We start from the raw sequence: 144179 nt of genomic DNA, 5'->3' as shown, positions 1-144179 counted from the left end.
GCTTTTCTAAGCATGTGTACTAAAATCTATATTTAGGTATTCAGTTACTGAAAAAAGTGTCCTAATTTGCACAGGCATTGAGTACTCGCAATGAACATTGTTTGCCATGGGCATTTTTGATCCTCAGAATGTCTTGCTTTAGGCAGCATTTAACAATTTTGGCATCAAAATATGCTTAAACTTGTTGGTTGGCAAATACAGTTGTCATTGCTGTATTCTTAAGACCACTTTTTTTCTCTGAACATGTCCTAACTTTCTGCCAAAAACACTTATCCAGACAAAATGGGGACAGCTACATAAGTCACTTTACAAGTGGTTTCTCAGAGGTTCAGTCTCTTCCTTTGAAGTCTTTAAACTTTCCCAAAATCTTTTCTTTCACTGTCACGGACCAGGAACTCATACTACATCACATCGTTTGTTGCTAAGTTCCTGTAAAGCTCTGGTATAAGCAGGAGCTGATAGTGATTGATGATGAATCACACTGGCCTTTGAGTTTTTTTTGTAGTAAAATTAATCTTCCTGGGTTTTGCATACATGGAATTGTCCCGTGACTCCATAGCTGTGACCTGTGCTGAAGCCTAGTACAATGAATTATAAAGTTCCTTGTCCTTGGACTTGTTTGGGTACATTCTCTTGTAACTCCATGGACTCTCTTCATAAGGAACAGAGGGACAGTCAAACTGGGGAGCACACCCACTAGTGCAATTTACCCAAATTACCAAAAGTCTCAGCCAGCAAAAGAAAGGTGTTCTGTCCTAAGTCTTATAATTCTTCTGATTTTGTTGAGGTGGTGTGGGGTGTGTGGAGACTGTGGAGTTTTCTGATCTGTCCTCTTGTTCAATAAATGCTTGTGTCTCTCTTGATTTCACTGGAAGATGTTTATGTCTTCACTAGTTTGCTATATCTGCTAGGCAGACTTCTAACATCAGATGTGGAATGTAAATACAGACTTTTGTAGAAAGGGAAAGGAATAAAATGGGAAAATCTCTGCTACCAGCTTTTTTCTCTCACCCCAGTCCTACTTCTCTTTCTCCTGTGTAGGTGGTAACCTGCATTCTCCTTGGGAAACAGAACCTCTTCACACTCATTCTTTACTCACACAACAAATCTTCATCCCTCACACACCTCTCATGTTTGTGCCATGTTTTTAATCTATATGCAACTGCAGCTTTTAATGGACAATATTTTCTCGGTATGAATAGCTAAATATGAAGGATCTACCTTCATTATAAAAATGAAACAATTAAAACATTGCTCCCTCCAGCTATCATCACTCCATTAGTCCAGCTTTTCTGTAGTGGAAGTTTGCTAACAAAGTCTCTACTTTCTAAATGTGTTTTGTTTGTGGTTTTGTTTGTTTGCTTGTTTGTTTGTTTTAGCAGCATCCTTTAAGGTCTCATTTCTAACATTATTTCATAATTAAAATAGATAGGAGAATCTCCTCTCTACTTTCTGTCTCCACTAAAAATAAAAAGGAAGGTTTTCTCTTGAGTATTCTGACTCTTTTAATTACCCTCTCAAATTTAATTTAGGGTTTTTTTTGTTGTTGCTCAAAGTAATTTTGCTTGCCAGCAATTAAAGATAGTGTGTTGTACAACAAACTGTTCCAAACACTGGGGGAAACCTCAGGAAAATAGTTTCCATGGTGTTTAGTCAGACCTGCATAACTGCTGCTTAGTGAGGAAGGTAAGACAAGGGTACCCAAGAACATAAAACCAGAGGGCACTTGATGTCCTGTGTTTCAAAATGCCTGTTGGGCCAGAGTGGCCAGATCTTCCAGCCAGACTGCTGATGTGTTTTGTCACAGCAGGGATGGAGCATTTTACCAAGGTGAATTTGTTCAAGATTCTTAGTCTGAAGGCCAGGTTATTATATGATTCTCTTTCCTTTTAACTTTGGCAGTTATGATGAATAAAAGATGCTGAAAGCATGATTTATGAAGGGGTAGATCTACAGAACTCCCTTCTTCAAAGCCCACCTTTCTTCTCTTAGCTCACTGCTCACATGCAGCAGTGTTTCACTGTTCCCTGAAAAAAAAAAGCCCTGAGCCTCAAAGCTGCACTGAGTCACCCAGAAATTGGGTGCTGAGTACTGGCCATCCTGGAGCTGTAGCTCAGGAAGCCACAGCTGAAACTACTGACATGCAGCAACTCCTTAAAGCTAGAAATATTATTTCTTGCTTTTGCTACCCAGGGGAAGAAGGAAAGAGGGAAATCTCTCTGCAGGGTAATCTGCATGTGGGACAGGCTCACTTACAAAACTACATAAGAACTGAAGAGTTCTGGTTTTATTTGAATGAACTTAGAATATGGACATCAAGCTTTACTCAAACAGTAAATCCTTGTGTTTAGGAGTTCCCACAAGACAACCTGGCACTCCCCTCAAAAATTAAGTCAGCCCTCTCCTTCTCAAAAAAAAAAATTATCCCAAAGTGACTGGAGTAATGTTTTGCTCCTGCCTTTATCATGAGCAAAATCTGACAGATTCGGAGGCCTTTCCCATGTTTCTATGGGCCCATACAATGCCTGAGATCACTGATTCCATCTGGGAGCTTCAGAAGGCCACAGCTCACCCTTGTCCTCAGACCCTTTGCGCCTGTGTCCCACAGAAAGGCAAATGCCACATGCACCACATCAATGGGGCAGTGAATCCGAGACTGGGGATGGATGGTTCAGTCCTGTTATGCCCTGTGCTCCAGTGGAAATAAAACCCCACATTTTTAGTGGCTTGCAGTAAATAGCTCCTTATGGGCACACTTGGCTTTGCTGTTTCATCACCCTCCCTAAGCAAAACCACCTCCAGCAGCACTGCCCAAGTGTTATACAGCCCTGACTCTCTCTGGGCTCTTCCCCATGTAGCTGTGGTTTTAGCTATTGCATTACACTGATTTATCAGTCCCTGTTAACTCCATCCCCTGTAGATACAGTCCTGCATTTCACTGTCACGCTAGGAAAAAAATCTTTAATGTGTTAAGCCAACTTCTGCCCACAAGTGCTCCATTAATTCCATCAAATCTATTTTGGTCTTACTTCTGCCATCAGTTCTGCCACGTTTTGTGCCAGCTCATACCAATAAGCTAAATTATTAAGGCTTAGAGCCTTACTCAGATAATATGGGCATTTTCTGAGCAGCACAGGACAAAGGTTAGCAGCAGAACGAAGCAATGGGAAATGAAGCACAGAAGGGATGTTGCATAAAGATGTCACCAGTTTTCTAGCCAGTCCTAGCATTAATGTACTTACTATATTTTCCATGTCATTTACGCCATCCTCTTCCCATTTAATTTTGTAATCTGAATCTGAGGACTCAGGATGGGGATAACTGCTCTTCTGGAAAAGTAGAGTCTGTTTTAACTATTTGAGAACTAAAGCAGAAACAGTGTAAATGAGGAGAGGGGAGGCTGGGAAATTTTGTATGGGAAAATGAATGTTTCATTGGCTTTCTTTGCACTATAAAATGAGTGCAAAATGAGCAAGATTTGTCTAAGCAGCTTTAGTTTAGAATGATCAAATATATCTTCACAAATAGAGTGGAGTTTGTTTTTAGGGGAAGCTTCATTTTCCACTGAAGAATTATATCATGCTTGGGTCAGAAAATAAGGAATAAAGCCTGGATTTGTCCCTCCTAAATTCTAGTGTCAAGATACTAGAGCATCCAAAGACATTTTCAATCTTTGGTGTGGCTTTCCAGCTCATGACAACCAGGGTAGGGACCCTAACCCCACCCAACTTCTCCCAGATCTCTTGCATTTGATTCATTTCCCTTCATGCAAGGAATAGGAATATAAAATATAGGAATATAGGAATATAAAAAAAGAGCTCACCTCACCTCATCCTGACCTTTGTGCTAGCTGTGGAGGGAACAAGCAAAAAGGAGTTGAGTGAAACAATGAGGGTTGTTTTTAATGGGCAAGTGTGAGGATAAACTAAACTGGAGTGGGTTGGAAGATATCAGCAAGTTTTATGGAGAAAGATTAAAAAGGAAAGTGGTCCTGTACATTTCTTCAAGAGTTTGTCATCTGGTCACACTCTCTATGGGATGCTAGAAGAGACATGAACTAGGGGCAGGATATAGTGTGTGTGTCAATATTAGGAATATGGGGGACACAGGATCTAGCAAAAATATAAAAGATCAACTCTTTGCAGAAGTGGTGGAGTGCAACTGGGTCCCTGCCATGATACTTCTGCATTGTTCAAGTTTGGTTTCTTCACCCTCTTCACCTTCAAGGAACTTCCCAAATAAGTGGCTACTTCATAAACAAGTCCTAATGGGGACTCATCACATTTTACACTTGACATTGCTCCTGCATGGTGCTTACTACTATAGGGACAACAATTAAGTGTACTTCAGATGGAAAAATGTCACCTTATATATGAAACAATTCTGATTTCCTTATGAGCCTGGATTTAATATTCATAGATCCTCACATTGTTTTCCTTATTTAAAAAACATATTCCTCCTCCTCCAAAATCTGTGTCAGAAGCATGAAGAACAGAAGCATATTGGTTTGTAAGATTAAATTCCTTTTATCTTCCTAGATGCTAGTCTTCACTTTGATAAGTCAAGGTAGGTTAGGAGGTCTCTGTAAAGCATGGAGTTTCACTTCTCATCTTCCTTAGGACAGACTTCTCAGTCTCTTCCTAAGCTTTCTTGTAACTCCCATCTGCACCCTTAGAAAGACTATGTTTTGAGACAGGCTAACCCGAGGACAGAATTCCTAGCAGAGCAGATGTATCTTGATTTATAAATGGTTCTATGATCTTTTTTCTTTTTATTCCACCAGCCTTTTGTAGACTAACATTTGCTTTCTGATTTTCATCTCTTTTGAGCAGTGATCCTTAGAGAGCTGTGATTAGAAATTTAGGACTGCATCCAGACTTACCGTAACATTGAATTTCATATTGCCACCTAACTACATTGCATATTTCCCCTTGTTAATCCTTCTGGTTTTGCTTGGGTTTGCTTGACCTATACAATTTTTCTGTCTTGCTGTTTATCACCCTCCCCAGAACACTGCTACACATATATAACTTCACAAACCTTACGAATATGTTTGCTGTACCTCAGTAGTCAACTTTTCTTTGGATCTTAGCCAGTTTCTAGTCCATAGCAACAAATTGTCTGTCACCTGGATCATGCTGAATTTCTTTATCCATTAAATGTCAGGGATTTTGTCAAAGGCAGTTTGAAAATCTAAATAAATAATGTCAATTAGTTTACCTTCCCTTATAGAATACTCTCCTGGCATTTTGAAAGACTGCTAAACAGCAAAAAGATATGATCTCCTTTCTAGCATACACATCCTCACTAAGCCCTACAGCCATGAGGCTTTAGAAGACTTGTAATTATGGTGATCATTATCTCCATAATAAATTCTCCAGTACAAATTCAAGAGATTAGAATTTTTCTAATAAAAATATATTTATCAGACATGGACATTGTATTAAAATAGAATACATGCTTTTGAAAATTCAATGCCTTTATTTCTCAATAGAAAAAATGTAGGCATTGTGGAAACTTACTGCACTCAGAGGATAAGCTTCTCCTCTGCATGTCATTTGTGCAGCCATTAGAAGTGGAGGCCACATGGTGTTACGTTGATCTTTTAGAACAAGATATCCATATGGGAGATCTCAGTACTACTGATGTTTTCAGTTACAGCAATCTTGTTTGGCAGAAAAATACTACTGACATTTAGGTGAGATTTTCCTTGGGACCCCAAAATTTTTACATGGGCCTCTCTTTTTCTTAATTTATCAGCACACTGGCATACATCAAACACCCTATAAAACAATGACTATACTTTAGTATTGATTTGGCATTAAAGAACTTTAAGATTTAAGCATAGTTTCATTAGTGATTATAAGCCCTCAGTTTGAGCCATCTTCAAGACTAAGAGAATGGGTTGTCTGTTTAAATAAAAATCATATTGTTAAGTAGCAAATTAAACACTTAGATCACACTTTTCCTTCAGTTTCCCTCTAGAATCCTACATCATTTTCAGAAGGTGTAGTAATTATCTGTATTCCTTATTCAGACGGTCAAAATGCTCATCTCTATAGGTCTCTGCTGTGTTTCTGTGCAATCACCATTTTTTTCGATTTTGAACTGCCAGAGCATCTTATTACAAAGAGCTCTATTCCAACACAGAATGAGAAATGAATGATTTTGTGCACATCATTTCCATTCATTTCAAATGGGATAAGCTTTCCTCAGCTTTGCAAAGGATCTGGAGGTTCCAGACAGAAGCACAGTCTTTGAGAGGGTGATTCAACCCATCTTCAGATAAGCATGAAGACAGATAACATTAATTGCCTTCAGAAGAACCTACGTCTCCCCATTGACTGTAGAAAGCAAACAATACATCTACACTCCCCAGTGTGGTGCTACACAGATACCTGATCTTAGTCTACGCACACAAGCATGGTGGCCCCTCCATCCTCATGAATCAGTCCTTCTGTAAAAGCTCCAATATGGCTGATCACAGGATCTGAAGGAGCATCTCTGCTCTACACTGGTATTCAGAAGTGCCTAGTGACCTTTCCATGGTAATACACTGCATTAAGTAGATGTGCCATAAAAGCCTAGGCAGATGTCAGATGTAGATGGCAAGTCCAGGCTCAAAAGCAGCCAGGAATGTAGATGTTTTTCGGTTTTGACACCACCCACAGAAAGATCAGGATCTCCCATAAAGCCTGAGTGATATACTGATGCCAGAAAGCCTATAGGAGAACTCCTGGCTTTAAAAATATTAAAACAGAGAATCAAGGAGAGAATAAAATTTCTCTAGCAATTTAAGGATTTTGATGTTTTAATTGATTATACAGATTATTTTTATGTATTCATTTACCTCTTTTTTTAAATGAAATCCTTTCCACTTGAATGTGTAGATTTTCTCTGTGTGCATAAAAAGACAATTTAAATAAACTTTCATTTTTTTTTCATTCTAACAGAGTACCACTCTGAATAAATATTTCTTTTATTCAGAAAACTTCCTGAAGAAAAACAGTTTTTCATGATGGAAGGCCACTAGAAGAAAATCCAGTAAAGAACATGACTCTTAGTAAGTTAAGACTGCTACTTGTTTATTAAATGTTATTGCCATCATGGATCTCCTGACAGGATTAAGTGCAACAAAAGTGGAATCTTCTCTAATCTATCTCCATGTGCCATTTTACTCAATTACAATGTGCTCTCCTTGTTTTCTCCCTAAAGCATAGGTTAGCTGTTAGCTCAAGCCAATACTGGATATAGTCTAAACATGACTAATGCATTTAACCAGATGGCTGTACAGATAGCTATTTTTCAATTATTTTTTCAATATTTTCTTCCTGGATCTCTTATCTATATTTATCTTGAGGTTTTAGAACCATATGTCCATTTCATATACCTTTTAATTACTTGCTACACAACATTTTCTTTTTGAAAGATTCCACAAAACAGTGAAATAACCAAATTGTTACAATTCATGGTCATTTTAATACTCTAATGTCTTTTACATAATCTATTTAAAAGTAGCTCTGGTACCTTATCCAACTAATGCTGCATCCTCTGAGATATTCCAAAGATATTCTCAGAAAACACAAAAAGGGTTGTCCATTCATCGAGCAGGATGTTAATGAAGACTCTGTTCTGCATCTATCATATTCCTGCTTTTAGAAATGCAAATATCATCATCAGACGACAAATTTAAGTGAGCTTGTTTCTATATAGAAACATCATCATTTTCCTTTATAATGGAAATCTCTGTGAATGAACATTTGATTTCGCAAGTAATTTTGGTGACTGCAGAAATCTGTTCCCAATTTGGGACTATATTTTCCACTCAGATGTTTAAATTTACTTAGTCAATGTTGGGTTTTTTTGTAAATTAAAACATAGTGCATATACAACATCTCACTAGGGATGTCTGTACACAATTATATTGACTCTAGTCTGTGTACTGAACAAGAGTTACAAATAATTGCTGAAGTAATGAAGAAAACATTTTTAATATGTGTAATTGCAGCTTTTATTGTAATAAACTATTTGTAGCTAAGTGGCCTGAACTGGCCACATTGATTCAATATGTCTTCCTGGATGTAGCATGTGGTGAGTACTTCAGGGATACCTCTCTGTTCAGTGTCTCCTTCCATGAGCAGAATATTGGCAACCATCATTGCTCTCATCACCTTCAAGCTGCCAGTATAAACATCAGTATACATCTAAATTATTTTTCTCACTTCAGGCAATTTTCTTTGTGCTATTTTGAATACAATTGAAATCGTTTCTCCTTTGGAACTGAGAGCTCTTAAACTTTTTCCTTAATTTGCTGCTATAAAAATAATATCAATTAAAAAGTCAAAATTTATCATGCTGACATAAAAGATGTTAAATACTTTGAACACAGTTTAAATAAAGTCTTTAAACTTCTGAAATTCTTTATCAGAAGAGTTTCTTAGACAGAGAAAAAAAAAGCCTCATACAGAGAAAAAGCTAATTAATATTGGCAATGGTTTCACAAAGAGGAATCAACATTCCTCTCATATAGTCAAATAAATGATACTTTTCTACTCACTTCATCAGAAAGCTGTCATCTTGCCAAACGGTATAGCTCTGTGGTCCAAATACCAGATTCTAAAACTAAATAAAAACAGATTGTGGCACATGTGCTGGATAGTTTGTTCTCAGATTGTCTGTAATGTGCTGTACCTTTCAGCAGAGTGAGGGGCTCAGGTTGGTGCCTCCAGAGGGCTAGGAGATGGTTACCGGCCCCAGAGAAGGAAAAAGTGTCTGTGAGTGAGTGTCATGGCAAGAAGGCAGGAGCTGTACCCCATGGAGACAGTATCAAAAGAAGCAGGAACATAACTCATGCATAACTCAACCCCCACAGTGGCAGACAGAAACTTTTTAGGGATCAGAGGGAGCTGGCTGCAAATCAAAAGCTACTGTGATCACCATAACCAAGCAGAAAGTAATAACTTGCCTATAAGCATATGATAGATGGAGATTTGCTTATATACAATTTAATTTCTTCTCTGTCTTATTTAGTGACTCTCAGTTTTCTCTCTTTAAAAGGTTAATTATTTTGGTTCATATTTTAATAAAATCTGGCTTTAAGTTGAAAGAGCTTTTTAGTATTCTGGTCTCCACGCTAAGGCAAGGCTCAAGACATGCATCTCAGAGCTTTACCTTGCTCTCCTCTCACACCATTGCACATGCATCCTTTGCTTAACAGTATGCAGCATTTTAATTTATCAGAATTGGCTGCAAATTATTACTTACATCCTGTAAGAGTTCAAAGGGTTTCAAAATTTGTGCTGCATCAGATAAAAGAAATATTGACATTTTTTACATAGAAGTAAAATTTCATGGCATCCCAATCTTTTGTTTTGTTTTGTCATTTTAAGCTAAACAACACTTGTTGACATTTCCAGGTAGGGGGTTCACTGTGAGCCTAATTGAAGCCTTTAGTTTAATCTTCCTCCAGTTTACTCTGGATTTTGAACTGCTGCACTGACTTCTGAAGAGCTGGTCTTTGTGCCTCCACTCGATTTTAACTCCACTTGTGAAACCTAGCTGTCTCAGTGCTGTGTAATCCAGCCTCAAACTAAGTGTTTCATCTCCCAGTGGCAAGCTGAAATATTTTAGCCTCTGCTTTGGGGTTCGGTGGTTGTAATTAGGTTGGGTTTAAATTTTGGAAAATTTTCAATTAACTGTACATGTAATTTATAAAAATACTGGGCTTAAAATAAGCAAGAAATTTTTACTGTGTTCCCAAAGAAGAAAACCCCCAAGTTAATTAATAGTCACTATTTTTTTTTTTTTTTTATCCTGGCACTGTGGAGCACTATGGTTGGGAATGATTTATACCTTCTCCCATGGGCTGTTTTCTCCATTTGGACTTAGTCTTAGATCATCCAGAAACCTGGGAAAAATCTCCAAACTTCCTAACAATATGTTGTTGACTTACAGAAATGCTTTTGGGTCATCACATTTTCTTACTTGATTATTTACTTACAGGTCGAGACCCTAATTCTTTAGTCTGAATTGACTGAAAGTGAGCTAAAGATCATACTTATTTTAGCCAGACAGTTGAAATTATTTATAATTCATGTTTTCCAGTTTTAACCAGATTCAAATACTTACCAGAGCTGTATCTGAGATCTAAACAGTTTCCTAATCTAAGTACAAGTGAATATTTTTGTATCCGTTCTTTTCCTTTTTGTAAAAGATAAGATTTGAATTTAAAATGAAGAATATGTAGGAAATCCTTAGATTAAATAGTTTTCTGTTTATTTTCTTTATGCCCTTTAAAAAAATTGAATATTGAAATTGTGCAAGAGTATGTCTTTCTCTTTAGGACTGTTTTAGTTTTCTACTAATTTCTTTTGTTTCCATAATTACACTGAAATTCTATCATGTGCAAACATATTTTCTATTTGATAATTTCATTACTATTACACCACCTTTTTATTATGCATGCTTACTGTTTTCTTCAAACACTAAGTTTCTATAAGAGTCTACATAACTTATGTGGTACTTTTTACTTCTGATTAAAAGGTGAATGAGGACATCCCAAAGAACATCCCATTTCCTCATTCATACACAAAAAATGTGTGTATGCGTGTGCACACATACGTACACACACTGACATATACGTATCTCCATTCTAAACCCAGAGCATGGGATTTCATAATTGTTCCATGGCCATGAGTGAATATTCTGAAGCTATTAAATACGGCATTTTTACACTGATATTATGTCAAGTAGTCATAGCATTTGTGACATTTTCCATTCTAAGTGTCCAGAACTCTATAATCACGATATAATTACATTATTATTTGTGTATAAAATGTTGTGAATACTATTGTGCCCATAATAGCTCTGCTTAAACCTGTGAAATGCAGACAAATAATTTAAAAATCATATGCTATTATCCTTTGTTTCAGTGTGTTGACATTTTTTTATTTTATGTTCAAGTTATGCTAGATTCCAATGTATTGTATATAAAACTATTTTCTTGGAACCTCTGTTACCAAGATCTGAGACTGAAATAATAAATTTTCATTTTTTCTATAGAGAAGTAATGGTATCTTTCAGAATGTGTAGGTCTGGAAACTATTCTAACGCATAGAGTGCCTTTAAGTGGGCAGGCACTTCAATTAAAGTAATATGTATCTGTGATAGGTTTGCAATAATCTCATTCTTTGTCTAGTCTAATTTGAAAGCCCAGAGGTAACCACTGAAAACTGCAGTAAACAAGATTTGACTATGTGACCTTGTGCCTTGATCTAGATTACTTGTGTTATGTTTTCTGAAACCCTAATTGTTTAACAGCTACCCTGTAATAAGCACCCAGTAAACAATAACTCTGCCTCAATCTACCTATTTTTGTATTGAAGAAGGTGAGAGTTGTGGAGATACCAAATGAAAACTAAAAAACAGTAAAGCAAATACACAACTAGGTAAGAAATAGCAAACCAATTGTCCCACTACCCAGATGATTTATCCTGTTTAGACAGCAACTCCTAACTGCTGCAGACATCTAATTTAAATGCAGAATAACTACCTGCAGAACTACACTATCTATTGCTAGTTAAGAACTGTTTTCATAGTTTTACAAAAAAGGCTCCTTTATATTTCTTATTCCAAATGAATAAATCTGTCATCTTGAAAACAATTTTTCTGTTCTTTTTTGATCTAGTGCTAAGAATTTTAATATACTTAATCTTTACTTGATTTATTCATCTGCTTGATTAGTTAAACAGTGATTCCACATGTAGCTGTGTAAGGGCTGGGCTTTCATTTGGTTTTTCTTTATGAACTTGCCATCTTTCGTGCTTAATACTTATCAGAAGTAGTCATCTTAGTTAGGACTGTATTCAATTATAGGGCTGTTGTGTTTCACTTTCCCTATTTGTGTAAGGTGATTTAATTCAGAATGTTATTTGGCTTGTCCATTTTAATGCAAAACAGTATTTCCAAATAACTTTCTTCTTTTCTTATCTATAATTTGCTTTCTCATGGCCCTTTCTGACTGCTTCAGAATTTAATTATTTGATTTCCCATGGTCTGACTCTCCCTTCAGCATAAGAACAGGATAACTTGGACAATATACCTAAGTATTTTGAAGTTTCTGGTATCGCTGATACTAGTTTCCTTTCCTCCAAGCTCAGCTTTCCTCTACCTTTTACCGTCACTTTAGCAATCTTCTTTTCTTTGGACATCTTGCAGAGCAAGCACCCTGTGAGTAATATAGGACTTTGTGGTTCTCTTATCCTATTTTTTATCCTATTTCTCCACTCTGGAAGACTTCCAATAGTACCGCTCTGACTATAGCAGTGCAGTTGTCACGATACTTGAAGAGGAGAGAAATTGCTTTTTAGCTTTTTACACTTTTAAACAAGGCTATCTTTGTTGTACTTCTTTGTAGACTTTTTGAAGTACAAGGAAACTTTTCCAGGTTCTGCAAGTCATTACACAAAGGGACAGAGCCCACAGGCCTCTGCACCATAAGCAGGTAGCCCATATGCCAGTGGCAGGTTACATCTGGGGACACAATAATGCTAATTGCTAGGCATAAATTTATGTACTTCAGGAGCTATAATCTTTTAAGTGCTTGAGCTCCCAGACCTTCTGATAGCTGCAAATAAAGGTTTTGGCACTACTTCTAATATCCAACCCTGAAAAGGGGTAATTTTCAGAAGCACGAAGGAAAATATGTGCATATGGGTGCTGTAACTTAAATAGTGAGAGTATGAGCATCATTGTGCCTGTCTAAAATGATAATTTAGGCTGAAGCAATGAAATGTATGCAGCCCTGCACATTTTTACCCGAGTAAACTAGTACCCTCCTGAGCAGCTCCATGGCCTCTGCCAGAGTCCATTCACAACAGACAGTTTGGAAGTGGCCACCCCATTCTGGAGGCTGAGAAAAATAAACAGTATGGGCACAGCCAGTCAAAGCCAGCTGGCCTGGGGATTAGTGAGTGGACCTTTGGACCGGTACTTTTACTGGTATAGACATAACCATTTTGTCTACTGAGTGCTTGGGTATGCATTGCAAAACTCCAGATGGACAAAACCTTCAGGGAGGGGTGGGGGAGTCGAGTATGACAGCCTCATCTAATGCAATTTAGCTCTTTTGTGGTAGAAGCACCTGAAATGGGCATGAGGGACAGAGCCTAAAAGCCAGGCCTTATGCAAAGTTGCAGTCCATATACAGGTAGCAATTAGGATCTGCATGAAGGAGAAGGGAGTGGACAGTCCCAGTATTCGGGCAATGAGCACTAGGAACCTAGGGGACAATTCACCACAGATGGTTCAGAAAACATCTGTGGTACTAACCAGAGGGAGAAGTCTTGGGTTAACTGCTGGCTTGTAATAGGGCTAGCACTGCAAATTCTCTTGATGCATAAGATGTTTACTCTAAGAGGAAAAAAAAACCTTTATGGACCACTGTAAACAGAGATTCAACAAGATTCACTTGCGAACAGAGATAGCAAAGATAGCTAACAAGATGTGTCATACTGGATAACTATATGAAGTAAACAGGGAAGCACTATCATTTTAGGCATTTGTCATGGTTTAACACTGGGCAGCAACTAAGCACCATGCAGCTGTTTGCTCACTACCTGCCAGTGGGATGGGGAAGAGAATTGAAAAGTAAAAGTGAGAAAACTCATGGGTTGAGATAGAGATGGTTTAATAGGCAAAGCAAAATCCGCACACGCAAGTAAAGCAAAACAAAGAATTCATTCACTACTTCTTATTGGCAGGTAGGTGTTCAGCCATCTCCAGGAAAGCAGGGCTCCATCACACGTAACAGTCACTTGAGAAGACAAATTACATCACTCTGAACATTCCCCTCTTCCTTTTTCTTCCCCCAGTTTTACACACTGAATATGACATCATATGAGATGGAATATCACTTTGGTCAGTTGGGGTCAGCTGTCTCCAATGTGTCCCCTTCCAGCTTCTTGTGCACCCTGAGCCTACTCGCTGGTGAGGTGGTATGAGACACAGAAAGGGCCTCGACTCTATGTGAGCACTGCTCAGCAGTAACTAAAACATCCCTGCATTATCAATACTGTTTCCAGAACAAATCCATAACATGCCCCCATACTAGCTACTATGAAGAAAATTAACTCTGTCTCAGCCAAAACCAGCACAGCATTACACCTTCTACATGGTTATTTCACCTCTGTAACACTTTGCACGTGTGCAGAACAGGATTTGCTTTCAGTTTAGCACGATAGGCCATGATCCCCCACTCTCTTTCATTTCCGGTATCCTGCATTCTTGGAAATATGTGTAAAATACTGCTGATTGGTCCCAGTTTTTAAGTCATCTACTTCTTTCCTGTAGAACAACAAAAAGCCTAACGAAATTACAATCACCAGTGGAAAATAGGCGTATGCCGTCCAGGAAATATAAGATTAAATTGGTGGGGCTGAGAATCACTGTGGTAGTAAGCAGCAGTGAAATACAGGTTAGATGGATGAAAACAGAAATATCAGCTGTGTCCTGGAAGGATTGCAAAAGAGATTTTACTGGAGCAGTCCTTGAAGTACTGCCACAGATCCTGAGATCTCTAGTTTTTTCTAGTAATTTCTAGTAAATTCTTGTTACTGGGATTACAATTTTCCACGTATATGCTGAAAGACATGTATAAATAATAATGATAAAGCCCAGTTATTACTACATAGCCCGTTATACATGAATAACAAACATAATGGAATAACAAATATAACTGGGATATAGGTTTCTGCACCGTGATGAGCTGAGTTGGTGATTGAGTCAATAATAAATTTATCCTGAAAAGAAGGTTTCTAAATATCAGACCAACAACATTTTCGAACAGCTTTTCTAATTGCAGCACAAAATTAATGTGGTTAAACAGCATGATCACAACCCAGATTAAATTATATGATTGACCAAAATGGCAGAACTCTGATGTTTTTGTATGGCCTAATAATGGGAAGCATTATACGAGGTTTTGGGTGATAGAGGTATAGATCCTATATCTCTAGATAAGTTTCTGAATTCAGTGCACACTGAAAACAACATTTGCTGTTGCTGATATTTTTCTTGCCTCACTTAATGATTAGTTTCTGTGTCTGTCATTTGCTAACGAGAGTTTGTGAACTTGATTATATGTTGTTTTGCCACTGTTTAGGTACTTAGCGACATCTTAGTCCTTAAATATATAGTAACTCTTTTAATAATATAAATAAAACATTTTATTATTTCAGCAAATTAGATAACATTTTAGGTATATTGTTACATTTCAGTTTGGCATATTGATGAGTAATGTCTATTCCCTGCTCCTCTTTGGGTTTTATTGGTTGCTATAGTTACTGGCCACTGTTCCTCGCATGTCATTTATGTAAGCTAAATTCTCAGTGACCCTAAATCTGTTATCATACTGTTGTGGTTTAACCCAGCAGGCAGCTAAACACCACAACAGGCACTCACTCACTCTGCCTTCTCCCACTGGGATGGGGAAGAGAATAAGAAAAAAAAAGGTAAACATAATGGATTAAGATAATGACAGTTTAACAGGGCAGAAAGGGAAATAACAACAACAACAACAACAATAACAATAACAACAACAACAACAACAACATATATAAAATAAGTTATGCACAGTGCAATTTCTCACTCCTGTCGTTTGATACTCAGCCAGTTCCTGAGCAGTGGTTCCCTTTGCCAGCTTCCCCCAAAATATATATTGAGCATGATGTCATATGGTATGGAATATTCCTTTGTCCAACCTGGGTCCAGTCTGTTCTGGCTGTGCTCCCTCCCAGCTTCTTGTGCACATAGCACTGCATGAGAAGCTGAAAAGACCTTGCCTACTTAACAATAACTAAAACATCAGTGTATTATCAACATTATTCTCATTCTAAATCCAAAACACAACACTATACCAGCTAGTAGGAAGAAAATTAACTCCGTCTCAGCCAAAATCAAGACACAAACACACCTTGTCGTTTCTGTTCTGTGGGATGGCAAAGTGCCAACTTGTTATGAGGAAGAATTCCAAATAAATTAATATAGCTAGTCTGCAGGACAGTCTGGACTTGCAGGGCTGAATCCCCCCCCTTGCACTGCCATATTTTTTAAATCCACATTAACAATACCTCAACAAGGTCTTGTGCATGCTATAACACAGTCTATCTTGATATTTATTATTTAATCTTTTAAAACATTTGGCTCTCTTCACAGACAGTTGGGGGACCAATTAAAAGTCCAGAAAAACTACACAAAGTTTCTCATGTAATTAGACGTTTCAGGGCATGCTATTAAGGACCATCTGTTCTCCTGGTTGACTGAGTATGACTGAGAAATTAGATGTTTCCTTTTGTACTTGAGGTTCCGTCTGTCTTGATTCTATATTTGATTACGCTGCATGGGGGTGTGGGCTGAATTTATTTATAATGCTCTTAATTTGTATAGACAGTTAAGTATGGTTTATTGGGTAGGATGTCAAACCATTTAGCATTTGAAATTCCCTTTATAGTTTTAGTGCAAATAACTCTCTTGAACATTTTTCTAGGAGAATCTCCATTGTTTTTCTCTTCCTTACATTCCCCCATAATTTGTTGGTTTTTTTTTTTCCCTTTCTACTAGTGATGTAAATGGTTACAACTACAGAGAAATCACTGACATTTCATGCATCTTGAATTTGGCTAGTAAAGCCAAGCAGATCTGAGCAGTACAACAAAACGTATGCTGTAATGTTGTGAGAATTGGTTTACTGTCTCCTCTGTGACATCTGTGTGGTCCCACTGAAGGCGACTTAGAATATGTCAGACTGCTGCACAACATGGAGATACCCAAATTAACTTTTAATTTCGGTATTTCTGCTATTGCCAGTCATGATGTGTCAATACCATTAAGAGGAAAGTTCAGCTCCTTTGCATCAGTTCAGCTGTTTGTCTACACTTTGCCCCCTAACTGCCTTTAAATCCTAACAAAGCAATGACATGCAGCATTACTTTCTTCTAACATTTTTAACAACTGATTGCTTCTGCTAGATTTTTGCACTAGCACACACACATTTAAAACCTAAACCTGTCTCTAAATAATACTTTCACATCTTGTATAAATTCATGCAAATAAGATCAAAGGTCTCATATGCTCTGCATATAGCAAAGTATTCAGAAATCTGTACCAAGCCAAGACATCTGGTCATTCTGTTTTGATTATGGCACTGTGTTTCATTATATCTACTGTGCTTTGATCTTTCAACTACTTTGCGTACAGCAGCAGAACAGTTATAGCAATATTCAAACGCACATTTATTCATTCATTCGTTCATTCACTCAAATGTAATATTGTATAAATAATTAAATCTGAAATATGAGTTTATAATACACTGTCGCTGCACTCTTAGCACTGCTAAGGTAACTGCTCTCACATCACCCTTAGGCATGTAATCCCTGTCGCTTGTGCAGTAGGAGTGGTTGCCAAAATCCACAAGCAGTTTAAAAGTAGTATTTGAATATAACTCTGGGCACCTGGAGGAGGATCACCTCACCAAAATTTAGACTAGGTTAGTTATCAAGGAGTGAGTTAGTGACCTCTGGCTCCCTTTAGTGTCAGCAGAGAATAACAGGAATTTCCAATTTCCAGTTATTTTCCCTAACTAAGGGAAGTTGTGTAATTAGGCAGCTGATTTGAGGTGAGATGAATCAACTAGGAGCCCACATCCCTCATCATTAAGAAGAGCTTGACCTTGACATCTCTAATTTTTAGTTCCCAAAGTTAACTTCATCCCCCCTGACGTGTGGTTCCCTGGCCTGCAATGGGATCAACTCAGCATTTTTCAGCTATTAGTAGCTGACTCTTGAGATGTTTTTTCTCTCTCTTGAGGATAAAAGGCATGCATTTTTCTACAAAGAAAAAATAAGTGCAGCCACCGTGACAGTGAAGCTACGGCTGTTCGTGCCGCACACCATAGTGAACATGACAATACAGCCTCTGGAATTTATTATCTATTGTGAAGGAGATGTGGATGCTGTTGGGTGTAATAGGAAAAATAGTTTAACTTCCTTTCTAAAGAATTGTCCCTGAAATAAAGTGTGGGGGATTTTGTTTTGGGGTTTTTTGTTTGTTGGTTTTTGTTGTTTGTGGGTTTAGTTTGTTTTGGTTTTTGTTTGTTGGTTTGGGGTTTATTTGGTTGGGATTTTTTGTTTGTTTGGGTTTTGGGTTTTGGTTGGTTTTGGTTTTGTTTTTTAATTTAAAGTGAATGAAGTTGCTTAAGGACCAAAACAAGTACTAAACTTTGACAGATGTTCTGCTTTGGTGAAATGTGAAACTGTGTTAACTTTAAACCAAATAACATAGAGATGGATTGAGCATGTCAGAAATTTTGTTACAATGCTTTTGCAGACTGAAATATTTATTTGAATTTTTTCACTTTAGTAATTGCTTTGTTTCAAAATTGTAATTATTCTACAATCAGAAAACTGGAAAACTGAGCTTTGATGGATTATTTTTTTTCTACAATGTTTCGTCTATAAAGTATCTGAAAGTATAAAAATTTGAAGAGAAATGAAATCATCCAAGGACTGGAATTTTCAGTCTCATATGAGGTCTACATAAAGGGTTATCTTGCAAAGTGTTGTGTTTTTTTTTTTTATCTTCGGAATGGTCATGTTGGCTGTCTGTTCCCTTGATAATAATGTACATCACAGTTTTCATAAAATGGAAGCTGGTATAAGTCACTGCAGATTACATAATTACTAGATAGTAAAAATACTGTGTTTATAGATGGTTTTATATAATTTTGTATGTGTTTTAAGGCCTGTATCTTCCAGGTGCTACAGCAGTGGTTGTGCTTTCTCAAAGTTCAATAATCATCAGGAATAATTAGCATGTTCCTTAACATTTTTCTCCATTTTCTTGCCTCATAACAATACACATTCTATTACAGAGGAACTGAAAAACCCTATGTACATTAAAACCAAGGTCTGAAAAATTGTTATACTATGAGGAGAATGGAGAATGGTGAATTCTTCAGCCCTCTTGTCTTTTCTAGGCCCTGGCAAAAATATCTGGGATCTTCAGACTCCTCCCCAGTCTCAGCAGACTTGTTTATAAATACCTATGAGGGACATGTTTTCTTATAATTGAGATTAGTGGCCAGACATTCAATAAAATCTCTGATATTCAGTAGTGAGTGTAATTTTCCATTCCAGTACTTTACCTAGAGACACAGTGGATCCTTTGTCTCTCAGCATCTAAATTAAGATCAGGTTTTTATTTTACGCAAAAATTCCTGGGTGATATCTGCTGTTTCCCATGCTAGAGAGGAAGGTTACAGGAGATCATCACAGCTTAATCTGGCTGCAAGAATCCATGAAAACTTGAGAGCCGTTTTCAGTGGCTACCCTGTAGATAAGAGGGAATTGCACTTGAACCCATTTGTCCCCATGTAGCAGACTCCCCAAACCCTGTGTCTCATGTGCTTTAGCCTGTGAAGCCCTGAGCAGCCCGGTGCACTTCTCCATGGGGATGGGTCTGGGCTGAAGCAGCAGTAGGAACAAACAGGGTGCTCCTGCTTTGGGGAGCAGTTGTCCAAAAGACATTTGGGGAGCTTGTGCATCAGTGGGGCTAGTAGCTTGTTTTGTTTAAATATTGTTTTACGGAGAAACAAATGAGAATGGATATGTGAAAGCTCTCCCATTAGGCAGAATATTTCAGTCTCTGTGTTTGAGCTCTGTTTTAATCAAGGACATCAAAAATGCAGAAAGAGTTTGTCATACAGACTGAACATTAGGGATATTTTAACAAGCAGAAAGAAGGATAAGTGAGAGCTTTGCAAACTAATATAGGCCTAGAAAATAAGATTTTATGACCTTTCAATCTCTGGCTTTCTTGATATATAGAGGAAGATCATTGTTTTTCACAGTGCTTCAGTTTCCTTCTTTACAGTGGGGATAATAACACTACTTGAAATAAACCTTGTAGGGAGAAATGTTAAATATTGGCAATTGCTTACAGGTTTCAATCATACCAGCTATTTACTTTTTGCAAGCAAATGATATACGTAAACACAGCCTTTGAAAGTAAAATAGGTCACGAAATCATGACAAGTTAAGGCATTCCTCTCAGACTCTGACCAGAGAACTTGTGGTATTTTATGAGACATCTGTACCATGAGCTAAATAAACAATTGGACATTAAAGAGCCTTTGACAATCTTCAGAGGAAAAAATGAGTTATCACCTTTAAATCTGAGATTACAGATAATTACATTTTCCTTCCCTAATCTCCCTGTAGTTCCAATTAGGGATGCTATTTCATACTATCTCACCCAAAGCGTGGCACAGTGCTGCTATGTATTATTGCACAGCTGCCTTACTTGAACCCAGAGGTGACTGTTTCTTGGTGGTGGATGAAACAAGCCACACAGATTCCTTGACTACATCGCAGAGTTATTGTGACTAGCTTAATTAGATAATGCTCAAGAACTGTTTTGAGATACTCAGATTAAAAGCATTATGTAAGACCAAATTAATTATGAGCATTAACACAATCTTGATGTAGAGAGTAATTTGAATAAGGGATAAAATAATAACGTGATCTTTGTGAGTCATGTACAGAGTGCTTTGCTTCTCCGTATAAAATATCTCCCACATAATTTAAAATGTTTCTGAGGAGCAGAGCAGGGCAGTGCTGTTCAGAAGTGGCAGGAATCTGCGCTGCCAGATGTGAGTCATCACTGAACTCCAGCACTCGTTTCTTTGTTCACATTTCAAGCACAAGACACCCTGTTCCCTACAACAGAGTTGCCTGCAGATGCCTTCATAGAACGTGAAATGAGAAACCTGACAGAGAAGGGGGGGGTTGTCTGGTTTTGTTTTGAGGTTTAGGGGATTATCTTCATTCCCTGTGCAGATCTGTTGTGACACAGCACAACCATCCTTGACCCTGGGTGAAATTCTGGCATTTCCGAAATCAAGGAAATGTTCCCATTGACTTCACTGGAGCCAGGATTTCCACAACGTATGTGTTTCCGTGTTCTTTCAGGTAAGGAAACATGGAAATGCTGGAGATTATGCAAATTTATGTAGTCATGTAGTCAATTTCTGTACAAAACCAGAAAAAACAGTCTGAACCAAACTGACTGATCTGTCTTGACAGTTGGGTGGCAAGCATGGGCTTCCACTGCAGATTTTTGCTTAGCAAGATTTATGTATTTTGTAGATACTTAGAAAGTTTGTTATCAGATTTATTTTAATGAAATCTGAATACATGAAGATCAGATTTCTAAGTGTAAACCTTTTCTGTTGCTAGGGTAGATTCTTATATTTAAATACAAGTAACTACAGTATATTTAAGATATCTGCTCTAGGTTGAACGGAGTTGCTCCCTAGATCTGCACTGACTTGAAGAGGAGTCTGCATTAAACAATTGCCTTTATTGACATGAATTTTATAATTTCATATTTACTTTTTGCCAAGTACTTTATGATTTTAGTGAAATAGGGCTGGAATATTGAATTATTTAACAGTACTGAGCTAGTTACCACAGAAAGGTGAGCACAGAATTGTATTTTAACTTTAGAAGCAGTGTACCTCTGCAAACTTCTCGCTTTGATTACTACCTAATGAAATACTTGAACTGAATAACCATTTTCTTTTCAGATCTCAAGCAAATATCTCTAATAACTACTCTTCACACAAACTCCACTTATAAAATGAGATTTCCACATGCCGACTTCCTTGTTATGTAAAACTTGAGCTGATTCACTAAAGCCAAGCATATAAATGACATTCTGAACATTTAGTTCTAGCCCTTTTGTTTACTTCTGTGCTTCATTATAATGAGAGATACATGTTTTTGTGTATCAGGGATTATAATTACTCATGTCCTCAGAGCAGCTCACCAGAGTATAATTATTACTCATATATTGGGTCAAGGTATGAATTTTACTAGAAAGTCTAACATGGTCACGACTCTTACATTTTAATTAGTTCACCTCCTGGTAGCACCCAACAGATCACCTATGCTTATCCTAATTTTTCAATACAAAGAGATTAAACTCCTGCATCTGTATCCTCTCATACCTGAGAATGAAGCTTACCTTACTCACAAAGACACAGAGCTGTCTGCATTGCCAGCTGATACAGGGATAGGGATGGCACACAGGACAGCTGGCCACATGTGCAGCACAGCCAATGTCACAGAAATGTCCAAGGCCACAGAGACACAACAGAAACGACATTCTCTTTTTTGGGAGGATTCAAGCAAGGTCTTGGGGCAAACTACATATCTGCCACAGCTGGAGAGATTTATTCAGGCTGGAGTTGACATATCCACTGCTCATGAGCCATATGTAAATCAAGAATTGGTTTGATGTGGCCTTTGAAGACAGGGGTAAAGCGGGGATGGCTAGAGGGCCTGCACAATATGCTGTCTGTAGGTGCTGTGCAGGCCATCTATTTCCAGGTGGAACCTGGTCCAGAATTCAAAAACAGTTTAAGAGCAGGAAAATGCTGGACTGTCCCTCACTCACCTAGAGAACGGGCACAGAGGAAGGAGAGTGTTGCCTGCACCTTTGCCATTACACTGGCCTTTGCACCACTGACACTTCTGATTTCTTATACTTTTTGTCTTGTGCACAGTTTAACTTCCTGAGAACTCTCATATCTGGTACTCAGACTTCGCCTCGGCTGAATTACTCTGAGTTTGTGTGATTTTCCTCTCAAGGAGTTCTGCCCATCTCCTCAGAGCCATATTGCAGACCACATATGCATGAGCTTATTTTGGGAACTACATCCCTAGCTACAATGCTGGTCAAGATTTCTCCATGAAGCCCTGGTAAGGTATGTGAGCCCAGGCAGAGATAGTCATCCTGCTCTCCATGCCATGACTGAGTGCAGAGAGCTTCCACTTTCTCCTCTATACACTTGTTTGAGTTCTTTCACTGTGTCACTGCTCATAACTTCCTGCATTTACTCCAGAAAAACTGCTCATCTTGAAGATAAAGTACAGCAGGATTTCTTACATGTAATTCTTTTTCCTGAATATGGTTTATATTTTGTCAGAACTATTTTACTATCAGAAGCCAGGTGCCATACATGATCATTAGGAGCTTTGCTGATTGTGACATCTCATTTTTTTATTGAAGTGAAAGAAGGATTATAATTCAACCCAGGACCATAAACCTTACAAGAGTTATACAGACTTGCAATTTTAATGACTTAAAAGTATCACTTATGTCATACATGAATTTGGTCCAAAATGACTCATTACAGAACAATAATATCTTTTCAGAAATTTGTCTCCATTACAGAAATGCTGGAAACTGGAAGAGGAGACCAAAATATTACTCATTCTGTTTTAACATCTCTTAGTAGTAAATATTCACAAACAAGCATAAATTAAGAAAGTCATTCTGCATATTTCAAATTCATTTTGCCTTTTTCTTTTATGAGTATTATGTCTTACTGTATGATTTTAAGTGGTTTTTCAAAATTGTTTCAAAAGAGATGATTCTGTACAGTTTGCATATGCTTGATAGATATCTTTGGAATTATTTCTCTTCTGCATCCTTTTAGTTACAGAATAAAGACTGCTTAAACTTTTATTGAGAAAACTCAAGCAATTTCCTTACAACAAACTGAATGAAAACCACAGCATTAAATGAAGATTTAAAGATGACAAGAAAGCCTTTTCATGAGAGTACAACTCTTGAATAATAACTTCAGCTCTGACAGTGAATTCTTATTTAATGAAATCCTAGTGAACAATACTTTATACCAAATATGTCAGGATTTTTCAGTGTGAGAAAATGAACTTTGGTCCTAATGTGTGCTCTGGGAGCAAAAGGCACTGGGAAGATATTATAGCAGAGCATTTCAAACTTAATTTGCTGAGTTGTCTTTGAAGGTAGTTTGAGTGCTGATAACAGCAATTTCTCATTTTCTGTCAGACTATGCATGTGAACAGGAAAAAATGCATCACGTCCTTTCCTTCCCCACTCACCGGTTATGTTCATTCACAGTGATGCACAATTTGTCTCTGCAACTCTCTGACCAGCATCACTAACTGCGACCCAGCTGCATCTCTTTACCCACCTGCCATGTTCAACCCAAGCCATTTTTTAGCCATCACACCAGCCCCACGCTCAGCCAGCAAGCCGGAGCCTGGCCATGCGCTGCTGGTGGTTTACACTGGAAGTGCACGTCTTCCCACATTCTGACACCTTGGCTGGCGTCAGGACAGTTCAGGGTGCCCACGGCTGCCACGGTGCGCGACAGTGAGCCACCCTCACTCAGCACCGCCTGCCCCCTCCATCCACATGCTCAGGTCAGCACCTTTCCTGCTGCCGCTCTGAGGTACCACCACACTGTCAGCCAGACCTGCAGCCCAGGAGGGCAAGCTCTGCAGCAATGCGTTAAGCTGCTGACGATACAATTCCTCTCACCTAATGCCAGCTCTTGAAAGGTCAGAGATCTAGATACTGGTCTGTTCTCTTCCCAGCTAATGGAAGGAGACAGGAACAGCTGGGCTCAGAGGTGAAGCTCCAGGTGGACCTCACTGGTCTCTAAAGGTGTTTGTTCTCCACCTACAGGGACATCAGTTGGCTGACACTAACTGCATGTGGCATTGCCAGGTCTCAAGAGTTCGCAGAGACAGAGCTTGACCTTAATGTGCATCAAAATCATTTTAGTGTTAGCAGAACTTTTCTCAGCAAGCAAGTTGCTCTACATAAGGAAAGGTCTGCACATGGTCCTCCCAGCATCTGGCCACATTATTTCAAATTTATTTTGCAGATTGTAAGATGCAAGAGCAATACAAACAAAAAGCGTTCTCCATGATGAAGAAATATTGTCATTAGAAGCTAATGAAATAACTTGCTAAACCATTTTACACTAGTTTGTCAATAGCCCAAGCCCAGATGGAGCTGACTCAAAGGACTATAAATACTGATCATTGAAAATTAATAAAACAAACTAACATTATCTGAGCAAAATTAAAGGTGGAAACAAGAAAAGTAGAAGCAGATTATTTGTAATTCTCACAGATTATTGCTGGATGTATATTTATGTCTGTAAGTACAAAAGGGAAATTGAAACTGATAGTACTCATAAATCAGCACATTCAAAGTAATATCACATAAGGAAGTTCCTTGAGTATTGATTCACTTAAAAGCCATAGAGCACTGAAGAACAGTGCTCTCATTAAATGAAGAGCTTCATAACAAGTGAACCACTAAGTCCATCTCATTCAGAACCTGCACAGAAGTTATAATCAGCAGGACAAAAAACATCAGCTAAATCAGTTAGTGTTCACTACGAAGTCATGTTTAGTGCCAAATTAAACTTTCTAAAACTCTTTTTCTTATCTCACTATTATTTGATTACTTATGTTAAAGATGTATGTGAATAGAATGTCAAAGTCATATCTTTAATTTGCAAATAAGAAATAATTGAAATTTGATTAAATACATTTAATCAAATGGCAAGTCTGTTACCAGATTGTGATTGTGAAGCCCTTCCAGTATAGTGGATGAGTTTAAGCTCCTTTTGTTTTTTTTCAGGAAAAAAGTTACTCTCTTGCTTTCTAGCACTAGCATGTACCTTTTACAAATACTTTCTGTACCTTATTTTTGTGATGGAGATATTTTGACTGATATCACAATTTCAAAAGTCAGTGAAAACCTTTGTTTCACTGAAGTGGAAGCCTTGATCAGGCATTGCTTTTTCTTCTTAAGGGTGAAATAAATATAGAAGTATGTCTCCTAGTATGTTAGGTCGACTAACCTTCTGCACATGAACAAAGAACTTAGGAGTTAAGGGAGAAAATAAGGGCTTTCTCTAGATCAGGAGGGGAGGGGGGAAATAAACAACTCCATAGTTTCTCCTTAAAATCCTTAGCAGATCAACTCTGCCTCCCCCTTTGTGTTTTGTGGATGGACTCGTAAGTTCCTCTCCTAATGTCGACCGTAAGCAAAAGGGAAAAGGGACGAGATCCTCGTGATCTCCCACTTTTATATGAAGTATTCACGTGAATGGAATGTTATATTCCATTGGTCAGTTTCTTCGTCACCTGTTTCTTGTTGCCCCTCTCGCAAGGGGTGCATCCATGCTTATCAATAACTTCACATTCCATTGCTATGTTTACCAAAACTTGTATCTGGTTTTCCAGGAAAATGCAGCTAATATGAAAGCTTTAGCTGACAGGCAAATTGACTAAAAGAGAAACTTATTTTTTAACAAAACCAGAACATATTGAAATGAGGAAAAATTGCTCTCCAGGTCAAATACTTCCATATCCTTGTACTGTCTTCTGAGGCAACATGATTATATTGATTACAGTTGCAAGAAGATTATTGCTGTAAAAATGCTCAACTGACAAATGTTTCAGAATATACATTATCAATTTGTATAAGAGTCAAATATTTGTTAGCAAAATCTCCCTGGGATTTGCCTGATCCTGTGAACTGCAGTTTCATGCTCTAGCTTAGCAAACTCATATGAGACATATGCAACTCTAAGTAGACCATCAGTCCGATGCATCAGAATAAGAGTTTTCAACATGTTGCAAAACCCATCCCTAATTGTTTCTGTTCCAGTAATTTTTCTGTATTTTTATTACAGAAACAATTTGTCATTTGATACAAAATTCCTTTCTTACATTGCATCTGTGCCAGAAAATGCAAAATGAATTGTCTGCGTTTGCACATGTGTATACACACACATATCCACACACATGTGCTCTAATTCGTATGCAACGTCAGACCCCTAACATCTACAGTGAAAACTAAAATGAGACTGTTTGACATAAGAACATGTAAATTCCCATAGTGAACTGAAAAGGTGAAGGTATGTTTTTTTAAAATGTTCCTCTTCCTGCAACCAGTGACATAACTGATACAGCTCTCCTATCTATCATTAATTAGTTTTTAATTGCTGTAGGTGAATACTAGATTTAAACCAAAGTCTTGGAGGCATTAATATCCACAGTTACATACCACTTCAGTAAATAGGCAGCTTCATCAGTTCAGACTTCAATTACTTGTGAGCAAAAAATCAAAGAATCTGAAGATTTTCTTTTATCTGCTTATAAACATTTTGAGATCAGAGGCAAGAATCAAGGTACAGTAATATTACTGATTGATACAAACAAATTAAATATGAATGAAGAAAGTTATTGAAATGTCCAAAAGTCCCCAAAATTCTTGGAAAATTGGATTTCTTCTAAAATACATTTTTCCTCAATTAACTGACTTGGTAGTGCCCAATAAAACTGAAAAGCTATTAAGCTAAGTTAATAATAAGCTTAGTGAATAAAGTTAATAACTATCAAAAACTATCTGCTTTTTTGTTTGTCAGCTTCTTGGCAACCAGTTGTAACCAACAGTCCTGGTGTCTGATTGGGAAAACTCTTGGCTCTAGGTAGACTGTTAGAGGAGAAATTCCAACATCAAAATAACAACTTGTTTCCATGTAGCTTCAAGTTTTCATTTTGTTTCCTTGAATTGTATGAGAAGATGGAATTTATTCTCTTACATATCAACCAAGAGCTTGGAAAATTTAGTAACAACAAGCGCCTGGATAGACGGTTACATATGACATATTAAATATTGCAATAGGATGTGCTATGATGCATATTGCACGTAACATAAATCATTGAACACTTTAATGTTAAAGGTTCTTAAGTAATTTATGCCATTTACTGGCCAGTCCACAAGTCAGTGTTTCACAATTAATATTATACACTTATGTGCTGTTTAACAATGCCAGTGGTCAGTTCCCTTCTTTTTTGACCACCTGAGTTTGTGGTTGCCATTAGCAGTATCATTTAATGTTTTATTGAACTTCCATTTACCTGTTTTCTCACTATGTAGATATATATTTCTGTTCTCTGTAGCCAAGTACCCACAGAATAATATAAACGCTACTCTCTTTAAAATATAGTGTCATTATGAATACTTGCTTAAGCACACAAAAATTGCTTGGATAGAGGCCAGTAAATATGGAGTTATGCCAATCTCAAATGCTATTGTCAAAGTCTTCTCATTTTTCTGCTTAGGTTTATACACTCATCGAGTTTTATGATTGTATTGTTCATAAAGAATACTGGGATCACATCTTGACTTTGACATTTCTGCTGGTTTTGCAACAGTATACACTCCATTCCATCAGTTTAGGAAAATAGGAAGGGAAAAGAAAGGGAATTGTATTTTCTGTTCATCACTGTTCAGCATACGAAATGCTACTCTGAGCTACTTGAAGTTCTCCCTGAAAATTTTAGCACTAAATGGTTATTGAAATATACACAGAACAGAAAGGAGAAATCTATTAACTCAATTAAAATGTAAAGATAGGTGTCAAGCACAACAAATCCCACAAATAACTACATATTCCCTTAACATCATCCTGTCCTATAAGGTAGCTGTGAAAGGAGATTGCCTCTTTGTTGGAAGAAATACCAAGCCAAATGCTATTACTGCACCCTCTCATTTTAAAAGAAGTTGCACAATGTGAAAATCTTTTATTCCTATAATTTATCAAACATTTTATTTTTCAATATGCCTCTTTGTATGTGTTAAGAGATTTGTTTTCATGAAATAAATACAAAGAAAGAGAGCTATGGGAATAAAAAATGGAATTCAAGGCAAAAATAAACTGTCTACAGTCATGTGTATCTCTGTAAAAATGCCAAATACCACTCACACTGGGATAACTGGTTTCCTTGTGTGACAAAGGGTATAGAATAGGCATTAGGTTACTTGGAATCTGTACCAGCTTTCATTGGTGATGCCCAGGCTTATCTGGTCCTTGAAGCAAGAAGCCAGTCTGGAGATGAGCTGCAGTTCCATCCACATCTATGCATCCCCTGACCTGGTGACTCATGTCACATGAAGTCTCTGAGGATATGACTGACATGATGTGGCTTATCTTGCTTGTTTAGAGAGGTAGGACAGGAACAGCAAGTTCTACCTGGGGCTGGTGCAAGCAGAGTTTGTCTCTTATACCATGATTCCCCTGCAACACCCACTGATTCGAAACATTCAATTGGGCTCACCCTAAATGAAAAATCGCTTTATATTACAACCACGAGAAATGTCATTGTAGTGTCAATTATTGTCCATGAAGAGAGAATGGATAAACAGAGACATTTTTCTGGTGTGCATTCCTCTTTTATTAATAATATCAGTAATCAAAATCACTTGTCTTCTTAGGCAGGCTGGGGAATACAAGCAACAGTGACTGTTCATTAGCTCATTTACACAAGTACTTCTGCTAAATGGGCATATATTCTTGTATCCTCACTGCTCAAACAAGAAAAGATTGCTGGAGCTCAAAAGAAACAAAGACAAGCCCAGAGGGACTGCAGATATTTATTTAATCACAGGACCATTTACCTGCTTTTCTTAAGCTATTTTCTCACTTGAATTCTAATACATTCATAACCAGAAATAAGCAATTCACCAAAGGTTCAGATTTAGACATCAAACCAAGCCTGTTTTATCTGATTAAGTATATTGAAAGGAAAAATCTGCAATCTCTGGCACACTGAAAGATAAAGATCCTCTTCTCCCTTGCCCTTGTCCACAAACTTATACCTTGTCTCCAGGAACACATCACATAAGAAACTTATCAGTTATCAAAACTTTTATCACTAAGACTGGGATTAGAGAGAACATAGAAACATGTTTCAAAATTAATGCAGTAAAGAAATATGATAGTAATAAAGGCAGCCTTATGCTTCCTTTAAATATTTCCTCATTTTGGTTATTGGTTTGCAATATCGTTATCTCATTAGAGCCTAAGCTACAAAAAAGGCTTCAGGATAATAGATCTTGCTTTAGGCACCAGAGTAGAAGGGAATGGGACAATTTAATATTTTAAACTCAGTGGAGCTGTGTGTGGGCAGTAAGGACGAAGGGCTTATCTATAGATTTACTGTGAAACAATTACACTCCTGCAAGCTCTAAATCCCTCTCCTCCTCACAATTAAAGGCATAGATAACTTCTTAATGTACGGCAGCTGACAGTTCAGATGATGGAAAGCCAATATCTATCAGTGTCTGTTTACTTCTTATTCTGTATGGCGAAAATCAGCCATATGCAGAATCCACCTGGGATAAAAAGAGTTTGACTAGAAGTGTAGAGATTATTTCCAGTATGAAACAGTTTCATCCATCCACTATCTCTATTAAGACAGGACTCGATGTTTCATTTGCAGGGCAGAGGAAGAGTTACCAAAAAAGGAAGCAATGAGTTCAATGAGAAAGGGAAAACTCTTTTCAGGCAGAATTTCAAGCTCCTAAATGACTTCCTGAAAGCCTCTGCATGGCTTGTTGATGTTTCTTTTGTTTGCTTGTTAGTCCTTGGAAAGGTAATTGTCAGAAAACTTGACCTGAACTAGCAAAGATTTTGTTCATCGGGAGAGCAGGGCAAAAGGAAAGGGTGTGGGATATTAACAGGTAAAATAAATCAAATCCTGAAGTCTTTCTTCAGTTTGTGCTTTAGAGTTTATACAAAACTCTATCTAAACCTGGCAGAAGCTTTAGCACCTCAGTAACTCCAGAATTTGGCCTGTTGTGTTTAGCTGTGAAGTTCTTACCTCTATCTATTAAAAAGAGCTACTGTACTTGTACCGCTAAATTCAGTTTATTACACTGGTAAAATTTATCCAATTCACCAATGAAGGTCGCTTTTAATGCATGTTACTGTTCTCTTCCAGCACAGAAAGCTATGAAACAGATCCAAAGCATCCTCTGGTTCTCACTGAACTGTTTGGAGGCAGAGAGGCTCATCCACACATTGGAGGATCACAGGAGCACGTAGTTACTGCCTGGAGGAGTCAACCTACATGACACTTGGATTGTCAGTTTAAGCACTTTTCCAATTGTTCTGTGTCCTTGTTTTTCACATTAATCTCTTACCTTAAAGGAAGTAAAAGGAAGACTGACTGTGCCAATAGGAATCCAAATGAGAAGTTTGCATTGCCTCCAAAGTATCAGTAAAAACATCCCAATTTTCATATTACTTCTCAGATTTCTGAATGCTCCTTCCATCCCTTCTCTGTCAATTTCACAGGGGATTCCTGGCTGATCCTTGCTATGAAGATTTTGCAAGGAATTTGTTTAAGGGGAGTTTAATGAAGATGGCTAGCAATATCTTGCTCATGCTATTACTAACTATAGAGTAACTGAGGAGATCTAAAACTTGTCCTCCATCTGCCAACATTTGTGGGTCTAAACCCAGACAGAAATGAAGTCAAAACCACTCTGTATCACTGGTGTTCCTTCAGGATTTCAGTCTCAGATAGACTGGTAGTAGACTAGGGCAAACAAGTAAAATAGAAGGTGCTGATCAACAGTGAAATTTACTTTCTTCCTTTTTATTCATTGATCTATGATTGAAGTGATTGAAGATCACCTTCCTAGAAAATGGTATCAAAAAAGCAGGCTCAGCTGTTTTTCACCTCACTGGTTATTTGGGTGTATGTCTTTGCAGCATTTTTTTTTTTTTTTTAATAAAAGACCCTTGCTTTGATCTTAAAAATGTATATATATCTATATTTATTAGCTCAGTCATACCAATGCAGCATATTTTTGTGCTTAAACATATTGTGTAGAGACTTGCATCAAGAAAACTAACGTAGGAAACAATTATTTTGCAAATATAGTAGGCTCAGGGTGGATCTCTCAGCAAAGCAATTTGTTTAATAATGGTATTGTAACACCAGGTGTTCTACCTAAAGGTAGACACACCTAATAGGGCAAAAAGCCCCTGCTTATATCCCCCCAAAATCCCAGCCACAATTTCCCTCCCCTGTTCCCCACTGATTGGATACTTCAGGGTTTACAGACTACCCTGACACATACAATACTCTTTCCCTTATCAATATGGATTCCTGGTACTTTGGCTACACTTCCACCTAAATTAACTTATAAATACAGGTATATACAGGTATCAGTATATATCACAGAATGACAGTATATATTCCAGGAAGAAACTGTGTTTTACATTAAGAATTCATAGTCTGATGTCTCTCAGTCCTTCCCCCTAAATTAACTTGCAAATACAGGTATCAGTATGTATACAGGCGTCAGTATATATTCCGGGAAGAGACTGTGTTTTACACTACGGATTCATAGTTCGATGTCTCTCAGTCCTTCCCCCAACTGGGATCAGGCGCCAGGTCCTCAGTTATGTCAAAAGAACAGTTCTTTGTTAAACGTCCCTTACACTAATAAAAGGAATTGTAATAATTCTTGATTCTTGTTTCCAGTTCCTATGCAGAATGTTTTGACATTTCTTTCTATCCAGTTTCTGAGTCTTGGTGTTAGTTTCAGTTGTTATTATTTTTAGTAAATAGTTAAACAATAAGACACTTAATTATGAGGCTTTCAGGGGTTTTTTTGTTTGGGTTTGGTTTTTGTTTGTTTGCTTGTTTTTCATATTAGACATCACAAGAAGATGACCTGTTTGGAAAGATGTAAAAAATACTTTAAAATGAGATGCTACCAGATACTTTTAACATCTGCCAGAATCAAAGGTGTAATTACCTCTGTAACTTCTGTAACAATGTAACTTTTCTCATATTTACAACTGGGGTATTTAGAGAGTTGGCTACTAAGCAGAATACTGTTTCCTTTTTTTTTTTTTTTTTTAATTCCTTGACATTTTTAGGGCATCTTTCAATGTGCTCTCACCAAAAAGCAGCATGTAACCACTGTGCAAGACACTTTAGCTTCTAGGAAGTAATCCTAAAAATTAAAAGTCGACACTACCCATTAGTCTCTATCATATGGGGAAAAAAATGAAGAAGATGGAATAATTCCAATTCACAGGTTTTCCCTGTGAGTTTTGTGGATGCACAAAATTATTTTAAGAACTTTTCATTTCATTGTTTTAAACAGAAAATACCAATCCACATTTTAATCTTTTTTTTCTTTTTAGCTTGAACTGTTTTAGTCACCTAACAATCCATTGTCCACAATTTTCTGATATTAATAACTCAACATTTCCTTTCAAGGATCTGCTTTGAAAACTTGCTGTCTAAGCCCTTGTAAAAGTTTGATTTGAGGTGCATTTATTATTTTATAGTGAAGGACCTGTCAGATTTTCAATTATAAAGTTTTATTTTCAAGGACATTTATACCATCTTTGGATTCCTTCAGGGACATCTGAATGACCCTTTTAGGTTTTCATATATTTGACAGGATTTTGTGAGGTTTTTGTGAGCTACTTAGATATTTCACGGGGAGCTTTCTTAGCCTCATGGTGCAAGCTTACTGCATATAATTCCTGAAACCATAATTTAAGCACAGAAAATCAGGATGGGATGATATTTTACACAGTACTCTATAGCAACTTTTCCAGTTACAGATGATGTAATAGTATCTTTATTTGGGTGTTGCCTTACAAAATGCAAGTACTTTATCCTGCAAATGTGCGAAGAATTTAGGACTGTGCAACAGCAGTATGGACACATGCTAAAACTTACTCTGTTTCAAATATAATCAATTTATCTAAGCATTCAGTTTTTGAAAACTGACGTAATGTCTCTGTTGCACTAGTGTCTTGGGAAAATACTAAGAGTGATGTTGTATATAGCCACAGCATGACTTACAGATGTGATTTCACCAAAAAAAAAAAAAAAAAAAAGAGAAAAACACTGCATAATATCAACCCATTGAAATAAATCCTCCAGGAAAGGAGTGAAGTAAGGTCCTGACTACAACTAACGAGCTTTGAGGGCAATATAAAGGGACAGTAGCTACTTTTGAAAGGCAAATTAATGGAAACCAGCTTCCCCTTGATGCCTCCATATTCTTTTTTGCTTCAAGTTTTCTGTCGGCTTTGCTAAACTCTTCCTTTATTCTTCACCGAAGAGTTTCTTCATCTCACCATCTAAATTTAAACAATTTTGCTATCTTCTCCAATTGACATATTTCAGCTGCTAACAGAGTGTCTAATGGCTAACAGGTGACCTGTTTCCTATGGAAGATTAGTTGAAGTAATCTTGAATATGATCAGTAACATTTGAAATGAGTTCTGGTTAAAAACCATTACCTAGAAGAGTAAACACTATCTGTATAATTTGCATTTTTGCTTTGAATATAACAATTAAGAAAGTGGATGATCTTGGAAATAAATATGCACTGAAGAAGGCTAAACAAATTAACATCTCTCAAAGCAAATAGGTTAAAAAGAGTTGGCAAGATTTCTGTCCAAATCAGTTGCTAATTAATATCTTTGTTAATCACATAGGTCAAATAGGATAACTGTCTTTACCAGATAGGGTGCTAGTAAAGCAGCTGGAGCTGAAAGTTTAGTTTTACACTCTGTGGTTGATTCACTGTGTCACTCTGTTCAATAGAGTTTAAACAATGGCACTGTCTTACCATAAAGATGTTGAGAAAAATAGAAGGATGCTCAGCTATGGCAGTAATGAAGGACTCAATGGTGTCTACGAGCTTAAAAGAAACACACTATGGAGAAAATATGCCAGTGAGCAACCTCTAAATAATATTCTAACAGCCTCTCCCACTGCTGCTGTAGGAGAGAGAAAACTGGGCTAGATGAGGCCTTTTTCTCACTCACTGCAGCCCTTATGTTTTCAACTGATGTATGCTTCCATCCCTGGTGTTACTTGCTGCTGGACTTATCAGGTATGGAGTCCCAGGTGAAATTGTATTGACTGACAGTCTATGGAATGATCAGTGAGACACTGGGATCATCTCTTTGGCTTGCTATTGACTTTTAACTGAGCTAAACTCCTTGAGCATTGAGACAGTCTATCTGATCCATTTTCCACAAATAAAATAAAAATAGTGAGGGCAAGCTGGTCTTCGTGAATATTGGCAGAACAATTTCTAGCCCTGAAAAACAGCACAGAAATAATTACTTCTGAGGAGGAGGAGGATTCTTAGCTTATGAGTAAACAGCAGTGGCAACACAGGTTTCTTTGAACTTTGTCAGTACTTCAAAATTCTGAGCAGTCTGGAGCATTTAAAGCATTATTTCTTGAATACACTTAATAGCAAGGAATAGTGTTCTGAGCGCTACCTAAATAATCATTTCAAAAATGGAAACAAAGAGGAAAACGTATTTTGTTTACTTTTCATGGCTTCTCCCCTGCAATGGCCATAGTTATGGTTGAGAGGTATTTCTATTATGACATTTAGAGGTCTAACAACATGATCTGTTGTGTTAATATTGTTCATGTTTGTTCACTACTCAAATATGAACCACTATGAAAGTGTGGTAAAGATCCAGTCTGGCTGGTTCTGAGTTATGGATAATGAGCAAACACCCTTCTGCATAATTTGAAAAATGTTTAGGTTGCCCTTTTGCATTCCAATTCATGTAACTTTTAGCTTGACAGATACCCGTCTTTGGTATGTTTGAAGAAATGTGTTTTTAAAATAATCAAGTTATGCATCTTAAAACTGCCTACCTCAATCACAACTGTGTCACATTGCATATTTATTAAAGGCCACATTTTCCCTAGAGAGAAATACGTGCATATGTGCATGACTCTCAATGAAGTCATGCACATATCTGTGTATAAAATGTGGCAATAAAGCATGAATAAAATAGCAGAGTTGAAGAAGTAAGGAAAATTATAAGAGCTATTGGAAAGCAACTCCACTCCAAATTCAAGGTGCATGGGAATATAGGGAGGATTATCTCCATAAATACATATCTTCGTCCAATTTCATGTGAGGATCTCACAGATCAGAGCAAAACTTATGATTAAACTTCAGTTTAACTTTCTTATAGACCTTAAGACCCTATAGACTTTATAGTACATATATCAAGTATTATACGTACTCCACAGCACTCAGATTTCTTTATTCTCAGATATGAATTATCCAAGTAACCTACATAAGATTTTCACTCTGCTGACTTGCTGTTTTTTCTTTCATTGTTCCTCAAATCCTTGAGAACTCAAGTTATACAACCATTCAGTCTTATAGTGAAGAGCAACCAAATATTACAGTTGAAATGAAAAACTGTGCATTGATTTTACATATCATAACTGAAAAATCAAATCATGAATTATTTTTACATAAGTCTGGAATTTAGTTAGAAGTAAACTAAATAGAATTTAGTTAGAACTAAATTAAATTTAGCTCATTTTATGAACTACACTCACACAGTCATTTTCATGGATTTAAATGAACCATCCTCACCTCTGATGGGCATCTTAGTGATTTCATAAGTCATGACAACTCAGTGAAGTTCCAAAATCACATATATCATAAAATTTAAATTCACCTTCATCACATCTAATTCCTACCAATCATTTGTTTTCTTATCATTAGTTGAGAAACACAGTTGGCAACCTTGTTTGTTTTGTTTGGGTTTCTTTTTTGTATTTTCTTCTTATGTTTTTCCCTCATTGTGCAGAAATATGATTAAAGACAGCATACACACTTTGGCAGATGGGTGATTGCCTCTGAAATCCTCCTATGGAATGGACATTTGTGGAGACTTATGGGCATGTGTGATTTTCACCCCTTAAAATATGCACAGCCCAGCCTTTGTGGTTCTAATCCACAACCTGAGGCCCACGTACAGACCTTCAGATTTCTGGACAGCTGCATCAGGACATAACTTGTATGGATTTTATTTGAATTTAAAATTTGTCTCATTCCAGTCATGCCATGCAAGTTTTAAATGGCATCTACATTTGTATCTATTGATGCTCACATTCGTATATCACCGACATTTTATTTCAGGCATGGGAACCATGGTAATGTGACCCTCTTGTGCTGTAAGCAGATGCTCTTCTCTGCAGCAATGGCTCAGCTGCTGGCAGAAACTATTTATGTCAGATCCACTGCCCGTCCCTGATGGGCTCCAGGAGCCCCAGGAAGCACAGGATGAGTTTCAAAGTAGATACAGTATTGATTGCAGCTCCCTTGATCTGTTAAAATTATGTTCAACCCTTCAGAGGTAAAGCTCAGTAACCACTGAACTAGGACATGTCATGGCATTTTTCTAAGGGAGGGAAAGTTGTGTGTGGAGGAGACAAAGTGTTTTATCTTTGGAAGCCAGTTGCTGTGGATGAAACATATTAGACAGATAATAAAAAGTACTTTCTGTGCCTCTTTACCAGTTTCACTTCATCATTTGTATCTATCCGTGTGTCTGTCTGTCTATCTATCTATCCATCTAAATATATAAGTATATATTTATGTGTGTATACCTCTATATATGACCTATTCTATTGATACTACATATTGCATTAGAAATTCACTTTTTCTAGTCTAATCTATTTAAATTTTTCTGAGGGGTGTTTTTTTCATTGGCTGATCTCCTTTCTATATTACTAGATAGAAGGAATTCTGGGCTCCAAGAATCTACATTTTTAATAATTTAACCTGAAGCCTACATTCCACACCAGGAAAAATGATTGAACTAATGGTTTAAGCTTGTTAAAGTCAGTGGGATGCATTTACAAATTAGAGCAAACTGACAAAACTCTTTTTAAGTGAAGGAAATGGTGACAAGTTACATGGCTGAGCAGATGGCCCTCCCTCTCCTCACCTACGAGAGCAGTACAGTCCAGTCCTTGTTGAGGGGATAAGTGACCCTGGTTTTGAAGACTAAACTAGACTCACTCTATAAGAGCAGGCCTGTTAATCACTAGTTATGTGTGTGCTTTTTTGTGCAGGTGAGTGTGTGTAAACAATATAAGCTTCCCCAAAATGAGAAAATGTCTACATTGTCCTTTGTGGACCAAAGGAGGAAGAAAACTTTAGTGCCTGGTCAATCGGTGTGGATTCTCTAATACACAGGGCTTCCTTGTGCTTGACACCAGCTGTGTGGTGGAGCCAGACCAGTATTACACAGTGTATGACCTGGATCTCCTTTAGGTCTCAAGAAGTGCCACAATATAGCACAGATATGGCTGTTAGGTCCAGAAAATAACTTCTGTGTTGCTACGCAGTATAAAAACTGGGGATACTTTTTAGCAGGAGACTTCTCAGCACTACTGCAAGGATCCTGATACAGTTAATGGGAAGAGTGACAGAGGCAGATGCCAACTGAGGAGCTTCTTGAAGGAGTCAAAATTGTCAAAATTCTTATCCATGTGTAAGACCACCAGACCATATGCAATTTCCTCCAGTGTAGATTAGAGCATGTATGTCCACATACAGGTCACAGCCTCCAAGACCTCTCATGATTTAAGTTCTGGAATAGTCACATTTTTCACAAAACACAGATAGTAGCTACTTTAATCAGCTTCTGCCCAATAACTCAGTGGCCAGTGGGCTCCCCCACAATGTGGCACACACACTCCAGTCACTTTTGAGTCAGTGTTCAAGCCTACCTCTCTCACCCTGCAGCCCTGTTTACTAGATTATAGGCTATCTTCAGGCAGTTGCGGAAAAGGCAGGGGCAGAGCACTCTGTTTTGCTTTTGGTTTGGTTTGGTTTGAATGTCTAGTCAGTCCTACATCCTACCTGAAGTACAACTGTCATCAAGACCAACACTGCTATTACAGGTCTTCCATCAAAGGAATGAATCTTTGGCCTAGACAGTATATTACTTGATGTATATGACCCCTCACATAAAGGTAATTTGGTTTCTCACCTGAAACTTGGGAAAATTCCAGTTTTTGCTGTAGAAAAATCAAGATTACCTGGAACAGAGATCAAAACTGGAGCCCTCATCTTCCTGCCATGTAATTGCTCTTTCACCAGATTAAAGCTTCCTGTAGCCTCAAGAGTATTTAATTATTCTATCCAAAGTGGAACACTTTTAGCAACAGGAACTGAGACAGACCTCTTCCAAAACACCTCTTTGATTGCTGGCTGCAAAGCTCCTGTGGAAAACAAGGTGCAAATTCCCCCTAGAAGAAAGAATTTACTCTGTGTCCTTCAAGGTCTGCACAAGGTACTGGTTAGACAGGTGAGATGCCAGGAGCATTAGCACAACCACTGTGTCTTCAGTGGGTTAACATCTTGCATTTTGTGTGTGTGAAGCACGACCGGGTATGATCCAAGAGGTAAAGCCCGTTTCATCAGAACTTATGCCAGACCCATTCAAGTCAATAGAAAGAAATGGGCATTGCAACCCATGATTCAGTTGATACCCAATGTTTGCAAAGAGGAATGCTAATAAAAATGCCTCAGGATTAAATGAGAATAATGTAGATATTTTAATGCACTCAATTTTCTGTATTATGAGGCATTTACGGAGGACTGCTCAGATGCTCTTTGATTCTAGCCCCGTATGTAGAAGTGCAATCTGAATTTTGTAAATCCTAGGATAGCTCTTTGGCAGAAATTACCTCTTCCCTTCTCTGATTATTTGCTAACATGCTTTTACTCATTTTCTTACCTGGTGGTGTGGGAAACTCTTAGTACTCTTTTCCAGATCATGAAATTATTTGAAGGAAAGGTTTTCCCTTTCTTTAGAAAATAATGTATAGAAAAGAATGGAATCTGTCTTCATAAACTTTATGTAAGTGATAACATTTTAAAAAAGCACTGTAAAGTGTCTGTTCATAACAGACCATACGGTCATAACTGATGGTATGTTGCCTTTAACAGTAGCAAGTTTTGCTTGTTTCCCTGTTCTCCTCATATTAGGTCTAACTTTTTTATTGCTTTTGTAGAGCGAGGTTTTCATTGCATCAGATGCTGACATGTTATCTTTTTTTCCTGATAGTAAGGCTTTTTCTTCTGAACAGTCACAAAGAAGTCGTTGCATAACTCCCTGAACATTCTAAATCAGATGATTTGTTTAGAATTGCAGATTATGATCAAAAAGACTACTTGAGCCATATTTCTGCATTCAGAATTACAAATGAAATAGAGACATCACTAACACATTATAATCTACTTTGAATAGAGCATCATGCTGAGTAATGAAGAATCCTGATGCCAAAATTTTTATTTTAAATAAAATATAGCACTGTGACACAGAAGGATGAAGACTCAAATGAGAAGACATTGACGTTCCTGCTCATGATTTTCACACACTCTTCTCAAGACTGTGTAGCTCTTGCTGCACATCAGCTAAACAAAACTGCAAACTATAACAGACGAGACAGTGCATTTCACGTGTCTTCAGACACATCCAGCTCTCGTGTAAACTGAGATGCATTAAAATATAAAGATGTCTGAGGAATTCTGACAGACTGTAGTTCTCCGAATGAAAAGGTCTTTCTGTGTTTGCTCAATTTTTTTGTTGATACTATTGGCATCCAGTAAGAGCAGGGCCCACATGTCTGACAGCAATGCAATCCATTTACCTTTAATGATTGAAGCCTGTGTTTTTGGTGTTTATTCCGAGTTGACCACTGACTTGTCTGTAATTATTCAGCATGTGAATTTGTTAAATACTGAGAATTCATGACCTCTAACGTGATTAAACACCTGCACTGCTTTTATGTTGAATTATTAATAAAAGCAGCTAATTATTTTGTATGACCTTTTGCCATGAATATACCCTTTGACTGTTTTTGAGATCAAAAGGCATCTTCAGAAACAGAGATCAAAAGAATTCATCTGCAACTAGTAGAATCAGCTTCCTTCATGATCTACAAACTGCTTATTTCAAATCAAAGCTTGATTTTACTCTTGGTTCACTTGAGATTACATACATCGCTAATCATCCTGCATTTGGATATCAAAATGGGAATTGTATCTTATTTTTTATTTATTGGATATAACATTAATTTGTACATGTGCATGAACGCATGTGCACACACATTTTTAATTTCTGAAAAGGTAATGTTAGATTATGTAATCACTGGGAATATTCAGCGCATAAAATTAATACAAGTTCTATAATCTATTTTTGAAAAGTGTTCTTCAGTAGAACAGAATCACAGCTCTCATTGAATTTGCAGTTGATTATGCCCAGATTTTGCTGCTTTTGGATGAATAATAAAGTCTGTAGAGATGCTCTGTTAAGGCAGGGGGAGAAATCAGCTTTTTTTCATTTTTCAGAAAATATTAGGATGTTTCAATTTATTTTAAAGGCAAACATAAAAACTGTAAAAAGGTGTACCTTGGTGGGTATTCTGAAAGTTGTATACAATACGTTTATAAATTTGAGACACATTCTCTTTAACTACTAATGAAGCTGGTGCTCCAAATTGGTGAAAAACCAAATCAAACCAAACCAAACCAAAAACTGACCAACCAAACACAACGCACAAAAAAATAACAACAAAACCCAACAACATCAAAAGCCATGCTGTGCTGTGCATGTAAAACTAAATTAATGAAGCTTTTAGATGTTTAAGTACAAAATACTCAAGTGAAAAACATCCATCCAGGCAGCTGTTTAATGGCAGAAGGTCTCAGGATTGTCAGGTGCCTCTCAGTAAGCCTACAATTGGGAGTAGGGCTGGTACTCTCACAGAAAGCAGAGCCAATTTCTTTTTTAGAACAGTAATGTTAATAATGTTGTCTCTGCCTAATTCTGCTTCTTAGATTCAGATCTCTGTATATAAACCCCAGGTTTTGAAGTGAACACACTGATGTCTCTGAATCTTTTATTTCAGTCGCAGTTGAAAAGATAATGTGAAAATGTGGACAATCCAATCTACATAATGACTGTCCACTTTACAAAGCATCTGCATCACTTTTATGCACAAAAGATGCATAGAAAATGGTAAACAAAGCCTAGCTGCTGATATGTCCCCATAATTAAAGGCTGGAGAATGTTTTCTTATTTTTCCCCTGGGTTTCACTGAGAAGTAAGTAGTGCTGTCAGAATGAAAATAGTCTCTAAATTATTCAGTCTAATTTATTTTTATCATTTGAAGTCTAAAATGAAAGTTCCAATGTGTTAACAGTTTTCTGTAGTTGGGATGGTAAATTTATTTTTCAAATTAAAAAAAATAAGGACATTAGCTCAGAAGTCCACCACCATGTTTATTGATTAAAAAGTTAGGTTTTTTAATAAATTAATTTCACATGTTAAAATATAGCTATTTAGATTATCCAAGAACAAAAAATAGATATGAGAATTTTAAAAGTATATATTGTTTTTCACATCTGAGTACTTCTATGTTTAGAAAGATCTGTTCTTGTCTACTTAAGAATTCAATGTATTGTGATAAACCTGTATGTACGGAATGCATCTGACTTCATTACTCATTTCTTATCTCTCATCCTGTCCTCCCTCCTGACCCTCCTCAACTGAAGAGATTCCATTTCTGGCCAAGAAAGTCTTAACACAGCCTTCACAGCACAGTTTGTGTAAATAATGTAATTTGACATAGAAAAATAATTTCTTAAGTTAACTGGTGAGCTTTCATCACTGTGTTTCAGCTAAAAGGCAGCTTTTATTTCCAATCTGCTCTTAAGTAGTTTTGAGGTTTTATGATCTTAATCGCTCTTAGGATATCTGAACACAAGAAATGTTTAAGGAGACCAAAATCGATTGACAAAATCGCTCGAGAGACCTTCATGCAATTTATTTATAGTAGTAAGAACTACATGGGCTCGAGACCATCCATCCATCAGTGTACAAATGTGGTGGATCCTTTCAGGTGACAGTGAGCTCTTAATGGAAGTATCACCTCGACCCTGCGCAGCCCCACGTGTGCCCTGGAGCTGCCACAGCTTATCTTTTCCATTAATAATATGAGGTATTATTAATGCGCTCCCCTCCCTTCCGGCCTTGTTAATTCGGACACGTCCTGCAGGGCTCCCCTACTCCCCGTTCCTTTGCCTTCCACACTACGGTGGTCCCTGCCTTCGCAGCACGGTGGCCGCCATCATTCTCTCTCACCCCCCACCTGGCCTCAGGAAAGGCCCACAGCATGAGCCAGTGGGCTCCAGCAACACCCGCAGGAGACACCCCTGTTTGGTCGCGATAAACACGAGTAGGACGAAGGGCGCCTTCACTGGACACCTCCCACTGGAGCGCCTCTGCGCTGCGGCCGAGCCCACGCCAGGGACGGGCAGGACCCAGTACGGCGCGCAGCTCCGATCCCGCCCGCCGGGCGCGGCCCCTCAGCCCCGGGCGGAGCCGCCGCCCGCCAGGGGCAGCGCGGGGCCCAAGCGAGGGCGGGCGAGCGGGCGCTGCCCCTCGCCATGGAGCCGGGGAGCCGCCCCTGTGGCGGGCCTGCCGCTGCAGGTGGGTTGGGGTCCCAGGTCCTCAGGCCTTCCCGGGGAGGCTGTAAGGGAGGCTGGGCGAGGGCTCCGGGCAGGAGGGAGGCGGTGGCCTGGGGACGTTCCCCTGCTTGCCGGCCTGGCGCGGTGTCGGTGGGCAGCCGCCTCCAACCGCGGGTGTCACTGCTTTTGGGGACACCCTTCGTGCTTGTAACCCCACGTGTTTGGCGGGAGGCCTGAGGGTTGTCAGGGCCAGCAGAGGCGGATGCATGGAGAGCAGCGGGCTGGGTCAGGCCGCCGAGGCTGGTTCTGCATGCCAGAGGCCTCACCTGGGCAGTCCTGGGTGTTCCAGGAGTGGTTTCCTGAAGAAGGGTTCGGCTTAATTGATTTATTTGGAAGGAAATGGCAGCCTTCATGTGGAAGTTGCATCTCTTACTTTGTATTATTAATGGAAAAGATAAGCTATCAATGACTTATGTCTACATGCATTCAGGTGCTTGGTTTTCTCTTCTAATACATTGCAACTCTGAAGTTTTACACATTTCACTCAAATCACAAGTAAGAATGCTGTATTGTTGCTAAATTGTATGGGATAGGTGCTGGAATTCAATTAATTTTGTTAGTGATCTGCTTGTTAAAATAAGGTTGCATTAAATATACAGCTACAACAGAAAAGAGTTACCAAAGACTACCTGAAACTGTTTATTTCTAATGTCAGGGAATTGAAATGATTGTTTCTGAGCACCCTGTCCTTAGGAATTTAGAAATCATGGTGATCAGTCTCCTACATTTTTCGCAATGACTGACTGAAGAAAGTAATGATTAACTTTGAGTTATTTCCCAGTTACTATCTTGATTTGAATAAACTAGCAATTGAGCTTAATAAAGTGTAAAAGATACTTGTACATGGACTTGGCTGTGAATATTCACTGTCTTTTACAACTTCCAGTGCTTCATAAATTAATATTTAGGCATTATGCATTTAATTGTGGTTATAGTTATGTTACGATTGCCTCTTTTGGAACTTTGCTTTGAAATTCTTCCTTTAAGAACTAGTGCAGTCATTGTCATAGGTCAAACTTGGGAGATGCAGCTGCTTTCATGTTGCAACTTGGCAGTATATAAAGACAGGGTTTTTTTTCCACAGTCCAAAAGGCCAGCTGTAAATTTACACTTTATTATTATTAGCACATATGAAACTTTGTAAATGACTAGGGGTCTGACTGTAAGGGCCTGGCTCATAAAACTAATGCGAAGTATATCCTCAGTTTCCAAACCAAATGGATTTACACCCAGCTGATTAAATGATCGCTGTTTTGTTTGGTAGGGGAAGAAGTCTGTGCCAACCTAAGAACAGATAAATTTACACCACCGAGTTATACTTTAATTTCTGAACAGCAATATTTATAGAATAAATTCCCTTTTGTGCAAATATATGCATGTCTTTAGTAGTAAGAATACTAAGGAGAAACACGGTAGTCGTAATGGTAGTGTGTGCCAGATTCATTAGATATTGTAAGTGACACAGCAAAAAGAAACTTTTGGAGGAGAAAAAAGAGTGCAAATAGAAGAACTCTGAGTTTGTAGGGAGAACATATACAAAATTTAAAATGACCAATAATCTCAGGCTTACATTAGGGTTTTTTACTTGGCCTGTTCTAATGGGAATAGAACAGGAGTGAATCCTTTTATCTCTTTAAGGCTCCTGTGGTGCATAAGCTGTCCTTGCTGTCAATACTTTGTAATGTTTCCTTAAGAAGACTGACAGAGCTGAACTCTTGAGTGACTTGAGATTCTTGTATGTTAAATCTGATATGGTATTTCTCTTCTGGACATGTCAGTACAACAGCATGTTAGAAAAAAGGATTGATGTCAAATGATTCTGTTCAGAGAGCAAAATGCCAGAGCTGTCCAAACCTGGAGCTAATCTAAGCGTAGAGTTATGAAGTATTGATGTACATGTGGTATCTTAAATTGGGAGGAAGTAATTTCCTTACATGATCTCACTGAAGAGTGATGTGCAGTAGCTTTATGAAAGGCCAAACTAATTGTTTTATGTTCATTTAATTCTGTACGTACTTGATGCTTCACATGTGTTTTACTTTGGACCTATTTGCTATTTTATTTGGGCATGGGCAACGTTTAAGTGCTTACAAGGTTATTCTCACTAAATTTTCCCATGATTTTGGGGTTTTCTTCTAGAAAGCTCTTTTCTTTTTTTTTTTTTTTTTTTTTTTTTCCCAGAGATATTAAAATAATCTAGGATTACAAACTTCTTTTAAAAGGCACTGATTTTAGCCATGCAAAATTTCTCTTGTTGGCTAGGCACTTGAAAGGTTTTTTGAAGGTCTCAGCTTAAACTGCCTGTGGAGCACCAGCTCATCTCACTGAAGGCAGCTGTCCTCAGTACATGTGTGTGCATCTGATCTGGCCATTGTCACTCTCTCTGTAGTTCAGGGAGGTAAAAATGTGTTTCTTGGTCATCACTTAACCTGATCACAAGGTAGATGTATAAATCACTTTTTAACATTAGAAATCTCTGTTTCTGCCCATTGATCAAAAAGGAAGCCTAGACAGCTAGTTCGGCTGTAGCCTCCTAGACTGCAGATTTCTGTACTCAAGAGGAGATAAATCTTACCTCTGAAATGTTACTGAAATCCTGAGGGATTATGCTTGCTTATGTTCTTAAGTGCTGTGAAATTGTTATAATTGGGGAATGTTAGAAGGCTCTAAAATATTTTTCAATTTGTTGATGTTATTTGGTTTTGGAGAATTTATATGACTTGATTTTAGAAGCTAAAATTATTTAAAAGTTAAATTATTTGAAGAAATAAATCATGTTACGTTCAAATCAAGTTTCCTTGTGTTTTTGGCATAATGTATTTTAAATATTTATTATTTTCAGTATCACTTCAGTATCTTGAGTCCATATAAAAAAATATGCTGGAGGAATTTTTTAGGCTTATGGTAGTAAAACCAAGTTTTTCCCTCAGAAAGTATGTCCACATTACATAACTTTGTGTATTCTCTGTATGTGCTGTTTAAAAATGACACTGTAGAGTAGCCTTCGTGTAATATACATTTTTACAATGAAAACTCCTTAATTGGAACACAAGACATACTTTAGTTCATCTTGATTACGTGGCTGTCCCATTATCATTATTTATTATATACACAAAAGACAGTATTATGTTAGGCATACCAATTAAATTAGGTTTATTTTATTGTTGCTTAATGTTGTGGCCTTATGTGTCTGCAGCTCAGCCCAGTTCCACTAGCGCACTCGCAGCATTTTGTATTTCATTTTGTGCTCTGTTATAATGAGTCAGTGTCTTGGTTGCTATTGTATAATGCAGAATGAGATTACAAGGATGTGGGTAATTTTTTTGCCTCAATCTGCAGTGTGTAATTGACAGACTAGTTAAAGTAAAAATCAGGGCAACAAAACACTTCTCTCCTATTACGTTTGTGCCTTTAAAGACAGACCATACACTTAAATTTAGAAGGAAAACCATTTTTTGGTTATTCGTTACACACTATTATTTAGGACTGTCTGAAGATTTTTAGCTGTGTAGAGGTGGTGAGTGGCAATTTGTTTCTGTCCTGACAAATCTTTTTATGTTTCCCATCTATTTCAAATGTGAAGGAAACTAAGCCCTTGAATGGCCTGGAAGTTAAATGAATCACAGTCTATTTTGTGTCTTAATTAATTTTTAAAATGTTCAATTTTAAATTATAATGATCTGAAAAACAAATAAATGTCCTGTTGTAAGCAATAAGGTTTCGTCTATGACATTTGCAGAGGTTTCTTCCATTATTAGCCACGAATTTCATGGGCAAACTTAGAGATCATGCCTAAGGTATGCAATTCTGTGACATAAATGGGTATTACTCAAACACTGAATTATTTCAAGCAAGTTTGGGTTTTGGTTTTATTTTGAGGTGCCTTATAATCTTAAATCACAGTAGAATTTAACCCCTTTCCCCCTGCCGTTCTGTGACTTCCCTGTTTCCAAGGTGTCAGAAAACAGTATGTAGCACTCAGAAAGGTAAATTATCTAAAGTTATTCACCTCCCTTACCCATAAACACCTCTAAAAGACTTCTTAAATGCTCTAGAGCTGAGGATTCACCTGCGTAAGCTCACCTCCTGATGGCTGGGTGCCGCACATGAGAAATACAGAGCTGGCTGAGAGACACCAATGGTCGTGAGTCCAGGAGCTGGGGTGGGTTCAGCCCAAGATCACTGTGGTTTTTTCGTCAGGCAGAATTTTGATCTGACTGCAGACTTAACTGTACCACTTTCTGGAATACTGTTTGAGAGACTGATTCCTCTCGTTCATGTACACTAATGCAAAGAATAATGAAGACATCATCCCCGCGCTTCTGTAAAAGACAGAAAATTACTGTTATCCCTGTCAGCCTGTTATTGCCACTAGTTCAATTCTGGCACGAGGTAGAAAAACCCAAATAGCATCCAGGAGTATTTTTTCCTCTTGAGACTTAACTTGGTGTTGTGTGCAGCACTGAAGGCAACTGCTGTGCATTCCGGGGCTGAGCTGTTTGGTTGTGTGTAGTTAGCAGTGGAAAAAAAGCAGTGAAGAGATAAAAGGTGGAAAAGCATCTTCTGACAGCTAACAGAGTGCTAGGGGCGGAAGGGGTGCTTTTGTGCCAGTATTGGGCTCAGGGAATTGTCTTTGCTTCTTGAAGATGTTTGACCTTGACTTCCAGACTTTCACAATGTGTTATCAGTATGAAAGTGGGTACCACTAACTAGCAAGATGCATAAACAGCCCTTTTGTGGCGTTGCAGATTTTCTGGAAATAGAAGATTTTTATAGCTTGCTAAAGGGACTGTAATGAATGGTTTAAGTTTAGATGCATATTTCATGGCTTTCATGGATGTTTTCAGTTTTTAATGACAATGAATGATTTGAATGAATTGTTTAGGTTTTTTTAAACAGTAATGTGAAAGCTTTGACCTTTGAATGGGGTTGAATGTATGAAGTTTCTGACTCAGAAAGAAATAAAAAAGGTAATCATCTGAAAATAGTGGGGTTTCTTTCTAATTAGTGGGAGTTATTTCCTTTTCACATGTTGCAGAAAGCCTGAAAAATAAGTTGAGACTAACCAGAAAGGTATCTTGCTATAGTTAATGATGTAATGTGAGCTGCTGCATCAAATGCAGCTACAAAACAGTGGGCTGGCAGGTTGGTAGAGTAGGGTAGTGTTTATGAGTCACATTTACCCCAGTTCTTTCTGTTATTCCATTTCCTGTTTATATCTAAGGTCCTCAAATGATCTTATACCACCTCTTAGTTCCCCTTGGTTGCCTAACACAGAGCAGTACAGGGCAGTTCATGACTTCTTTTATAATTATTTCAGCAGCTGAATGATTACTCAGCAGCTTTCCATGGCCAGGACCTTGGTGGGGCTGTGGGTCCCCAGTACCCTCTCCCTGCAAGAGTGTTAGAAGGCTGGAGAGAGGCGAGGAGTCTCTTTCTCATGTTGGAAACCTGGAGACCCAGCCCTGTTTGACAGTCATTTTGGCCGATCCTGTCCTCTGAGTGCACCTCCAGTACCAGACTGTGGATTGAGGAGGTTGCACAGGACACTTGTCACCTTGTCGGTTGTTAGGGTGCTGCACCCTGCTTCTGGCAGAGCTTTCAAGGGGTTACTGGTTCCCTTAACACTGAGTAAACACACAAATGGAACTGTGTTAGTAAGTAGTTATTGTTGCTGAATAACTTCAGTACCAGATGTGTTTCGGTGGATAATTCTTGGTCCTTCCAGTTCCTGTCGCACTTTATTTTGGCATTAGCAGCAAGGGTCAAACTAGTGAGTTCTTTCTGCTCTTGTCCTGGTACTATTCCTAATCAAGGAAAATTTCTGGTTTAGTTCGAAACCTCTTTCCACCTAACCACTGGTGTCGTTTCTGTGCTGATATGAGCAAAAATGTTATTGATAAAACTCTGTAACTGCCAATATGCTTTTAGTGGAATGCATTTGCATTTGGTGGTCTTGGGTACAGCACTTCCTGACAGCAACACATTGTTGTGCAGTTTTTACTAATGCACAGTTGGCCATCATCCCCATAGTTCTAGCAACATCATCCAGTGTGTTATTTTCTAGGAGACTTTTTACAGTGGTTTCTGAGAGAGCAGTTGTCCTTTTAGGGAACTGTGAAAAACTTGTATCAGCTCTTAAAACTTCTGCTTTTCATTCCAGAAACTTCTCTTTTCATGATCATAAAAGAAGAAAAGAGAAGAGACATGGTGATAGTGATGGTAATAGGAAGCTGGTGAAAGAGCAGTATATTTTCTTTAAAAACTTTATTGAATCCACTGTTTCTGGAAATACATGCAGGTATATCACCATTTGTCATTAATTACCTGGTTTTAAACAAGAGATTGAGATTCCAAGAGAATTACTTGTCCAAAACATTCTCTGACTGTAGAACCACCTTTCTGATCTATGCTACTTGTTATTATTCCAAAAAAGGAGTGATTCTTTTTCTGCAGAGTATGTCATTAAACTCATTCAGTGTAAAGCACTATTACTGTAGAAGTGAGTCTATACAAGATGTTAAAGAGAAAAAGGCCTCCCTCAAAATCCAGGTTTCATTACCTGTTTGCTAAGTGTTGAAGTGAGATGCTATTTAAGATTTTGATTTAAAGCAAAATTAGGTAAGATACCATGGTTTATGTAATCTATTAGGGATACATCTCCTGTAGGGAATAAAATTTTGTCGTACCTTTTGCTTCTCTGTGTAGTATTATCAGCATGTACACTAAGGTTTTTGCTCTGGTTAAAATACAGTAGTTCCATTTAAAACAAAGTAGAAAAGTTACTCTCTTTAGTTTGGTAATAAGTGGTGAAAAACCACTATTAAAGTAGCATTTCACACTTCTAAATTTCCTTGAGCTGTAGAAATCGAATTTCAACTATTCCCATTCCAGTTCCTTGTAATGCTTGTCTACTTATTATTTTTATTAGGGATTTTTTTGACTCTAAATAATTTGATTTAAAGTTGTGGGCCGAGATGTGTAAAATCTCAGTGATCAAACAGCTAACTTTGACTTTTCTGTGTGATAGTATGCCCTGTGAGTAGAAATAAACACAGCATGATAGAAAAGAAGGCATTGATGGTGGCTCTTTAACGATAAAAGGCATCTGAGCATTTGTGAAATGCTGAAATTAAATACCATCTCCTGACATATGCTGGAATGTTGGTCCTTCTGCAACTTCTCTGAATGTAGTTTAAAGGGAGATGCTTGTACTGACAAAGCATTTTATGAAGCACAAAGCAAATCTTTATTTATCCTGTTATGAAGGAGGTGAATTAGAAAGCTTTTGCAAAGTAGTCTCTGGAGATACCAAAATAATAAACTAGCAGTGAAAGCCATTTGTAAGACATGTTTCTGCCTGCTTTAATTTGTGGCTCTGCTCTGCAAAGGCACTTACAAAGAATGAAACTTGACCGACATTGTTTGAGTGATATCTGGGTGAAACTTCTAGTAAGAAGATGAGGTAAGTTGGGGAGCACCTTTCAGGTTCAAAGCCGAAGACTTTTTGGATACTTTACTGTTACTACTTATTTTTCTTTCAGTGTGGTTCCATCTATTTCCCTTTATTCACAGCTTTGAAGGCAGTTCAATTACTTGTATGGTTCTGTATTTGTAAAACATTTCCTTTGATGTACAAGACAGACAAGAGTCTTGCATCAGTTTGTTGTCCCACAGAGATGCTGATCCTTTGAGGTTGAGAGAATTAACTTCTGCTTTTTCATTGGAATTCTTTGATATGAATAGAAAAGTTGTACAAAATTGATTTTTACAAGTAAAAAATTTCGCAAAAAGGACCATTTATGTAATGCATAACTGCTTTAAGCAGTGGATATAGATAGTATAGTTCAGTTTCTAAAGGCTTACACTTTCATTAGCTTTAGGACTGCACTGGTGGCTTAGACTAGGTGCTTTTACCCTGACACAAGGAAGGAATGTAGTGTTTCAAGTGCAGAGCAGTAGCTCAAAGCACAGCTGTAGGGAGGTGAATGCCTTGTGTTCTGTACATTTCAAAGTGTAAGTGACCAGTGTGTCTGAATGGACCCTATGCAAGGAATGTGCAGAAACTGTTTGTGCATTTCAGAAGTATTTGAAAGGTGAAAAAAATACTTTAAAGGCAGATCTTGCTGTAAGTGCCTCAGTGGATAAATAAACGTGTCATGATTTATGACATACTGTCCAAAGCTGGGGAGAACCAAAGGAAGAAATCAGCTCAGTGATAGCAAGTGATGTGGTGAAAACATAATACAAAATACCTTGTTCAGACTCACCACAACTTAATATAGTGCTTAGCCTGCAGTTTTCTTGGTTAACAAGAAAAAACAGTATGATGAACAATTTTTAAATCTCAAGGCCAAGGCCAGAGTCAAGGCATAGGAAGTGATGTTTTTGTTTTGTTTCAGGTCTTTTTGTTATTATTATTTTTTCCGGAAGTAATATTTTTTCAAGTAAAGAAATATAGTGAACTACTAGAGGAAAGTGGTGTGGAATTATGAAAAAAACCCTATGCTAATTAGGCTGGATATTATTAGATATTTTTAATTTCATGTTTTCCTTTTCTGTTCCTGGGTTCTGTGCTGTTACCCATGACATAATCATCTAGATAAATGTTTTATTCTTCTGGGTCCCATGATGCCTTTTACCCCGTCCTAAATGTTTGTAACAGAGTTGATAAAACTCTCTTCTTCAGTTATCTTACTAGCCACTTGTATCCCTCTGAAGCTGTCTGCATAGACGTTTATGCAGGCTTAAGCCTTAATGTAGACTTAGAACTGCAGGTGCAGCAATGCCAGGTATCTAAAACCAGAAACTAACAAGTCTTATCTTTTGAGCACTGGCACTTTTTGGTACACTTTGAAGAAATTGTACGTGTTGTGTTTATGTATAAATAACCCCATATGCATTCTTCAGTCATGGGTTTAGGATTTTTTTGTGGGGCAGAGTAGTCAGGGTTTGGGGTTTTTTTTTGAGTTTACTATTTTTAGTGTTTTCATCTTTGTTTTAGTGGAGATAACATTTGCGTTTAAATTTTTGCTCGGATAAGCCTATTTGAAATGCTTGCTATTTCCACAATTATTCTCAAACACTGCCTGTTACAGCTGAAGTGCAGGTCATGTATGTTTTATTCTCACAGTGTACACAAATGCTTATATTTCTACTCTTTTTTCTTGATTATCTAGGCATGCACTAGAAATAAAATAATTGGTCTCGTTGAATAGTTTTCAAGACCAAGAAAATACTGTGCATGATTAGCTTAATAGGGTCTTAGTTAAGTTACTTTTTTGTTTTCTGTTTTTCTAACATAACAGAAATCAAAGGTGGAAGAGAAAATCAAGTTTGGTATTTGAAAATATCAAAACTAGCATTGGCTTTTGCAATTATCCGCTCGAAACCACCAGGGAAGAGTTGCAAAGAATACACTGAGCACCTTGCCAAAACTGTATCTGAACGAGATTTTGGATGGAAATCGAAAGTTGAAGTGCTGGAAGTTGAAGTTCTTCGATTACGTCAGGAACTTCTTTTGAACAAGATCTGTCCAAGATTCTGCTTGGAAAACGGTAAGCTTCTGAAACAATTTCTGACTATGTTGCAGTAGCAAGGAAGTAGCTTATATGTTGCCTGCACCATTTCTTGTACCTGGATACAAGAGTATTCAGTGTACAGCTTTCTATTTTTCCCAAAGCCCTGAATACCTTTGCAATGGAATTGAGCTTGAGAATTTGATGCTTACTCAAAAGCTACATTTTTAACCTTCAGAATCAATATGTATCATATGGAATGATTCCACACAAAATTGCTGACACAAAATGTTACTCTGTAACCTCAGGGATATTAGTTTGTAGGAATATTGATGTACCGTATTTATATTTGGAATATATCTTAAAGACATACTGAGATATCTATCTATCTATCTATCTATCTATCTATTTATTTATTTATTTATTTATTTATTTTTACCACTTTGAAGATGCTTCAAATCAGAATTTAAGCCTAATCTGTTGAAAGCATGAATCCCTAATGTGTATAACAGGAAGGCTGGGCAGGCAAAGGACTGCATGGCTGCTATTTCTGTTAATGTATTTAAACTGCGAGTCCTGTGGATGTTTACTATGATATATGATAAAGTACTGTGAGTGTGATATTCTAGGATTCAGGAAGGCTGTTAGTTAAAGTGAAGAAAAAGTTATCTCAAGTGAAGAAAAAAAATTATCTCAAACAGCACTGTTTCTCTCACTTGCTCATGTTCAGTAAGTCATTCTCTGAGAGATCGATGGCACAGGATGAGCTTGGAAATCAGGCAGTAGAGGATGCCTCTGGGGAGATACTTCCCCTGGGAGATGGAGGTCAAAATGCTCTGGGCTAAAGGAGAGAGACAGTTCGCTGTTGAGGGGAGCTGTAAAATCAAAATGTATAGCTAGTTGCTTTATGACTTGAGATTTTTAGAAGATTCCCTGACAGACAACTCGATGAAGCTCTACTGGAATGCTTTTGTACTGAAACAGTAGCTGGTAGTTTCTTTATTGCCTTGTGAAAAGTTTTCTGGGTCCTAACTTTGACTGAGAGGGGGAATGTATTAAATTTTAGCTAGGAGCCCTAATGATTTTTTTTTAATGGACCTTTTTCTCTAGAGAAATTATTTAATGACTATTCATACTTAGTTATCGTTTGTGTGTCTGTTCTCTGCAACCTATTCCAAGCATGAAGTTTAAGAGAAAAGGTTTTGAGCTGCTGTTTGCAACAGGTGTCTTAATGTTGTGAAGAATTGATTACATATGATGCATATGATGAGGAGAGATTTATTAACATCTAATATCTAGAGAGGATGTTCTAATTCTGGATTAAGTAGAACATATCAAGGTGCTAGAAAGGAAATCAATTCATCTGCAACTTCTGTATTCCAAGTCTAATTTTTATCACAAGCTGTGGAACTGAGCAATATTGGTATGTCACTTGCCAAAGTAAACTCTTTTAGTTGTGAGATAGGCAGAGAAAAGCACCTGTCCCTGGTGAATAACACCTCTTCCAAAGGATGCTAATTTTCCTTGCCCTAGTAACAGTGAGGTATGTTCACTGACCTAAAATGTGATAGATCTAGTCTAATTTTAGATGTCTTACAGCTGCACTAAATTTTCTTCATTATCTGTACAGGGAAATAGCACACTTTACTGTTTGTGGTTCACTTGACCCATTGCAGTGTTCACTAATATGGATATGGTGAATTGTCCACAAAAGACATCCCTCTCCATTCTACAACAATAGGCTGACTGGCTTAGAAAAAAATCCATGATTCACAAATCACTAACCTGCTCTTCATAGATTTATTTTTTGGGGCCTCAGCAACCTGTTCAAACATATTTTGGATAGTTGACCAAGTCTCATTTCAGTGAAGCCAAACTTTAATTTCAGTTTGTGTTTAGCTAATGGAATCATAAATAGTAGAGATGAGTATGTGGTATTTGCAATCCTTCTACATTCCTTCAGTTTCTCCAGAGTACAAAATCAACACCCTACTAATTTGAAGGACTGCTGTGTAGCTGCTTTTCTGTTCCAATATTTGTTTATGATAATGATTACACTGTTGATAAATCTGCTAGAAAGCCTTTTGACGTATTAAATATCTGTGGGAGACCACATCAGCCCCATCTGCATCACATGCTGTCCAAGAGGTGGAGGGCATAGTCTTCCATAGTTTCTCTTAACTCCTTGGGTGTAAGAGAGCAAAAATGTATGGAAAATCTCAACAATATTGTAATTTCTATTTCTTCATACAAGTTTCCTTAACATTGAAAGGACACTTTTGAGCTCTAACTTTGAGTTGGCCATTTTTTGTGACATTTCTTTCTTTGGGCTGTTTTTGTTTGTTTGTTTTTTAAACCTTGGTATGACATGTGAACTCTTCTGATAATGGATTTGAACCATATATTATTTTGTAAAGATGTTCTTCATCAGATAGATGTAATTGCTGAGTGAGCATTTGTGGCTACAGTTACGTTAGAGACAAATGCTCAGTCTCTTGATTTTGAGTAAGGAAAGATCATTACTGATACCTGGCAGGATGTCTGTTGGTGAGATCTGTGCACTCTTCTGGTGATCCAGTTGATGATATATATATTAAAAGCAGAAACCCCATATTTGACATTTAAAGGAAGATGGTCATAGAAGCAAAGCCTGCCTGAAACAGGGGCCACTCTACCACTGACATCTTCTGCTCTGGGAAGAAGAAAAAATCCTCTCTTGTGTGTTGTGCCAGTTTTGAGATTTTTTTTCAAGTCCATGGATATTAAAGGCTAAAGGGTGGCAGCTCCTGAGGTAGGAAGGCACAAGGAGCTTGAATCTAAGTTCAGAGGAAAAGTGGTATAAGTGCTGATACATCCTGTTCACCTGAAAACTCCTATAGATTCATCAAGCCATTATTACACTTTGTTATTGATTGTATATTGCCCAAGTTTAGTACCTAATATCACACCAGAGAAGTTCTCTTTAGGGCTGAAGATAACTAGGATTGTTCTTAGGGACGAGTAATTTACAAATACTGTGTATCATTTTCTTCCCTCAACTCATTTCTCCAGCTTCATTTTTGGAGTTGATGTTCTGCTTAAAACAATGCAACCTCTTATAAGAATTCAAACCTTCAGCTTCCCTTTGGCTTTTTTGTATTCTGCTTAACAACTCTATAGTTGCAAGAAAACCAGGGTTTCACAAAATCCATCACTGGAAAAATCTCATGCAGCAAGGATACTGCATTTGTGTCTGCTGATGCCTATTGGGAGCTGAAGGGCTCAAGTCCTTCAGCCAAGGTTCACTTTGCAGCTGTATCTTCCCTGCTCTGCACTCACAATGTGAGAGCTTCCCTCTCCCACCTGCTGTTTGTAATAATAATAATAGTAGGTCTTTCAGAAGCTTCAGGAATTATTAGAGACTGCCCATGGAGTTTTATTTCTCTGTTGTGAGAAATTTGGGAGCTCTCTGAAGATATGATGCCTGTTTTCCTTTTCCATGTAAAGTTGCACACAGTTGCACATGAAGGAGAAAGAAGTATCAATTTTTACAGATAGCTCATGAAAATTATTTTTGTCCTACCTGACTAGTTTTTTGTCCACAGAGACCCTAAAAAAGTTTGGGTTTTCCCACTGAGGAGAAGGAGTGTGCTTTGCTACAGGTAAACTCTTTGATGGTATGGGTTGTTACAGTTTAATGTGCTGTTTATAAAATTGCTGTGGTATATATTCACTGACTGTACTGTGTCTGGAAATTCCTTATTTGACTTAAAGTGCAGCTGTCTTTCTGAATACAAGGGCACTGGTATTCCTTTTCCCTGCTGGTGCTTTTGGCTCTATGTCAGCCATCCAAGGAGGAGGGAGAAGCACGTATTTTTGTAGTTGTCTGTTCATTATTTTTCAACTTTCCAGTATGGTCCCCATGGGCAGAAAAAAAAATAATATTAATCAAAGTTTCTTGCCTTTCTTTGATTCAGACTGAAATTTCACAGAGAGGAAGAGAGAAACTTGTTATTCCAAGAATAACAATATAAAATATTTGAGCATTCTGTTATCAGTTTGCTTCGGAGCTACGTGAAAATACAAAGGGTCTTACAAAGCATTGATGAATTGGTAGATTCATGGATTGAAGCACCTGTCCTCTAAGACAAATTCCTCAGCTATTATCAGCTCATCAAATCAACAATCATATTGTTTCTTGGCAGCTTCTGTTAAAGAGATCTGAAAAGCCTGCAGCTGTTACTCCAACCTAAGAAGGCATTAATGGAATACTCTACCCTTTTTTGCCAAGTTGTGTTTTAGGAATGACAATTTCAAGGATAGATGTTTATTGCCTTGGCTGCTTTAGACTCGTACTCTTGAAGGGTTTCAAATCAGTTGTTGAGGGTATATTTTTAGCTGAACTTCTGTTGAATATGTATTCTCTCTTCTCCAGCTTCACCTTCAATCTTGATTTGTATTAGAATATTCCCTGCTTATGCAGCGGATAGGAATTTACTGAACTGCTTGTTCCTCTAATTAAAAAAAAAAACAAAAACAAAACCAAACAGATTATTCCCCCCCGCGCTTTTTTAGAATTGGTTTATTCTTTATAGATGTTTTACAGTAGAACTACCATAGTGTGTCTGTGTGTTCAGGGAGATGCTGAACTCTTGAGTCAGATTGTGATTAACATGAATGTCTGATTTTTATAACTGTGTCCTGAGGCTGTGTTGACTTTTCAGGATACTGTTCCCTAAATTCTACTTCCTGTGTCAAGACATTTGAAGCAACTTGTATCTCTTTAGTGAGCAAGAGCCAGAGACAAAAAGAATTTTGTATGACCTGCTTCACTTCTTAACTTAGTGTGTTTCTTGAGGCATTTAGTTGTACATGTGGAAAAGGGGAGCAACTTCCTTTGTAGGTTAATATGAATGAAGACACTTTGAGCTTCCAGGAAGAAGAAAGGAGACTAGACTTGCTGTGAAAGCAGAATTGTATAGAATTGGAACCAACCAGCTCATCAGCTGAAGTAAAACTGATTATAAATGATACACAACTCCAGGTTACCAGCAGCCTTGTTTTGGGCCACAGAATTCAGCCACCTCTTCCTTTTCCGATTCCCTTTAAGTCATGACTTAGGTGTTTCTTGCTCCGCCAGGAGAGGCAGAAACTCTGGGTGCTCAGCTTAAAGCCCCGGGATTTCCTTGGTTACCAAAGGAAGGGGATCAGATAAGTCCTGCTTCAATGAGAGCAGGAAGAGTGATAGCCAGTCAAAATCTTTTCTGAATAATTTGATTTCAAACCTCTGAAAGAGCAAAAGTTTCCACCATGATTTAAATAACCTAGCTTGTGATGTTTCCTCTGCCTCCTTACATTAAAAAGAGCAGTGGGAAAACATAATTGATAAGATTTATTTTTTTTTTTAAGCTCATTTTCAGGGAGAAACCAATCACATTATTTCAGAAAGATCAGGTCAAAACGTATGCATATTCCCTAGTGAATATGTTATCTGGAGCCTTTTAAAGGAGTCTTTCTTGTTAATGGTGGTAGCAGCAGTCCAAATCAGACTGAATAATAATGATAAAAACATACTAGTCTATTAGGAGAAATTACTTCCCTCCACAGAAAGAAGATGAAATGGTGTGAAATGTTTATAGCTGCCCTCAATGGCACTTAGCAAATATTTCAGTTCCTACAGCATGGTAGTAAGGTAGAGGAATATAGACTAGAATTTCCAAGTTATTGTGGTATGTTTATGTAAAAGCTATTTCTTCAGGTCAATATGTTTGAGTGAGCTGCTTTTATAGTTTGCTGTGTCCTCTCACAACTTTTTGCACCTTGGTATTTGGCAGGAAACAAGGAATGCAAAAGAAGGACAGTTGCAGGGGAACTGTCAGCCTCTGAGGGGGCATGTTCTGGCTTTTCTACCTTCCTTTTTCCAAGGTGAGAGGATTCCCCATTGGGCAGCAGTCAACACTTTGTTTGATGTCGCCATGGAAAACAGATCTGATTATTTTTGTCTGGTGCTTAGGGATGTGATATTTCTGCATAGAGAGATTCTTCCTCCCTCCCTCTGCCCCCTCATCCCCCTCCGAAAAGGTGCCCTTCTCTCCATACAGATCCATAAGGGCAGCCTAGTCTAGCTGTCATCTCAGCATCTTCTCTAAGGCATGATGGTGTCAGACAGTACTTCAAAAATGAACTGTCATTTGACATCTTAAGTGTACTGGTGTACTCCCATGCTTCTACCAATGGCGCTAATGCAAGTAGGTAGCATTGCTAGTAATGTCTTGCAACTGAAAAAGTTGTTTGTTTGTTTGTTTTTTAGGAGGGGAGCAGGGAATTGAGAACAGATAGATGAGATGACAAAAACAGGGTTAAAATATATTTAGCACAGATATATGGGAATATGGCTCTTGGAATATGATGATGAGATAAATCTGTTCACCATAATTGTAGTGACACAATGGAGAACTTTATGAAAGCTGAAGCCTTTTCAGGATAATTAAATAAGTTAATTTGCAATCTGGAAAAAGCACCAGCTGGAGCGTAATGATTCATTGAAATCTCAGAGTACAACTCCTTCCATGGAAAACAGGTCTGTTTTGGTTGTGGAAACTTTCTGCCTTTGAAAGCAGATGCTGTCTGTCTGATCAAATGGCATTGCTACAGCTGTTCTAAGCACAGATTTGGGGCAAAGGGACCCAAGAAGCATCCTGTTTTCTCCCAGATTTCTGTATAAGAAACCCATTCAGAGGCAAAAACAAGCCAATTGTCCCAGTAACAGAAGCTGTTTGTTTTTATAAATTCCTGGTATAGATCTAGTTCCTGATAAGACACACAGTTTTTAGGAATAAGGTTCATAAAAGCAAGTGAAATTCATAATTTAGTGTAGATCCTTTCCTTTCTTCTGGGTAACAGAATGATAGTTTTGGGGAAAACTGAATGTATATGGTAAAAACTAATTAAGAAATGTAGCCATGGCAATAAGGATCCTCTTGCCTCTAAGTCTACTGTAGTGGGCTAAGAATCAGTCAGACTCACAGAATGGTTGGGGTTGGAGGTCATCTTGTCCAACCCTCTTGTCAAGCAGGGCCACCTAGAATCACTTGTGCAGGACATTAATTCACTTAATACATTGAAATACCTCCTATCTGGCTTAGAACTCAAATTTCAGTCATCTCATTGAGATGGTCAGTATTGTAAAGTTAGGTTAGGTCTTTTGTCATGAAAGCTGCTTAAGGAGCACTGACTGAACCAAATCTTTGTCCATCACCTGATGATCGATCCTTCCATATCTTTGCTGCAAGTATTCTTCATTTGACTTGAACTACAGAAGATTTATGCTGTCTTCTACAGAAATCCCCTAAAAATGGATGTCTATATCCTCAAAATCCTTCACAATTCTTGTTGAATTCTAAATGTTTAGATTCTTTATGTAAGCAAAACCCCTAACAAATTGATGTATATGCTTCTAGGCTTTGTGAAAAACATTTTCATTCCTGACATTGAACAATTAATTTGGGAATTTTAGATACTCAGTCCCATATTCATTTCTGTGAATTTGTTCCTGAATGGGACAAAGTATGTCAGCATGAAATACCTAAGCTTTAAACAGAAGAGCCTTCTTTTCCATGGAAATGCAGATGTATGGCATACACAGTTTCTAAAACTTCTTCATTTGGAGAATCCTGGGAGCTTTTTATTGTTTTTTTCATTATTATTTCAAAATGCTCAAATATGTGAGACAATATTTCTTTGCTCTGATATATACAGAAGTCTGCATCGTTTCCAGATCAGGACAACAATGGTGTGCTAAACAGATAGAAGTTCATAAGGGAGGAGAGAATTTTTTTTTTCAACCAGCCAGCTTGGTTAGTGATGAAAACAGAAGAATAGAGACAGTCTTACACAATAAGCCTATGAAGAAAAGGTAAAGAAAACAGTCAATGTGAATAAGGAGATAATTTTTTTTTTTTTTTAAGATGAGAATAGACTTTATTCTTCGTTAATGGAAATTGCACTTGTAACAGACTGTCAAGGTTTAAAAGGTTTAACAAAACCAGGACACAAACCAATCAATGAAGATTTAATGAAGAATAACAAAGAGACCTGAAAAATGCAGAAGTGGATAAGTGAACACAGTAGGAAAAATATTAATAACTTCACATACGGTTTCATCTCCTTTTAGAAGTTATTGACTGAACACCTACTTAGAAAGCAGAACCGCAGTATCATCAGGTTTCTCACGTTGTGATTATTGTTAGTCTTATTTTTCATTGTCCTTTTTTTTTTTTTAAAGAAGTAGAATTGAGCCCATCAATTCTGAGTTTTAAGAGAGCTTTACATGTTTAACAGCATTGTTTCTGGTTTTCATGGGGTAATCCATGCATGTGCTCACCAAGTGAGAGAATTTAAACAATGCCTAATGCTTGAAACTGAAGTAATTTTGGATTTGCAGAACTCAAACAATCTCTTCACTTGGTTTCTTACACCTGGCCCCTTCAAACCTATTTTCTGTTTTACAGTCCCTATTGGTGGTGTAACTTCGAGTATATTAAGTTTTTCAAAAGACTCGAAGGCCATTTTTTCATTCCACAGCAATTTCATTGACTGAGGACCCTTCAGTTTTTAAATTTTGAACTACATACAGCGTGTGACCTTCCTCATTCACTCTCCCATCTGTAGCAGCTGGCAGCACAGGTGTCTGCGAAAGCATCTTCCACCTCCCCTGCTCCTGCTATATGAATATTACAAATACTGCCTTTCTTACTCTGCACTGGGTAGGACCAGGAGCTGGGTCACTCATCTCTTCACAGCTCTGAGAATTCTTATGACCATACCTGCTGGCAACAGGCACTTGGGAGACAGAAGGTGTTTTCCTGTCCTGATGAAGTAACTGGCTCTTCTTTCTCCCTTTCGTGTCCCTGAATTAAATCTTGGTGAGAGACTGCTGGTTTTCAGGACGCTTTTTGCAGTGGTGGATATGTGTCAGTTTTTCCGCCTTTGTACCCCAAAGCTCATGTGGTGACTATATCTTGCTTTGTCTAGGGAGCACACAATTCTGATTTTCAGCTTAGGATCTTAATGTAGGAAGAAGCTAAAGTCCTAAAAAGGAATTAAGAGTTTAAATGTTTCGTGAATCTGATGTGACATATTTCAGAAGGCTGTAAAATTGCTCGTGACTTGGTATTTCATTACCTAAATAAAGGCATTGTAAGATTTTGTGATTAGCTCATCATGTGCATTAAATTTTTGTATTTCTTGTTCCAGTATATTTAGAGTCAAATGTTCTTGAAATTACTGTTTAAAGATTATCATTAATGTGAGGCAGGCTTAAGGCTGTTCCTTTTTTTTTTTTATTTTAACTTAATAACCATTATGACTGCTTTCTCATTTAAATAGTAAGTACAAAGTCATTAGTTTAAATTATTTCGATAAATACATGATAAGCTGTTTCTAGACACTCTGAGGGAAATAACGAGTATTTCCTAGTGGCTGATTTATTTATTTATTTTTAAAAAGATTACTTCCGCATTCTCCAGAAATTACTAGAACATAAAAATGACAACATTTTTAAGCCTTTTGTGTTATTCGTTGAACTGGAAATACACTGCTGTTGGGGACTTACTATAACAGGGTTTTCTGGAAGCTCATAATGGGACAGGAATTTGATATCTCAGTGAGTAGGAACCTAAGCATAAATGCAATACTGTCTGCTACTGGTGGGAGTGTTTCATTGTATATCCTACCTCTTTTATTTGCTGGCGGTCTTAAGTTTGGTTCCTATGGATATTTCTGTATTTCCTTCTCTTCTTCCTTTCACCTCTGTGTTTGTTTTTTGGTTTGTTTCTTTGTTTTTTTTTCCTTCAAGAAAGGAATCACTGAACATACATATGGGTTTTTTGCTATGTAGTTCTTGCTTTGCTTCTTTTGACTCCTGGCACTACATTCTCATGAGCAATTTTCATATTGCCTCATCATGTTAAAAACAGGAACAAAATATCAACCTAGTGAAACTCACAGTAGATAGATTCCCTAGAAGGGCTTATTTTCCTTGAACAGTACCAAAAACGACTTTCAATTTTTTTACTTCTGGAACGTCTTTTGCTCGAAACCCTAAGGAGAGAATACATGAAAGATTGATGCTTGTTTTTGTTAGTGACACCATGGGAACTGTGCTTTGCCTCGTTGCTTGCTTTCCAAGTTTGGATATTCAGGGCATTTGGGAGCAGTGTTAATATCTGAAACACTAGGCTGGCCTTACAAGCCCTGCTTTTCCTATCTCCTGGAAATGTCGGTTGATTTCCCTACAGTTAGTCCTTCTATTGTGAGTCTGTTGGTACCAGTCCTGTTCAATTTTGAGTGTATCAGAATGTTAAAGGCTTTATATTCAACAGTAAATAAATAAACCACATTTCCAGTTTTGGTCTCAGTAGTAGCACCCTCATTGGATGATCTGGTGTGTTTTCTGAGACTGAAGTAATGGTCAAAATTCAATTTGAAATTGTAGTTTTAATGAAGTCTGTATAAATTTATTTGAGTAGTATTTCATTAGTGTACACAATTCTGTAGACTGTTGCCTAGTGATGTTTTCTGTGATAAAAATGCTTTTCTAACTTGCCGTGAAATACCACATTTATTTCTCATCAGGACAAATCATCTGTAAAATCTTCTTCTTCATTTCAAAATACAAACAGAAAAGTATGATATTGCTTTGGATCCTTGTGGAAAACGTGAACAATATCTGCATGTTTTTCAGGCGTGAGAAGAGCAGCAGTTTGTGGCTGTGCCCCAGTGAGCAGGGCACAGCCAAGAGTTGGTCAGATGGGGTTCTAGCCTTGCCTTGTGGCACTGAGATGTTTACACGTGTTGGTCTTCAACTTCACTGCTCTAATGTGTCTTTCTTGTTTTGATTGCAACCTTTTGTCATTGGTAGCATGTAGCACAGAGGGAGTCTGTTGTCACCTAGTACTGATTTTATGCATAGAGGTGCTGACTTAAATGTATCTAATGTGTGACATAGGATGAAAGACATTCTACAGTGGTGTACAAAAAATAATTTATTATTATGAATGCAATGCATACCTTCTGTAATGTAGCTTGTGTCTTTGAAGAAGATGTCATGAGAGATATGTGGTGACTATATAAATTTTTGATTCTGAATGTTTTTCTTTGTTAAATAATAAAAAGCTCAAGTGCAATGTTCTGTTCAACTTTGACTCTGTTAGAATTCCTTCCATGATCTGGGGAGAAAGACTAAATGTGAAGGAGAAAATTATATCTGATTCATGTATAGAAATAGACCTTCACTGTCTTTTGAAAGCAGCCTGAGTTCTTGAGAGTGAAAGTAGTGAAAGTATTTGGAGGGCCAGAAATTGACAGGTGCTTCCTTCCCTGGGAATTAATGAGAGTATAGATGTCCTCTTAAATTGTTTGTGTGATGTCCACTTAAATTATGTATGTGAAAACTTAAAACCATCAGGAAATCTAAACTTAAAATTGCTGTTCATATTATTATAAGCATAGAACATGTTGTTCACAGATAGACAGTACCTTCTGAAAGCTTTGACTTCAACTTAAGGATGTCACCTTCTTCCACGGCTAAATTCTAGTCATGGGAAGTTCTTGGGGAGCAAGCATACATATGTATTACATGATTTTTGTGTGGAAGCAAAAGGAGAAAGGAAATACAACACTTTCTATAAGTGTGTATTTAAGTATTACACAAATGTAACTTTCACATTTGTGTTTCAGGAAAACCAGATGCCTCTGCTGAAGCTCTTCTGGATCAAGAACGTGTAAACCCTGTGAGTTACTCAAGCCAGCTAGAAGACTCTGGATGTGATGTGTCTAATGACTATGCATTTGATTCTTTAGGCACAGCTTCTGATTTTCGCCAATCTGAGCAAAATGTCAGTACTTCTAAACCTTGGTTGGAAATGGTTCCTCCACTGAATCTTTGCTGTACTAGCAAGAAGGAATTTCTGACTGCTCCAGTGCAGTTTTTGCAACATCTACTTGAAATAAGAAGACTGTCAGAAGGAGGAATTCTTCAAGCAGACTTCACAGAGCTGGAGAATGATTCTTTCACTGTATGCAATTCATTGTCTCAGTTGCTTGATGGACTGACTGTTTTTTACAACAGTCCTAAATTTCCAGTTTCAAATTTTGTTACGGAAGCGGTTTCTGTTTTGATCAGTTTGGTGACTGATACTAAATTATCTAATCATGTTTTGAAGAAATGTTTCAAGAAGCTGGAAGAATTTAAGAAAAGCCTAATTCAAATTATTTTAAGAAACAGCAGTGTCAATAGGGTAAGTGTAAAACATTTTCCATCTTTCCTAAACCATTTTAATATACCATAAAATTCTCCTGTTTTAATACACTTTTTGAATATTAGTTTGTCTTACTGCATTTTGAAGAGTATTTCTCAGATATTTGTGTGGTGGGTTTTGTTTTTTTTTTTTCTTTTTTTGTGAAATGGACAATAAATTCTCTAAAACAGGGGTGTCAGATTCATTTCACCAGGGGCCACATCAGCCTCGTGGTTGGCTTCAAAGGGATGAATGTAATTTTAGGACTGTATAAACATAGAAGCAGTTACATTTATACAGTCCTGAAATTACATTTAGCCCTTTGAAGGCAACCATGAGGCTGATGTGGCCCCTGCTGACAATGAGTTTGACATCCCTGCTCTACAACATTTGAAGAAGTTCTTGCTCATGCATTCAAGTTCTTCTAGTCTGTTCCTGAGTACAGGACTTCTAAAAACTGTTAAAAAGCAGATTAAAACAACTTTATAGAAAACATGAGAGAAAAACACATCGTTTCTCTTGCTCTATGAAGATATAGTATAGATATTGACAAAGCAATGACTGTACAATTTTTTAATTCTTTCTTGTGCACTTAGATTAAATAGCTTGGTTTGCTTAAGATAATCTGTCACTCACTAGACATTTGAAAATTTGTATTTTAACAATAAATCAGCAAATGAGTGAAAAATTCAGAAATGGCACGTCCTTGGCACAAGCAACAGATAGGACTGAGCTGCATTTTGTCTGTATTCATCATTTTGCGTGGGTCCTGTTAGTTTCCTCATTCGACTGAAATATCCCTACTCTGTCTTCACAAGACTTCCCATATGTAATGAAGTCCATTGTCTGTGTGAGGATTTTCAGGTTTCATTCTGCCTTTTATAGTAACTTGAAACAGTTGGTGGAATTGTTTGAGTCTTGGATGTACCAAATTAGTGTCCACATGTATGTAACCCCGCTACCATTATAGTAAATGAGGATGTAATCCATGGAGCCTAAAGAATGCTGACCAGGTACTAGGTCCCTGTTTTAGGATGAGCTCTAGAATTGCCTTTAGCAAAATGAGATCCTAGACATCTGCTACACCTGTGGGCAGATGTACCCATTTGTCTTAATTTAAAATGAATTCCGCTCACTATATAGCAAGTATTTGCCCCAGAATGTAAATATGAAGCAAATACTATTACCAAACTGGGGGGCATGGAGTAGGGTGGATATGCCTGTATTTTGGCTAGATGTAGGAAAACAAGAGCATTCAGAAGGAAACTTTCCTATACTGTAGCTTTCCAGGATTAGAGCCTTGTATCTCTAATACCAGCATGCTTTTAATTTCAGTGTCACCATGGTATGGTACTTAATTTTTAATTAGAGGTGTCCCTGGCCAGTGTTTGGAAAGGATGTGAGTATACATACCATTCTGTGTGGTATTAGGAATAGAAAGTCATGTAGGTGTGATGCCCTTTTTGTGTGTGTGATTACAAGGTACAGAACAAGAAAACTTGAGCAGGCATTCAGTAGGGACTTCTTCATAGCTGATGTTCAGTGTTTCCGGTTCTTCCCCTCCTCTACCTGAACTGGAAGTTAAGAAATAATTACAATAAGGTTAATTGTAGGAGCATGACCAAGAGGCTATCCAGAGAGGGATTACTTGTTGATTGCAGAAACGTGGGGAAAGGACAGAAAGAAAAGTAAAGCTTAAGTTAGAGGTGTCACATCTTAAATGAGAGAAAATATCTTCATAGGTTGGGACATTTTAAGTCTGCAAAGTGCTTTTAGAAGTCATTCAGGAAGGATGGAGTATGTCCACATAATTTACAGGTGGTATATTTTCTCTGAATAACTTCATTGAAAGAGATGGCATTTTATGTGGGTTTATATCTTGCTTCCACCAACATATTAATGCTGTTTCTTATCGGCAGCCTTTACTTCAATCGAACAGATTCAAAGAGTTTAAAAATAGTACAAAGCAATTATTAAGGAATAATTGTGATAGTTTCTAGATTTCTAGGAAAAAAGGGGAAATGTTGTGTGTAGTAATTGCAATGTTTATAAAGAGTTATTCTTTTTAGAGTTTTGGTTTTCTTTACATTGAATTGAATATGGAAATAAATATGTAGAATTCAGAATTAGTAGTGGAAATTGTATAACTAATTCTTCATGTGCTGTGTACCAGAATATCTCCCAGGGACACATTATGCTTCAGTTTTAATCATCACTGTTTACTCAAGTGGTGATTGAAATATCAAGATTATAGGTTTAAAATAAAATTACCATTAATTACAAGGCTGTCATCTGGAAGGAGTGGCAAACTGTATGAATTTTGCTTCCACGAGGATGCTTAAATGCCTGCAGTATAAAAACATTAGGAATTTTGTTGTATCTAACCTTACTAACTGTCAAAAAGCATTCATACAGCCAACCACCAATGTGGCTTTAGTGTTTGACACAACTTTCCCTTTGCCATCCTCACCTATAAAACTGTCAGGAGCTGTCAGGGAGAACAAAGGGCTGTGAGAAACACCTTCAAAAACTGAACAAAGAGAGAAATGGCTGTGGATTACACTTAATGCCTTGTCTTCAAAAGCAATCCCAGTGTTTTGCAGAGCAAATTAAATAAGTTAAAAAACCTTTGAGAATTGGAAAAGAGATAATTCACTCTGCATTAGATGTAAAGAAAGAAAAAACAGCAGCAAAATTACTTGCTGTAACTGCTGAATCCCTTTGTTTGAGATGTTTCTAATTATAAAGCCCTGGAAGTTGTAGGAACCAGCAAAGGCATGTACTCAGATTTTCTGCCTGGATTCAGTTGCCTAGAGCTGTGCAATTTGGATAGAAATTTTTTTCCCAGCTCATTGCAGTGGGACACTTCAGAGAGGACACTGAATTCCTTTTACATGGACAGTGTCTGGAGCCTGCCTGGAAACCCACTGAGGTGAACTTGAGCTGGCTGTAGCTTTGTGGTATGTGGAGTTAGATTTAAAGTCAAATCCCTATAACAGAAATTAAGATACTTCATACATGTCTTATTTACATCCGTTATATATATAGCTGTGCAAGACTTTGAAACAATTATTGTTAAGGAGTTCAGAGTCTCATTTGTTACTTTGGAGAGAGAAGAAAAATGCTTTTACATCTGGCTTCTTTCTGTGTGGTTCAGCTATATTCAAAGCTGTCACGGCCAAATACAGTCACAGGGTGCTGCATTGCAGAGGATTTATGTGACGTGATCCCCAGTGGTGTCACATTAGTTTAACAGCATTGTTGACAGAAGTTCAGTTCACTGCTTGTACTTCTTTTATGTGCAGGTGATACTGTTGTTTGGAACATGGCTAATGCATCAGTTGTGTGCCAAAAGATCCTGGCCTTGACCCTGGGTTCTGTACAGAGACCTGTGTCTGTTTCTTGGACCTCTTGTTTTAAGTAGATAAACAAAACACCAAACCAGAAGACAATGCTGCATTGCCTTCAGAATTCTAGAGTAAAGGCAAGCTGTGTAGGGTTCTCAGGAGAGGCTGCTTTCTTGTGCCTTGTTCGTGTTCAACAAGTACCTCGTCCATCTGTCGCACCTCACTCGTAATCTCTTTCAAACAAGACCCAGAAGCAAAAGAGCTGTGTTTCAGTGAACTGTGGTTGGTTGCTTCTTATCATGCTATGTTTAAAACATCAATACTGACTTCAAAGATGCTGTCAAGAGTCATGAATTGTCTGCTCCTTTCAAACAAAGAAGAAAAAAATGTTACATGCTGTTTCCTTCCTCCTTCCTCCATTTTTTTCCTTTTTTCCTTTTTTCCTTTTTTCTTTTTTCTTTTTCTTTTTTCCTTTTTTCCTTTTTTTCCCTTTCTTTTCCCTTTCTTTTCCCTTTCTTTTCCCTTTCTTTTCCCTTTCTTTTCCCTTTCTTTTCCCTTTCTTTTCCCTTTCTTTTCCCTTTCTTTTCCCTTTCTTTTCCCTTTCTTTTCCCTTTCTTTTCCCTTTCTTTTCCCTTTCTTTTCCCTTTCTTTTCCCTTTCTTTTCCCTTTCTTTTCCCTTTCTTTTCCCTTTCTTTTCCCTTTTAACCATTGTACTCTTTGGAAACTGGCCACCCTACCTTTACGGTTGTTTTGAGGTTGTTTTAAGAGTATCTGAATGGATACTGGGACATGGCCATAGTGTCTAGGAACTTTTCTTATCCTGTTTGAGACTTTAATGCCCATTTTCACTTTTCTCTGTCTTATGTTCCATCTAAAAATCTTTATGTAGAATTTTGCAAATTTTTGAATATTACTGATGATATATTCAGTAGAAGAGCAAATGAATGAATTCTAAGTAGTAGTTAAATACCTTTACTGAATGTTTGTGTGAGAAAGGATTCACAGTTCTTGAAAATACCAAGTTGAAATGTAGTACAGTGAAAAGCAGAAAGAGAGAAATGTTTGAATTTCATTGGCAGTTACATAATAAAAAGTATGGAAGTGTGTTTGTGCAATTGAAAAAGTACACATTCTTGAGAACCAGGGTTTTGAATATTTTCTTATCTAGGATACAATTAATTTTATTCATTAATGACTGCAAAATGCCTGGGGGAGAGTAATCATAAACTTACTCTGATGATTTTAATACATGCAACAGTATATATTTAAAATATGCTCCAACAACTAGTTGTGGATGACAGTAAATTCTCCCAGCCATGTACAGTTTGCAGTATCCTTTGTCAGCAACTGCCAGGACAGTACTTACCTTAGTTCATGAGAGTCTTGCTTGCTTAGGGACACAGAGGATTTAATAATAGTTATTCATGTCACTGGTGGCTCCCAAGTATAAAACTAGTGGGCTTCTATTTTCCTATATTAATTGAGTCCCGAGAGGAATATCACAGCTCTTGAGACATGGTGTATTTTCACTGGCCAAATAATTTTACTTACCTAATGGAAGAGGAGTTCATTTGTATGAATATCAAAAGATGTTGCCAGAATTTTATGGTCTAGTAAGAGTAAATATTTGAGTCACTTGATTGTTGAATTAAATTTTCTCAGCCATCTATTTTTTTTCTATGTAGAGAGCTATTTAAGTCAAATGATAATCAAAATCCATTGTCTTGTAAATCACTGCGGTCTAAAGCAATCACCAAATTGACCGACTTTCATTTACTTCAATAAAGTGGATCATTGGAGTAACTAGACAGGAATGAATGAAAGCAGATTTTGTCTACCTCTTAGGCTGTTGTCCACCTTCCCTCCTCAGTCAGCCTCAGCTGACATATGTCATACACTAAAGCTACAATTATTGACACATTACAGGATGATGTTAGCAGGGTGGGTTGTTGTTTTTTTTTTTTTACTAGTAGAGCAAAAAAGTTCTATTCATAGTTTCCAACCTGCCTGTATTGCTGTTTTGTCAAACCTCTCTTTTCCTAATAGTAAATAACTGTCATTTCCTGTTTTTATCCAAGTAATTAACTAATATTCATGGTATTACATATTATTTCCACTAGGAGGAGAATAAAATGATGGAATAGGTAGGTTTGGTCTTGAGTGTAACGTAGTCGGTGGTTACTCAAAGAGATGACATGACCACCTTAGTTCCATCACCTTACTTCCATCACATCATTACTTACTCCAGCTCTTTAGTTCCATTCTGGTCACTTCCAGATTGAGGTCTGGGTGGTTCTTGCTGTAAGGATCAACTTTCTCTTCACAGAGAAATTCAGTTTGTTGCTTTTAACAGAAATGGTGATTTCTTTTTTTTTTAGTTGTTATTTGTTTGTGTTTTTGTCTTGGAGGGAAAATTACCTCTTATATCCTCTAAGTTTTGAAGGTTGCTGTATATCCCAAGGGTTTTTTGATAGGAGCCCTCAAGCATTGCTTTAAATGTGTGTACATACTTTAATAATGACAATCTTAGGGTTTCTCTGTTCTTTTGCCTGTTTACTAATGAACCTTTTCTCATAGCTTAAATTCGTCATGGTTCTCTAGGAAATATTTTTGTATGCCTAAATAGAGCATGTGTTTGTGTTATGGTGATAGGATAGAAATGAAAAGTAAAATCTGTAGAGCCTGTTGTCTACAGCCGTTTCCAAAATAACTTGAGTATTCTTTGCCTAACTTTTTTGTGCTAAACTTCTGCAGTGAAGTCCACAGTCCTCCATTACGTAGCTCTGTTCCTCCTAGGTAATACCTGCCAGATACATGATGCATCTTTATGTGGTATTCAAAGTAGCTGTCACATTGTGGGCAGAGGGAAGAGTGAGGGATTGGGAAATAAGCATCTGAAATCCATTTTCATTTGCAGGGACTGTCTGTAAATCCGAAACACTTAAATGAGACATTGATTTACATCCCTGAATTTCTTTAAGGATGACCAGCTCACTTGTTGGTTAAAAAAAAAACCCTAAAAGCTAAAGAATACCTGTTTTCAGTAATTTATTCAGGGACTTTTTCTAATTGGAATCCATAACTCTTCTACTCTGGGTGAGCTCACGCTTGTTGTTCAGTGTCTTCTATATCCATTAACGGGGCTTGGTGACTCAGCATCCATGGGCAGATAGGCCGTTCTTCAGTCTTCTAGGCTTCTGACCAGGACTAGTTCAGAAGGAGGCATCAAGACTAACATAAATTTGAATCTTGCAGACAGGGAAGACTTTGTATATAGAGCTGCTTCTTCATAAGCAATAGAATATTTACAGTAGGTATTGTAAAAATGGGCAGCGGTATCACTCAGGGTTGTCTGAGAGTGGCAGCTCTTGTGAGTGCTCTTCGTTTAACTGGGACTGATACTGTCTTACTGTTGACTGTATTTACTGGATTTGGCCTCTTGGATGATTTAGATATTCAGATGCCTACTTAATGAATCCCAAGAAGATGCAGAAGTTCAAATACTGCTTGAAGTAAGTGTATTAGTGAAAACTCTGCCAGAGAAATCCCAAGTGTCTTAAGTAGTTACCTGGATTTCTTGATACATCAGTTTCTTGTACTTAGCCTTCAGATAAACTGATGACTTGTGTGTTAGTGTGTCATCAAGGCAAGTGTTGCCTTTTCTGTAAAGATGGTTAAAGTAAGGTGACACAACAAGATTCTTGGGTTTATTGTATGGAAATAGATGTTGTCATTTTGAGGTAGATAATAAATTGAATGTGTAGTGATTTGCAGTCCTGAATTCTTCTAAGGATATCCAGATTGTGATGTAGTTTTAGGTTGGGGTTTTGTTTGTTTGGTTTGCCTTTTTTTTTTAAATAAAAATACAGAAACTCATAACTGGATCTGTTATATGTATTTCATCTCATCAACTAGGTGTCATTATTTTATATATATTATCCAACTCAAGAGAGTGTAAAATATTCAAAATGGGAAAGACAAGATAAGTCTTCATCCTATGAAACTGGAAAAAAAGGTGAAATTGTGAATTTAGAATCAAAGACTTAGAGATAGAAATTCTGCAGTTACAGTAACACTAAAGTAGCATGCTCTTATGTTTAAAAGTGAAGGTTAAGAGGAAGTTAACTTGGTAGCAGTTTAACGCAATAACATACAAAGCTTTAGGAAAAAAGTTAAAAGAAAATAATAATTAAGCATTTAGCGATAAATTATATAAAATGCAATGTGAGTTTACCAGAGGTGCATTGTGACAGAACAGCACAAGAGCATTCTTTTTAAAATGAACTGTGTTTGCAGGTGGGAGTTTTAGTAGCTTTTATCTATCTGGTGTTCAGTAAAGCATTTGTTACAGAACTGATACTAGAGAAATATTAATGAAACAGAAAAATGTGTTCCTTAATGCTTTAATCTTTTGTAATGGATAAGAAAGTAGCACTTCTTAAAAAAAAAAAAAAAAAAAAAAAAAAAAAAAAAAAAAAAAAAAAGATAGTTACAATTAATGGGCTTCTTAACTGAGTTTTAAGAACTTTACATATCTAACGTCATTGTTTCTGATTTTCAAGTGCTAATCCATGCGTGTGCTCACAAAGAGAAAGAATATAAACAATGTCTAATACTTGAAACTGAAGTTAAGAGAAGTGAAAAGATTATTTGAATTCTGCAAAGAAAAAAGTTACCGAAATACTGTAATATAAAAAGCAGCTTACAGCAGTGAAGCTAACTGATGGGCCTAGTGGAGAACATCAGGTTTAGAGGAGTGAATAAAAGCATGAACAAGATTATGAAAGGGTGAAGGCAGAGCAAGGGCTGAGATGAGGTTTACAGGGCAAAGAATTGAATAATATGTATAAAATCCCAAGGCTTAAAGATAGGAGAAATAGTGCAGCATTAACAGGAGGAGAGATAAATAACAACCATCAAATTAACAAAGGAAGTTACAGTATGATAAGGGATACTAATATTCTCTGTATAAAATTGGAACTTTATTACATCAATTGACATTGAGTTAGTAGTGGAAGTCAACTTGGACTACAAGAGCAAAGGGCAAGGGTGATGTGAATTCAAAGGCAAAAATACTGTTTTGTTTTTAATACCTCACAGTTTGAGGATACCTGTATAATTATTTGCCTTACTCCTGAATTGCCAAATACGCCAGTCGCTTTTGGAAGAGTGCTGTTACTTGGCATTAAATTTGTAAGCTAATGAAACAGAAAGTAAGGTGCAGTTTTTGTAATTGCAGGGTGTAGTGTGGATCATGCAACTCTTAAGGAAATTTTAGGGACATGGTTTACTGGTGGACTTGGCAGTGCTAGGTTAACAGTTAGACTCTGTGGTCTTAAAGGTCTTTTCCAGCCTAGATGATTCTAGGATTCTGTGAATTAAATCTCAGCTGCTAGCATTAATAACAGCAACAACAAAAAGTTTCACTGTCTAAAAATCATGTAAGCAAATAGAGCCTTAAAAAGAACAATCATAATCATGTTTGTGTGTAAATAATCATGTTTGTGTGTAAATAAATACATTTAGTGTGCTCTTTGGGAGAGGTAGCATTGAAAAACTACTTTCTTGCATCTAATGCACACTGAAATCCGATTTAATTTCTATTTCTGAATTGTTGAATCAGTGAGTTTTGCCTGTGTAATTGACCAATGCCTAATGAAATTCCATTAGTTTGTAAAGATGTTAACCATGTTATATACAACTCTTTTTTTCATCGTAATATAAGATTTGTTCACAGTTCTCATAGTAGAACTCAATGGAGGGTAGAAGTGTTAATGAAAAAGGATTAGGCAAAATTTATCTAATCTGTACAGAGATATTTCTAATTGTTATCTAAAATCTTGTCAAGGTGGAGTGAATTTAACTTTGTTTAATGTAATCTGTTCAAAGGGCATCTGCAGGGTCGTTATGTACTAATTTCCACTGTTCTGTTACCAGAAAAAAAAAAAAAAATGTTGGTGTTCTTTGAAGGCCAAAAGAGGTGATTCATGAGTGGAGAAATCAGGTTACAAAGGGCATTGTCTATTTTGCCTTCTTTTTTTTTTTTTCCTCTCTTTGCTTCTGTTGGTAGCTGCAGCTATTATTTATAGAATAGTTGAGACTTCCAGAACATAACAGGTAAATCATACTAGTCAAGAAAATTAGGAAATTGTGTACTAAAATCCCATCAAGGCGGATTTCCATAGACTTAAGTGTCTTGCTGTATAAATTTAAATTTGAATTATAACTAACACTTGTTTTACTTCTGCTTAGGTTAAGAATGTCATGTATTATGTAGGTGTTGGCTTTTGTTTGGTTGTTGTTTTTTTTTGTTGTGGTCTTTTTTTTTTTTTTTTTAAACCCTTATGTACTCAAGCCATTACATGCAACTGCTGGTCAGAAAGGATTGTGGAAGGCTACTTGATATTTTGCAAGCTGCCCAGTGCACTGGATCCCAGGAACAACCCATCCACTTCTTCTTTGTGAAGAGGCACAAAAGGCTGGGGAAGACATGGGGCAGGAGTAGCTGTTAAAGAAAAAAAAGCACTCTCCTATGTGAAACATGCAAAATACTTTATATTCAGTTTTGTTTCATATTGAAGTGAAACTGATTTCTCAAGCATGTTATTTGCAACAAAAGTGTGAGGTGAAGAGGAAGAAGGAGCTGCCATAGCCACAGAATACCAGCTGGCTGCTGGCTACACTGTGTGTATGAATATTGATTCATTTAAGATTAAAGTATCTGCACTAAGCAGAGAACATTGTTGTGACTTCAGACAGCATAAATTTGAACAGGAACCTCTCATATCCATGTGAGTGCTGTAATTCAGCAAACAGGAATTCAAGGGTCTCCTGACTGCCTCACATTTTGAGAAAAAAAACTAAAACAAACACTAGTCCAGATTGTCTAGTTCACTTGCTTGCCAAAGGCAAATGAGCAAGTATACTTAATGTTATGCTCTGAAAATATAGAACTAAGAAATATGTATCCATCCTTAATTTATAAAAATAAATAAAAATGAGTGGGGACTTTAATGAACAAATGTAATATTTTTTAGCTTGGTTTAAACCTTGAGCAATGTTTTAAAAACGGTTGTACCCTTTTAGAACATGTGTGCTGTCAAGACAGAGCTATCTGGGTGTTGCAAACTTCATTTATATCATACAGTTTTAGTAGTCATTATGGAAGATCTTTCAAAATTGTAAATGTCTAGATTATTTTTAGGACAAAGACTCATTGTTTTGTTTGGAAAGGGATACATTTACAGTATATGGCAGTCTGATTTTAATTCATATGGCCTCAAAGCATATGTAGGTGCATGTGTTACATTATCCTTTCATATCATTTTAATTGTTCAGAAACTTATTTTTATCTCACCTTTCACATTTCATCTTTATGGAATCTTTGGTGTATACATTTATGAATGATTTTTACCTCACAGATTTTCAAAACTATATGTGTACAATTTATGAATTCTCTTTAATATGAAGAGTTTACTTTGTGTCTCTGACTGCAGATTTGATTCTGAGCATGATACTTGTCTGTCTTTGACAGTTTTCTTTTTATGTTTGTTTTGGGTTTATGTGCTGAAGTGAGATGCTTAACAGCCAAGATTTATTCAAGGTTGTTATCACTCTGAATGGGAGATTGTGTCATATTGGGCCGCTGATAGCCAAGCTCCTCAGCTGTAAGGGGCTGGTAAATAGGTGTTGCATCAACTAGGAGGGGAGTTTGAGCATCTGATCAGGCAGACAAGCAGTAACGTAACTATAAGTGGGAAGCTACCTAATTAACAGCTTTTACAGCCGAAGTTTTCAGTTTACCTCGCTGTCTTCTTACATAGCCCCAAAATTTGCCAGTAATGATTTTACAGGACACAGTGTTGAAAACCAGGGTAAAGTCAAGGTGAATGATACTCACTGCTTTCCCCTCATCCACTCGCCCGGTCATTTCACTGTAGAAGGCTGTCAGGTTGGTTGAGTAGTTTCCCCTTAATAAATCCATGCTGACTACTACCAGATCTCATTCCTGCTTTTTGTGTGTTTACAAATGGTTTGCTGCAGCATTTACCCTATGCAACTTGCAGATGGTGGGCAAGTATTTTTATTTGTGTGTGTGTGTACGCATGAGCTGGCTAGAGAAATAAACTAGATTGTTAATGGGATGTGATGGTCTGCTTTTGAGCGGTTAAGACATGGTGTTATTCTTAGACATGCAAATTGAGGTCAGAGTATCCTTTTGTCAGTCAAAAATACTCATCTACAAAGAGCCACTGAATATTAATATTGTAGGGGTATACATTTATATAAAAATACAACTATAGTTGTTATATTTAATGCATATTACTTTTTTCTTTGAAACAACTCTGATATATTTATATATAAAAATGATAATTTCTTCTAGCAGTGTTTTATGAAATAATGTTGTGTTTACTTTGTAGAGCAGTGTGTTTCATTACATAATGGCTTTACATTTATATTTCAGGGAACATAGAAAACAGTTTGTTACTGTGTTGTGTGGGGCGTTTTTTTAATAGAAAAGACTGTGGGAAAAATAATATATTACTAATATCAATCTCATGTAAGTTCACATCACTCCTCCTGGGGTTCAAGAGAAATGCCTTAGTTACAACTTGTTAAACAACAATATGAAAGTCAATTGTTTGAATTGAAGTATATCTTCTATCGGTTAGCATTTAATCAAGTTTATTCCTGATAACTCTATTGACAGAAAACTCCAGTTTAGCTCTTAGCTTGCTCATGCATTTGAATTTCAAAGAATTCATTTGTTCACTTGTCTACCTGTGACAAACAGAATTAATGTATGTGCAAGGTAGTCCTCCACTTTCTGTGACAGCAAATGGGAATGATGACAGCTAATGCTGAAAAGCCGCCTCCTGGGGAATTCACACTCTTGGAGGAATTTGTTCATATGACAGTTTCCTGTAGTGCTAATCTTTTGAGAAAGCAAAGTTTCTAGGTAATGGATGTGAATTTCTCATATATCCCATATGTATGTCATTACTAGAGTTTTAAACTCTCTAAAATTTTGAATTTTACTTTTTTTTTCAGTAAAACTTTAATATGTAAATCCCATTTCTGTTTAAGGTAATTGTTTCAGGTAAAGAAGACAGAGATGTATTTTCAAAGTTGTAATTTATTATTATTTCTCTTTAGTTTCAGGCACTGCATGCTGTATCACACACGCTGGTTTTACTGGGAAAGAACAACATACTAAGAAATTCTTTAATATCCCTTCTACTATCAGAAGTACGTCAATTTGCTGAGCAGCTCTTGCAAGCTCACCAGGTACTGTCATCTTTTCTTTTGGAGAAAGGCCCAAGCATGGTATCGGGGAGTGTTTTTTTCTGTTCGGACTGCTGGAGAGGGAAGATGTAATTTCCAACCCAAATTTATAGTATGTTTGAATTATAGTCAGAAAAGGTTTCATAAAAGCTGGTTTTGGACAACATAGACAATGAGCTGTGTCTTATTTTAAGTCACCAGTATCTTACCAGAGTTACTGATGGCAGTCAAAAGTGAACAGACTTTAAACAAATGTAAGGATAGGGAAGTGTGTAATAAAAGTAAAATCAAAACAACACAATCAGATTTTAAGTATAAATGAATTGCTTGTTTTTAACATTATTTAATCTCACCTGTTTTAACAGAATTAGTCATGCTCCTTTCAGCAGAGTTTTTACCAGTGGCAATGCAGAATTCTCCCGAGCTCCACACTGAAGAAAACCTTACACTGAGCATTGCACTTTGCTGAGTTAGTTGCTACAGTACTACTTAACCTTGCCATACTGTAATTAAGTATTGCTTTCATATTTCGTACATACAATTTATTTCTAAAAATTTCTAAAGGAAGTTTGACTCCTCTTTAGCTTCGCTTTACATTGGAAAGAATCATATATTTGATTTTAAGATAATAGTAAGAGACACTACAAAACTGTTTAACTTGCAGTTGAGAAGATGGAATGAAATCAGTGTCTTGTGATTTTGACTGTAAAAAATTCTCTTTAACTACACAAGTGCTTTTGATTTTTCTAATGGTAAATTATTTTATTACTGGCTGTGTAATTCATATGTGTATGGGAAGATAGTAAAAGATTCTATTAATATATAAATATAGAGAAGTTTGTAATTTAGTCCCTAAACAATTCTTATACCATAGCTGCTGATATAATAAATTGCTTAAATGCCAGTCTCACCAAGGTGGCTTGATACCCCTAGTTGATGTGTACTTTGTTTGTTTGTTTGTTTTCAAACCTCTGGGAAAGCTGTTTGATTTTCTTACCCCCTCCTCCCACACTGTCAAGAAATGGAAACCTTCTATTGTACTTCCTGGAGCAACTGAAGAAAGTTGTACTGAGCACTGAAAGGAAGGTACCTGTGCAGTGGGAGGAAATGGGAGATGATTTCCAGAGGGACAGAAATTTGTACTTTATTGGAGGGGAAAAAAAAATCTTGTGAATTTATTCTGTTTTTTCATACTTAGTATATGTGACCTGAAATTTGGGACAGTAAAATGCACTTGTTATTTGACTTTTTCACCTTCAGGATCAAATCCTTTTCCAGGTTAAGTCTTTGTAACCTGCAGCCCTCCCTCTCTCTAGTTTTAATTACCTTGCATTTGTGCTTGCTGCAAATCTTAGCCATTGTCAGTACATCCACAGTACTGATTTTCAGACTTTCTACTACCAAGAGCCTCAAAATACCTCCCACCTTTACAAGTGTGGAAATCTATGTTTATTATTGTTCAACAGGAAGCATAGAAAAATCTTCTGACAAAACACTTAAGCTTCACTTTCACCCTTTTTCTTTAAACACCCTTTTCTGTTCACCCAGCAAAATAATTTAATTCACTCATGTTCCAGAATTTAGAGCCATGTTTCCATCAGGAGAGTTTCCTGCTCTCCTTCTGCTTCCTCCCACTAAGTTGTCAGTTTGCCTTCTGCTACTGAAATGTGATAGACCCTTTTTTCTTTTTTTTCCCTCCTCTTTTTTTTTAACTGAAATAGTAATTTATTTATTTATATTTTCCTCACCCAGCATTGTAAGCACTTCTTGAAAATTAATGTATCTTGATCAAGCAACCACAAACCTTGACCTCGAACAGGACTTTAATGTAATCTTACCAAAGCTCATGGGGTTTCTTTTTGAGTCTTTTTAGAACATCTTGCATTTAAGTGACCATCAGTAGAATAAATGAGTTTCAGGCACTTAGGTGGATACTCCAATGACTCAGTAATCTTGAAAAGTTCATCCTCCAACACAGTGTTGGCCTTTTTCTGGTAATAGTGAAAGGTTCAAGGTGGCTGAATTTGAAGCCACAGAAACTGTGTGTGTATCTGTTGCTGACATTTTGTAGGACTATAAGATTTTGAAAAGCTGCAGTTTGTGTGGGGAAAGTAGGCAAAGTTCTGGTTTGCTTAACCTGCTGTGCAGTCAATGTTTTTAAAGTCTATGCATTTTTGCATTTAGTCCGAATAGATGTATTATGTTCATTTACAAACCCTTATACATTCCATATGTGATAATTATTTCTGGAAATGCTGCTTAACAAAAACCTTTCTACTTATCACAGTAGGACACTATAAACACCAGTATTTCTGACAACCTGATTTACAGACCTGCTTCTCAATGTTTCTGACTTTGTTTAGCATTACTTTTGGTGGGCATGATTCCAAAAAGGATTAATTTTTTTTTTCTTGTTTTGTAATCAAGACTAACAATATATCAGTTTGAAATATGCCAAGTGACAGGTTTAAAAAATTCTTCATAAATTAGAATTTGTGAAAGGATAATACTTTGTATAATCAGACTTCATTAACTGACAAGTATCCTAATCCTGTTTTGTTACTTAAGCAAAATTGCTGTTAATTGCAAAGGTGTTTCATGTCTTCCACTTAAGACAATTGAATTAGGGACTATGAATTTTAGTAATGATCAGAGGTGCGCAATACCTGTTTTATTTTGGTCTTGATTTTTGTTTCTTGTTGCTGTTATTAGATAGGAGAAATAAAGAAATCATCTGGGCCATGAATTCAGGTTAGCTTGCAATTAAATTTTAAATATTTGGTGAAAAACAAATTGAAAAAATAGTTTACTCATCCAAGCAAATTTATGGGGTTTTTTGGTATAATTTTTTTTTTTTTTAAAGATGAACATGTTTTCCGACACTGACTTGGACTGAATACAAAATTCTCTTTAATTTTTCTAGATTAATCATCTAGGTATCTCAACATTTCTGTTCTAACTTCCTCATTAAGACTTGAGCTCAGCTACAAATACTTTGTAAAATGTTTGCATTCCACAATATGCAACTCAGTATTCAATAATTTCTTTAACAGGAAGTGTGTTCAGCTCAGGTTGTGTAGGTTTGTGGATATGTCCTTTGATAAATATTGAAAATTTTTTACTTTAAAATTCTGACTGATTTTAGCAAGTTTGTATCTGTGTCTTCTTGGAACAACCTTATCTGTGTATGGCCCACAGTTTTAAAAAGCTATCTGTGCTCCTAGCTTTACAAATTAAAAAAATAGGTTGACTGTAGGAGAGTGTATCATATGAACTGCACCAGAAAAATAGATACTACTTCTCTGATTTTTATATTTTTCTCTAATTGACTAAATCATTAATCTTGTAATATATTTCACATTAAGTTATCATATTAATAATAAAATTTTGTTTAATATTTGTGCAAATATTCCCATGTGTTAATATAGAAAATAAAAATAAGGAAGGGACATGTAAAACAGTATAGTTATCCTGATTTTTTTTCCGCAGTTAAGATGAATTTCATGGGAGTAAACTCTCAAGCAAATTAGTAGTTTGCTTTAATTCATTTGAGTACTTCATCATGTGATTAAAGTGAAGCTCCAGCCTGGGTCACCTGAGGGGTCACAAGTCCTGCCAGCAAGCCTGCTCCACCCTGGGCTCCCCTCTTCACCAAGCCAAAGCCTCCTTTGGGCTTCTTTGTGGAAGCAAATGAAGGACTGAAATATTCCTGTGGCTGGAGACTGGAGAACCTTTTTTTTTTTTCCTGGCAGGCCTGCAAATTAGATTGTGAATGTCAGGATGCACTAGCTCATTGGTAATAAATCCATCAGCAAAATTGAGTTTGCCTGGAGCTATGTTCAGCTAGATAACAGAAAGTTTTAAAGTGCTAAGAACTTTTAATGTCAGGGTTTGTCTTCATAAGCCATTCTCCATGCAGACATTCTGTATCCAGTGGATGCTCTGGTCAGGTATGGTACTCACCATATGCTTTATTCCAAATGCTAGTGTGTCTGATGTGGAGAATTCTTCAGATAAGCTCCTCTTTCCAAGCAGTCTACTTCATTTATGCAGTATCTCTAATCTCTTCAACCATAATGTTTATATGTGTTGTAATAGAGTTTTTATATTTATTAGAAAGAAAAGCTATTCTGCTTTTCCCAGATATGGTAGAAAATGCCTAATATCATTAATTGGAAAAAAAACAGCTGAGAATATTATGGAACTAGAAAAGCGATATGCATTTTGCAGTCCACTGTTGTTCAAAGTACTAAAATGGCTATCCAACACGTTTGGCTATAAAAACTATAAAAGTTTCTACTGTTGAATTTACTAATGCATCAGATTACCAATACTTCACCCAGGTAAAAGAAAAAAGATTGATGATATGTAGACCTCGTGAAAATAGTTAAACTTATATCAGCATATCTGTTCATCCTTTTTAAGATGTCATTTATTTCCTTATTATGCTGGTAAGTACAGATTGTGACGTATTTCAAATAGCGAACTGTTGAAGATACTGCATAATAGTGCCCTGGGTAAATGGAAGATTAATTTTTATTTCATGTGACTGCTGATACTACTAGTAACAGAGGAAACAATGGCTGGATAGGATAATCAGCGGATCTGCATTTTGTCTTGTAGATGTAGACCTAGTTTGGAGATACAGACTTGTAAAAACATTAAATTTTACCCTGTAAGCAGGCGTGAAAGAATCAGTTGAGATTCAGTGTACATTGGGAGTGTGTCATACATCTTTGAAGTGTATACCTGCTTTTGCTGTATATGTCATCCCCTATTACAGATGAGATTTTAAGATGCATATGCCAGAGCTGGAAAATGACAAATGGTTCATGTGGTTTCTCTCTTTCCTCTCATACTGTCATAAAACGGTAGCACTAAGGAGAAAGGAGTTTAGAAGTTTTCTTACAGAGCTAAAAGGTAGCAGGGTTTTGACTGCATTTAGGTGCTTGACAAAATTGAGGATGACAATCAGAAAACCTCAGGTGTCCTTGGGAATACAAACAGCAAGTATCGTTTACATGAGGAGAACTCTATATTACTGTTGACTACGGAATTATTACTCTTAACATTGGTGAATCATCTTATTAATGGAAACATAATACTGACAAAGTACTTAATTACAGAAATCAGATTATATCATACTTGAACAAGTAAATAAGTAATATTCCTGGAAATATTTTTGTCTTGAATCGTGCGCAAAATGCAGCCTTAAAAAAAAAAAGAAACCTATTTGAATTCTTGATACACTAAAAAAAAGTACAATGAAAGCTACTTTAACTTCCTTATTCTCTGTGTTAATTCTGTCCTTTTGCTATTGCCTTTTTTACAGCTCAGTTAATCCTTTTGCATGCTTGAAAGCAGAATGTGAATAAGGGAAAAGTATCTGATTTTTGTGGCATATGTAGTATACCTGCTAGTTTGGAAGACCATTTGATTATTTCTTAATCTGTGTCTCCAAATAGGTAGTTTTAATGTTCCTGTTAACTTCTTTTCTTCACGGTGCATTCTTGCTTACTGACTGTGATTTGCAAAATGGAATGATGTTACAGAAAGTTAAGCACTGCTTCTTCAGTGCTTTTGGATATTGGAGTTGTATATGTGAATTAACGTATATACCACATGTACTCTTAAAAGTTCAGTTTACAGGCAAGGTAACATTTTGTTACAAATATACCCTCTGATTTTCTTTCTTCTTTTGGAGAATTGTTTAAAGCCTTCATTATGATGTACTTTTAGTACAGCTTCGCTAACTAGCTTTGCAGTTTATTTGATGGTTTAGTATTTCATATCTTCATAAAGTGGAAAAGTAAAGAGTTGTAGCCCCAGAATTTCTAACTAGAGATTAGGGATATAATGGATTTCTGTTTGGAAGAGAAATTACAGTTGCTAATTAAAACTGGCGTTAAATAAGAGCCTAGTTAAGTATAAAAAATGTAAATGCAAACTGTGGAATGATAGTGGATACTGCTGAAATCATCACTTCATCTTTCTTTCACAATATCCTTCTCATTTTACAGGACACATTAATGTATTTGGATTTCTTAGCTTCCCACTCACCTGCCCCTCTCGAAGCCTGTGGGACAGTCCTGTACAATATTACTTAGAACATCAGCTTGCCCCACTGGAACCTCGTTTATTGGTTTGCGTTTTTTTTGCTAGAAATACCTTTGAAGCTGTGTTTATCTACCTATAGAGCTTATGCATAACTGTCACTACTTTAAATCACAGTACCAGGAAGATTAACTGATGTTTGTTCAGTGCTTTCTAAAATGTTAAAGTACTTCTAAAAACTCATTATCTAGCTCACTGTGAGATGTTATAACCATTAAGCACATGCACAGTGCCATATCTTCTGCAGTGTGCCATGGTATGTCATCAAGCATAGAAAAACTGCTGCTGTTCTCGGCATGTTCTTCTTTGGTAAGCCGTGCTTTTCCTTATGAGCTATAGCGAATGCCACCACACCCAGAAAGTAGCTGCTGTCCCATGTTTGGCTCTGAAACATGCAGATGATGTACAAGTGATTAATAGAGTAGGTTTATGTCTGAGATGAAAGGGTTGGCTACTTGGAGTTTGTTTTGTAGCTAAGGTTGGGACTATGGTTTACACGGCTGAGATCTGCAGTGGGTTAAATCTGGTTTCATAGCTTATCTTAAATTTAGCTTAGATTTTGGGTGACAGCACTTATGTGGCTAGTTAAGGCTTGATCTGACAGGGCAGCAAACTACTATTAATGCTGTGTCCAGAGGTGGAGGCAGATTTCAGGACTAGTGTCAGCAGCACCTCCTGTTCATTGTTAAATTGACAGAAAGCGAGCAGCAACTGAGCATGTTTGGATCTGAGTGTTAGTGACATGAGTTGCTGAATTGGTGTTAAGGCAGAGACCGAAGCTTAGATGTCCAGGATTTGTGCAGCAGAGAATGTTTTGCTAAAGTTGAAGGTATTCCAGAAAGAAAAGTTGAAGTATGCTTGGGCAGGATATGATTTATATGGCTTGATTAGATTTAGGATTAAGACATTGTTGGTTGCAGTCTTGTTGCCTGTATTTCATCCAAGTCCAAGATACCTTTGCTGGGCTGAACCACAATTGTAAACACATGTGCACACATACACAGTCACAGTATAATTTATGGCAGCACAAATCTGTATTGCATATCTTGTGGAATTACTTCTTTCCTGCTGAAGTATACATTTGAAACACTAGGAAATAATGTTATTGAATCCACTCCAGTTTAACTTCCTATTAAGTAAGAATAGATTCCTTTCACTTGATTCTAATAATGATACACATAGGGAGAAATAAATTGAGTTAAAGGCATACATCAAGAAAACAGGAAATATAGAAGGAAAAAAAAAGTGTGTGTGCATTTCTGCTTTTTTGTAAACAATGGCATCCCAGGCTGCATAATTACAGTGCAGCCTTTGAAGATTTAGGTTGCATATTTTGAATTTCCTGGCATCTGTCAATCCCTGAACTGAGTTGGTAAAGCACAATTAAACCTGTAGGTGTATTGTCTTAAAAAAAAGTAGTGCTGACCAGATGGGAGGGATCACCTGCCTCAGTTTGCTGGCAACAACACTTCCCCTCAGGCAGCCAAGGGTACAGTTGGCCACCTTCACCACAAGGACTCAGTGTTGATTCCTTTTCAGCTTGCTGTCTTCCAGGACCCCCAGATTCTTCTCCGCCCAGTTGCCTTGCAGCTGTCAGCCACCGGCCTGTACTGTGCATGGGGTTATTCCTCCCCAGGGGTAAGATTTTGCATCTCCCTTTGTGGCAACTCAAGATTCCTTTTGGCCAGTTTTTCCAGCCTGTTAAGGTCCATCTGAATGGTAGCACAAACCTGTGGTGTGTCCATCACTCCTCCCGTTTTTGTATCATCTCCAAACTTGCTGTTTAGAGATGATACAAAACTCTTATTGTCCAGGCTGTTCATTAAGTTGTTCAACAGTACTGGTGCCAGTGTCAGCCCCTGGGGTGCCCCCTCAGTGAGCGGCCTCCAGATGGATTTTATACCTCTGATCACAACACTCTGAGACCAGCGGTTCAGGCAGATATCAGTTCACCTCACTGTCCACTTACCAAGCCTGTAAATCTATGGTGAGTACCTGTATTCCCCTGTGTGCTCCTTCTTGAAGACAGAGTGACTTCTGTTTTCTTCCAGTCCTCAGGAACCTCTCCTGATTGCCATGACTGTCCGAAGATAATTGAGTGTCCTGGCCATGACACTGGCCAGCTTCCTCAGCAGTCACAGATGCATGCTGCCAGGTCCCATGGACTTCTGTGTATCCAGTTTCTTTAACCTGATTTTTCTCCATTGCTTGTGTTTCTTATGCCAGACTTTCCCTCTGGTCTCAGGGACATGGGATTCGGCAAGGCTGGTTTTACCAGTAAAGATCAAGGCAAGGAGAGCACTGTGTCCTTTGTCATCAGTTTCCTTGCCACATTTTTCCTCATCTTCATTTTGCTGCTCATATACCTGTAGAAATCTGTCTTGATGCACTTCACATTCCTTGGCAGAGTCAACTTGAGAAGTGCTTCCTCCCAACTGACCTGAGCCTATTGTAGCCTTCCTTTTTATTTTTGCCAAGAGGTCCTTGTTCATCCATGCAGGCCTCCCAACACTTTTGTATTCCTGTATATTAAGTAAACTGTTCTTGAGCTTGAAGGAGGTGATCCTTGAAAATCAACTAACTCTCCCAGACCCTCTCTCCAGGGCCATAGCATGTTCGATTTTCACAAATAAATTCCTGAAGAGACCAAAGTCTGCTCTCCTGATGCTCAAGGTGGCAATCTAGCTTTTTGATTTTCATAAATTTTCAAGCAATAGGTGAGATTATAGTTGCAAATTAGTTGAGTTCCTGAGAGAAGTGTTAAGTCCTATAGAGGCAAGTCACTTCTCTATGTACCAAGGAGTAACCTTCTTCAGGAAAGCTTATAGGAGCTTCAGTAATGGTCTCGGAGTTACAAACCAGTGAAGATGATGATTATCATCATTATATGAAGATAGTAATTCATAAGGAAGCCCACAGAGTTTGTGGGAACATAAGGTGAGTATTGAGACATACTCTGAAACTCCTTATTTTTCTTGAACACCCTCTAGAAAACCTTTGCATACACATAACACGTAAGAAGGTGAAACAGAGGCTGGGCTCTGTTCTGGAGGATAGCCCATTACCTACTAAGTTAGCCATTAGTCTTCCAGAGCTAAAAGATATTTCGTAAGGACCATAAATAACAGTTAGAATACAGTATATTCAAGTACGTTCCATATCTTTGCTGTTGTTGTTCTTTTATTATTTTAATGAAAGAAATAGAGATGCTAATGTGTTGCTGTCCTAAAAATTGTTGTTTAGAACTTGTCTGATTTAAAGAAGGGTCTTTAATAACTTGAGCAAGGAAACCTGAGCATTCAAAACCTGCCTGGATGCATTTTTGTGCAATCTGCTCTAGGTGAACCTGCTTTAGTAGGTGTGTTGAACTAGAAAGCAAAATTGTTTCTCTAGAAACCTTAGTGTGTGGGTATTTTAGGACCTGTTTTGTTTTATATCAGGATGTGTAGATTAGTTGGGAAGCTTAACAAACCTTTGTGTCCACTCATGTTAGAGATCATACGTTCCTTCTGCTGCTGGGGCAGGTATAGTACTGCTGGTTTAGCAATGCAGAGGGAATGAGGAAACGACCAAGGATTACTGGGAACTTGTTTTACATCTAGAGCAGTTCTTGCCACTAGCAGGAGTGTCATAAGCATGGTGGTTCCTCCACTGTGATTAACCTCACTTCTGTGTCCATCCAGATATCTCGAATTCTCATTGTCAAGTCTTTTCTGTCTGGTACCATTGTATTACTGCTAGATCATTGATGTTATCACACCTCCCTTCCAGTCACCTCAACCTCATCACAGGTATCTTCCTTTTACTTCAGTCAGCCCTGGTTACCTATCAATTCCTGTCTGTCTTTCACAGACTCTTAGCTGAGGAGCCAGGAGGAGGCAGCACCAGACATCTGGGGCTAAAGGAGACAAGGAGCTTTTAGGATTGAAGACTCTTTCTCATTAAAAATAAGTAATTCTAGGTATTTACTTTTTTTTTTTTTTCACAAAAGTAAATGGTCTACGATTCCAGTTGGCATTTCCAAAATGGACAGCAAAATTTGAGTAGTGCATTGAGCTTCTGTCAAGTAAATGTATTGTTGAAAGATGGTATTTTACCGTCTGGTGAAAACAGAATAAATTTTCAGATAGATCCTGTGAAAAGAATACTGATCTGTCTCAGTAACAAGACAAAAGAAACAACTTTCACACAACAAAATTTACCCACGTTGTAGATCAGGTAGATGTTGAATGTTAGTGGTTTCTGTCATAAGAGCTTGTTTTCATTTGTTTGTAAATTTTGGCAAATGCCAACCACACAGACTGAAACCTTTTTCTGTAGATGTCTGCCTCACCATTTTTGTACGTACTTTTCATTTTATTTTTGTTTCATGTGTACAAGTTTCAAGAGAAAGGCATAATGTCCACAGCTTTCACAGAAGCCAGTGGGAGCTGTGCTTTGAATTATGCAGTTCTGTGTAATGCGGGCATTGTAAGATCATATCCTAGCCAGCCAAGATTGGTATGAGTGGCTACTTTGATTGTTAAAAGATTCTTTGGAAAAGGATGAAAGCATAACCTTTCTCTAGAAGTGGTTGTGAACTTAAACTGGTATTGGTAATATGCGTAGAATTACAGCAATGATTGTCATTAAAAAAAAAAAAGTAGTAATAATTTTGTATTCAGAGCAGAAACTGAATGCTACACATTTTAAGTCCAGGCATATAACAAGGATAGAAAAAGTACTGAATTCTTTTTCTTCTAATTCAGCATCATCCATCCTCTACAATAACAGAAGCAAGTACCCTTGCAAAAAAAAAAAAAACAACCCACACCCACAACCATAGCAAGTGATCACATAATTAAAACTGTAGGCATAAGATTGTCAAATTATGCTTATAATGTCGTTGTATTAATTTAAAATTGCCGTTCCTAATAAAAAGCAGGTGGCTAGTAGTACATTAAGAAACTATATAAAATAAATGAGACAATTAATATGCAATATTAAAGAACATAGTCTGAATCATACACCTGATTTTCCTCAGTGTTTCCTGATTCTGCTAATGAATCCTCTGACAGCCTTTGCAATATGTCCCGCTAGTTCATTCTACACGGTGGTTGCTCAAGAGTCGTTCAGCACTACTTAGCTTAGAGGAAGGTGTGCTTTGGTTAGTGTATGAGTTTAATGAATCAGCAGTTTACACCTATAAAATGAATTAATTATATGAAAGACAGTTCCTTCTAAACTATGCCAGTCTGTTTTTCTGGAGTGTAGATACCACTGTAGAAAAAGTGGAGGAAATTAACGTTAAGGGAGAGTATAAAGCTGCTAAGACTTTCCTTGTGCATGGTTTAAGATTAATGAAAAGGATGAGGGTTTCTGCTCCCATAATGTTTTTAGAAGGGCACATGGAGATTAAAATTCTTACAGAATTATCTTTTTTACATAGTAGTATTGTTATTTGCTATATGGCATCTTTAAAATGTAGTCATCTATGTATATATTTGCTATACTAGTCATCTTAAATATGTAACTTTTGAAATTATGGAAGACTTAATAATATTGTGTCAAAATGTGTCCATTATCCTTAAATAGTGTTGCCAAAAAGACCAAACTGTAAAAGGTGCTTTATGATGGGGAGTGTGGAATGTTGGCCAACATTCATTACAATTATGGTAGTATATAACTAGGCATGTTGTGCTATAGAGAGCCAGTAGATGAAAATTTCAAGAATATATAATGTTTACTAGAAATAATGTTTATTGGTAATTTTTGTTTTGTTTTTGTTTTTAAAGTTTTTGATCTATTTAAAACAATAGCAAGTCATACTATAGGGCATTTTCATGTCCGGTAGGGAATTTGCATGGGATTCTTTGTGTGCATGTTCAATATGTTTTAAGATATTGTTGACAAAATTTGAGTTTCCATAAAATAATATGGAAAAGAGAGGAGTGAGAGGGAAGAGCAGTTGTAATAGCTTTCCAAAACATGAAAAGTTGTTGTGCAAGGAGTAGTCCTTCTGACTCCTGGAGTGAACAAGAATAAATGTATTTCGTGATCAATGTTACATATCAAACTTCTTTTAATTAAGATATTCAGGTGTGTTCATGATGAGCATCTTTTGGGGTGACCGACCTAAAGTCTCAGGGTGAGCACTGAGACTAGAACACTTAATGAACTTTTTCAGCCATAAATCTACTCTCCTATTTATATATTCTATTAACATCGATAATTATGTTCAAGGGAGGGAGAAGGAGGCAAAACTCCACTGCAGTTTTGTTCTGCTCCTGAGTTTTGGAAGAAATTGAAGTGCTATTTTAATTAAATGTGCAGATGCTAGTTTTGTGGGGATTGGCATAATGAGGATTTAATAATTAATGCTGGTAGGTCAGGAAAGAGGTTTTACAGAAAATTTACAAAATTCAACTCATTTTAGAAAATTACTAACATGTTCCACAGTCAGGATTTCAAAGTGCAGAAGGTTAAAACTCTCTTCTTCAGGAAGTAATAAAAATTCAGGATGTAGATTAGATGTGTCCTGGCAGGGATTTCTAATGGGTGTTTTTTTTGCGCAGAAGTGACTGGTTTGCGTCAGAGGAAGCCTCTTGGGTTTTTCGCATTTGGAGTCCTGTGAATTCTATATTTCTTAGGCAGATTACTTTTGATGTCCCTGCTTATAGTCAGTATTCACTGTAACACCTATGTATAATATATTTTATCTATAAAGATGGAGAAAATGATAATTTTAAGAGAGGTCTTGGAAAGTGGGAGAAGAATGCAGCTGAAGACTGGACTGCACCTTTGATCAAGACCTTACAGAATTGTGCTCCATTACAGTGGTGCTGTACATTTGTATAAGGATCTGAATAATGAGTTGCTTACAGCTGTATTCACTTGAATAGCATTTCAAATAATATGTATCGTTCTGGGTTGTTTTATGCTAATGACAAAATTAATAATATTCAAGAGCCCTTTTGCTCATTTTTAAATATTTCTATTTATCATAAGAGCTGTTCTTCAAAATGTATTTTAGCATACATTTCAATTTTAGAACATACATCTTAACTTCCCTGCAAACAATTTTAAATGCATTTGAAAGTAAAATTATATTATTGATTCATAGATTCTGAGGTCAGATGGAGTCATTTAGTTCAAGCTCCTTTCTGTACAGGCAATAAATTTTTCCAGAGGTACTGAAAGCTGTTATTGATTCTCTTCATTTTTTACAATTATTCGTCTCTTCCTTCTTTAATAATAGCTTGTGAATTTTTGCCCTCTATCTGAACTTTATTGCTTAGAATTAAGTAATAGTTTAAGAAAAAAAAAAAAAGTCCTGATCAAGGCTGATAGAATAAGACGAAATGGTAGTACAGCTGCATAAAGTTCTATAGTGCTATATGTAAAGATACATAGTAAGCTAGGTAAATTATGAAGGAAGAGTAAGCAATTGTTCAAGCAACTGGTTTCATGTTGAATCAACCTGAATTGATAGTATTAACTAAATATTGTGGTTTTTTGTTATTAATTATGTATTTATTAAAATATTTGAGAAAAAAAAATCCATCTGATGGAAACAACATTTTTACTAGAACTCATTTGAAAGAAGCATTACAAAGGCCTAGAATACTCCAAAATTTTCATTATCAGTTAAGATAGTTAGGAATTATCCAGTCTTGAATGTGTTGTGGTCTGATAGCATTCTGTGTGCTGCTAGTCCTGTTTTAACTCAAAACACACATCCAGAGCCTTTTGGAATGGCTAGAGGACTCAATTTTTCAGTCAAATTGCATTAAACCTTTGGACATAGAATATGATAGTATTATACAGGTGCTGTACTTGTTTGGGCACTTTTAAAGTAATTGAAGAAGTATTTAAAACGAGAATTGAGATTTTGTTTACACAAGTATAATTGAGTTTCCTGTTATCTAGGATTTATAATTTTTTCTTCTACTTCACACAATCCGTATTTTGTATTCAGTAGTTTTTATTGTGACCACATGTAAAGCATGATTTGATCAAATGTTGTTGTTTGTGAAACGTGAACTCTTAAATAATGCTACTTGCACTTATCAGTGATGTCTGCCATGCTTGTCTCTCCTACATAATGCTCTGAAATATGGTTCTCTACCGCTGTCTCTTTATTCACAGGGAGTAAGTACCATATTTAGCAGACCTGAAGTACTGCATTTGCATTTTCAAACTTATGGGCCACTTCTGTTATGATTCCTGTAAAAAGGAACAGTTACAGTAATACATATTCAGTAACAAATATAAATGGTTTAAAGAGAGAAGAACAAAACTTAATAGTGTAAGTTGTCTCTACTATTTTGCAATAATTTTCATGTCATCTGTATTTGCTTTCTTTGATTCCTCTTGTTTGAACAGTTTTAAATTGCAGCTGAAGAAATTCAAAGAAGAAATTGAGTGGAGATTTTTAGGGATTATCAGGTTACAAACAATAAGGTATTTGAACTGGTCCAGCAATTCAGAGTTATTCCTTCTTAACAGTGTTGGAATGGGGAAGAAAATTTATGGTTTGAATGTAACACCCCAAAAGATGTAGCCAAAATAAGCTGTACTAACAATAGCAAAGATGAAAAATACATTTCATATGTACCATGGCAAATCTTTTGTTCTTTCTGGTGACAGGCAAAGCAACGGGGGGGGGGGGGGGAGGGGCGGTCTTGCTTTTCTGTATGAGCTTGGCACCCCATGAGTCTCGGGTCCTGTGGGACAGCTCAGGATTTTTTTTCTGTGTTGAGGCATATTGATTTAATTGTCCTTGTGGTATATTAATGGTCTGCAAGAGCAGCAATGAAAAAATTTCTTATCAAATTGTAACTGTTTCTATCATTGGCAAATGAAAAACTATTTTTTTTTCAGAAACCTGAATAGTTAAATGTAAAAGCATTGCATCTGAAAAACAAACTCAGATATAGGCAGCCAGTTGCAGTTGACATATTTCTAACAAGACCTTAAGGGCTTTGTTGCTGTAGGGAAATACTGCAATTAATGTGAAATCTAGTAAGTGCACGTCTCTCTGCTAAGTTAATAAATAAAACATAGATGGGTTTTATTAGCTGCCAATTGTATTCAGGAATACAGGCAGTGAACTGTGATACTTAAAATAAATTGGCATCTTACAAATACTATTTTAGAAATAATTATAGTCCCTGAAATGATTAGCCGTAATAATAAATTTTACTTTTCCCTTCTTCATGTTATTTTAAAAGTAATTAACTATAAAAATTAAACTATGATTTTGGGATTTAATCAAATATCTGTTGGTGCCAAGATCTTTGTGGTGTAGAAGAAAGGTCTCCTTCCTTTGATACGCCTTATTTGCAGTCCAAACTATTAAATGTTATGTTTGTATTGAACATAACACTTTTTGAACAGGAAACTTTGTGTTTCTGTAATATTCAGCATGGACATAGAGGACAGAACTGTGCTCCAGTTAATTAATAACTGTACAAGCATAAAGGAAATTCCATAGCAGACAGGCCCCATTGCCTTTTTGGCAAATGAAATATCCTGTTGAAATAGATCTTCTAAGCAGTGATCTAGGGCTTAATATACACGTTTGATATTTTAATATGGGTCTTGACATATATTAATTGTGAGAAATACTACAAAGGTTCTCTGGAAAGAACTTGACACCTTCTCTTAAAAAAGTGTTAGGCTATTGCAGATGATGTTTCATGTCTCCACTTTTTCAGTTCCGGTCACAATATCATATGGAATAGAAATGTCCTTTTCTTCTTCCACTTGAGAATTGGAGGAGAAACCATTCTTGACTATTTCTGGTTTCTGTTTGTAGCTACTTTGCATAACTACTAATTTTCTGTGGTTTTACTTTTACATTCATTACATTTTAAAGTTATTACTTTTTTTTCTTTACTACCTATATTCTGTGATCCCTTTAGCTTTTGTCATAATTTACTTGTGTTATAGTTTTTTACCTTACCTTCGGTGCCATTAATTGCCTCCTCTTCTGTTCCCTACATATAGATTATTTAATGTTTAATCAGTGCTTTCACATTTTCTTCTAATGGGTTCATTTTTACATCAGTATACTTTGTAATGTTGATACTTGAAAAATTCAGCTTACAAGGAAAAATAATGGCATTCGTAGTTTATCATCTTTAAGATAAAGCTATTTATCTTTCTGAAAGACAATTAAATTCATTTTCTGGGAAAAATACATGATTTTTTTCTTCGAACTTTCAAATCAAGCAGTGTGGTCTTTGTGGTCCTCTCTAGATTTAAAATTGAAGACTCTGTAAAATCATCGTACTACATTATTTAATACTTTCAGATATATGATCACCAAGAACTTGGAATTCTTTTTTCAGGGTGGGCTGGTGAGTCACTGTCCATTTGGCATTTTGCTGTCAGCCAGGTTTTGCTGCCTTTCTCACAGCTTTTTTCAGCTCTGTCAACTTTGCATTTTTAATAAGTGTTCCCTGTCATTTCACTGCATGATTTGCTCTAAGACTGTTGATTTTCCTAGTTTCAGAACTTCTTAGTTTTGATTATGTTTACAGCTAAACTACTATTAATCTTATGGTTTTAAAATATTTATAATTTTATCTTGTGTGGTTCTTGATTTAAAAAAAAAAACAAAAAACACAACATAAATTCTATGAACTGTAAGACTAAGTGCTAATTCACAGAGGGACATAACTGAAAAAAACCCCACAATTTGTGCCTAGTTCCTAGTGTGAAATCTTTTAGCAAGCTCCTGGTACAGTGCTGGGAAAGAGGTGAATATTTCAGAATAGGCTTGACAGCAATTGGATACAATGGGTGGGAGATAGCTATTCTAAGAAGTAGGAAAAGTTAAATACATTGTTTTTTCTTAAATTTTATTTTTTTGTGCAACTTACCTGTAGGGTTGCAATTTATAAACCCAAAGTGGTTTCCTTAGTTTAAGCACCTGAATCTTTTATTTCAAGTTGGAAATGGGAAGGAGATTTGCATATGTCCTTTTAAATGAAGTCAGTGTGTACCGTTGCTTCTGATATTCCATTTTCTTACAGGGAATTACTTTCTTAGGAAATTACAGATATGTACAGCCTAATCAGTGATTTAGACTAACAGATTGCAGTGTTCTTCACAGCTTACTAAATTCTCTACTATACTCCTTGAAATACCGCTTATATAATATTCACATTTGATTAACAAGCACATCAAAAACAGTTTGGGACTAAACAGGGAATGTGATTCATAGAAAACACTTGTCACTTGTGTCACTTTCCACAACACTTGGACAACATACAAGGATTAGCAGCATAGGGTGACTCTTGTCTGACACATTATGTTTTTCCAGTCTTGCTAAATCATGGTTTCACATCAAAGCTACATTTAAGTATTACCCTTATGCTTATAGGTCATTTATATTTGTATTACATTTACTCATCTTTCCTTTTGTTTACTTACACACACCGTTAACATCCAGAGTTCCTCCTGACAATAGGCTATCAGATTTGCATTAGTCTTTTAAGCATCTGTGTCAGTATGTACTAGTGTTGCTACTATCATGCTGCATCTTCCTAAAGCAATTCTGAACGTGATTGTCTGTAGCAAATACTGCAGCTACTGGCATAATCGCTGTAGTTGAATTAGTTAACTTTTTCAAAAAGACTTGCACAAAGTCAAAATACACCTAAAAAATGTACCTGTGTTCCTCTGGAATTTTTCCCCCCAGTCAGTGACTGTCTTCTCAAAGGTTTGTAATATAAAATGCAAGGGGAACATTCCAAAAGAACAAGTCATTGACTGCTATTCAAAACTGCTTACAAACATGAATATTATAAAAACTAGTAGAATGGTAATTGCAGTCTCAGTAGAATATTAATGTGGTAGTTTGCATAAAGTAGGCCTTTGTTATGAGTTCATTTTATAGGTGAGCCAGTGTAGATTGTTTTCAATATGGAATATGACATGCAGTGGTATTAAGAAAACCTAGTTGCACATATTGCCATTTCTTAATATGCAATTAAGTACAGTTTTAAATCCTAAGATTAATCATACTGCATGCAAGAGCAGCAATTTAAAAACCACTCTGAGTATTTTGTCATTATTCTTTCATCAATTAGTGTAGCAAGCTGGTGCTGCCTATTGTAGATCTAAATTTTGAAGATTGCAGTTAGTGTAATTTTTATTCATAATTGTAAGGAATGATTATTTTGTTTAACCCTTAAGAGTGAGTTCTTTAAATTTAATTTCACATCATTTATCAAGTACAGAAAATAGATTCTTAGCTATTATTTCAATGCAGAGCAACTGTTCTAAAATATTATTAGGATTATGAGATAAACTGGTCAAGATATAGGTGATGAGTTGTAGCAGATTTGGTCATGTCATAATGTCTTCTCAGAAAATAGATAACAGAATAGAAGGGGTTTGGATAAAACCAACAGATGTAGAAACTTGTGAAGTCATCTATTCTGAGAGAAAGATTGTGATTTAAAGAGGAAACAAATCAAAATTACAACAGAAGTATAAACCAGTGTATGATACAAAAAAGATAATCTAAGTATTTGTCTACCCTTTATCATTATGAAAGAACTAGATGGCATTGAAATTTGAAGGTAAAAAAAAAACTTGCCTCTGAGAAAGACACACATTTGTTAAAAGGTAATATCTAGTATAGTTTCTTCCCTGAGCTTCAGATCCTGCTTGGAAACTTTCTAGCTACCCTCTCTATGTGAGATATTCCATGAAAATTCTTGTCATATGAGCTAATTCTCTGTAATCTTTTTTCTTCTCCGCTTTATTCTTTTGCTTTGGCCTATTGCTCCCACTTCAGATGTGTTTTTCTCTGAGGCAATAATTTTCAGCCAATACTTTGTGCTTCTCTGAAGATCCACATCTGATAGATCCTAAAGGGTGAGTAAGAAGAGTAGATTGTTCTCATAAAATGTCATTAGAACATGCTGCAATTTATACAAGGAGTCCTAAATGTGCTAAAAAATTCAAAAACTGCAATTGTTTCTTGAAAACCCTCACTCAGTGTTTTTGAGTGTTTCCAAAGCTGTTTTAGTTTTTTAGAAGGAAAATGGGGCACCTGGTAGCAAGGATGGGAAGACCAGACATGAGTAGAATAACCTTCAAATTTCAGGAACAATGCATGTGGATTAGTTCCATAAAAATATTTTAAGAGTTACCCACCTGATCTATTATTTTTTTTCTGGTACAAATGTGGTCTATCTGACTCTCCCTACAATTACAGTCTTGCTAATATGTGAATATATTTCTCCTTTTTGGCTGTTGTGCACTTTTGATTGACAGTAAGGCTGTGTTTTAAGTCAAGCAGTATGAAGTTCAAAGAGAACTGTGAAATAAAAGATGTTTGTTCCAAACAATGATGATTGCCAACTGATGAGTGAAGAACACAGAAAGCTGACTTTTCAAGTTCTACTACCTTTTATCAGCATTAGGAAGAAATTCACAAAGCTTTGTACAACTGCTACTGTTAGTAACTTTGTCAGTTAGCTCTAATAAAGCCAAAGAAAAGCAGCAAAAGCCATTGACTTTATCCAGGAGGAAGTCTTCAGTCTTGTGTTTCAACACCTGCAGAAGATGCATATACTTGGTCTGGCATCACTATCATTTTTGGTATTCAAAGATCATAGTTTATCAGGAGAATTACCCTTGGAATTGCTTCAGTTCTTTTATCCCATCTCAGTTTAGATCAGGTGGCTTGGGAATTGGGCAGTATATAGAAGCTGCTTTGTCTTCAGACTTGTTATGCTCCTCATGATGCAACAACTGACTTGCTTTTGTGAATTCTGCCCTCTCACAAGTGTGTGGATTCTGCCTCTTACTCTCAAACATCCTTCCTCTTTTCAGTTGTTTGCTAAGTGTGTGAATGGGAGAAGCAACACACTTCAAATACTCCTTAGAGACTCAGCTAAAACTGCAACTCGGCCTTCCAAAAAGTTAGTTGTCATATTCATGAAAGTCATAAGAGGGATTATTTCACAGTTGAGCATGTGTATACTCTGTTTGCTTCTGGGAGGAGTCTACATTTTTTTCCTAGGTTGATCCTTGAGGTCTTTGAGCCAGTCATTCAGTTTGGGTGATTTGCTTATAAGATCCCTGTACATCCTTTTGGAGAATACAGCCATTGTCATCAGATGTTGGCCAGAATATTTCTCTGTTAATAAGGCCATTTTAGGTCTGACAAAGTCATTATAAAATTCTCAAGTTTCAGCCTATCTAATGAATAGATAAATTAAAAACAAACAAACAAAGCCACAAACAAACAAACAAATGAAAACCAAAACCAAACCAACAACAACAAAAACCAAACACAAATTGGTTGACTTCATGTGGTTTGGATTGGGGGGTGGGGGGAGGTACTTCTGTTACTGAATGTGAACTAGGTGATGGATGAAAATATAAAACAGTAAAGTTCTGTAGATAGCACCTGGAAGCATGACAGTGGAATTACAAAGAAGTTACACTTATTTCCATCATCAGTTTCTCCAGCTAGTTATCAAGCTGCCTATAAAAATTCTAAGTTCTGCATAAAATACACAGTATTAAGGAAGAGAGATCATCCTGTAACAAAACCAAATGGGAAATTAAGTGTTTGCAGACTGCAAACCTTAAAAACTTTTTCTAAAACAATGGCTCTGTGCTGATATAGTATAGGAGAACCCAAATTTTATTTAAACGAGTTAAATTCAATAGCAGAAACAGTCACAGCCTGAGTTCCTTTTTGGCTAATTTGCTGTCATCAGGGAAACTTGAAGGAATGTATTGCATGGCTGCCTTAAAGCCATTAAACTGTAGTAGTGCTCTTGTTCTTATTTGTTCATAGTCTGTGAATTGCTGTATTATCCTAGAAGTTTTCCCTCTAGTGTAGTGTACATGTTCTCTACAGTAGTACTGATAGCAATGGAACATACAAAAGCTCAGATTCAGGATAGTGACATTATTCTAATAAGGTAAGTTTGAGCATTAAAATGAATCTTCTTTTCTTTTGTAGCTGATATCTTTCACTGGTTAGTAATGTTATGATTACTATGCCAGATAGGTTAGACCTTCTAATAACTAGAAACTGGCTGGGAGTCAGTTACAGCATAACAAAGAGGATCTCTGCACCTTAATTTTGATAGGATTTGATTTTGTTACTTCCCTTTTCTTTTAATGAGTCAATCCGTAATGATTTCCTGTCGTTTTTTTGTTAGTTATTTCCTGCACTCATCTGAAATTATTTTGAAGATCTGAGTGGCCTGTGTATTCAGTATGATTTGTTAATAAGATATTTTAATCTCTTTCACAGTGGTTTTAATCCTGCCTAGCAAACTGGGCAATTATGTTAAATTGCATTAGAGATACAGCATTATATCTGTTTAAAGTAGCAAAGAGAAAAGAGGAATACTATTGTGCTTACTAACGGCACCTAAAGAAAGGTTGCTACGTTCTTGCATGTATTGCCTACTGATAATTATTACATAGAATTAGCTGATTGTAAATAGCCTTGTGCTTATTATGGAGTAGCAGATATTTTGAATTATTACCTCTGGTCCACAATTAGGAAGATGCTTTATTTCTTGTTCCAGACTATTTAATTAAAACAAACAAACAAACAAAAAATCTGTCTCAAACTGAAACTTAGCTATCCATCTGAAAGTCTAGCCATCCTCTGAAATGCTGGAATTTTTCTAGTCTTTGTAGGACAAATTTTTAATAAATATCATACTATATCTAACACCGCATACTGATTGCACAGGAAATCTGACATTAGCATTGCATTTTGAATACTGTGTGCTCATTTAGTAATCGGCAAGTACTGTGATGCCTGCAGAAAAACAGAATCATCGCTGAGAATCTGTTCTGAATGTCGTTTTCCTTAATCCTTTTAGTACAGTGCTACTTGTTTTACACAAAAGGTCATGTGCTGTCTTAATGGTGGTGTGGATTAGGGACTGTTTTCTGTAACCTTCTTAAAACTGTATTAAGCTCTGAAATTGTTTAGGTAAGTATAATATTCTAATTGCATCCTTCTATAGAAGCAGCTTGCAGTGTTTTAAATTCTGCTGTTCCAGTCCCCTTCAAAACATCCATAGTTTTGTAAAGAATGTAAAGAGATTTGTATCTTTTCCTTTGGTTTACAGATTTGATTATTTTCTACTCTTTGATTTTTCTTATTATTTATCTATTTATCTAAATGGATGGGAGAGCAGGTTGTAACTGCTAAGGAAGACTAAGGAGAGGTTTTCAGATGTAATTCACCTAATATTATGGCTGGTTCAGGCCATTAGGGGATGTAACGACCTTAGTTGAAAAGTGGATTTCAATTCTTTTTCTACAAAATTCAGTTCCATCAAGTGCAAGTATGTTCTTGACTTCCAGTGATATCGCAGACCAACACACCGTTTTGTTGCTCCAGTTGTCTGCTATTCACTGCCTGGTTTGCGTTTTCTGATACCATGACGTTATTTTTATGCAGCTATCATACTGCGTTCCTGTGAATTACAATCTGTTTCTGGAAACTTCAGCTTACTGTCATCAGGGTCCCATATGGGTCCCTGCAGGTATATTAATGTCAGCATAGTGTAAGAGGTCTACAAGACACCTCAGTCATTTGCCTAAAACACTGTATTTTAGGTTTCTCGATGCAAATGCTGTTTCATTGGGCTTTTTTCAGATCTTTTTGACTTTGAATGTACTTTGAACTCCAATCGGGCTGTTGTTTCTAATTGTTTCTTGAATTGATGCTTCTGCTTCAAACTTAGTTGCTTTAAACTTCTTTGAGATCTCTGTAGTTTGGGTGCAATAGTCTCCTTTTGGGAGAACTCAGTGCAATAGAGTGCACTTCTGGTCATTTTTGGCTTTGTTGTTCTTAGGTCTTTGGCTTAGCACAACCAATTGATAAAATGATCTGTACTTTTGCTAGGGTACCCAGCTCTTACATATCCAACTCAACTGCAGAACTTTATCTTTCAAACAGATTCTATGAAGGTTAAATGAGTCTGTACTTCTCCACTACTTGTCAATTCCAGGTAGTCATACTGAGCTGTGTTGAAGGTTTGGCATAAGAAATGGTACCAAAGAGTGAAAAATCTTGTGCTTTTCTTCCTAAATTTTCTTCAGCTTTCTTCCAGGTCATTTCAAACCCTGACGTTTCCAGATTCATCATTGCTCTGTGTCATCCTGGTAGCACAAGGAGTGAGACCTGTTGTAAATGACTGCGTGCTTGCTGAAAATTGTGGTGCTATACATCCAAAGTCTGGCTTACTTATGCACTCTCAAAAATCTATTCCTATAGTTAAGAACGGTTGTGCCATTGCCAGCTGACGCACTTGAGATTTTCAGAACAATCCAGATGCCAAGTTTGGCCATGCACGGACTATGACTTGCATAGGAGAGGACTTTGCCCAGATTACTTGAGTGGGAGTCAAGCTATCCCAGATTTAAGTATAGGAAGCCCTTGGATTTGGGTTTGCTTGGTATGACCTGGTATGTTTCACTAAATAATAAAAATGCTCAGATCACAGATCTTTCTTCAGTGATTCTTCCATGAACAGATGATCATAGCTTTTAGAACTATAAGCATTTTCCTGTACATAATCCTTCCTGTATATTTCTACCTTTTCTGCTTCAAAAATTGAAAGAAAATCTAGTTGGCTTCTGATGGCAAGTGTATAGTTTAATCCCTTTCAAGTTTACTTTCCTTTTTTGTGTTTTTCCAGGATGCTGCAATTTTCACACAAGCTGCAGATTACTTTTGGTTTCAAAAGGATCTTTCTAAATGTACCTCTCTTTAGAGTATCTCCTGGCATGATGGATTTTAGAGAGCTAATCTTGATCTGTATATCACTGCTTTCCAGCACTGGTTTCATTGTGACACTCACAAGCTCTAAACTGCTGCTCTGATGCTCTTAAAAACCTGTCTTTACACTACTGTGCTGCTGTAGCATTTGAAGGAAAGAAGAAAGAAAAAAAAAAAGTGAAAATGTCTAGAAAACTACTGGTTTGGGGTTTTCCAGAAGAGTATAGTGGAAAATAAATGGAGGAGTAAAATTTGAAAGAGAAACTGTATTTTCTCACAGACATACTCATTTAGTTTCGGTAAAGCCTAAAAAGATTGTAGGAAGCAATCTGTTCCATTTTCTGTTTTGTCATGTTTTAGTCAAAGGACTAATTGCTTCTAAAATCAAGCTTTACAGCATGTATATAAACTTTTAGGTACACTGTGGTGTACTTATGACTTCAGTGTGTGCTGATTTTGTCTGGGACAGAGTTAATTCTCTTCATAGTAGCTAGTATGGGGCTATGTTTTGGATTTGTGCTGGAAACAGTGTTGATAACACAGGGATGTTTTAGTTATTGCTCAGCAGCGCTTACACTGAGTCAAGGCCTTTTCTGCACCTCACAACACCCCACCAGTGAGTAGGCTGAGGGTGCACAAGAAGCTGGAAGGAGACACAGGTGAGACAGCTGACCCCAACTGACCTCAGAGATATTCCATACCATATGCTGTCACACTCAGCATATAAAACTGGGTGAAGGAGGAAAGGGAGGACATTCAGAGTGATGGAGTTTGTATTCCCAAGTAACCATTATGTGTGATGGAGCCCAGCTTTCCTGGAGATGGCTGCATGGGAAGCAGTGAATAAATTCTTTGGTTTGCTTTGCTTGTGTGTGTGACTTTTGCTTTACTTTTTAAACTGTTTTTATCTCAACCCACCTGTTTTCTCACTTTGACTCTCCTGATTCTTGCCCCTGTCCCATTCTAGGGGGAGTGCGTGAGCAGCTGTGTGATGCTTAGTTGCTCGCTGGGGTTAAACCATGACACTTAATTTATATTTTGTGTGATTTTCAATTAAGTATTTTGCTTCTGTAATTTGTCACATATTTAAGCTGAACAAACAACATTATCATGTTCTTAAATTCTGTTCATCCACTCAAGATTTCTTCTACATACATAGCCCACATAGTTTTAAATTAATTAAATAAGAAAGTAGCACTACTTGTCTATCCTGTCTAATTTTTATGAAATTGTGATATGTTTTAGGCAGATGTTAAAGTAATAGAAACACCATATTTTGCTGTCTTGTTTCATAGTAATATCTAACGGAAATATCCATTTTAGGCAACTGGCTTGTGGCAACATTATGTTAATATGCAATATAAATATTTTCCTAAAGATTTTTTCTGTACAATAAAACGTAGGGTTTTTTCCAAAGCAAGAGGAAGGATAAGTAGATAAAAACAACACTACTTCCTAAACCAAAGGCAATGGTTGGTTTGGTTGAACACTGCCTTGAGCAGTTATATAATATCCAGCCTCTATGGAAGAGGAAAAAGAAGGAAACCAGTCTTCTTTAGCATTATCCTTTCTTTTTTATGAAAAGTATACAGGGAGTTTGATTTATTGGGTGAAAGTGATTCAGAAAGCAGATGTTACTTTTTTTCTTACAAATCTCAGGGTTATGTTCCAACAAGCTTTGTCCTTTTCCTCACATAGGACAGTGCCTGGGATCACTCCTCTTGCTCTTTTTTAGATATTTGTATTTTGTCTTATTTTTCATGGATTTTCTCTTTTCTCTTGCAGCAGATAAACACAAGCTTTGAGTACATAATGCGTTTTCAGTTTGTCCAAAACTCCGTAGATTTCTCTGTGATTCTGAACCTGGAGTGGTGGATTCTCTAGCTTTGTGGGAAGGACTGAAGTCTCTGAAACTGAAGTAGTTTGTGGTGTGTATAGAGCCATTGGTTGCTGGCTTCCAGATCTGAAAACAAGCTTTGCCTGGGAAAGGAACAGGCATTTTCTTCTCTGAAGGAATGTAATGGTCGTAGTGGGCAGGGCAGCAAAGTAGACTTGGAGATAGAAGGCAAGAATGGCCATGCTGTTGGACCAGAGGTCAAATATTCTGCTTCTGACAGTTGTTAAAACAGAGGTTCAGGGAAGAGTTTGGAGAAGTTTCCAGGAACGTTCCCCCAGTCTCCAGCAATTTGCTGTAAGGTGGAAGGTGATGTTCTACATGTGTGTCAGTGGATTTCACTATCATATGGCTGTTTCCTTTCACCCCATGCATGCGTTCAGCTTTCACAGTATCCTGTGGCAAGCAGTTTAAATCCATGTTGTGTGATAACCTACTACTTTGATTTGATTTCAGACCAGGCATCTGCCACCTGCTAGTTTCGTTTGATGCTTTCAATCCCTAGTATTGGAAGAGATGATTTTAGGAAGTCAAGCTGAATGTGAGGCAAGGTTGTCATACTTTCAGGGAAAAAAAATGCCTTATGAGTTGAAAAGCATATTCAAAAGCTTCTTTTAAAAAATGAATTAATCATGATTAAGTACTAATAAAGATGTATCTTGCATTACTGTCAGGATTGTGTTTTTTATAGCCATTTAAATAAAATGATTGCTGTTTATTTTCAGTACTTCTGTGTGTTTTCTGAAGATATGGGAACTTCTGTCAATAAATCATTTGAAACTAATACAGCTGTATTTTTCAGCAATCCATTGCTTTCTGATGTGATTTTAATTAATAGAGGACTTTTTATTGTTGTTGTTACTCAAAACTTAATTTTAATAACTTAGTGTCATTCTTTAGCTATAAAAATGTTATATGTGTGATGTTTACTTTCAAGACTCGCTTAGATTACTGGAATTGCTGTATACTTTATGACATTTCTTATGTCAACAAATAACGTCTATTATTGTAATGATACAGTTATTGCATTTGGTACTCCTACACTTGCTTGTGGTAAATGAAAGAAACACACATCAGACAATAAAGTGATGTTATGAATGTGTTACCTCTCGCCTTTTTGCCAAAAACAGAAGGTTGATGTGTGTAAGGCTGACCCAGGGAACTGAGTGGAAACCCTGAAGGACAGACAAGTCTGCCTGTGAACAGAACCAAGTTCTGTCTAGGAAGGCCCATTCAAACATCAGCTACAATCAAAGCACCATAGGGTTTTTGGTCAGGATGACCTTCCTTACCACTTCTAAGAGCACTTGAAAAAAGAATATGAGAGCTCCTTTCTGTCCTACTCCTTGCTTTTCTTATGGGCAGCAGCTACTAAATGGGGAAAATGATGGGTTGACATGTTTATATTCTTCCTCCTTTTTTGACTTTTTCTGATGTGTTAGAATAACTTTGATGTGATACTTGACCTTCTAGTTATAAAATCTGGATGTTTATGTGCTGGGGCCTTAGTCTTTGTCATTGTCTCAGTTTCCTCTAGTAATTAGCAGCTTATTCATAACCACTTCTGTATTATCATCCATCTCCCACCCTTTGACTCCCTGAAAACTAAACAGAACATGGATAGAGAAATAGAAGTCCCAAAAGGACTCTGAAAATGGGGTGGAAAGTGAGGCAGAACAATGTGGTACAGTCTGTTGTCAGGTTTTAATGGCTGATTGGAGTCAAAAGTCATTGTGAATTGTATGTAAGACACCCTTTTGGACGGAAGCACACATCTGAGGGAGCTGAAACCAGGGGAATTTGCTTCAGAGTTGAATTGACAAGCCTCTTTCCTCTCCCACAGTTCTGTTTTCCTGTGAGTTTACAGGAATGGAGGCAACAAAAAAAAACCAACAAACACACACTTTCTCTAATACTGAAGTGCTCAAAACTGAAAAAGATTTGTTAAATTGTTAATTATTTTTGTTTGTTTCTTTCCCTGTTTTCCCTGATGGTGAATTTGCATGCCACTGTCTGGTCTAGAACTTTACTCTTTTTTAATTAGCTTAACTAGCCCATTTGATTTGAAAGGACCGTACTATGATACTTTCATAATCTTTATTTCAGATTTTTTTCGGGGGGGGGGGGAGGCCTTCAGCTTGTAAAGACTTGATTTTTTTTTTTTTTCTTTAATAGTAGAATAGATTTCAAAAATAACATATATGACAGTAGTGATAGTTGAAAATGATGCCTCATAGATTGGAGTAAAATATGCTTATAAATTCCCATTATTCCAAGAAGGTTCATACATTCATTTTTCAGTTGTTCTCTCCAAATGAGATTTCTTAGTGGCTCATATTTTCTCTCTCTTTAACAGGATAACGGGGAGTAGAATTTATTTTTTAAAGCTTTCTGTGTCTTTGTTATGTTGTTTTCAAGGCAGTTGTTATGATTCTTACTCCAAAATGGAAGCTTGAATGCTCTACTGCCGGTATATTTAATTTCTTACAATATACTGTGGGAATCATATTGCTAGATAAGAGTAATATTGCTTAAAATGACTTGGGAATTTCTTGTAATTCCGTGTGTCATATTAAGAGCTCGTAACAGATGACCCTGCTAAATAATATGTGGAAGAGGCACGATGCACAGGTGTCTCAGGGATAAGCATCTTCCCCTTGGGTGACAGAATTTAAAGTGCTCATTCTCTTCGCTATCAAAAGTATTTTCCAGGGTATGCCGAATTATCACGTCTTGGCAGACATCATTTTCACAAGATTCTTACTGTTGCTTCTGTAACCTCCCTGGCAAGAGGCTGCCCAGGACATCCAAAGTGCTGTTGGCCAAACGTTGCTCAGAACTGTGGTCACTGCACATGCTGGAGCTGCAGATTTGTTTGTTCCAAGAGTTTAACTGATGGTCCCTCCTCTGGAACTTAACTTCTCTGAAATGTTAGTAATTCCTTGCCCCTTTCTGCAGGCATGCTTGGTCTTGATCTGTTTGCAGAATCATTGAATTTTAGGGAGCTGCTTGAGAAGAAAGTGATAGCATGAATAAAGATGACACAACTAGATTTTTCTGATCCCATTGAATAAAAGATCAAAATACCTTGAAAGTTTTTTTTGGGGGGTGGTATAAATTTAAATAAGGAATTGTAAGTGGTGTGAATTTTGCTTTAGATACTGAAAGGGGGTGTAAATCAGTTTGAACTTTCTTGGCAGGTGAATATTGACGTGGTTAATGAGGATTATGATAATTGGGAGGAATGTTAGGGGAATATGCATTTCAAAATCACAAAACAAAAAGCAATTAAAGAGAAATGCTAATCAGCTAAAAGCTGAATCCTGAGTCATGGCAATTTGTAAGCTAATTACCTTTTAACTTAATAGTATTAAAATCAGAACAAAACGATTTCCGCTAAAGTATTTCATGCATGCCTGCCTTAAATATTTTAGAGATGCTTATCAGCATGTTATTTAAACACTAAACAGCAATTAGAAATAACATCTTTTATCCTACTGTGTGGTTTCTTAAGCAATGGGTATTGTTGGGTTTGTAAATTTTAATGATCCACACAGAGGTTATTTCCACACTTAGGAAACATCCAGTTAAAAGACTTTCCTTGTTGCTTTGAAGTAAAATGCCTGTTATCCAACTCTACAAGACATACTCTAAAAAGCTATTTGTATTGTATTTAGGACATGAACAGCAACGAGTAGACTGGATAAGGATTTCTCAAAGGAAAAATGAAGGGGCAAAAACAAGAGTGCCTGTGAGAATTAATCTTCTTTGTTCATAAAAAGAGAGGATGTATTACCACCTGAGGAAACAATTCAGTCATCTTGAAATATACTTCCTTTAACCTCTGACTCAGATTGGACACACAGAGTACAACAGAGTTGATTTTACTGAAAACATAGGGATTTTTTTAGCTTTATTTTAGCAAACATACAGAATTTACTAAATGCCGATCCCTTGTTGGTGGAGTTTCCAGCCAATCACTTCTTTCTTAGTTTTCATTATGATGAATTAGAAACTTTTTTCTAAAAAGTGATGCTATCAAATATCTTTCCATTTATAGACTTGATATATCTTCTAGAGATGTCAGATTTATCCCTTTCTAAAAAGCATGGGTGTATAAACACTCATCTTTCCAGTTTGTTTGATTCAAATAATATAAACATGTCAGTATTTTATATAGCATATATGTGTTATGTATAATTATTTGTTGCAATATACATTTAAACTTTTTATCTTCATAGGATTAAAAAGCCTAAACAGTTGTTAACTGAATTGTAGGGAGGAAAGCTTTTTGTCATTAATCAAGCATAATGGTGCTTCTAGATTAATTTTAATTATTTTTGTCAGAAATTGCAGCATTTCGACATTCCATTCTAAACCAAAAAGCCCATTTCCCCAGTTAGAGCTGTTTCTGACTTATTCCAGAAAGCATACAGGTGTTGCTGATGCTTCGGCTATAGCCTGCAGAAACATCTGTGTTGCATGGGAACAAATACTAGTTGCCATGAACATACTCTCTTTCATTTTATCTTAATGTGTATTTGCACTAGTAAAGGATTGTCTCCATTCTGTAGGTTCTTTGAGACATAAAAGAAATAAAAGTTTTTTGCCTCTACTTAGAAGCAAGCATCTGTCTTTTGCATGTGAAATTTCCAGCCTAAACAAAGTACACCACTAGAAATACACATTGCAGCTAGTAAATGGCTTAAGAATTGTAGAGAATTTATTCCAAGCTAATATTTGTTCTCCCGATCTTGCTTTATATTGCTGTTGTTGAGAGCATTTGAATAAATTATATAAATGTGCACACACCACTAAGATATGAAAACAAAAATACCCTTAAATGCAAAATTGCACTAAGTGCAAAAAGTTGCACTTAGAATATCACTTGAGTTTTTTCTCAATCTGGTAGAATAACCTTCAGAAGTGACATCCACCATTCTGTGAAGGTTACTTCAGTTCTGTGTTTTCAGATCCCTAATTTTTGTCCATAATTGCTGAAGACTCCAACTCTAAATCTGTCCGCTAAGACAGCAGTGGCTTGCGGATTTGTCCAGGGCTGTCTGATCTGTTGCTTTGCAAAGAGTCGGTATAATGAAATCCCAGGGACCTGGCACACAGGTGGCTTTTTAGGACTCTGTCATTGCTGCCTACATTTCTGAGCAGTTTCCTCTAACATATTAGTACTGATTTTTAAGACAGCATTGTAAAGAAGACAGAGAACTTCTTCTCTTCTTTCAGATTAAGTAGTAAATATGTGAGCTATTCCAGGTGGTCATCCTGTAATGCAGGAGAAGCTTGGAAAATTCATTTCAGTGAAAAGCTTTGCCACTTCCTGCATTCTGGAGATGTAAATATGTAACTTCTGATTAGCAGATCATCAAATCCAGCCAGGAGATCCTTGTCCCCTTGTTTTTCCATCTTGTGTAAACCTCAATCTTGTATCACTAATCATTCTTTTAAAAGCATTTAACTTTGAAAAGTTTGTTTGGATTGAGAAATCATAATAGGAAAATAATCTCAAAAGATAAATTTGAAACTGAGGTGTCTGCAAAATGCATCTTACCGCTAAGAAGCATATTTCCAAATACTTGGTGAGGAAGAATCATCAAGAATCATAGAACCACAGAATAGTTTGGGCTGCAAGGGACCTTCAGAGGTCATCTAGTCCAACCCCCTGCAATGAGCAGGGACATCTTCAACTAGATCAGGTTGCTCAGAGCCCCATCCAGCCTGACCTGGAATGTCTCCAGGGATGGGAATCTACCACCTCTCGGTAACCTGTGCCAGTGTTTCAACATCCTTGTTGTAAAAAATTTCTTCCTCACGTAGCCTGAATCTCTCCTCCTTTAGTTTAAAACCATTACACCTTACCTTGTCATAATATGCCCTGCTAAAAAGTCTGTCCCCATCTTTCTTACAGGCTCCTTTAAGTACTGAAAGGCCGTGATAAGGCCTGCAGCCTTCTCCTCTCCAGGCTGAACAACCCCAACTCTCTCAGCCTGTCCTCATAGGAGAGCTGTTCCAGCCCTATGATCTTCTCCAGACCCTCTCCAACAGGCAAGGACTGATCCCACAAAAAAATAATGTCCAAAACATGTATTGCACACCCATCTGATCTGTAAAAAGAGTAATTACCTTAGAATTCTTTCTGAAAAACAGAGTTAGTGTTGAAGTTATTTAAAGCTGGTACTAATCTATTCTGGAATTATAGTCTACACACTGGTGAGCAAGATGAATAGGTCTGTTATCTGACTGCACTATTAGGTAACACTAAAGTTATTTCTCCAGAAATTTTGTGTCATAAATTTGCATTGCTAGTAATTGCATGAATTAGTCTACAAAAGACATCTAACAAAAGAAATGGAGACAGGTTTTGTTCAGATTATTAAATGGGTTGGAAAGGTTAACAAGCCTTAAGTTACAAAATGTTCTAGACTGATTTTTGTTTTGCTGGTTTTATAAAACAATATTTCAGAGTGCATTTGTCTCCTGAAAAGCGATTACCTCACAAAAAAATACTTCCTCCTTTCCATCAGACTTACCCTTTCTGTTCAAAGTCAGTTCTGTGTGGCTAAAATAATTTTCCTTTAGTGCAGTAGTATTTGCAGAGGAAAGAGAATTAGTTAGCTTGTGGTTTCTATTATCCATAATCAATTTGATAGTTTACTAAGTTGCAATTAGTGGCACTTTTCAAGACCTACTGAAAGTAACACAGTTGCTTAACTGCTTGGAAGAGCCTGAGGTTAGGGGGATTAGTGAAATGGCATAATTTGCCTTTCTAAAACATTTTCTATTGATTCCTCATGCAAAATGAAGATCTGAGTGAATTTACAAGGTCGACACTTAGGAATCAAACAAAGGTTTTTGCTTGTAGCGTTGTACTTCTAATATCCAAATTACAGGAACTAAAAGCATAAAACTTTAATTTATGTTTCTTCATAGTCATTTTTCTGGGCACAATCATGGTTAATCACGGTGAAGAGTTTCAAGACATGTTACTTCTGAGGGTCTAGTTTAGAATGGGATGAATTACATCCTGAAAGACCCTGGGACCTACTCAGTCGCCAAAACTCAGATATCTAATACACACTGGATTGATTACAGATGCTGACTCTTGTGTAAAGCTCTACTCATGCATGTGCCTTGGGTAACCTTGGACATACAAAATATATATACATAGCTACATTCAAGCAATTGAGTCCCACCCCCTGCTTCCCTTTGTTGACTAAAACAGAAACCAAGGATAACAATCTAAGCTTGTTGATGCCTGTTTTTGGTCAGATGACTCCACTGAAAAATGATTAAGGGAGTGGAGCATCTCCCTTATGAGGAAAGGCTGAGGGAGCTGGGTCTCTTTAGCTTGGAGGAGACTGAGGGGTGACCTTATTAATGTTTACAAATATATAAAAGGTGAGTGTCATGAGGATGGAGCCAGGCTCTTCTCGGTGACAACCAACAGTAGGACAAGGGGTAATGGGTTCAAATTGGAACACAAGAGGTTCCACTTAAATTTGAGAAGAAACTTCTTCTCAGTGAGGGTAACAGAACACTGGAACAGGCTGCCCAGGGGGGTTGTGGAGTCTCGTTCCCTGGAGACATTCAAAACCCACGTGGACACATTCCTGTGTAGCCTCATCTAGGTGTTCCTGCTCCGGCAGGGGAATTGGACTAGATGATCTTTCGAGGTCCCTTCCAATCCCTAACATTCTGTGATTCTGTGTAAGTCTCAAGAGCAGACTTTATTGGCCTTTGAAATCATCTGTTCCCTAGAAATTCAGGTAATCATTAATACTAGTTTTTTTCTCAACTTAGAAAGCTGTAATTTAGTCAAATAAGCAAAATAAATACATTTATCTCACCAGCATTCACTAATAGTCAAAATAATCAGTGTATAGGCATGGTTGTCCTAGAGTCAGATGCTTGGTATTTGAAGAACCAGACTGTCTTGCTAACCTCAGCTTTAGAATAAGGTTTTCCCTAATTATACAATATGGTTTAATTTGACTTATTAAGTATTTGTATACTTTTAATTGTCTTTTCATATTTTTTGCTGTCTGTTGTGATATGAATGTCTATCAAATTCTTGGCAGCAGCTTTTGAACTGCAGGTTTTTCTTACCAGATTTCAGAGAGATGGAACTGGATCATGCAAGACTAGTGACCATATTTGTCAGCAATCAACCTAATTTTCAAGATGTCTAGAAAACTCAGCAAAAAGACTTTGCTACATTGAGGCTTTGCAATAGGATGGCTATAGTGTCCCTGAGGTGGGAGGTTACCTGAAAGGCATTGCCCTGGGGAGCCTCAACACAGATTTTAGGTTTAAGATCTTCTGGCTCACTCAGGCAAAGTGAGCAGTCCCTGAGCAGCTAATAGTAGCAGCCTTACCTGAGGAAGGTAAAGTGCTGTCTTTTTGTTAGATTCTAGTGGAATCAAAAATTACTTACAATGTAAAAACATCTATGATGTAATAAATATCACTCTTTGGAAGTCTAGCGGTATAAGGTTTAGGGTGGGTAAAGTGATTTGATACTGATTCATAGACCCATGTCAAAGCCAAGACCCATCTGGCTTTGTACTGCAGGCATAAACACTTGTTTAGGCTCACTAGAGGTATTAGTCATTTCCTAAAAGATATAATTAATTTTCTAGCAGCTATGATTTTACCTTTCCGTTGTGATCATCTAGCTACTGTAATTGCAGCCTTTTTCAGAACAAGGTAATCTCATGTTATTGGTAGATTTTGCTGTTAAGGAAGACACAGAATTTTTTATCTTATCAGTTATTCCCTACGTATGGCAGAGGTTCTAAAAGCTTTGTTTTGAAATTGCAGTTTCCAAACACAGGACATGTAAATTTATGTTAGATAAAGCGGTAAGGCTTTTAATGCATTTCTAATTTGGTCACTGATCTTATTTCACAAAATGACTCTTCCACTTTTTAACTGACTCAGATATGTGGTACTGGCTCATGTATTTTCTATGGAGATTGATAACTTGGACTTTTTATTTGCTTTCTAGAGATGTCACTTGAATCGATTACTGTCTGAGAGTAAAAAAAAATATTCTTTTACGTGTTTATTTTATTTCTCAGAAAACAACAACCCACTGATTTAAATTATATGCCTAAAACAAACAAAGCTGTTGTTGTTATTTATCTGATCATTGTTGTATGTCACAGCCTATGGATAATTAGGTAGAAAAAACCCTCTGACTCATGAACAGGAGGTTATGTTGACTTTTCATTTGGTAGTATGATGGAGAGTTAGTTATTTGGCTGTTATCACAAAAAGGAAAACGTTTCTTAGAAGTAATCATGGTGAGCATATAGCCATTCTGATTATATAACCACTACTGCACAGTTTAATGTTATTTTGTAACATGTCATCTGGGATGGTGGGCTGTAGAAACCGTTTCACACTGTGCTGACCTGTCAATTTTTCTTTATTCCCAGATCCAGGCCATGTACGACATTACCCAGTATGAGAACATTTTTCCTTTGTGTATGACGCTGGAACAACTTCTTCAAAATGAGACAGAAGAAAGTAACATTTCAAGCTCAGACTATGATGGTGAAGAAAAAGTCAAATTTCTGAGGAACCTTGATCAAATTATTCTTCACCTCTCAGATGAATTCCCTTTGTTTTCTTTGTATTTATGGAGAGTGAGTGTTCTTTTGAACTCAGCTCAAATACAAATTGATTAAAACAAGCAGCCTACTTTTTAGCAGTGTATTTGTTGTGGGATTGCATTGGAAAATTTTTGAGCCAGGCAGGAAGATTGTTATTATTGGAAAACATTTACTTTAAACTACTATGCTATACAGCAGTTTCAGTGATAATGCAATTTATATAGGAAAAAATGTAACAATCCAGATGCCATTTTGAATAAATCCCGCTTGTCATAATGTAAACCAGTATGTTGGTGCTTGCATACACAGTGAAAATGGCAACAAAGAAAGTTGTTTCAGGTACTATTTAAAATTAATGCTATGAATTTTGAAGTCAAGATGTGTGTAGACCTTCCAAGTTAGGAAACTAATGTCTGTCTTTTTAGAGCTGTATAGCTTCTGTGTGCTTTAGAGACAATGGCTGGTGGGCAGAAATAAAATGTTTATTTTTAAACTCGGTAACTTATCACTACAGATTCTTATAGGACAGACTTAACTCTTTATTAAACCAGAAACTATTGTTACCTGAGCAAAATAAAGCCTGTTGCTCAGTTTTACAATGAATGCAAGAAAGTTGTATACTGCTTGGCTTTACTTTTGTATGCTCAAGGGTAGGCAGAGTAGGCCGAGTAGGCCTAATTTAGTCTGAGCTGACTAATGGTTTTGAAGATCTAATCTGAATAAATTTAACTCCTTTAATGAGTACTTTAAACTCTGTTCAAAATTAATGAATCTTGACAAAATCCCCTTTGTATATTTATGTATTATTTGATTTTTAAACTTTTATTTCTATGCGATGGAATTATATTTGTATAATAATTAATGTAACATATTTTAACAGAAATATTAAGCGTAAAAGGCCTTTAAAATGTGAGTCCAATAATACCTTAACTAATCCACAGTCTTTGTTAAATTTAGAGGGTAACTATTATGACGAACGGCATTTTTTCTGATAGATAAACATAATTTGAGTTTTATTGTGTCTCCTAGCAGTGCATATCCACCATAAGTATTAAATATTTTTGGCATTAATGCTTTTCCTTTCTCTTGCATTTGTTTCACCAGATCAATTTTTGTCAGAAAAATTCTCTGAAACACAACTTTTTTAATACTGTAAATAATTTGTCTTGTTCATTTGAATGCATTTATTTCAGATAAACCTTTGTTTTTCTATATAAGTAAAATATATTAATATTTACAAAAGTTACTTTGGCTCCCCAAAAAGTGATTATTATACTTATTTACACACTGGCCACTGTTCTGTTTCTTAAACTTTGTATTTGATATGTCATATGGTAACATTTGTTTAGTGCCTTCTTGTAGCAAACTTTCTTTCAACAGAAATTTCTGATTTGCAAAACAAGTGTTCCTGAGTATTCACATTAGAAAATCAGATAAGTTTAGCCAAATTAAAGAAAATAAAGTTAAATAAGTATGTAATTTTGGTAGCCCCTGAGGAACTACAGTGCCCTTTTTGTTACTGCTTTCCTTATGTGTTTGTTTCTTTAAGGTAGAGTATCAGTTCTTCCACCTCCCTCTGCAGCACTGAAAGCATGATTACAAAAAAAAAAAAACAAGGAAAGGAATAAACAAAACTGATTGGTATCTAAATGATAATTTTAATTTTCAAAAACAAAAATTATTTCAGAAGCATTTTTTAAAGAAAAGACACAAAACACAGGAGGATACTGAAATCTGCATAATGGCAAAATTGTGTATTGTTTCATGACTCCTGTTCTAAAGAAAAGTTTCAACACTAGATTGCACACCACTGCATATTTGCTGATCTATTGGCAAAAAATATTTTTGTTATTAGTAAAGCAACTCAGGCACAAAAGGACACATATTTTCTTCTTTGCAAATTGTCGCATTTTCTCACCAGTAAGCTCTATAGGCTGCTGGAAGAGCGATGGGTGTTTTGGGAAACACATGCGTCCTTGGTAAGTTTTGAAGTAACTGCTGACTTGAGATACGACTTTTGAAGTCTTTTTCACAGCATACAGAGAGAGGGAGGTTGTGTCCAGAGATGGTACTTACACTCTGACAGAGATTTGAAACAGTTTGTCAGGCAGCCTTGAAAGTTCTGGGGCAGAGAGGGTTCCCCTTCTGATGCCATTGCAGCAATTTAGACACACACTAACTGGCCTCTCTGCAAAAATGCTCTTAACTGGTCACCTGGGCTCTCCTTATCCACTTCAGTGCAGAATTAAATAGCGCAGCTGAACCACATTAGTGACCATATCTCAGATTTCGTGGGAGCAATAACCTCTGCAACCAGAATAGTTACTAGATGGATCATTGTCTCGTGTTTCTTGAAGAGATTTTTCACCATGATGGGACTCACCTCAAGAGGAAGATGCAAAGAGGTAGACATGGGCATTTAGATGTCTCCGTGCAGCTGGGATGCCTAAACTATGAAGCACGAAGTACCCTAATGTTTTGGGCAGGATCTACATCTGTTGACCCAAAGGACTGCAAATCTTCTCTAAGTCCTGTGTCACATGTTTTCTCTTTGTGTAGTTGCCTCTGATAGCCTGGAGCATCTATAGTGGCACTGTGACCAAATGTGTCTCCTTAGGCAACTGAATCAAGTGGTGATGACAGCAGGAACTTGGGTAGCTCACTGACAAGAACATGCATTTAAGTTTCTTAATGTGAGAACTAAATCCCACCCTTGTGATAGCTTCTGTGTTTTTAGGAGTAGGAAATCCTAGGTGTAAGTTCGTGCTCTTCAGACAATTTCTGCCCTTGACCAATGACTGTTAGATATAACTTGAGTAAACATCTCTGTCTTCAGTTTTGAAATAAAACAGGATGACTGAGCCAGTCTCTGGAGTTACCTGTTACAGGTGAGGATTTGTGACCCAGTTGGAAGAAATCTTCCTGCAGCTTGGACTTCAACTAAATCTTAAAGTACTTACTAAATATGTATGTTGACACCCAACTTTTACATGGCTGGCTTCCAGAGATGAGTCCCAAATGCAGAGAAGGTGTCAGAAGAATAATCTCAAAGTCCCATGTGCTGACCTTAGCACGTCGTAGACCTACAGAATAGGAAACACTAAAACAGCACTTGGTCTGACCTGTCGTTACTCCCTGGAGTAACTCACCTCAGTTTTAGAAGTAACAGTTCCAGCGTCTGTCTTTTGTCTTGCTGATTTCCTATTTGTAAATAGTATATGTACTTTAGAATTTGGCAAAATGCTAATGTTCTTCAAATGCAAATTGTTCAGCCTTTTATATATATGTATATATGCACACACATATGGTTGAATTATATATTTATACTGTTGAATTAGTAGTACTTACTAATTAGTAGCATAATAGCAGTTTATGATTTTGTATTTTGTTACTCTGCCACATTCTTAGCTTCCCAGGTGACTGTTTTGTACCTGTCTCCATATGTTTTAAAAATATTTTATGGTAGAATGTTTCTTTTCATGAGAGTACAAAAATTATGGGGAAAATAAACTTTTGTTCTAATGCTGCAGTGACTGTTCTATTCACTAAAGGATTTTACATGGGTGGGATTTTGAAGGGAACTGTCTCAGAATATTTTTGTAAACTTAATTTGGAATATTTTTATAATCTGTTTGTGATTTACTGATTTTTTTTTGAGGTAGTTACGCTTGTATATGTTGTAACCTTTAACCTGTAAGTAATTTTTTCTTTCAGTTATCCACGCATTGTTAGCTGATATAGAGTAACCCTTCATAGTTTACTGTGGTGCAACATTTAGCTGTCATTCACAAGATCGTAGGAGAATTCAGGTTGGAGGGGACCTCAAGAGGTCTCCAGTTCAACCTCCTGCTCAAAGCAAGGTTAGCTGTGGGGTCAAACCAAGTTGTCTGTTGTTGGTTCAATATTCAGTCAGGTATTGAAAACTTTCAGTGACAGAGACCTAGACAACTTGTCTGGATAACCTGCTCTGCTCCTTGACTGTCTTCATGGTGAAAAAAGTTTTCCTTATATACAGTCTGAACCTCTCTTGTTTTGTTGTATGCTCATTGCCTTTAGTCCTCCCACCACCAGGAGCCTGGCTTTGTCCCCTTGGTACCTTCCCCATAGGCACCAGAAGCTGCTGTTGGTTCCCCCTGAAGCCATCTGTTTCCCAGGCTGAACAAGCCTGGCTCACTCAACCTGCCTCACAGTGCAGATGCTGTAACCCCGGCCATCTGGGTGGCCCCTGTTGAACACACTTCAGTTTATCGACACCTTTTTAGTGGAGGCCCAAAAAGGGCAACAGTAGCCTATGTGCAGAATAACAAGGGCTGAGTAGAGGGGAGTGATCCCTCCCCTAGGCCAGTGCTCCTGCCGACACAGCCCAGACATTGTGGGCCCTCACCGCTGTCAGAGCCACTGCAGGCTCACAGCCCATCAGGGCCTCCCAGGGCTTTGCCTGCAGAGCTGCTCCCCATCCAGGCACTCCCAGCCTGTATCCCTGCAAGGGGGTCTTCCTTCCCAGGCTGAACACTTTGCACTTGTCCGTCCTGAATTTCATTGTCTCTGTCAGCCCATTCTTCCAGCCTGCACTGGTCCCTCTAATGACAGCCTTGCCCTCAAGCATATTGACCAGGACCCCCAATTTGGTGTCAGGACACATTCCAGGATAGCTGCCTGGGATTACTCCACTTGTGACAGGCACCTAGGTAAAGTACAACTCATTACCCACTACAATGTGAGCTTCACCAGCAAATCATTTTTACCCACACAAGTTTTCATCCATCCAGACGCATCCTATCCTTGCTTTGCAAGGACATTTGCCAATTCTGTCAGCACCCATTGTTGTAGACCACCTGATTCCAGGGACATATATGGCCTGAAGTCTTGCAAAGAAAAACTCAAAAATGATCTTCAGCTATTCCTAATAGTTACTCAGTAACACCTTCACTAAGCAGAAAGGCCTAGGAGACCTTGTTTAAGATTCAGGCAAATAAAGCATCAAATTCCTTTTCTGTGTCTGCCATCACTAAAAGTTCCATCCTTTGTAAATCCTTAATTTGACTGAAAACCACCTGTGTAATACCATGATATAAATCACTTCGAAAGTCATCAGTAATGTAATTATCTTTGCATTTCCAAAAATTTAGGTTTGAAATTTCAGAATTAACGTCAGATTTGTATGAAATTATTTTATCTGAAATTCAGTTCAGCTTAGCCTGTTTTAAGAAATCCATGGTCTTAAGGATGATTAATATATGTTCATATTTTATTGATCTAGACAAGGCAATTTAGTCTTTAGATCTCTTGCTGGTATGGGAACAGAGCACTTAGAATGACTGTTTCATCAAACAAAAAAAATCTTATGGCTTCTGCTTTTTTATTAGTCCCACAACGCATTAGTATGTCTGACCTGCAGGGACAACTAAGTGGACCAAAACAAAATTACCTTCTCGGAGGTGGATAGCCCTACTCATAACTTGTTTCATACCACAGAAGTGCGGGATGTTCTCCAAAACTCCAGACTGCAAGAGAATGCTGCATTTCTCCTGGTCTGCGAGGTAAAATAACAGTAACTTCTGAGTAAGGGTATGAAAACCACAGTATTTACATGCAGAACCTCTTGTAGCTCTTGCACAGTAGTACCTGCTTATCTTCAGCACCCTCAACAAGGGGAGAAGCAGCTCAACCTAAAAAAAAATGGGCTGGGGAGAAGTATGAGGCAGGAACCTTTGCCACTGCTGGGGGTGCTGGGTGAGAGGAGTGTGCAAAGATCGTATGCCTGGGTGACAAAATGAGACAGAATGTGTGGAGAGATCATAGACTGGAATCATAGAATCGTATAATGATCTATGATTCTGTGCTATGATTCTATACCCCTTAAAAATCTCTTGATACCTTAGTGTCCCTATGCAGATTTTAGTGGTATGCTCGAGAGGTAGTTAAGTACTACGGTCAGGTAATAATCAAAGGTCTACATTAACATTAGCATCTTACTCTGCTTCAGTTTCATTGTGAGAAAGGGGCAAGCTTAAAATATTTTTAATTATTCATAATGCTAAGCACAAAACCAGGGAAAGCAAAGGATGAAATTTTAGGTTTTTCTTCAGTTTTTGTTTTCATTTGCTGAGCAGCTTTCCGTATGTGTACATTTCCCTTTAGAGTTCAGGGGCATTTTGCCCAGCTACATACTTGTAACTTTCCTGCTTTGTGCTTTTTTCTTCTGTCACATGCCAGAAAGGGTCTTTTTCTGTTCTGCAGTTCTTAATTGCCTTGATTTGAGTTTTTGCATCTTCATCCAGATGGTGTGCCTCACTTAGATCCCCTTTAAATCACCTCCTCCTTATATAAATTGTTTCACCCTCCTTAATTGTGTTTCCTTTTAGTTTTTCCTTTTTTCTTATAAGTAAAGTTACTTAGTCTGCACCTGTTTCTTTAATTGAACAAGCAAAGTTAGGTTTCATCCTTGCTTCAATTAAGCAACATGGTTTCTTCTAAACTTGCTGATTTCAAATTCATCTTAAATTCTTCAGGGTTATGCCCATTAAATAGTTACACTAAAGAGAGGCTCATCCTTGAGAAGAACAGTGTTTGCATAACACCTGCTCACTAGGCTTGAGTTCATGTTTGAGACAATTCTTTTATATTATACTTGAGCAAACAGTCTCTGCCATCCAGGAAAATCCTCCAGTGAACAGAAATAGTTCCAAGACAAGGTCTTTGGGGTTGCTCAAAAGGGCCGTGTTCTTTCTGACTCCTGAAGTTGCCAGAGATACAAGTGACTTGATGAAGGTCAGTCCTGGCACCTTACAGAATACAACTCTTCAGCTTGTGAGGCTGGCACACCAGCCTTTTCCCCATCACAACAGCCTGAGAAACTGTGCACTGCAGATTTTAGCACTGATGGTGGTTACTCCAAGGAGTTTTGGTCATTTCTCCTGTCAGTTGCTATGCCTAGTGTTTCCTCTGTCAAAGCACAGCTTTTTGCTGTCTCCATTATTGAATTTAGTTATGTTCTTTGAATACCTTCTTTCCCGCTTATGAAGACTGAAATTTGACTCTGTCCTCAAGAGTATCTGTCCCCAGCATTATGGCACCTACAAATTTTGTAAATATGCTCTCTGATACATTCAGCCAAGTTTGTACAGTCAGAAGAATATTATGAAGGAAAAACGCTGAAGAAAACAACAGAAATTGGAACTCCTATAAATGACTATTATGTACTGAAAGAAGATAAAACACTGAAAACAAGGGTATTATTACAAGGGAAATACAGACCCCAATCTGTTTTCATTTGACATAAATGAACTCCATTGATTTAGTGAAGCATTTACTTCATGTTTCTGATGAATGCAAGTAAAAACTGTATCAGCCTGGTTTTCTATTATTTTTTGACATAAAGAATTGACAAGAAGGGTTTGCACCCTCAAAAGGCTTTAAACACACTTGTGTACTGGTTCTTTTGTTACCTGAGGAAGTTACCAGGGCATTTCTGACCTTCACAGCTCTTCACTGTGTTTTCCTCTGGCAAGTTGTTACTTTTGGCCACTGGGTATTCTGGGCATTTTCTTTCACACCACAGATGAGGAAATATGCCTTGAGCCAGAAGAAGAAAGAATGAAAGATTAATCTTGCAGCTTACTATCTTTCTTAGAGACTGCCTACTTTGAACCCCTTTTTTCGGGGGGAGAGGGAAGAAAGGAAGGACGGGATTAACTCTTTCCACAGGGGGACTCTCAGTACCTGTTCTCAGACTCTGAGTTTTACAGAACACCAGGATGCCTCACTGGTACCTCACTGGTACTCATTACTCATGTGGTAATAAGCCCAATCAAAATCAAGGTTATTCAGGCCTTGCAGGTAATGGGGAGTCTTTCAGCTAAATTTTCAATTTATTTTAGTTGCCTTTCCTAAAAATGGTTCCAATTTCACACTGACCTTACTCTGGGGCTGTATTGTCCTCAGAACACAAGGGGGAAAAAAAAAAAAAAAAAAAAGAAAAAGATAAATGAGAAAATCAAGGAAACAAAAAGACAAACTCTGATGAGACCTCCCCAAAAGTGCGAACTCCATTGAAATTCTCTAAAACCTTCAACAGTGTGTCATCCTTTTAATGGTCCAAGCAGCAGGACCAAGTCATACCTTGCAATGTGCTTGCATTAGGCTGGAGCTACCAGCAGCGGTGGGAAAATCATTCACACAGCGCAGTGCCATGTTCTCAGCACCACGTACCGCTGGTGTGTGCTGCTCTAACTGGTTTGGATCACCAGGGCTGGCACTAGAGTCCTTGGCACGGCAGTTCGCTACAGGTCTTCTTAAAAACACTAAGCATAGTCTGCTTCCGAAGTACAGGGCCAGTTGCAGTTTTTCATGTGTTTTTGTAAAAAAATTAAAAGAACACCTTGTAACTGGGCAATGGAGATTACTAAAATCCCATTTGCTGTCAATTTTTCCTTTTAATTATCACTTACCCTTGAAGGCAAACAAACAAACCTTTTATTTCAAAGGAGACCTTGTTTTTCTCTTTTTGTGTTTTTGTAAAAGGCTCTCCTGAGTAGAGAGCATTTATTAAAAAATATGTAACACTTTAAATGGCAGTCTACAACCATTAGAATATAAGAGAACAGATTCTTTTGCAGGTTTTTGGTGCAAAGTTTTGCTCTACTATTCAGAAAACAGATTGTACTATTTGATCCTTTAAAAGTCTACTTGTGTATTAGAAGCTAATAGAAGCACAAAGAAAGCCTGTTCCATGTGGTTACCACTTGACTCCAAATTCCTTGTTGGACTAATGTATTGTTGCAGACATTTCTGTGTGATGTTAATGTGTGTTCTTGAGCAGCCTACTCTGTTTTTTTTCCTCCTAATGATTATATAAACCAAAATTGACATCCAAAACTGTAAAAAGTAAACTGACTATGGACTTTAGGATTCTGTTTGGCATTTCTAGCATTTTGCTTCAAATGAGAAAGAAAATCTGCTTAAAATAATTTATGCTGTAGTATGAAAATCACTTAAGGCAATAATTGAAACACCTAAGTTAAAGAAATACAAGCCAGTCAGGTATATCACTGGAATTATTTTTGACACTTTCTGTTTTTTTCACTCATTAGTTTCTAGTAAAGTTGAAAAGGGTACTAGAGGCATATTACACTCAAGTCATTTCACTGCCAAGTTAATGATCTTGTTCCACATAAAGTGCCCTTGTGGTTATTTTGAAATAAACTAAGGGTTTTCATTTTTAAGAGGGGAAAATGTTGGCAGCTGAAAGGCTTTGTTGCATTCTGTGACCAGACTGCACACAGATATCACGTCTACTCTAACTAGTAACACCTTCCCTCATGTCTTCAGCTTTGGTTAGGAAGACCATATATAGTGGAAGTTTATCCACACCTGTTTGGCAATTAATGAGAAGGGTGAAGTACTGAAATTGTGTGATCACCTTTAAAATGAAATATTCCAGAGGTTTTCTTACCTTATTGTATTTCTGCAAGACATTTTACCTTTATTTTGGTTGCTGCAAACACACAGACATAACTAAGAGATTTTACATTCTTTACTCAGGGTAACATACGGTGGGGTTTTTTTGTTCCTGCTTCTGGTTTATTCATTTATTTTAGCTTCAGGATGCATGGATTAACAGAAAAGCAGAGGCATGAGCCCTAAGCTCCCATAGCACTCCTACCCTGAAGAGGAGAAAAGACAAAAGCCTTATAGATGACACTGATGAAGACGACTACATAGTTTTCCTCTTTTGTTCTATATTTCTTCTGGATGGATTATTTTAAGATGTAATACATTTCGAAGAAAATGCTTATCATAACCAAACCATTAAATCTACTTTTAGACTCAGTGACAGAATTCATGTCAGCAACAGTTTAAAAGAAGATTAGAAATTATAAGTAAGTGAGCAAATATCTCACTAATTTCCAGACTGGTGAATGCCTGATCATTTTACACATTGCCTTGGTAATGTGGTACGAAGTGTTGATAAACAGGAATATGTCCATTTAATATTCCGTGTCCCTGGTCAGACCTTATATTTTTCATTTGCTTTCATTTAACCCTCCTGACTGTCTCTTATGATTCAGTCTTCCCAGACAGCATTATTTGTGTTGATAAGCTGTGAGCTGATTTGACAATCACTTTCTGACAATATGATTATGCTTGGAGAGTAGTAATTCCAGCTGTGACTGTACCTGTTCTGCTTTGTACAATTGCAGCCTTCCTTGTGCGTGTTGCAGCTCCTTGTACAAAAACACCATGCATTGTGCTGGCTGCATTAGGCACTGAAGTCCACTAACACTACTGGGGTTTTTTTGTGCATTAAGATTTAGATATTAATATTTTTTTTTCCAGTGGAAAAAGTGGCTAAACTCTTCTAACTGGTCTCTGATCACACTGAAATAAGTATTTCAGCTAAAATGGGTCAGTCTAGCACAAATGTGCTCTTTATAGTAGCTCATTTCAACTGAGATGGATTTTGGGTGTGAACAAGAGCAGTTCAGTAGGCCATCGTGATCCCAGGAAATGGCAATCATGAGCAGCTGGAAGTAATTTTGAGAAGTGACCTTTTCAGTCAGTTCAGCTACAATCAGGCAAAAGAGAAGTGTTTCTGCAACGCTACTGATTCCTGGGTTCTCCTTTCCTCTCTGTGCACTTATTTTCTCTCTCTTTCCCCCTTACTCATCTTCTTCATGTGGTAGATACCTATATAGTTCACTCTCTTCACCACATTGGTGCAAAGAATTATCCTAAGCCAATGTGATCTGTATGACTTCTCAGAAAATGCATTTGCAAGTACCTTGTTTTGAAAGGTGGCCCAGAAGGCATTAGTAAGGTTGTTCGTTCTTTCTTCTTACGCAGCATCTGGGTGGGTACCTCACCCAGTTGTGGAAAATCAGTGATCCTTGCTCAAACTTTCAAAGAAAGGTTTTTGGACAACTGTTTTCAGAAAATATATAATCAATGGCTCCCAAGGACTTTCCTATCATTTTGCGTAAAGCATTACATTCAGGACACATCTTTCTTGTCACTCTCCCAGTGACTAACAGTGAGTAGGACCTTGCTAAGCGTGTTGGCTTTAGACGACTCCCTGCCTGCTGTGCTGCCTTCTGTGGCTCCTGTTCTGAGACGTGTGAGATGTGTGCCACCCTGGTGAGGCCCAATACTCAAAGGTTGCTTCTGTACTACCCACACTACCAGTGGCCTTCCTCTGGCCATCAAGCCAACTTAAATTCTTGTTGTCTTCTAGCTAGGGTTGCCACGTCCAAAGCAGCTCCTGAGGGATGGTCCCTGGCTTGTGCCAGCACTCAGGCTGAGCTGTAGGAAATCACATGGGGAGTGTTAGACGACCAGTGCCAAAGGGGTAGCAAAGACCATTCTGGCATTTCAGCAGTAGGTGATTTAACTTCTCTGCCCTGGCACACTGGCTCTCTGGAGCAGGCAAAATCCTCAGGTTTCTAAGGTCGTGCAGACGTCACTTACTTAAGTTGTAGCAGGGATGAGCCCAGGGGAAACTTCCAAGGGAAAATTTAAATAACAGTCAGCATAAGGTCCCCAAGTCAGAGGAGAATGAGCCAGTCTTGGGAAGGGGATCATCAAAGCCAGGGGTGCTGTTATGCATTCAGGTTCCATCTCCGGCACCTGTTTAAATCTGTGATAGCACCACTGATCTTCTACCTCCATCAACTCCAGTGTTCAGCATCCTGAAGGAAATAGTAACTGTGAGTGGGAGCAGATGACAGTAAGTGAATTAAGACTCACAGAGGGGAAATAACTCAGAAAAAGAAGCAAATCTTATTTTGACCTTCAAAAGTACAGCTGTAGTGGGAATAGGACTTCCAAGTACACTATGGAAAAAAGAAACTTTTATAAAAAATGCTGTGATAATTTTAAATGTTACAATAGAAGATAACTGTTTTTCAATAAAGACTGCCTCCTGAAACAGCTACAGCTGAAATACTAAAGAAGAGAGTGAGCTGAAAGGGAAGATGGATTCACTCAGTCATGTACAAGAAATCCAGAAGATAAATAAACATAATATGAAAAAAGTAAGTAGTAAAAGTAAGCTTTTCTTTTTCAGTTTCAATAAGCTAATCAGCAATTATTTTAGAACTGTGATTATTGTGAATGTTATGTTACTGGAGATTTTAAAACATTTTAAAGATTAACCTTACAGTGCTGATATCTTAGCATGAAATCAGAGGAGGGATATTGTAATTTACAAATGTTGAGAGTAAGGCGAATTCATTAGAGTTAGTAGTCTATATTTCTTGTAATGGAGCTATTGTATTTTTACTTTTATTAGAACTTTGTTATTAGTCATTCGATTTCTATTTTTATCTGTTTCTTACAAGACTTCTTTTTTGTTCAAAACCCACTAACTTCATAAGATTCTTATTATTTAGAAACAAGCAGGTTTTGAAACTTACATTTTACTTTCTAAAAATTGAGGCCAGCTGCACCCAGTACCCACTTTTACACATTGAAGGCTTCAGATTGTTTGCAGTTTAGGGACAATCCTCCTCTAATATAGAAAGTCTATAGCTTATGAATACAAATGTATGAACACACTAAATTGACTTGTGAAAAATTTCAAATAAAATATGTAAAGCATGATAATAATATGGAGTGGATTGAAAATGCTGACATATCAAAATTTGCTTTAATTCAGAGTTGTAATGAAATTCTGAGAATATATAGTTTGCACAAAATATAAACTCTGAAACTTTGCATATTCCTTTTTTTCCTACTTGAATCCTACCTCAGAATTCCATTTTTACATTATATATTTGCTTTATTTCTGTTTATAAATATATAAGCATATATGTTTATACATATACTTCGTATTTTTCCTTGTATTTTTCCTTGTATAATTACTTTTATTTTAGGTTTATTTCTTTAACATGCCATAATTTTGTACATAAATTATGCAAACATACACTGCTATTGATATGCCATAGCAACTGAAACTTCTATTATTTGAATTGCTACTTTATCTTTGTTTTAAGTCTTATAAGCAGCTGTTGTTCAGTTCTGCTTGAAATATGTTGTCATTTTCTCTTTGTCTCCAGTTTGAACCTTGAGGGGTTTCTAATGTTGCTGTGTCCTAAGTGAGGCAGAGAACAGCAAAAAAGGATCTAAGTTTGATTTTTCAATACTACTTACTACTGATCTTGTGTCTATAAATCTTTATTCTCACATTCGTACAGTTTGCATAGTTTACTTGAATTACTAGACTTCCTATTATCTCTTGGATCTTTTTTGGTTTAGCATTTGTATATGTCCAGCTAAAACTCTGTTAGTGTTTCTTACATCCCAGTCAACTTGTGTCATTCAGAGAATTATATCCAACTTAAATATAGAGCAAATTGTTTCAGTACTTTTTGTTCAAAAAAAGCTTTAGACTATAAGTGGCTCAATAAAGTACTAATAATTAAGGATTTAATTCAGCAGATCAGCTTCCATTAAGTACAGCTCAAAGTTTTTTAGACACATCAACAACTAAGTCTATAGAAACAAATGTTATTCATTAATGAATTGGAACCTGTTAATGTACAACTCTCTGAATAAATAAGCTGTAATTATATCAGAATATAATCCTCTGATGGAACAGCTACAAAGTTTCTCTCTTTCTAAAAGCTTTTTCTAATACCTTACTGATTTCTATTTCCTACTCAATAAATTATGGCCTAATTAATGTAGATAAACAGCTTTCACTTTCTAAAATGTTAATCTTTTCATATTTCTAGTTTCAGCAGTAATCTGTCTAAAAATGATGCCGCTCTGCCCTGAAATTGCCACTTCATTTACTGTTATAAAATGCTGAGGTAATCAGGGGTGTGCAAACTGCTGTAACTGTGCAAGTATATGTGTTTACTTATTGTTTCAATATAAATATTATTTGGAGAAAGGGCTCATCAGCAAACAAAAAAAATAATTTACTGTCTTTTTTTTTTTTTTTAATAAGTCTTTTACATTAAATTCTTTCCAGTACAGTAGAAAAAGTAAAGATTCAACCAGGATAGATCTCTCACCTAGATCCAAGCTCAAGCTTTTTACTCTTCTGCAGTCTGGCTGAGGCAAGATCTTGAACCTGTCTCTGTCACTTTGTCTGCCTTAGCTTACAAATCAGCTGTCTCTCTGCCTCTCACAGCGCCAGTATTCTTGCTGTGATTATGATCTAATTAAACTAGTATATTATATCTGATTAAAACTTCTACCCAAAACCTTTCCCAGCAAAATTTATTTTCTTTTAATTAAGCCTTCCCTGAAATAAGGGCTTGTCTTTCAGGTGGATATTTTTCTACCAAAAAGATGTTTTCTTGGAAGTTCCCAGTCAGCTCTATTTAGTTGTTTGAAGGAGGAATGGTTTTCTACTATAAATCATGCAGAGCACTTAAAGATAATTTGTGGAGCAATTTAAATAGCTACTAAGATTTTATGGTGTGCAGTTATGTTTCTTCCATCAGAACATCATTAGGAGGAAACTTGTTTACCCTTGCAAGTCGAGCTTGTTAAACATAAAGAAAAATGCAATTGGCAAGCAATGAAGGGCAGGTTAAGGGACAAATGAGATGTCCATGGAGTGGTTTATGAGCGGGGCCTTTTTGTGTGCTCAGCTTTTGTTTTTCTAGCCTTCTCTACAATAAAAATAAGAGCTCAGAAAACCTATTGAAGCCCATATAGGTGGCTGACAGTTTTAAATGCCACTTCATGCATAAGTAGTAAATATAGTAGGTTTTAGTTAAGTAAAAAAGTAGTACGTGCTAAACTTGTTTATTCAATGCTATGTTGTGACATTTCCTTGCTTTCTCAGACTTTTAGTCAATCTCCAGAAGGTGTCTGTATGGTTTTTAGAGCTCTAGGAAAATTCTAGTTGGAAAGGACCTCAAAAGGTCCAGTTCAACCTCTTGCTCAAAGCAGAATCAAGCAGGAGGACAAATCAGGCTGCTTGGTGATTTATCTAGTTGAGTATTGAAAAACTCGAAAGGCAGAGACTGCATGACCTCTCTGGGCAGCATGCTCTCCTGTTTGACCTCATGCTGACAACATTTCTCCTTACTTGGTCTTAATCTCTTGTTTCTGCTTATACCTGTTGTCTCTCATCTTCTTTCTTTGTATATTTGTGGAGAGCCTGCCTCTGGCCCCTCGGTAATCTCCCTGTAGGCACTGGGGAATGTTGTTAGGTCCCCTCCAAAGCCAACTCTTCTCCAGGGTGAACAACTTGCCCCTCACTGGACAGGTGCTCCAACCCTGACCATCTTGGTGGCCTCCACAACTCCAGTTTATAGAAGTTTTTCCTGCACTAGAGTGGGAGCATTATGGGATGCAGTGGCTTTGGCACAGTCTTAATAGCTTGAGTAAAGGACTTCTACACTTTACTCAGAATGCTCATTCATTCTCCTCAATTATATTGTCATCTCTTACTAGACTGTGTTACAGATGAACATGGCATTTGCAGAATAATAAAAAGATAAGTTTCTACCATAAATAATTCTCAATTTAAATGAAGTTTAACACAGAAGTAAGCCAGAGTTACAAGAGCAATTATAACAGTAGCTGTCAGAATAATAAAATAGTTTATTGCAGATTTTTAAATTTAGAAATTATTTGAGTTTAGGAGTTAATGTCCAGAGGGAAAATATGATGGATTAAGCCATGTTCAGAATAAAAAAAAAAAAAATCCAATTTTCTGATATTAAAATCATATACAGTGGCATTTTAAGTCCTGTGAGGTGGACACTCCAGAATCATTGAACTTCTGGATATGCACATGCCAAACTGTTACAGACAGTTTGTTCACAAGGTTTGTTCATGAGGTTTGTTCACATTCATGGTATTTATAGGTTTTTCTCAAATACTCCTGTCTTTAATGCTCTGTGGAAGACCATAATGCAAAAACGTATGGTGATTCTCATTTCCTCTTGACAGCAGTGGCTCAGGATAGATGGAAATTTTTTATATCAGCACTTGTGTTCTTGTCAGTATAGCTTCTCTTTCATCACTTACTGGTTTGCTTTGGCCATGAAAGTTTCATTACCTTATGTTTTTGTGTGTCACATTGTCATCAACAACCAATCTCCATCTATAGTGGCTGAACATAGTCACCATGTTATGTGTTCCTTTTGCCAAAGAACATCTTGGAAAAATTAACCTAAACTCAAAAAATTGCTGCGCAAGCAGGTCCTGAAGCTGTCCTCTGACCGAAAAGTGCTAAAGGCTTGAAGTCTTCAGCTCCTTTTCTGGAATATGTCATATATTTGGACACGAGCAAAGTTCCAGGTCCTGAGAGCCCCTTTAATGACCTTTTACCAGAAGATCGCCATCACTTCTGTTTCTCTGGGCAGTCCAATAGCAAGGGCTTTTTAGACATGCTCCCATTGGTTCATGAATCCCATGGCCTGAGGCTGCACTATATATGTTTTCTTTTGCTGTATCACAGCCTTCACCCTTCTGGGATTTTTCTCATGACATAAGGGAGTCTGAGAGCACATTTTTCAAGCCCCTGGAAATGTCAACACCGCATTTAATTTTTAAGTGTCTTTCTACTTTTGATAGCATCACCAGGAATGGAGAAAAGATTTGAGTTCTGTCATTTGTAATCTGTCTTCAAGACGTAGTAGTTCCCTGGAGTTTCTGAGATTTATCTAATTCAGAGAACTAGTCTATCTATGTTCTACCAAGAACGTCATATCCCAAAAGTGGACTCATTCTTCGACACTTTGAAAGGGGTTTGGTTTTCACCACAGGAAACAGTCCCCAAGGTTGTTTCCACTGGTAGCTGGGAAACCTAAATGTATTATTATCTCCTGCTAGGGACTCTTAAACTGGATAAATGAGTTGTGTCAAGGTCCAATATGAGACTACCAGAATGGAGACTATCCTCAGTGCTGTCTGGAATTCAATATACACTCTGTCTCCATTAAGACATAGTTATAGGTGGTCATGATACAGGCATCAGTAGTGTTTCTGTTACTGACACACACTAACCTACTGCCTTTAACCTTGTGCATTATAGTATCTCAGTGCCTTGGGTAACCAATAAGCATAGGCTAGTTTGTGCCTGTACTTCCTGGGGTTCTTTTGGTTGGACTCTGAGCCCTATATGTCAGGGACAAGTTTCCAGTCATCCACAGTGTGTCCCCCACTACAGGCAATGACTCCAAGGTATAAAAAAAAGGTTATTCAGCATATTTATGTTCTTATGCACTTCTGTGCTTTTCCTTACAGACACTTTAAAGATAAAAACTGAATTGTGCTTGAGTGAGTCATTAGTGCACTCACAGTGGGGCCACATGCATCTCTGTGGACTGCACCACTGGTAACGTATCTCTTGAGCCTGATTTAAGGGAGCAATGATTTTGATAGACTAATAGAAGGCAGTCTGAGCGAGGTTATTATTTAAAGTGCCAATCCCTGAACAATAATCACAGTAAATTGCTCGGTAAATTTACTACCCATGTCTATGAAGCTGTCTGGTGCTATTTCAGACAGTGTATCCCTGGGTCCTGTTCAAGCAGTCATGTCTATTTTTTGATGGAACCTCTTTCCTAGTAGCATGTAGACTGTTAGAAAGTTGGCCAACCTTCATCTCAGTCTCTGAATCCTCTCTTGAACTGGTCTTTAGGCTGGTGCCTTCTTTTCTTATTTTCTTGGACTTTGCTTGTGCTTGACCATGTAGCTCCTGTGTTCTCTGCCTCTACTGGTTCCACTCCTGGCTTGGCCTCGAAGTCTTCCTCCCATTTGTGCCTAATAAAGCCTGTCAAGAACAACACTACTCAACTAGGGTCTCAGGCGTCAAACATCTACTTGTCCTGAACACTCCCTCCACTCCCTTTTTCATTTATTTGAAATTTATTTTAGACTGTTGTTTAAATCAGTTAAGATGAAAGATATGTTGCTGAATTTGTTAATATTTCAATAGCTACCTCTATTTTAAAGTCAACTGTTAATTTTGGTGAGAGAAAAACTCAGTCACAGTGGGACTTTAGGATTTGAATGAAGGTAAACTACTTCAATCTCATTATTTCTCTGCAATCAGCAAAATCTACTGCACTGCCTTTTTGGGTTAACAGTCTGAGTCAAAGAGCCGCATTAAGAATGAACAGTCAGATTTTTCAGCTGTTAAGTCAAGGCCATAGTCGCAGACAGGGCATTAGTTATCGGGTAGGAAGAAGATGGAGGGACAGGTTTTTGACTTTTATGTTTTCTGAAGTAATGGATTTTATACATCTTCTGCTAAAATCTCTATGAATGAGTGGGTTTTTATTTAAAAGAAGATATTTATTTTTTTCATATGTCAGGCTCTGTACTAATTCAGTCAGTTTAATTTCAAAATTCAGGAGCAAATTGTCAGTCTTTGATTTGGTATATTGTTTATTTTTAATTAGCTGAACAATTTACAGTAATTTAGCCTCAGTCATTGTTATTGTTATTCACCTTTTTTAATCATAATCCCTACACAGAGAAGAGAATTGATCTTTCAAATTACATCATTAACTCCAAGATTGTCAATAACTTGGCAAATAACTTCACTTACTTAAGCCATTTTTCTGAATTACTACTTTTGTCCCCTCAAAATGAGCTATACAGTCAGTAATGAAAAACAAATAAGAATCATGTGTTGAGTGGAAGATGGTTAAATACAAAGCAGAGAGAGCATGGCTCTGTGTCAGTCAGGGTCTTCCAGTGTCCTCTGAGTGACCTGTGATAATGTGTGGGGTGTCTTGAGGAAGCTGTGGAAGTAAGACACTTAACATTTGGACTGTCCTTCAAATTTAGCAAGAAAGCCATTGCCTATGAATATCCTGGTCTCAACCTATATGAACATCATCTAAACACCAACAGAAAGTTATTGTGAAAAGGCATTTATCATATGATAGATTCAAACTCCTTTAACATATCACGGCTCTGTGGCTTTCAGCTGATTAGCTCAATTTTTAACACATTGTTCCCAAGTTTATAACCTCCTTTGTTCTACTCATTTTGGCACATTTTTCTGTTTTGACAATGCTTTCTAACTTTGGGCCTGTTGTCCACTGATTTCATTATCATCTTCCATTATCTATGGAAAATACTTGTATTCTTAAATAATCATAGAATAGTTTGGGTTGGAAAGGACCTTTAAATGTTATCTAGTCCAGCCCCCAAATAAGACTGATCTAGAGAGCAAGCTTCAGTGGAAATCCTTTTAGTCCAATGTAATTTTCTTCTGCCCAGCTGTTGGTGGCTTATTTGGATTGCACATAGATATGCTTCTTTTACTACACGGAGTTCAAAAAAGATAATGCTGTTCCTAATTACCATTTTGCAATGGTGCTAATTTGGAAAGAGCTGTTGTCAATAGATGTGGTTTTTACTTTAAAGAAACATCATGGGAGTCCAAACTGATAAATACACTAACTACATTTTTCTTGCCATTATGCAAGCATATTTGCTTGTTTACGCTCTTTGAGAAACTCTAAACTATATACGTTTTACATCTAAGAAAACAAATTAATTTGGAGACCTGGCCTGACACAATATTGAGCATTGAAACAATTCCGTGATGATGTCCAAGTATATTACTCTTGACTATATGTGACCAGTTTACTGGAAACATTCAGGTAAAATGTTCAGATTTATTGCCTTTCCATGATAGATTTACTGAGTGCATAAAAATACAGTGAGATTAAATAGGATTTTCATGAAATTATGCATGCAATAGAATTTTGGTATAAATGAGAGATCACAATTTTAATTTTATTTTACTGTGTGCCTTGATCCTTTACTCTTGTATCAATTGTATAGTCTTTTTCGGCCTTGCTATTTTCTTGGTAATATTTCAATTATTCTCCAAGATATTTATGAAAAAATATGGGAATCTAAAGTACTGGGAATTTTGGTAGGTGTTGGTTGTAACCTGTTATAGGAGGGCATGTATGTACACGTACGCAGGCACGTCGCAAGAAGAGCCAGAGGCCACGAATGCATTGCAAAGAGCAAGTTTTATTTTAGTTCCCTCTCTACTGGGGGATCTCTGAAGCCACACCTGAGCTCCCAGGCAGAGGTGACACCAGTGGGGACACAGGCGCTGGTCAGTTCAGCCCTGCTGGAAGATCACCGGGCCTGCTGAGCTCGCCTGTATTTCAAGGCTTCAGGCAGACGCAGCTTCCCGCTCTTTCTCACAACAAAGCAGGAATCTCAGACATAGTGATAAGGTGCCTGGAGTTTCTCACAGGCCTATGTTCTCTAACACAGAGGTTCTACTCATCAAGCACACAAGGTCAGTAAAACTATTAGTGTGATGTATGTGCTTTTTCTACAGACAGATGCAAGTCACTTGAGTGTATTTACATTTAACTAATCTCCTCGCCAAATCTTCCGCTATATCCCCATACAGCATGTAATTAAAATAGTATTAACAATATATTTCATATTCTGTGTGAAATAAGAAATGAGAAGTATATCTTGTCTTCTCTTATCATCTGGTGATGATGTATTTTAAGCAGAGCTCTGATCATGAAGGCTAAGAAGGGGCAACCCTGCCTTTCTCACTACCAGTCAGCAAGGTGTGCATAAAGATGAAACGCATCGCTGCAACTTGTCAAGGGCCTCAGAAAATACAAAAGAATATTCATAGTAGAGACCACAAATGCCCATCTAATTGAAAACAAAGACCTTCAATAGGCTGAGACACAAAATCATGCCCTGGGAAAGGAAGGAGTGTACTGGTACAGGGTATTCTGTAAGAATAAGTATGGTTATTTACTTGGAGGCAATAACTAAGTGTTCCCTGGAGACACTGTAAGGCATTAAGTTTCTCTAATAGTGTGATAGTTGAGGGATTTGGAATAATTTTTGCATAAACACACCATATAACTTCAAAAGCTTGCAACAGATCACATGGTTTAAACTGTATTTAAATTGCATAAATTTGCTCTTACTAAACTAGGTTTGAAATTACTTTATGTGGTTAATCTCACAAAAGAAAGATAATTTATTTTTTCCTTTCAGGTACCAAAATGAACATCTGAATTTAAAAATAAGATCTAAATGTAAGATTTAAAGATTATTGATGTAGCAGTGATAATCAGCATATGTGTTCATTCCTATATTCTAAGTCTCCCTTTTTTGTCATTGCTGGGAATCAGATCCTCCGCTGGCTAAGCAGTGTGGGGTTTTTATTTTTATTGATAATATTGAAATAGGTTCTGAAAATTCAGTCTGAAGTAAGAAAAGCCTCTTTCAAAAACCTTTTTCTTCCTAGTCTTAGAAAAATACACCTATCAACATCATCTTACTACTTAATCTTTTATGCAGTAAACCTAGGGAAAATGGTGATCTTCAAAAGGTTTGGGTAATTTTTGGTTCCAAACATTTCCATCATGTGCCACTTAGGATATGTTGTGATTATTGGAGCACAACTTGTCCGCATTGAAAGACCGACATATTTTATTTAGCAGGATTTATTTTGATAGGAACAAGCTTAATGGCAGCAATCACAAAACCTTAACCAATTTGCCTTCCTTCTGCAGTAAAAAGGTTTTGTAGAAGAAACAGGCTTTTCTAATTGTTCCATAAAATATTACTCATGAAGTGCTTTAGAATATTTGCCAAAATGGTGTTAGCATTTTACAAGGAAGCCATTCTGTTGGTGAATTCATTGAAATAAGAAACAAAAGCACAAAATCTTTAAATTACACTTCACGTAAATGTGAATGTTGAAAAACATTGAAAACAAAAATATTGATTAAGCTTTTATTCATGTTCCTTGCAAGAGCCACAGTTTTTGTGACTATTGTCACAAATTGCAGTAGCCTACAAGTTCAGAATTGGACAGACTCATACCTGACAAGTAGCTTAATAAGTTTTTTTTGCTTCAGAAATGAATTAATGGCTAATGACAATATCATCTACAGTCTTATAGTAAGTATGTACGTAGTACTCTTCTCACCTGGAAAATTGTCTTGCTGTTCAATAAATAAATTGAATACCATGGGAAGAAGGGGAAGTAATAAAAACAAACAAACAAAACCAACAACAATTTTCATACAATGCAGAATCTTGGCAGCACTCCTAGATATCTCTGCCTTTGTTACATTCCAACAGTGTACTATAATTGAAAAAAAATCCATGTACTTCATTATCTCCATTATGTTAATTATGGGGCTTCCAATAGGGAAAATAGTTTTTTTCATTTAATTTCATTTCACTTTTCTGCCTCATCACAAACCGTATCAGTTTGCCTTTTTGATGTAAGATGTATAATATAAAATGACAAAGATAAAATATGATCAACTTTACAAAGGAAAGCAAGTGAGCGTTATGTCTTTGTTTCAAAACTTTTAGTAGGATTCTTTAGGAATTCATAATCATTGAAAACCCATTTCAATAGTCATCGTTATGTACCAGCTGCATGCATCATGTAGGTACCTGTATTCTCAAATTTTAAATACTCCTGTTTAGGTAAGTTTGTGTTTTGTTTGTGATTCAGTGCCATGGAGTCAGCATATATGTCGTTTTCTGTTTCCCTGCTATCATTAATGCCTCTGTGGAAGTTGTGGTTTAAAAATTAAGAAGGGATAATTTTGGAGGTAGTGGAGATGGTAGTGCTGCAGCAATTTGTAGGAAGGGAAAAATAGAGGTGGTTGTGGCCTATATTGAACATGAAGAAGCAGTAGCGCTCTCACAACTGGCTGCAAACTCGTCATCCACAGCTTGTCAAGCACCAGAAGCTGCAGCAAGTCACCACTACCGGTTACCATCTTCTGAGCCAAGAAAAAGATGTAAAGAACCAGCTGTTCAATAGTAGAAGAAACAGAGGTTGTCGGTTGTTGTGCACTAGTCTGATGGTCCGTGCGTGCACCTTCCTGCTGCCCCTGCTGTGAGATGAGCTGTCTCTGGCCAAGGAGGCAGCGGGCAGCTCAGCCTGCCAGCTTGGTTTGAACCCCTGCTGCTGAGTCAGCAAGAGCTACTCTGCCACCACCCCTTGAATTGGGCTGCCCTGCCCTACATGGCATCTGCTGTTACTGTCAAAAAACCTGATGTTGATTTTTTTTTTTATTGTTTTTTCCCTCTAATCTATGATTACAGAGGCTTTGCACTGGCTCTGAATGGACTGTTCTGGAAAACATCTCCAAAGACCACTAGTTAGTCACAGAAGGCAGTTGATTATACGTGGCTTAAATGAGTCTAATATTTGTCTGAGCTGGGGTATTTTGTCCCTATGTGACACAATAATGAATTGACACCCAAGAGAGAAACACAGTCAGATACTAATTTCACAAAAGCAGAGCACTTGGGCAGTAATTATCTCTCACCATTCTTATTCTATCCTTAAAACAAAATCAAAGATGAAACAATAAAAAAGAACTTTCCCACAGGATAAACAATTTTATTTTTTAAAATGCCACTGACATCTATTTGTCCTTTATAACACAGACCTTAACACTAAAGTACTTTCTACAATAGAGTTATTTTACAGCTCAGTTTCCTTGGATAATATTTTCTCTGCTTTTTATTTTAATTCTGTCTTCACAGGAGTCAACAAATATATAAATGGTACTTATTTTGTATTCTAAATCATAAAAAGACATGGTTTAATAACAGAAATATTGCCCTATGTGGTAATGAAAATACTGAGATTCAATAATGATGCATGCATGCAAGTTACAGTGAAATGTACATGCACAAGAGCTTACTGAATTATGTTTAACAGTTCAGCCAGATTTTTAAGGTGCAAAATCACTGTTTTGTGAAAGACCCACTTTATGTTTATTGCATATCCCAAATTCTCACTAAAACTCTCAATAAAGAGGGAAATGGGTTAAGAAATAGTCATTGGAGCCAAAGGACTTTCACATTGGCTCTCTGGTGAGTTCTAAAACAATACTGGGTACACCATGTAGTATATTGTGGAAGTCTAATAAAGTAAACAGATTGCACTTCTGTAAAAAGAAAGGGTTGCTGCAGAGAAGTACACTTTCTGGGTATGAAAACACTGTAGCTTTTTTTTTCCTGCAGAAATATGTAGACACTTTTCACTCTGGCTAATGCGGAAGAGAAAATCAGACAAAATTATCTGAGCAATAAGAAAGAAGTACGTGTTTTGTTATGGACTTTTTTTTCATCATGCCCTTGTGTTGTATGCATACAGAAACGCACATTAGTGTGCTGCACAGGACTCTTATGCCAGCAGAAATGTTCTAGCAGTATATGGATACAGCAAAGAGCAGAATAGAGGATGGAATTTAATAGCTTCTGAGTTGACAGTAGAAACTTTCAGGAATGAGCTTAGTGAGAGGGGACTTGCATGAAAAGACACAAAAGGGAAAGTAAAATTTGTTTCACTGTCAAAGGTTAAGTTGTAAAGTAGTTTTCTAATCTAAGCCAGAGGTTTAGATAGGAAGAAACTCTTCAGGATATACAGTATGGTGCAAGTAGGACAGATGGAGGGGAGTCCAAGATCAGATGTGTAGAATAGGCATGGAGGAGAATGTAGAAGAGAGGTGAGAGAGTCTACTGGGGATCCTTAAGAGAAGGAGGAAAAGTTTTAATTTCATTTAAAAATAACACAAAGGCTAAGGGAAGTGATTGATAAGGTGAAGCTTCTGGATTATAGAATATATGCCACTTGACATGAGGTGTACTTGGAAGGCTTTAAGAGAGGATGTGCAACAGTCAAGATGAGAAGGACTTTAAGTCTGAAAGTGTTCAAGAAGACAGTTAAAGCAGACAATAGGAATGCAGGAATGAATTGCAGTAGGGTTTCAAGGGTGGGGATAGGCTTCCTCATAGTGAAAATGATATGAAGGAAAAGCATTTGTTAGCTATGAAAGCCTCTCAAGGTTTTCCTTTTCAGGTCTCTGAGAACAAAGTCAGAGTCTGAGATTCAGTCTAATCAAGGTGCTGACTCACTAGCCCTCTAGTTTGTCCATCTGAGAAGCACAAACAAGAGCAGAGCTTAGTGGGGAAGAAGACATAACAGAGTACATCAGCCTATAAAATATGACATTAAAACAGTATTGTTTCCATGCATTCTCGCTACTCAAAACAGATCTAGATTTAGATAGCTAGATCACATATGCAGTGCAAGGGGAATATACTTTTAAAATTGAGGCAGGTGGGGTGTGGAGTCACCAAGAGTTACAGGAGAGCACAACTACATAAAACAAAGAGGGAAATGTAGCTAAAAAACTGAAAGACCCACCCTCCTGCCTCATTCATTGCTTTGGGATCCACAGCTTGAACAGGGTCTTGAACCTGTGTTCCTGTTTTTTAAGGAAGTGAGAAGGGACCCCTCAGGTATATGACAGCTGTTCTACACCAGCACTTGCAAGACTCCAGGCACCCTTATGCTAAACTAAATAACTCTATCTTGACTGATTGTGGAGTCTGAGGGTTCCTTTTTCTTCTCTTTGAAGTTTCAGGCAGAATAATTGGAACAAAACAGGAATCCAGATTTTCCCCCAGGGGGTTTAATTTGTCCAACCCCTCTATATTACCACTCTCCAGTGTACTAGTCACTAAGAGTTTTTGCAGCCTCAGCAGCACTAGTAATTTGCATTATCTTTTGCATTGCATGTTAAAGAGAGTGTTTTCTCCACATCTGGAGTACGTGCTAAATGCAAAGACAACTAGCCATCACAGCTCTTTCTTCATTCACCAACATCTGATATGAGATGACAAAAGGATCTAGGAATTACATAGCTATTTAGGAAAAATTTGGAGATGACTGGAATAAAATGGAACAGCTGTTTTCTGTGGAAGCTGATAGCATTATACCAGAAGTAGAATCAGTTCTCTTTAGGCCAGATGTCTCTAAATTAGGAACGAACCCAATAAAGTACTTAAATATTGATGTGCTATGTTTAGATACTGTAAAGCTGTAATTTGGATTTTGTTCCTCATTGTGTGAGAACTGTCTTGCATGTCAGAATAAGACCCAAATGGCTAAAGCACAGAGCAAGAGGTTGTTTTAAACTGGCCATCCAGGAGGGCTGGAAGAGGATTGAAGTTGCCAAAGTCCCACCTTGATGTTCCAGAGCAGGCTACTTACAAACACCTATGCAGAGGCCCTTCTCCCTGGTCTGGTTACCCTGTGAGTAGCCATCTCCTCAGGGCATGTGCCTATGAATACAGTGGTGCAAGGTTTTGACTTTTCTTTTAAAGGATAGCTATATGGTGGTGTTGCCTACTTCTTATGCACATTCAAAATGTTGAATATTCAAAGAAAGAAGTCTAGGGTTCAGTATTATTCTTAGCCCACATATTCCTGGCTGTAGTCCTTTAGAGGTTACAGTAGACAGGGTAGAGTTGCGTCTTTTATGCATTTTAAAACTGAAAGAACTAGGAAATTCATTGCCTGAGACTACAATGGTTATCATGGCAGCTATGGCAACCACTCCTTTCTGGAAGCAGCACCATTCTACAGGGTCCATCAGATGTAATCACAGCAGAGTGGCTCTGCCGACCCAAACCCTCTTTGCTGGGAACGTATAATATTGAAAGATTAAGTCCAAATGGTGAATACAGATTGACAATAACAAGGTAATTTATGAGATGTTAATTGGCATATGGTGTACATCAAAAAAGCCCATTACAGAGTAGGAGGAATACCAGCTGTGTGTGTTAATACTGATAATACCAAGCAAACAGCATCTGACCATGTAACAGCCACAGCTGGGTAATTCTAAAGGAGCATCTGTACCACACTGCTACAAGGAGTTCAGGCAAATAAAATACAAAGTGTGTTTCCTGTACTGAGTATAATGAGTTGTCATTGGTTGTTCATATTAATAGAGACGGGTTGACAGAAGAAAGTTATTATATTCTTTGTACAATGTCATTTCTCTAAAAAATAAGATCAGCTAACAGGCAAGTCGATGTTTAGATGGAAAGAATGGATGTTAGCAAAAAGACTAATTTACTTGGTGAGTTCAGAATGATCATGTTGCAAATACTGGTATAAGTCTTACACAGTGTCAATTAAAAATCCAAGTCCTTCAGTTTTTTTGGGACATAAATGTTTGCTTTTGAAATGGAGTAGGCTCCTCCTTGATTAAACTGATAAAATATCAACTATACCCTCCCTCTGACAGTTCAATCTCTAGCACACCAATCAGCATTTTCAGGCAACATGTCATAATCAAGCTAGAATAATATTAGCAGTTAATTTTTTTTTTTATAATAGGAATGAAAGAACATTTGATAAAAAGGAATCATGTGGTTAAAAGTGGAAATTTTGGGCAGTAGAGTTGTAGATGACTTTTTTTTTTAACCTTAAATTTCATTTTCCCTGTAACCCAGCACATACATTATCAAGAGGCAAAATAAAATAACAGCAAGGCATTTGTTTAATATTGAGTCTCAGCCTTTGTCATAGATACATACAAAAGTATTAGAAGTGCTTCTCATTGTTAGGCTTTTCAGCTGGAGTGACCCAGTAAAAAAAGAATGCTGCTTATTAAAAACACTACATTAAAAAATTAGTTGTATACACTTTATATGCACACATGCACTGCTTGTTTATATTAAGGGGATTTGTACATTATATTCTAGGACTTGTTAACCATGTGCCAGATAGTAACGTGACTTTCACCAGGTGAGGAACCACTTCAGTATCCCTTTAAATGAAGCAATCATCTATTATTGAAATGCATCATTTGGTGGTGTTTGTCATCCAAATTCATCAAAGGTGTTATGGGAAAGAGTGCAGATAGTTCTGACTGTTTGTAAGGAAGAAGAGGAGCATATATTGTATAGCTGCATGCAGACTCCAGTTCCTGCTAGAGCTTTCTTGCACACAGAGTTTATGCAGCCTACAAAGGATTCTGTGGACCAAAAATCATGTAACAAGACTTGAAAAACATGATGCTTACATAAATATTTTGTGCTCTCACGTGAATAGTCATGAAGCAATGATTAGGAAGATGTAAGGATAATTGGCCTTGCACATGGCAGAGAGCATCCCAGAGGGTCTTGGTCAAACCAGATAGTGTTTATGTGAAGGACTGTCACTGAGACATGTTTCCTCTTTCCCTCCCTCATAGTCTTTTTTCTGTCAGCTTGGTTAGCCTATTTATTGTTTTGTTAGTGATTGCAAGTCATTCTGATCCCAGTTTTCTTATCTGAGAACTTACAGGTATGATGTTTTATTCTGATCTTGATCAAAAGGGACAATTGGACACTTTCACTTAAGTTCCTATCAACTAGTTATTAGGGAACTATTTTAAAGCATGTTACTGTTGATTTGACACAAACAAGAGGAAATTTATTGCAATATAGAGGTGGTTTCAAGTCGGAAGTTGTGCTCAACTATTGCAAGCTGTCATTGAAAGTATCATACAGAGTATGCATCTTTTCTAGCTGTTTTGTCACCAGATTAGAGATTAGACCATCAGATTTAATGTTGTTTATCAAGAAGCTCTAAATAAAATTTTTAAAATTGTGACCCAATACTTGTGATTGTGAGCCGTCTTGGCTTGTAGAAGACTCTCAAGACATCTTGTGTCCTGGCTGAAAGAAATAGCCAGTGTGTCATTTTGAAGAAGGATATAATATTTCCTCCAGTGAGAATACAAGCATCTAAAAATATTGTAAAGAAATTGTGACTGGATTTTTCGGTTTCACGTATCTACAGTCCAAGATCAAAGCTCTGATTCCTGAACAAGGAGAAGCTGCCTAAAGGTTAATTCATTATTCATCCAATTGAAACTTGCATTTTAGACACGATCAGGCCGTGGACCAGAAGTAGTATTGATGTATGGGGTTTTTGACCTGAAGACCTGAGATGAGGTTGAGATGATCTGGCAGGGATCCAGGGAAACGCACTAAGGTAGTCTGTCTCCTTCTTGAAGAGATGCATCCACAAAATAGTGGTGAATTAATACACAACTGAAAAGAAACATAGTATGACAAGTTATGTACAAAAATGAACTGCAGGACTGCATTCTACATTTAGATTATGAAGGTTCTAGTAGCTTCCTAGAAAATCTCTGGGATTTGTTTACTCTTTTTTTATTTTCCCCTTTTACTTTCTGACATATTTAAGGAATTTACACCATCTCAATCATTCCACTCTTCCTGGAAGAAAAAGCAAAATCATATTATTCATTCAAATGTCTCCTTGTACTGTTAGGCCAGTTCTATTTTTTCTAATAGACCATGTTTATTGGTTTCATTGTCTTGTAACATTCTGGCCTATGTTGCTGTAATGTAATCTTATGGATTATAGTCATTTTACTACATCCTTTGTAAGGACTAGAAGAATTTAAAATGTGCCAAATTGCAAAGTACATTTATAAAAAGATGTAGCTTTGAAAGGATTCCCCAAACATCATATGATGCTACTGGTGCAAGCTCAGCCGATAGCTTGTGAAAAGTGTTTCTCTAACCTGTTCCTAAAAATCTTCTGAGTTTTAATATGTGGTCTACCATTTCAAAAAATAAATATTGAATTAATGAGTAGCCATTTTAGCTTCAAAAAGATGCTTAAGTCCTTTCACTTCAGCATTATTAGAAAAAAACTTGTATTCTGTCACCTTTGTTCACCATAAACAAGTGCCTGCTTTCTTAGAACAAAATAGTAATTCAAATGGATGAATTACCTGGGTAAAAAAACCGAAAAGTAATATAAGTCAGTGCTTGCTCACAATTGTGGCACTGAAAATGTTCCTATGTTGTGCTGAAGTCATTTCACTGCACATGACAGGCTTCACAGCCCCACTTAAGTCTGTGTGACAGCTGAACCCCACTAGGACAGCACGCCTGTATCACTAAGCTTCAGATGTCTGCACAGCCTTTTGGATGCAGATATGCCCCAGGCTAAATTCTGTTTACAGGGGATCTCGCAAGCACAGCTTGAGGTGGGATACATGATGGGCTTCTTGGCTGGAGAGAAATTGCCTGATATTTCCAGAAATTGCATTACATTGCAATTGTTGGGTGTTATGACCAACTGGTCTCATAGCCGAGCTTCTGAGTCAGAAGCAAAGTTGTGTTAAATGGCCAATGTAATTTGTATGTTGGAGTAGAACTGCAACAATTAGTTATTACTATTAAAAATGGTTTGCAGTTTTGTTTTAGACTTTGGCTTCTGATCTTAGTGTGCATTGCTTGTAGCAACCAGGGAAATTCCTTTCCTGCTGGTTTCCTGGTGGCACCAGTGGGTTTCTTCATGTTTTGTTAAAAAAAAAAAAAAAAAAAGGGGAACAATCTGAAAATGCTGTAATGGAAAGCAAGAGATTAAGAGGGAATGTGATTTCTGCAAAGCATTCAAGCCTTGTAACTTCTGATGGAAACTTAATCTTGAAATTTATGACTTTTTTGTCTATTTCAAATAGATGTTAAAACATTTTTTTTTAAAGCAAGCATGGTAAACAACTTGCTGGTGTCATCTAGACAGAGAATTGGTACTTATTCAAGTTCAAAATTTGACAGCATGATCTGTTTTTGTAAAATCATGTGTGTAAAGGTTAAGTATTTACTTTGAGGTGTTAAAAATTAATTATTTTCTTACCCTTTCTTTACAAATTTTGTTTCTTGGATGCCATGAAAACAATACCAATAATTTAGATAGAAATTTGTGTGGTGTCTTTTTCCTGGGTTTTGAATGTAATTTGGTCAGTGTGAGCCCAGGTTTTAAATTATAATTTTACAATAAATTAGCATGCTTAATAGCAAAAGAGTGTATGAAAGAATGCGTTAGTACTGTCCAATCAGCATTGTTGGTGGCTTTTTTCTGTTAATGGTGGTGCTGGGTTTTTTTGTGGTTGTTTTTGGGTTTTTTTTTTGTTTGTTTTTTGGGGTGTTTGGTCAGTCGGTTGGTTGGTACAGACCACGCTACTAGCTTTATTTCTAAATTACAGCCTACTGACAAGTGAAATGATCCTCTGTCTCTATAGTTACATTCTAATCCAGGGGTGTCAAACTCATTTTTACTGGAGGCCACATCAGTCTCGCAGTTGCCTTCAAAGGGCCGAATGTAATTTTAGGCCCGTATAAATGCAGGAGCAGGCTGATGTGGCCCCCATGAAAATGAGTTGACACCCCTGTTCTGATCAAACAGCACCAATTTTGCAAAGGGAAACAAAGGCCAGGACAAGCCAGGAGATGCAGGAGGAAGCTGCAGAGATCGGGGAAGTGAATGTTGTGACACTGGCTGCTGAGGCTCCTGTCCAACTGGAGGATTACTTTGTGTAGTATTCTTAGAGGCATCCCTGGAATTGAGTATAGTTTGTCTTTTGTGTGCTAA

General features: G+C 37.1%; 1 protein-coding gene across 1 annotated transcript; it reads left to right on the top strand.

Moving 5' to 3' along the window:
• Window positions 1-51907: 51907 nt before the first annotated feature.
• MEI4 (meiotic double-stranded break formation protein 4) lies at window positions 51908-113035 on the top strand (the record flags this gene model as incomplete). The annotated part of the gene is made up of 5 exons (XM_082048963.1): window positions 51908-51914; window positions 52431-52679; window positions 64359-64918; window positions 77422-77553; window positions 112784-113035. The coding sequence occupies 5 exons, from the start codon at window positions 51908-51910 to the stop codon at window positions 113033-113035; spliced, it is 1200 nt and encodes a 399-aa protein (XP_081905089.1).
• Between the last annotated feature and the right edge of the window lie 31144 nt (window positions 113036-144179).

The sequence above is a fragment of the Streptopelia decaocto genome, assembly GCF_964273445.1.
Source record: "Streptopelia decaocto genome assembly, chromosome: 3".
Classification (NCBI taxonomy): domain Eukaryota; kingdom Metazoa; phylum Chordata; class Aves; order Columbiformes; family Columbidae; genus Streptopelia; species Streptopelia decaocto.
The sequence above is the reverse complement of the archived record's forward strand: the minus strand, read 5'-3'. Positions and strand labels throughout refer to the sequence as shown.